At 49.0% G+C, this 141,134-nt stretch overlaps 7 protein-coding genes, 3 non-coding genes and 1 pseudogene across 12 annotated transcripts; all 11 read right to left on the bottom strand.

The window, feature by feature from the left end:
* Positions 1-4,501: 4,501 nt before the first annotated feature.
* Positions 4,502-15,784, bottom strand: LOC146349190 (ubiquilin-2-like). Of its 2 annotated transcripts, none has more exons than XM_084842230.1 (2): positions 15,762-15,784; positions 4,502-6,351 (listed from the first exon to the last, which is right to left on the bottom strand). In XM_084842230.1, exon 2 carries the CDS (start codon positions 6,322-6,324, stop codon positions 4,828-4,830), a length of 1,497 nt encoding a protein of 498 aa, XP_084698356.1. In that variant the 5' UTR covers positions 6,325-6,351; positions 15,762-15,784; the 3' UTR covers positions 4,502-4,827. The 2 variants fall into 2 exon arrangements, with proteins under 2 accessions (XP_084698356.1, XP_084698355.1); XM_084842229.1 differs by lacking the exon at positions 15,762-15,784 and adding an exon at positions 7,694-7,775.
* LOC146349191 (olfactory receptor 52B2-like) lies at positions 7,858-15,850 on the bottom strand. 2 transcript variants are annotated; one of them, XM_084842232.1, is made up of 3 exons: positions 15,762-15,850; positions 11,515-12,346; positions 7,858-7,943 (listed from the first exon to the last, which is right to left on the bottom strand). In XM_084842232.1, exons 2-3 carry the CDS (start codon positions 12,306-12,308, stop codon positions 7,928-7,930), a joined length of 810 nt encoding a protein of 269 aa, XP_084698358.1. In that variant the 5' UTR covers positions 12,309-12,346; positions 15,762-15,850; the 3' UTR covers positions 7,858-7,927. The 2 variants fall into 2 exon arrangements, with proteins under 2 accessions (XP_084698358.1, XP_084698357.1); XM_084842231.1 differs by lacking the exon at positions 7,858-7,943 and having other exon boundaries at positions 11,340-12,346.
* Positions 15,851-22,779: 6,929 nt separating this feature from the next.
* Positions 22,780-23,898, bottom strand: LOC146349192 (olfactory receptor 52B6-like; annotated as a pseudogene).
* A 23,421-nt stretch (positions 23,899-47,319) lies between these two features.
* On the bottom strand, positions 47,320-51,055 carry LOC146349193 (olfactory receptor 52N2-like). The gene is made up of 2 exons (XM_084842121.1): positions 50,529-51,055; positions 47,320-47,799 (listed from the first exon to the last, which is right to left on the bottom strand). The coding sequence occupies exons 1-2, from the start codon at positions 51,039-51,041 to the stop codon at positions 47,320-47,322; spliced, it is 993 nt and encodes a 330-aa protein (XP_084698247.1). The 5' UTR covers positions 51,042-51,055.
* A 12,829-nt stretch (positions 51,056-63,884) lies between these two features.
* RPS11 (ribosomal protein S11) lies at positions 63,885-68,806 on the bottom strand. The gene is made up of 5 exons (XM_084842164.1): positions 68,768-68,806; positions 68,029-68,160; positions 66,945-67,020; positions 65,104-65,233; positions 63,885-64,059 (listed from the first exon to the last, which is right to left on the bottom strand). Exons 1-5 carry the CDS (start codon positions 68,780-68,782, stop codon positions 63,936-63,938), a joined length of 477 nt encoding a protein of 158 aa, XP_084698290.1. The 5' UTR covers positions 68,783-68,806; the 3' UTR covers positions 63,885-63,935.
* LOC146349195 (small nucleolar RNA SNORD35) lies at positions 64,582-64,678 on the bottom strand. The gene has a single exon (XR_014789720.1). It is a non-coding gene; the product is annotated as a small nucleolar RNA SNORD35 (small nucleolar RNA).
* LOC146349196 (small nucleolar RNA SNORD35) lies at positions 65,521-65,613 on the bottom strand. Its single transcript, XR_014789719.1, has one exon. It is a non-coding gene; the product is annotated as a small nucleolar RNA SNORD35 (small nucleolar RNA).
* LOC146349197 (small nucleolar RNA SNORD35) lies at positions 67,534-67,627 on the bottom strand. Its single transcript, XR_014789721.1, has one exon. It is a non-coding gene; the product is annotated as a small nucleolar RNA SNORD35 (small nucleolar RNA).
* A 302-nt stretch (positions 68,807-69,108) lies between the features above and the next one.
* LOC146349198 (olfactory receptor 52K1-like) lies at positions 69,109-97,390 on the bottom strand. The gene is made up of 4 exons (XM_084842123.1): positions 96,487-97,390; positions 95,913-95,965; positions 70,358-70,610; positions 69,109-69,290 (listed from the first exon to the last, which is right to left on the bottom strand). The coding sequence occupies exons 1-4, from the start codon at positions 97,388-97,390 to the stop codon at positions 69,109-69,111; spliced, it is 1,392 nt and encodes a 463-aa protein (XP_084698249.1).
* Positions 97,391-105,406: 8,016 nt separating this feature from the next.
* On the bottom strand, positions 105,407-106,450 carry LOC146349199 (olfactory receptor 52R1-like). Its single transcript, XM_084842124.1, has one exon. The coding sequence runs from the start codon at positions 106,448-106,450 to the stop codon at positions 105,407-105,409; it is 1,044 nt and encodes a 347-aa protein (XP_084698250.1).
* A 13,354-nt stretch (positions 106,451-119,804) lies between these two features.
* LOC146349200 (olfactory receptor 51G2-like) lies at positions 119,805-121,596 on the bottom strand. Its single transcript, XM_084841564.1, has 2 exons — positions 121,487-121,596; positions 119,805-120,975 (listed from the first exon to the last, which is right to left on the bottom strand). Exon 2 carries the CDS (start codon positions 120,946-120,948, stop codon positions 119,977-119,979), a length of 972 nt encoding a protein of 323 aa, XP_084697690.1. The 5' UTR covers positions 120,949-120,975; positions 121,487-121,596; the 3' UTR covers positions 119,805-119,976.
* Between the last annotated feature and the right edge of the window lie 19,538 nt (positions 121,597-141,134).

Here is a 141,134-nt window from a genome sequence, read left to right on the forward strand (position 1 = left end):
AATAAGGAATGCAAATGGCGGCGCCCATGGGCGCTGCCATTTGCATACGCGCATGTTTTTTTCTTTTAAATCAACCGTGATAGGCTACGTAAACATTTATGTAGCCTATCATGGCTGACTGCAGGGACGCAAATGGCGGCAGCTACAGCCGCCGCCATTTGCGGACCCGGCCAGCCAGCATTCGGGGGGGGAGGGACAGAGTGCCCCCCCCGGCCAGAATTTGGGGGGGGAGGGATGGAGCGCCTCCCCCCCACCTCAAATCAAATTTCATTAAAAGATAAGTGACTTTCGTACATCCCTAGATTTTTCTTACGGCCTACATGAGATGGACAAGCCAAGGATGACCTCCGCAGGCTCCAAGAGAGCAGGCTGCAAGTCCACCTGGGGCGACACATGACCAGAAGACAGTCTTCACGGCAGTGCATAGAGCAGTGTGTTCAGCATTCCCCTGCTTTTTCCTGAAATGGGCTTTTGGTCCATCAGTGGCACATGGAGCAAGAAAAGCCAAGTATGCGCGGCCTGAAGCCCAGCTTTTCTTACTCCATGTTCTGCTCGTGGGCCAAAGCCAATTTCATCATAAAAAATGTCATCAACCTCGTAGGGGCTGCTCGGCGAACGAGATGGTTGTTCCCTGCCCCTGTCAACACTCCTCCGCTCAGGTAAGTTCACTGGAAGCACTGAATTAATCCTCCGTAGTTTACCCCATGCCTCTCCCCTCTCATCCAGCATTGGGCTGAATCCCCATCCTGTATCCTCAAGAAAAAGCAAACCTTGGATCATCCCCCCCAGTCCCAATCCTAAACATAATAGTTACCTGGGAGTAGGTCCCACTGCCCCCTGTGACATTTGCTTCCAAGTAAACATCTACTGGGAAAGACAGGATCCAACTGAACTTAACAAATCCCCTGGGTGATGCTGCACAGCAGCCAGACTTGCTTCCTATTGGGGAGTGAAACTTACTTCCAGTAAACATGCACAGAAGAGGGGGCGGCTTCACAGGCACTCTTGCTTCTTACTCAGAGGAGCAAAACTTACTTCCGAGTAAACAGATCAGGGTGCTTTTAGATGCAAGCTCCCTTTCCCACTTTTTTCTCCTCTTCACCAGACCTCCTTAGTCAGCCTTTTCCATCCATAACGACTAGCCTCTGATCAAGCCTCCCCCCGCCACCTCCCCGGTGCCTCCGTTCGCAACCGCGGTGTTTTGCCCCTTGCGGGGAGCGCCTCGACCTTCCGCATCCAGAAGCGCCGGCTGGTCTCCCCTGCTGTGCGTGACCCTCCTGCTTTCAGGGGGGGTGCGGGAGGAGGCTTCCCTGCAGAAGGAAGGGTCTGGGGCAGGGGTGGCGGCACAGCAGCGGCCGCCCCACCGAGTGCTGGCAGGGGGAGGCAGCAGCTGCAGCAGTACTAACAGCGATGATCATGACACACACTGCTGGGACAGCGCCCCTCCGCCCGGGCGAGGTCAGGCTCAGTTCACCCATCCCTGCTCCCAAGTAGACGTGGCTACGGGGGCTCGAGGAATGAATGGTTACAGGGGAGGCTGCAACAGAGCAGCCTCATCACGAGGTCTGGCAAAGGAATCCTCCCGACCCCTCTGCCCCTGAGGGCACAGTGCAACTGAGGGCAAGGGGTTGCTGCCGGGTGAACGTTTCGCCCTCCGCTCTCCACGCTCCGTCTCCCGCCGACTCCCCTTCTGCCAATCAGCGCTGCTGCCTCCCACCAGTCTGCAGAGGCGCCAGCCGAGGTCGCACAGACTGCCAAACCACAGTGAAGCTGATGGAGAAACCGTCACAAAACGAGTGCAGAAAAAAGTGGCTGTAGGGCAAGAGAGTCTGCACCAGCGACGTGCGTCTTTCGGCATGACTGACTTGGGGGCGGAGTAGAACCGGGGTAAAAGCCTCATGGAGAAACCCCTGTGTTCTTGCCTAGCCTTCATCCAAACCAGATTCTATGCGCTTTATGTTCATCTCTGAATGTGCAAAGGACTCACCAGCCTTGTCTTCTGCTGTGCTGAGAAAGGAGGGACCTCAAGGACCAGGCAAGCAGAGGAGCACCTGAATGTGGGATTCCTCCGGATCCCGGGAGGGAGGGAGGCTCCGTGGCAACAGCAGCCTGGCAGGACCACAGTCTTCAGCTTGGAAATAGCAACAGGGAGGAAGCCCCCCCCCCCAAAAAACAACATGCAAAACCTGCCGCCCATTTGTTCTTTCCCTGCATCATGTAAGTCGACTCACCTGGATTCTTCAGGGGCAGGCACTGATGGACACGGCTGCCACTTGCCCTGCATGCACAGCCAAAATGTGCAACCTGTGCATGGGGCCCTCTTGCCCTGGGCCCACGCAGCAGGGGGAACCCACCTCCAACTGCTGCATTCAGAGCGTGCGAGCGTGCATCCCTCATACTAGCCACGATGGTTTTCCTAACAGAAGAAACTGTGAGGTGGACCATCCTGCGTGCACCCCTCTTTGTAAGTATGATACACACAAGCCCCGTTGACATGAACTCCATCACTGCATGAGGGGAAGAGCGGGGGGCCCTGCAGAATCCCCCTCCCATCCATCACACGACCCTCCACGCGCTGGAGGCATCCTGAAGCCAGGGGCCCCGCTCCACACAGGCTGCAGGCTCACACTGGGCCCTAAAGGTTGTGGACAGCCTGCACACATGAAGCAGCCTCCCCACTCTGGTCCTTCTGACCCCCAACATGTGGACAGCAGGGGGGGCGACAGCCATGGTGGGTGGGGCCAGCAAACGTGCCCCACTCCTGGCCTCACCCCAGGAGGGGGAGCAGGACAGAGCGTCAGGCTGTTCGTGGATGTTTTCTCAAAGGCCGCAAAAGGTGCAGGGCGGCGGGGTGGGGGGAGGCTGTCATCCAGAAAATGGTGTCGGGCCCTCTTGGCTGCTCTTGGCTACGGTTTAAGCCAAGGAGATGGGACGTCTCCGTGTAGACCTCCTCCCGTCTGGCCCGAGTGAGCCTGGCTTCCCCTGGCCATGAAGTGCTCAGCCTCTCCAAAGCTGGGCTGTGCCCTCGTGCCAGGTGCTGGCGGCTGCTTGTCGGAGGGAGCATGATGTCCATGCAGAGGGACCTTCCATGGGCAGGCAAGGCAGGCAGGGTTGCTCCGGAGTAGAAGTTACTTTATTCATGCCCACCCATAGCCAGAGTCATGCCCCCAGGAAGGCCGGCCAATGGCCTCCTGCGCACACAGCAGCATGAGCAGGGCTGGCCTAAGGCCAAGCGAGGTGCAATGTCAAATGTATTTTTCTTCTTCAAAATGCTGCAGGATGGGAAACCAAGTTCAGGACATGTGGGGGGGGGGGCTGGTCCTTCACTACAATCCCAATACCGCCCCCCCCACACACACACACAGCTGCCAGAAGTCCCAGAGCCTCCCCTGATGCCAAAGGAAGATGCTGGCCTGGGAGGACACTGCCGGGGGGGGGGGGAGGGCTAACCCCTCTCCCCAACACCATGGTCCCAGTCCTGCATAGCTGTTATTTTGAAGAAAGAAGCTGGACACCTCGAAGGCAGCCCCACATTTAAAATCAAATCGAGAAGGCCCTCAGCTCTGTCTGCAATCCCCTTTGCCGAGTGGATCACGAGGGTTGACCGCAGGGGAGAGGGAGCTGATGTGGGGACAATCCTGCGGTGGTGTCTGGGAGTGGGCTGGTGCTCAGTGTGGAGCAAAGCTGGGATGGCAGCAACGCAAACCCTGCTGCGGCCACAGGATGGACGTTGGCAGCCCCGGGGGGGGGGAGCTGCTTCAGCAGGCGTCTCCCGGCTGGACAGAGGGCCCGGCCTCGCCCGGCCTCTGCCTGGCGGCTGGGTCGCACTTGCACGCACCGAGGCCCCTCCCGGGAGGCCCGGTGCACTTCCAATGCTGAGCGCGGGGAGGGGGGAGGAAGGGCGCAATTTCCCAGCAGGCCTTCACTTGTGCTCCAGCCCCCCTCGTTTCAGAGATCAGCAGGGTCTTGCCTGCTCTGCCCTCTTGCTGACAAGGAGACCAAGGAAGCCCCTGATCTTCTCCAGGGATGGATGAGAATTTTTCAATTTGTTCAGCATCAGAACTTGACCCATTCACAGCAGTGCATTTCTCAGCCAAAGCTCACACTTTCCCAGACTTGAAATCACATTTGAGCAATGCGTTCACTAGAGAAATGTGCACTTTCAAAATGTGCATTTAAAAAAAAATACACATTTCCACACTTTAGTCAATGGGGGAAGAGTATACAATTGGGTGCACACTTTAAAAAATGTGCACCCAAATACGGACTTTTCCCATTTGAAAAAAGAAAACAGCTTGTGTTTGGGAATGGGAATGAGGCGAATGGAGCTTCGTGGTGGAAAATGGAAAAACCCCATTTAGATATAGAATCATAGAATAGTAAGGTTGGAAGGGGCCTACAAGGCCATCGAGTCCAACCCCCTGCTCAGTGCAGGAATCCAAGTCAGAGCATCCCTGATGGATGGCTGTCCAGCCTCGGCTTGAGTGCCTGCAGCGTGGGAGAGCCCACTGCCTCCCTAGGTCATTGGTTCCATTGTCGGAACCGTTTAGTTATTAATTTGATCTGTACCCTGCCTTCCTACTGAAAATGGCACGAAGGGTGGCTTACAATCACAGCTCAAGCCTCACGGGTTCTCCCAGCCCAGTCTTCTCTGCCTCTGGAAGAGCCCAAGCTGAAGGCAACAGAGGAGACCATTTGAAAGATTTAAATCCTTTTAATCAGAAACCAAGAATTCCATCCTTTATGAAACTCCAGCCTCGGCGCAGCCACTGCAGCAGGAGCTCAGCACCCCTCCCACGGATGGCTCGGCTCGCGGCCTCCTCTGACTTAGCGCTTGTATGTCCGCTTCTGCTTGGAAGATGGCTGTGCTGAAGAGCCTCGGAGGCGACTCCCCTTTTTAGCACCAGCTAAGAAATCGGCGCCAAGCAGAGTCTGCAAGACCTGCCGGGCAGAGAAATCCTGGCACCCCACCCTTGAAGTGTCTGGGACGACGTCACAGAGAGAGGTGATGGAATGCGCTCTCCGCGCGGCAGGGCGTTCAGATCTGCCTCGCCTCTCTGCTGCTGGTTCATCTGTGGCCAGGGCCTGCAACCTCTGCTGAATTTCCAGCAGTCCCCGGATCTCTTTCGGGCTCCAGTTGGCCAGGAGGACATCTGTGTTTTGGATCTGCTGCAGGAGGGCCGGAACCTGCAGAGCCACCTGCTCTCGGGAGTTCCTGGATCTCACGGTGTTCCTCCGGATCATCTGGGCTGCTGCCTCTGGGGTATGGCTGAGCCCCGGCCCAGCAGCATGCTTGGAGGGGCTGCCTGTGATGTTCTGCACAAGGTGCTTTATGATCTGATGCAGCAGGTTTCTCACAGCTGCTGAGGCCAGCTGCCCAGCATCCCCTCCTCTGAAGGTGCCGCTTTCCCCGTTGCTGTGATCATTCTGGGCACTGGGCTTCAGAGGCCAAGTTCTGGGAGAATGCAGGTGCTCTCTCGCCCGCCCAGGCTTTTCGTCACGATCGAAGGATGGCTGGTAGCCACCCAGGGAACCTAACAGGGCTGTCCCATGCCGCTTTGGAATGGCTTTCTGCACCAGGCTCTGCACCTCAGTGAGAGTGTCCTGTGGGGCACTGTTGCTGTCTCCACTGGGGCAACTCAGGGCTTGGGGTGGGGACTTTATGATTTCACGCACAGCAGCTGGGTTCCTTGCCAGCTCCATCACCAACCTCATGCCTTCGGGAGAGCTGAAGACATGGCTGATCTCGGGGGCTTTCTTTATCACCTGCTGTACCTGGGGGTTGTTGGTGACCAGCTCCTTCATCAAGTCAGGGCTTGAGAGCTTACTCTGAATGAAAGGGTTTTCTAAGAGCTGGAGCATCATGTCAGGATTGGACATGAGCTGGCTCTGGAACTCGGCAAAGTTGGCCGTGTTGAGGCCCAGACTGGCTGTGAGCTCCCGGAGGCCATCGCTAGCAAACGTGCTACTCCGAGGAGGCTTCTGATGCAAGGTGGTGTTGGTAGGAATGGCACCAGCTTGCCGGGATGGACTCGCCCGTTGAGAGCGGATGACCACATGGATGGCTGCGTCATTGTCCAGATGGATCCCATGTTGGCTGAGGGTCTGGTGGTCTTTTAAAATCCTTCCGGCATACACCAGCACAACGTGGTCAGGAGAAGAGGAGAAATGCCTGGCAACATGTTCCTTGAACTCTCTGATGAGCATGTCCTTGTGGACCAGAAATTCTTCCTTCTGCCAGGGCGTCTTCACGATTGTCCGGACAACTTGAGGCTCAGTGGTGGCTCCTAGGTTGACTCCTGGGATTTTCTGGCTTTCAACCATAATGCTGCAAAGTTTTGATTCTTCCTTCTGGGAAAAAACAAAGGCTCTTGCTGGTGAGAAGCAAAGATAAGATGACTCCTTGCTGCTGCCCAGTCAAAGTCAAGCTTTGCTTCTCATCCCAGTCCAAAGCGGCCCTCGCTTCTTCACTCCGTCACCATGCAAGTTATGCATTCCCTCTTCTCGCCACCCCTCCTCCCCCTCCCCAGATGCTCCACACAACCTTCTGAAGTGGAACCCATGGTCTGTGATGTAACTGCTGAGGTCGCAGGCTGCAACTGCCCCAGGAACTGTCTTCCCTGCCCAGTGGGGAGTGCACCAGACAAGGAACACTGCCGGTGGGGTTCCCCTCTCCCCACCCCTAAAAGGCCAGGGTTCACCCCTGACTAGGGGTGGACGAAAGTCACTTACCTGTCGTCGAAGCTTGTTTGCGGTGGGGGGGAGGCGCTTCGCTGCTCCCCCCGCGAAGTTCAGGCTGGGGGGGGGAGGCTTCCCGCCTCGCCCGGCTGAAATTCAGGCCGGGGGGGAGGCTTCCCGCCTCGCCCGGCCGCGAACTCCAAAGTTTAAAAAAAAAAAAAAAACGCCCCCGTGATAGGCTACGTGATGATTAACATAGCCTATCACGGCTAGATCTGCAAAGTCAGCCGTGATAGGCTACGTCAATCGTCACGTAGCCTATCACAGGTGACTTAAAAAAAAAAAAGCGCGTACGATAATGGCGGCCCGCATAGGGAGCCGCCATTCGCGTTCCTTATTTGGTCGCCATAGTCTAGACTACGGCGACCAAATAAGGAATGGGAATGGTGGCTCCCTATGGGGGCCGCCATTATCCGTACGTGTTTTTTTTAAAAGTCACCCGTGATAGGCTACGTGACGATTTACGTAGCCTATCACGGCTGACTTTGCAGATCTAGCCATGATAGGCTACGTTAATCGTCACGTAGCCTATCACGGGGGCGTTTTTTTTTTCTTTTATTGGAATGGCGGCAGCGGCGGCCGGTCAAAAGACCGGCTGCCGCTCCCGCCCCGCACGAACACCCGCCGAACCGCCGGCTGGACCCGCCGTCGGGAGGGACATTCGGCAAAGGTAAGTCCCGTCCCGGGGGGGTGCGGGGGTGTGTGGAGAATTTCTCCCCGAAACTTGTTCGGGGGGCCGAACATGTTGGCGCTCGGCCCCCCAAAGTTTCGGGGAGAAATTCTCCGCCATCCCTACCCCTGACATGCCCGAAGATTAGGGCTGGGCGAACATCTGCTTCGCTTTCTCCCACATGCAAACCGGTAAAATCTCAAGTTCTTTCTTTCTCAAATATGAAGAACTACACAATGCTTGGTGCAGCCTTATCGAAAACAAACGAATGACATTCTCACCCACCTGCACCAGCCAGGTCCGTCGATGTGGCCATTCCCAGGACCATGACATGCCTGCCTTCCATGTGGATGAGGGGCCCATCAGGAAAAAGCAGGCGGTGACCCTCTTAAGCACCAACACAGCTGAGTACACAGGGATTCAAACCCAGGCTTTTACCAGCAAAGCACCCAAAAGCCCTCAGCCCGGATGGAGAAAGGAGTCAGTTCCAGTTTCTCGCACATTCAGGTTTTTTCAGTCTCAAATTCTTTCTGCCCTGAATATGGAGAACTTTGTGAATTTTGGAAAATTCTTATCAAAACCAAATGAAACAAAATTCTTACCCTTTCCTACCCAAGATTACCATGAAATTCAAAATTATGAATAAGCAAAAAAGGCCATTATGTCCAAAATAGCTTCCAGTGTTGTGTGCACTGTGGTGTTATCAGAGCCAGCAATGTTCATATGATATGATGTGACCCTTGCGACCCAAATTCATTCAGTGCATCTCAACACAATTTCAACATCATTGTCTTAACATCCATTTCACACCTTATGCAGCAACAAACCCACTCAGCCATGATCCTCTGCCAATCCTGTTGGCAAATGTACCCGCCGGAGCACACTTTGCATTTGGGGATGTGCACGTAAACAAGCATGCATTCTGTGAAGTGCCATGTGCTATAGATCCTTACTAACAATCCGTATATACCACGTCATATAATAAATCACCACCATCTACCCCTATCCTTGAGCTTCTTCAGGCAAATGTCCCCATCTATTCACACGTTAGCTTCTTGAGTGGAAACAAGACAGGTTCACATCACGGGGACCCACAGTTCCTCCATCAAATACCATAAACAATTAACCATTATTGGTTGATCCCCAAACAACAGGGAAATATTAAAAACCAGCTTTATAATGAACAGCAGGTGGGTAAAGCTATTGCTGAAGCCGATGGCCTCTGGGTCTTCTTCACTTGGGGGTGGGGGGCAGCTCCACTACGTCACAGCCACCACACACTCATCCTAAGGAGAGCGCATGCGTCACCCATCTCCATGTCTGGCTGATTCTGGTCTCTGTTCTTAGCAGCCTTTGCAATCCCACCCCCACATCCCCCCCCCCAGCAGAACTCAAAAGAAGGTGGGCACAGAAAGTGATGTGGAATCGTAGGAATATCAGAAAACACTAAGATACTGTTGCTGCTGCTGATTCATGTGAATAAATACTGTTGCTCGGGGGGGGGGGGGAGATGGCCAGACATCCAAACTGGGTCCCAAATTTTCCTGTGTGGGGCTCAAGCCAAAACGGAGTCTCAAAGAAGGGATCTATATAACCCCTAGACACTGACGTGGGCCCGGGGCGCTGGCCCAAGGCATGCACATGGGAGATCAAAGGCGCTAGGGGTCTCCCTCCGTCCTATGGAAGGGGGCTGCTGTTCCTGCCAAGCATGCCGTCCAGTCCCTCGCAACTCTGCCCCCCTTCCAAGGGAAGACAGCTGGGGGTACATCTGAATGCTTTTCGCGGTTAGCCTGGCAGGGATCAGGAAGACGAGTCCCGAGGAACCCAGCAGAGGCAGCAGAACGCAGAGGGGCTGCTTAGAGAAGCCGGGTGGCACCAGAGATGCTCTTGGGGCAGCCACACCCCCAGGGCCTCCGCATGTTGAGCAGGATGCTGAGGGCCCCGGCTCATGTGGGGGGCCAGCTATTCCGGGAACTCCGCACCCTGGACACAGGTGACATCTGCACAGTTCCCTGAGCCCGAGGCCTTTGCAGGGTCCCAAAGTGGCGCTGACACATCCCTGCGGCACACACTGGCACTTTGCTTGGGACTGGTCAATACACGAACACTGGCCACTTGTGCCGAGTGCCCCTGGCGCCCCCGGCAAGGGCCTTTCGCTGCCTTTCCGTTTGTTGCGCGAGACCAGGCAAGCCAGGCCTGAGCTGTACCACGCAGATCGCAGGGCAGGGGTGGCGGGACCATGCCGATGGTGGTGATGAGGATGGTGACTTGCCTTTCTATACCACCCAATAGCCAAAGCTCTCTGGGTGGTTTAAAAAAGATTAAAGCCTTAAAAATACAATATAGAGCTTAATAAAAAAAAAAACACCATATAAAACTATTTAAAACACTCAACAATTAATATCCTAGGACCGGCTAAAAACTCAACTGTATGCTGTCAAATAACGAGTAAAGTCTTAACCTGGCACTGAAAGGATAATAGTGTTGGCACCAGGTGGATCTCAGTGTGGAGCGCACCCCCCAATCACAGGGGCTACCATGAAGAAGGCCCTCTCCCTTGGAGCCAGCCTCCGAACATCCCTCTGAGGAGGCACCAGGAGAAACACCTCAGATGATGGTTGTAGTGAGGGACATACACGGAATGCTCCTGCATAAAAATATCTCCTCACCCCCAAATTCCCTTCAAGAACAAGAACGTGAGGCTAGAACACTCTACCCCAACAAAGAGGTTTTCTAGGTGCAGAGCAGGGATATTTTATTTTTTGTATGGAGCAGACTTCTGTCCCATGACCCCCTTTCTCTGAAGTGGTACAGTCCACTTCTGCTGTGTCCCCCCTGCCCCCTAGTGAGAAAATTAGGCCCAAGGGGAGGGAGATGCCATTGCTCTCTTTCTAGGTGGAAGAATGCTTGTGCTGGCTCTTGGGCCTGTCTGCCAGCGGGGCGTGAAAGTGGGTTTTGAAGAACATGCAAAGGAAGGATGCCCTCAATAGACTCCCCTGGGCAGTTCCTCTCAGGTGCCCTCGGGGTTTGCAGGAATTTGGCACATCAAGACCTTTGGGGGGGGGGTTGCTGATTTTAGCCCCCCAGCAACGGTACCTCCTCGTCCCACAACAAATGTGCCAGGTGCCCCCCTCAGAGTTCCTGCCAGTAGTCTGGGCCATGGCCAGGAAACCTCCTGTGCCGTGTCTGCAGTGCAGAGGGGCAGCCTTCCTGTGCAGGCTGCGAGGGAGGGCTGCTTACCTGTCTCAGTGCCTCAGCCCCACCACTCCCATCCACTCATGGGCATGGTCTTACAGACATTCAAAAATGCTTGCTAGTGTACACACGCTGGGGCAGGGAAGCATGGAGCAGGATGTCAGTGAATGCCACCAACTGTGCAATCCTTACAATTTTTTTTAAATCGCACAACGAAGACAATCACCTGCAGGAGGCAAAAAGCGCCAACCAGGCAGGTCCCTTGTCCTTGCATGATGGGGCTGAGTCTCAGGTGAGTCGCAGGAGGAAGAACGCGCCCTGCCAGCCACCCCGATGCACCCAGAGGAAGCATCCATGCACAGACAGCGGAAGCAGTGTCGTGCCTCTCACGCACAATCCACATTGGCTGCATGGCCTTCCCGGCACTGATGAACTATGGATGGATAGAGGGGGAGGGGGTGAAACCTGACTGAGCATGTTAACCAACCTGCAGTCACACTCGCATACGATTGAGGAAGTGTCAGAGAGACCCGAGCTCACATGAACATAGGCGGTAAACCAACACCCTTGGCCATTGAACAGTACAAGCATAAGCCAGGAAATTCAGGTAAAAATTGCACCAGTAATTCCTGCTCACCCTGAATTCTGGTTTCTTAGGAGTCCATCTCTCTTCTCTTAAGGAGAAGGATCCCACCTCATAGGCAACCTTCAGCCAAGGCTCTTGAATGGGGGTTAGGCCAAGCATGAACTTTTAGCAGCATGTTTGCCCTGACTGTGAGAACACATGGATGACCCGCTGCCGGATTTGTTTTGTTCTTACACCATAGACAATGGGGTTGAGCATGGGGGGGACGATCACATAGAGGTTGGCCAACAGGATGTGGATACAGCTAGGAATGTTGTGGCCAAACCTGTGGGTGAGGAAGGAGAAGAAGGCTGGCATGTAGAACATCAGTATGACAGAGATGTGAGAGCCACAGGTGCGGAGAGCCTTGAGTCGAGCTTCCTTGGATGGGAGCTGGAAGACAGCCCTGAGGATCATGATGTAGGACATGGCAATCAGCACCACGTCCACCCCTGAAGACAGGAGGGTGGTGGTGAATCCATACCAGATGTTGACTGTGATGTCTGCACATGCTAGCCGGGCAATGCCCATGTGCTCACAGTAGGTGTGATGCATGGTGCTGTGGCCGCAGTAGGGCAGCCGTTTGAGGAGGAAGATGGGTGGGAACATGATGCACAGCCCCCTCACTGTGGCCGCCACAGCCACCTTCCCAATCACCGATGGCGTGAGGATGGCCATGTAGCGCAGGGGGTAGCAAATGGCGACATAACGGTCAAAGGCCATGGCCAGCAGGATCGATGACTCTGCGATGAAGCTGAAGTGGGTGAAGAACATCTGGGCAATGCAGGCATTGAAGGAGATCTTCCTGGAACCGAACCAGAAGATGGCCAGCATCTCAGGCACCGTAGCTGTGGACAGCATGAGGTCAGCCACAGAGAGCATAGCCAGGAAGAGACACATCGGCTGGTGGAGGCTGCGGTCTGTGGCGATGAGGAGCAGGAGGAAAGAGTTCCCAAGGACTGCAACCACGTACATCAGGCAGACAGGAACAGAGAGCCAGATGTGCGATTCCTCCATGCCTGGGATGCCCGTCAGGACAAACGTTATGGGGTCAAAGCTGCTGTGATTAACAGCCGTCATGATGGGAGGGTACCCTTCTCAGTTGGAACTTATGCCTTCTGAAGAGAGGGAGGGAGGGAGGGAGAGAACACAAAGTCAAGAGCTCACAGGGTCATCTCAGGGAACTCATGTGAGAGGAAAGCCTTGATATTTGTTTGAGTGCTGTCTCCTAGCAAGCAGAATTGGTGCATTCATTGAAAGCTATCCTTCTGGAGCTGAGTGACAATGGACTCCCCAAACTGTTCACCCTGTTCGTGGGTTTGTCTCTGGTCTTCGGTTGTCTCAGCTATGACTACTCGCATCCATCCAGCACTTGCTGACAAAATTACCTTCCCTGGCTCTGTGACTATGTGAGTCCCCTCCATAAATCCCTTCACCAGCTTCCCATCTACTCCCGGATTCTGCACAGGCTCCTTGTCCTCACTTTCCAAACCCACCATGGCCTTGCTCCCTGATCTCTCTGCCATTATATCTGGACATATCCCTTCTTGTGACTTTCACTCATCTCCCTCCCTCAACCATCCAAAGGCCTCCTGTATTGGCCCTAGGAGCGTAGCCAAGACATTTGTAGTGTTAGCGGGGCCTAGAGATCCATAATGCTTGCTTAAGTTCATTATTGGTGCAATTCCCATGCTAGTAGGCCTCTGAGCATGTGCAGATGAGTCAAAAGGCCGATAACAGCCTAATCAGTGCATTCCTTACTAATGAGTAGAAAGCCTTATCAAGCACTCTGCCTGGGAAGCGAAGTTTGTTTACAGGCGGCTGTGCTGAAAACCAAACACTTCTAGCCTGTGCTGGGAATGAATGCGAGGGGCGCTTGCTAGCGTTGTGCTGCCTCATTGCTGACATGTAGAATATATGACCCATTGTGCCCAGTGGCTCGTGGTTCAGAGTAGCTGTCTGAAGCCACTGTGTGCGCCTGTGTGCTGTAAGTTGCCCAATAAAGTCTCCTTGTGCGTAAGCCTTGGAGTCTGATTTATCACTGCCTTGGCACCTCTAACCTAAGAGTTCAGCGCCCACGGCAGGGGCAACACACCTCCTGCTCCCTGAAAAAAGCTAAGGATGGGAGGGTTCCCTGCCTGCTGGCCTGCGGGGAATCTGCCTGCGTGAAAAGACAGGGCCGCACATGGAATCCATTTGCGTCCGTTTTACGCGATAGGCTATGCAAGTATTTGCATAGCCTATCACGTAAATGAAAAACAGGGACGCAAATGGCAGGCAGGACACCATTTGCGGCTGTAAAGGTCTTAGTTTAAGCTAAATGCAGCCATTTACGGCTGCATTTACCTTAAACTAAGACCGTTACAGCCGCAAATGGTGTCCTGGATGCCATTTGCGTCCGCGGTCAGTCCCCTTCAGGCAGCGATGCGGCATGGCAGCCGTATCGCTGACAATCCGGTGTCGGAGGATCCTGCCAAAGAGGATTCCGCAGGGAGGCGGAGGCAACTGTTCCGTTCCGCCACGGACTCGGGGGGGGGGGGGCAGATTCTAAAGAATCCGGCCTCATTGGAGTCCATGGCGGAATTCTCCGCCATCCCTAAAAAACACTCCATCTGCTTTTCTTCGCTGCCCCTTATGTCTGGAACTACCTCCCAGAACACCTCCATGGGATCACTTCTCGTATTTCCTTTATACCCCTCCTGAAAACTCACCTTTGTTGGAAAGCCTTTGGATCTTCTCCCTAGTCCCTGTACTTTATTATCATGAAGCCAAAGTGCATGCAAGTCAAATCATTGCACATTCTTCCTTTGCTCGCCCATTTAGGGGAAAGGCCACAGCTCAGCGGCAGAGCCCCCGCTTTGCATGCAGAGGTCCCAAGTCTCCGGGTAGGGCTAGGGCAGAATCCTGCCTGAAACCCAAGAGAGTCGTTGCTGCCAGTCAAGTGTCAACAGTCCTAGGCTAGATGGACCAAGGGGGGGTCTGGCTCAGGATAAGGCAGCTCCCTGCATTCCTGTGCCCCATTCCCTCCTTCCCTGTGTCTGCTTTAGACTGTAAGTCCCTTGGGGTGGGGATCTGGCATATCCGTAAAGGGTCATGAACACAGATGGCTCATCACCACCATCATCACCATCACGGTGGTGGTGGAGGAGGACCAGGAGAGGAGGGGCCAACCCCACAGCTCCCTTCAACAATACGAACGCAACATTAAACAAGATTAAAACTGGATCCACAGCTGTCCCTGAATGTCACCACCCTGTTCCATGGGCAGCGAATTGGCAGCGGGGGTGTGTGTGATTTTGCTAGATATTTTTGGGGCAGGCTGAAATACCCCAACAGTTTAGAAGGAACCTGAAAAATAAAATTCTCAGCAAAAATATAAATAAAAATATTTTGTGGGAGAAACTTTGGCCCAGCTGTAGAAAAAAAAACAATATTATTCTGGGCCAAAAGGACTGGCCAGGATGCAGCAAAAGGATGCAACTAAGTTTTGACTGGTTCACTCTGGGCAAATACCTCCCCACCTCTGGCCTCTCAATGGCTTGAATGGGTTCTAGGTGGCTGTTCCTTCTTCCTGTCTGCTCCTGACCCCAAGGGCATATTCCCCAGGTCCATGACACGTGTGCCTCGTCACCCCATATGGACGTGTTGCAGTGGGGAACAGAGGCATGTCTTTCTTACTGGAAGGAAGGAAGTCCAGAGGTCATTAGGACCACGGAGGCATTTAGCTATTTAACTCTCCGCACTGCTTTAAAAAATGATTAACGAAGTAATTATTTGGGTGCCCTGGGCTGTTCTTGACACGTCCGGGAAACATGTCCTGCACTCCCTCCCTGCTCCCCCTACCTCAGCGGCTGAGAGACACAAAGAATAAAAGGCATCAGGTGCATGAATGGTCAGTCCCAGGAGTCTTTAGAAAGCAGAACCCAACACAGGCTGGGGCCCCTTTCTGAGTGAGTTTTGCAGGAGGGTGGGGGGCTGTCAGGGGTGCCAAGGTTGCACTGCACTGAGCGGGGGCTAGACTAGATGATCCTCAAGGTCCCTTCCAACCCCATGGTGCCACAGTCTGAACCCAGTTCTTCACCCCACCCACCCACCTGGATTCAGGGGGCTTCAAGCTTCAGGGAGGTTGATTAAAATAGGATTTCCTACAGCTCAGAAAGCAATCCTGGTCCAACTTTTAATTCCCGAACTACTCTTACTGTGAGTTCTGTCACAAAACATCGAGAATGTCCGTCTGCCATAGAACACAGGAACATAGAAAGCTGACTTATGCTGAGTCAGGCCCAGGGTCCATCAAGCCCAGCATTGCTAACCCTGACTGGCAGCAGCAGCTCTCCAGGGTTTCAGGCAGGAGTTTTTCGAGCCCTACCTGGAGATGCTGCCAGGGATCAAACCTGGGACCTCCTGCATACAGAGTGTGTGCTCTGCCACTGAGCCATGGCCCTTCCCTCTGTCACGGATCAGCCAGCTGATGGGGACGCTCGGAGCATTCTGCATGAAGTTTTTATTGCGCACTTGCGATTGGTCACTCACAGAAGTTTGTGGGTCCTTTACACGATGTCGTCAACCTCCAGGGTGTCTCCCGTGCTTCCTGTCCTTTATCCCACTTTAAAAGATCAGAGATAACCCAATAAGGAACATTAATCCGATATATCAACTGTGCGGGTCATGATGGAGTTGTGCTGTACCCACAGTGCTGTAAAATGAAACATATTGGCTGTAAAATGAAACATATAGAACTTGTTGAGAAAGAAATTCCCCGATTCAAAGCACACGTCTGCTCATGTAAAGGAGGTGATCTGAATCCTGCAAAGAATCCAGAAGCACTGGTAAGAATGCAGGATTTTAGCCTCATGTGGTGAAGCTCTTTTTCAATAAGGAAGTGACTGCAGCAAGAGCCTTTTTGTGGGCCATCCCTGTCCCCATTACTGGCATGTACCTAGGAGCCTTTAGGTAGCTTCGTGCTGTCAGTCAACATTCGCTGGAATGACTTTTAGCCACCTCTGCATAACATTCCTATAACTGACTTTTTTCCAGCAAGAAGAGTGTGAGGTCTCCTGTCTGTGTGTAACAGATGTAAGCACAACTGATGAGTAAGAACATAAGCAAAGCCCTGAGGCTGGATCAGGCCAAGGGTCCATCTAGTCCAGCATTTTGTTCACACAGTGGCCGGACAGCTGCCAGTGGGAATCGACCAGCAGGCCATGAGCACAACAGCACCCTCCCACCCGTGTCCTCCAGCAGCTGGTGCACAGCAGCACATTGCCTCTGATATTGTACTTGGGGCCGAGACGCTTTGCATGTGGGTGGGGGCTGTACATAACCTTCTTGTTGCTCTGCACATTTCTTTTAAAAGCCCCATCGTGTGTAGCTTCCTGCACGTTTTTCTGCTAAGCAGCTAAGCAATAAAGATTTAAGAAATGGCACAATCTACTTTCCTCCATGCAAGGCGTGCAGCATGACTAGCCAAGAGGGCAGGGAGGGGGCACAGCAGCTACACAACTCTGAATCAGCTGACACGCAGGCCATGCAACGCGCATGATGCAGCACCCCAAAGCGGAAGAAATCACCACTGGGGCACGCCCAGTTTATACATTTATAGAGTCAAACATTTAAAATGTATAGGCATGTGTGTGTGTGTGTACACACATACATACATACATAAGAAACATTGCAGTATACAACACCAGCTTCAGTCACCAGATAAACAACTGAAAACCATTTTTAAAAATAGTGAAAGATTTTTAAAAGTGTGCCATATTTGGGGAAGGGCTTCTTTGTTGTGGAAGCAGGGAGGAACCAGGCTGAGAAGGAGTGGCAATGAGTGGCACGCAATGAGTGGCATGCAAGAACAGTCTATAAAAGGGTGTAGCAGAAGTGGAATTATTCAACCATGTATTGAAATTTGAGGAAATCCATTTCTGCTCTCTTTTTTGGACTCTTGCTGCGCAGTCATTTGAGAAGCTGCCAGTTCTAAAATGAAGCCACAACCCATCCCTGGAGGTGCCCGTGACACAAAATCCATGTGTGTCAAATACTGCCCGTATTCGCTGGGGGCTGATTACACACTGAAAGGTTCTGGAATACGTTTTGCAATGCGTGATGCTGTGGTGCTCCCTGGTCTTGCTGGAAGCCCCATCATCTCAGGAGCATGGCTCAGCACCCAGGTCGGTGTGCACCGAAGGAAAGGCGCTTCTCGCAAGCTCCAAAGTTATTTCTTATAATACTTCATGTGTGCCAAAGAATAACTCTTGCACTTACCCACCTGGCACTCCATGGGGGGGGGGCAGTTTGGCAGGAGGGGAGTTCCCGCTGCAAAATGTCAGGTGGGGAAAGGGTTAAACATCCTCCCCCCCCCCCCCGCGCTGCTTCTCCATCCCAAAATGCTCCCTGGCAAAGGGGCCTCGGCTTCTGCGAAAGCGGATGGCGCGATCTTGTCACCGCCGCCTTCAGCTTCCGTGCCGACGCCAGGGCGAGCCGCCCGGGACCTGCCCGCGCCGCGGCTTTGGAAAACGAGCCCCCGCCCCGCACTCAAGACGCGCCTCCCTCGGCAGCCCGGGCTCGCAAGGGGCGCGGCTGGGGCCCGGCGCTCGGCGGGCAGAGCCAGGGCCAGACCCGCGCGCGGCCCCGGGGCGTCGCCGGCCGCCCCTCTCCCGGGCGCCGCCCCGCCCGCCCCGCCCCGCCCCGCCGGCCGCCCTCCCGGAGCTACGGCGAGGGGCGAGCGGGGCGCGGCCCGCGGGGGAGAGCGGGCGCGCCGCCTCGGCCGCGCCGCGGGCGCAGGACCCGGGCGCGCAGACCGGCTGTCCCGCCCCGGCGGGCTCCGGGGGGCGGAGGCGCCGCCCTGCGGCTCCCTCGGCGGCCCCAGCCAGCGGCCCAGGGGCCTCGCAGCCGCCGGGCAGCGCCCAGCCCCTGGGGGCCGCCCCCGCCCGCTGCCCTGTGCGCCGGCCGCCGAGGGACGCGGCTCCCCCAGCCCGCCCGGGCCCGCCCCAGGCGTCGCGGCCCGCGAAGGCCGGCAGCGCGCGGGCGCGGGGCACCCGAGGGGCCCGCTGGGCAGCGGCAGCTGCCGGGCCGGGGGGCCGGGCCGGGCGCGGCTGTCCCGCGCGCAGGGCCCGCGCCGAGTCCGACTGGCGCGGGCGGCGCGCGGCCCGGGAGCGGCACCCCAGCGGGCGGCGCGGCTTCGCAGGGGCCGCTCGTGCCGGCGCAGAGAGGAGCGCCGCGCGCAGAAGAGCCGCGGCCGCGCCGTCGCCCGCCCGCCCGCGCTGAGCGGCGCCGGCCCCGGCAGCAGGCCCGGCCGCGAGCCGCCGGGTCCCGCAGGCTCGCCGCCACGGTGGGGCTGCGGCGTGCCCATCTGAGGCGCCACAGGCACTGCCCCGTGGGCGCAGGGCTCGCGCCCGCACGTTCTCTGCGGGCCCGCCGCCTCGTCTGCCCTCTTCGTGGGCGTTGCGCGAGCGGCAGCCCGGCAGCAGAGGAGGCCGGGGAGCCGTCGCTTGCGCCCCCTGCGAAGAGCCCTGTGTGACTTCCGCAGCCGAGCGTCTGCTGCCGCCGCGTGGATCAGAGGGTTCCGGGGCCATCCGCTCACCGCTCGGCTGTTCCAGTTTGGGCTGCTGTGCGTCTCTGTCTCCGCCTTCCTGCAGGAGGCCCGCTTCAGACTTGGAGAAACACGCCACAGGTCATACAAAATGAATGGCGCGATCACTTCATTGCAGCACCATTCGTAAACGAGCGTGCAGTCTTTCAGGTTACACAGGACCCGTCAGGCAGAAACTAATTCTCAGCTTTCTTCAAGCAGCCAAGTTAGGGTGGATCTTGGAACGTGGGAGGGAAGAATGGGTGGGGTAGCAGTAGCAGGGAGGGTGGTCGAGGAGGCAGGCAGGAGGGGCTGTCCGCATTTGGTGGGGAGGCTGCCTGGAGTATGCTGTAGCTTGCCACATCTATCAGGTCTAAATATTTCTGGAAAACTTTCTATGCACAAATGGAAAACTGAGATCCAGAATCCCTGCACCACTCCCCCCCCATGCACCTTTTCCACAGTTGCACCATGCAAGATCGTAGCTCACGGTCCTGCTTAGACGGTGCATCGGATTTGGAGTTGCAGCTCTCCACATTTTCTGTCACTTCCCTTTAGCACCACCTGCTAGTGATCGACGCCACAGGCATTCCGTTGATTTTGGGGCCCTTGGGTGCCAGTGTGCGTGGGTGTTGACAGCAGAGTGACAGCGCCTGCCCCTAATGCATGCAAAAGGTTGAATGCAGAGATGACACAAGGACGAGTACAGGCGGGGACTGTTTTGGCCACCTTGCAACTTTGTGAGAGCCTTCCTGGCTTGTGTCTTGTAGGTTGTCCTGTGACCTATAAGCGAAAGCAAGGCTGTGAGGGTTCCACAATGCAGTGATCACACCGGAGAAGCGAGGAACTTGGTGCTGGGTGCAGAATTCAGCATTCTGAGAAGTGTAGATTTTGGAGGGGGGTTAAATTAAAAGCCGGATTCCAGGATCTTACTGCTAGATTCTGGAGGGGGGTTAAATAAAAAGCTGGAGTCTAGGATCTTACAGCTAGCCAAGGAGGGAGAGATGCTTGGTGAGCCTGAGAGGCTGGTCAGGGCAGGTGCCAGGGGGGGGGGGGAGTTGAGGTCCAGCCCGAGCAGGATTTCCCAGTGTGTAGGGGAGCAGTGTGACATCCTCTGTGTCTTGCTTGCACTCCCCCCCACCCCCTGCGAAGGAGATGAGCCTGTATCAGGCCAAGGCAGCAGCCTGACGCCCCCCTGATGGCAGAAGCTGCTTCTCTTCGTCAGAACCCGGGCGGGTTTTCCTCCGGACGCGTTTCTTCCTTGCTCCCAGCACATCCCAGCCCTGGCGACTGGATGGGGCTGTTGCCAGCCTGAAGTGCCAGAGGCTGGGTTCACGTGCTCATTTTGAACAGTCTTCCAGGCATGTGGTAGCTCTGAGTAAATGCATGGCAAGGTGCCCCCCCGCCCCGGTCGCAATTTGCGTGGCAGGAGGGCTTGTGTCCTGCCCCCGCTCCCTGCCTCATAGCGGCAGTGGGCAGGTTGTGCCCCCAGAGTGACAGGATGCGCCTGTTGGTGTGGATGTCGCCCACTCAGTGGCAGGAGGCAGAGCTAAGGGCTCCCACATTCTGGCTCGGCTGGGGGCTTCTGGCGCCTCACTGCCAGGAGGGGGAGCAGGGGGCTGGGCCGGGTCCGCTTCCCAGGCCTCTGGCTGCTTCCTGTGACCCCCACGCTGAGCACAGAGGGGTCCTTCAGAAAGAGAGACCAAGACCCCTCCCCTTGTGGCCCAGGAGAAGGAGGCCTCCTCCCCAAGACGTGAGGAGGCCTCACCTTCCCTGCACCCCTGGAGGTGCCTTTGGGGCGAAATGGGGCCCGCTGCTCCCGTTCTCCGCGGGGTGGGCTCTGGTGGGGGAGGGGCTGTGCTGTGCTGTTCAGCATCAGGGATGGCAATGGTTTTGCCCCCCAAATGCAGCATTCCACCCCTCCCCCATAGGAATGGATAGTGCAGGGGGAGTACAGGCACGCTCCCGGGGGCATGTTTGAGGTGGGGGCTCAATCTGGGCCCAGTCCACATGGAAACAGTTCCAGAAACACTTTCTCTTTATATCTGGATTTTCATGAAATCGCTGTGGTCTGCCAGCAGCACACGAAGCGAGAGAAGCAGAGTGCACGCTACCTAAGAACCTGGTTTCTCGGGTCACACAGCACTTGAATCCACCGCCATACTTCGGAGTACATACATACATACATACATACTTCGCCGCCAGGGAGCAGAACCGCACATCATCCACTGCCTGGGGGCTGCTCAGCGAATGAGAGGGGCTCGCTCCCCGCCCCTTTCAGCGGTCTCTTGCGCAGGGAAGTTTAACGGAAGAGATTAATTTCGTCCTGTCGTTTACCCCACACCTCTCCCCTCGCATCCTCCAAGACTGTGAAGCAGCAATATTGAAGCCCTGCTCCCCGCATTAGTTACCCAGCACAGAGCTAAGCTGTGGAATTCGCTGCCGCAGGATGCATTGACGGCCACCAGTTTGGACGGCTTTAAAAGTGGGTTGGACAAATTCCTGGAGGACGATAAGCCTGTCAATGGCTACGAGTCTTGGTGGCGATGTGCTACCTCCAGTACCAGAAGCAGTGAGCCTATGTGCACCAGTTGCTGGGGAACATGGGCGGAAGGGTGCCGTTGTGCTCATGCCCTGCTTGTGGGTCGACTGGTGTTTGGCCACGGTGTGAACAGAATGCTGGACTAGATGGACCCTTGGGCTGATCCAGCTTGGCTCTCCTGACGTTCTTACGCCAATGCAGCATTGCACAATTGTGCGATTACAGGGCTGTGAAGCAGCAGCATCGAAGCCCTGCGCTCTGCCTCAGTACAATTGGCCCAGTACAGTTCCATTCTGACTATCGTGCCAATGCGGCACTGTGTGATTACAGGGCCCTGAAGCAGCTGTCGCAGGGCAAAGCGAAAATGAGCAGGAAAGGCCAGCAGCCAAATAATGCTACTGCATAATAGTGCTAAGTGGGGAAGGGGCCTATGTCCAAAATGGCTACTGCCAATGGGGGGGAGGGATGGCCCACCCCTTGACCAGGTCATAGCCAGGTCAGACACGGCCCTAGGCACACCCAGCATGCAGGATTCAATTTGGGGGAATGGGGCACACCGTAACGGAAGTGTGTGGGAGCTGCATTCGAGGGGGACAGTGGCAGGAACGAATCTGGGCATGGAGAGAGATCTGGCAGCTCAGACTCAGAATGGGAACCGTGAGAACGGGGAGGGTCCCTCCCGGCGAGTGCAGGTATGGCACGGCATTCTCCCCAGAACCTTGGCACGCAGATGGCTCGACCTGAAGCCCCCCCCCCGCAGAACCCAGGTTGAGGGGGAGGAGTCAAGTGAGGGGCCTGACGAGGGATGCCAGGGTCCGTTGCAGGGCGAAGCGGGAAAAATCAGAGGCGGCGCTCAGACGCTCCTCCAGGTTGGCTATGCATGACAGCCTACACAGGCAGGAGCCGCTGCAAGGGAGGCCCCCCCCCCCCAAGCACTCCCTCAAACTGCCGGCAACTTCTCTGACTTCCACTCTGGCTCCTCTGTTGATATTCGTAATTGTGTGGAGCAGCTGTTCCCTTTGTAGCCTGAGAGATTCCTAGAATTTGCATTTGGAAGGAACCTGGCCATTAGCTAATCAGTCTGTGTAGACGTGCAGATCTACACAGCTACCTGAATTTTTGGACTCTCCCTGGGGGCGTGGCTATAGGGACTCTCACAACAAGTGCCTGCACTTCCGAATTTACAGCTGTTCTGCTAGATCTGTCTAGCCTATGCAGCAAAGATTCTCTGGAAATATATGTATGTTGGATGTGCCAAATGCGATGGGTGTTTCACCATAAAGATGCAATTCTGCCAATTTACTCAGAGGTAGCCCTGCTGATTTCAGTGAGTTTTACCAGCTCCACCTGGGCTGAGACTGAGAATGCCTCCCAGGGATGTGCAAAGGTCCATGTGCACAGCAGCTAGAAGTGCGCTCCTTTACCCCTGGCTGCTGCTGTGCTTAAGGCCCTCTCCGCCGTTTCCCAGACTGCAGGAGCAGATGAGCCAGACACTCCCGGATCTCTTTGGTTTTCACCCCATAGACAACAGGGCTTAACGTGGGAGGGACTACGGCAAAGAGATTAGCCAACGGGATGTGGACCGGACGGGGGATGCTATTCACAGCAAACCTGTAGGCAAAGATTGAGAAAAAGGCCAGGACATAAAACATCGAGACGACACAGACAGGAGAGCTGCACGTGCCCAGAGCTTTGGCCCAGGCGTCTTTGGACAGGAGCTGGAAGACGGCTTGGAGGAGCAACGTGTGGGAGACAGAGGTTAAAACAGCATCGACTCCAGTGGTTAAAAGAGCCACAGTGAGCCCATACCAGATGTGGAGGGTGATGTCTGCACAGGCCAGTCTGGCGAAGCCCCTGTGCTCACAGAATGTGTGGGAAATAAGGTGGGGACCACAGAAGGGCAGCCTCAACAGGAGGAAGGGCAAGGAACCCATCAGGCAGGCAGCTCTCCCAACAGCAATCGCTGCTATCTGCACTATCCGAGTGTGTGTCAGCGCATGTGTACCGCAACGGGTTGCGGATGGCAAAGTACCGATCAAACACCATAGCCAGCAAGATGGCTGATTTGGCTACAAAAATGAAGTGGATAATGAACATCTGGGTGACGCAGGAATCGAAGGTGATCTCCCTGGCATTGAACCAGAAGATGCTGAGCACCTTGGGCATCGCAGTGGTGCACAGCAACACGTCAGCAGTCGCCAGCGTGGCAAGGAAGAGGAACATGGGCTCATGGAGGCCACGCTCTTTGATGATGACGAAGAGAAGGAGGCCATTCCCCAGAAGGGCTGTGACGAGCATGGAACAGTAGGGGATGGAGATCCAGATGTGAGAATCCTCCATGCCTTCAACTCCCATCAGGATGCATTTGGCAACTGTGACGCTGGAGTGATTGACAGCTGCCATGGTGGGGAAAGGTCCTTTCTTGGGGGTCCCTCAGGCGCCCCTGTGAAAGCCAGAGGAAACGCAGGGGCCAGCCCGGTCAGCAGCCACCGGCTCACTCCCGGAGTCTGTGGTGGACACTCCGCACTGGCCTGCTCCCTCCCAGCTCCTCTCCAGGATCCAGCTATGCCACAGCCCAGGAGATTCAGCGGAGGAATGTTGGGGGTGTGGAGCAGAGGCAGAGATGGCGGTGGGTGCCTGCTAAACCTTCCCTAATTGGAGAGTTCCATGCAAGGTTACTGTCCAGGTAGCATTTTCCTAGTGGGCACCTAAGCAAGAGCTTGTCCCCTCTCGTGCCCTCTGCTGGGAACTGTGCCCAGGACACCTGTTCAGCGTGCCGGGTCTCTCCTGTGCCCCAGGCATCCCAGGGAAGGGAGGCAGTACGCCCACTTTCCGTATTTCTCTATTCTCAGTGGTTTGTTGCTCACTCCACACGGTACCAGCCGGAGTAGATTCTCGGGGCTGTGATTTGCTGATGAAGCAGCCTGAGCTGAAAGGGGTGCCCCAGTTCCCGGTGCAGCGCTGCCAGAGCCCCCTATCTCAGATCACTTGAGGAAGCCACGTCGTGGGTTGGGCTGGCCAGCCGTGATCCCTACGGCTCAAGACAGAAACAGAAAGATAACCTCCACCCCCAAATAAAAATACAGCATGTGCATGTACTGTACAGCAGGTATAGGTTCCAAAGACAAGCAATATAATCGGTGCTTTACCAGTTCCTTGGTCCTGCACACGGCCTGTGGAGCTGATGCAGAAAAGGGCCCGTCCTTCCTTGCTTCTCTCTGAGCGGAGAGGAGTGCCTGACTGCGACAAGTGGGTGTGTTCTGTGGGATTAATCCCAAGCGCTGGCATCGTCCTGACAGTTACGCACTTTGTAGCTTCTTCGTTTCCTAACCGCTGCTCATCAGTCTGTCCTGACCTAAATGCCACACATGGCCCACATCTTCTTCTTTTGTAGTCAGACTGGACAGGAAGCTCCGATGCTGCTTTCCTGGTGCGTTCTTTTTATGCGGGCTTTGGCCAGGTGGGTGGTATACAAATCTCAGCAATGGAGGAAATGGAGGAGGGCATGAATGGCTGGTGCGATTGCTGTTGCAGCTGCATGTCCCGGTCAGAGTGCCCCTGGGGCCTACCATGGCCCCAGTGTTTCTTGGCAGCATTTCTCATGGACATTTCTCTCGTCATCTACTCCTGGGAGTACGTATGTGCCCGCTTGCCCTTGCCTGTGTGCAAATGTTCCATGAATCCCCTCCTGGCATTCCACTGAGAAGGCATGAGTTTCTTTTCAGCTTTTAGCAAGCGTTAGATAATATAATGCTCAAGGGGAGGCCGGGCTCTTCTGTTAACCAGACCAGAAATATGGATTATTAGGCCCAAGAGGGACCCCCACCCACGTGGCTTTTCCAGACCACATTGTAACGAGCCACCCAGCACTGCCAAGGCAATGCCATCAAAGTATTTGTCCTCCCTTCCTCAGAATCCCGGGAGCGGGGCTGGCAGCTGGCAGCGGTCCAGGGGGACACACTTGATGGCAGCAAAGGAAAAAGACAACAACAACAATGATTTATCCCACGAGCGTCAAGGCTGAGCAGGGATTTCAACCTGGGTCTCCTGTGTCCGGAGCACATACATTTTTTTAATTACATTTTTATACTATCCAATATCCAAGGCTCTCTGGGCAGTTCACAATTAAAACCATAAAACGCAACTTGAAAAAATAATATAAAACTGTTAAAAGTTTTTAAATACCAGGTAAAACCCAGCAGCAGTTACAGCCCAGGGAAAGCCTGGGTGAAAAGGTGTGTTTTCAGGAGGCGTTTAAAAGATTCCACACTTTCTGCCTCCCGAACTGCATGGGGGAGGGTTTCCCACAGGGTGGGCGCCGCTATTTATTTATTTAAAATATTTCTTGGCCGCCTTTCAGAGTAGAAGCCCTCCCAAGGTGGCTTACAACAATAAAATACATAAAAACAAAGTATTAAAAGTGCTAAAAATGTAAAAACAATAAAAGTCAACAACAAACAATTAAAACCAACAATGATGTTAACAGCAGCAACAGTAGCAGTCATATCAGTAGAAGGCCAAGGTAAAATAAAATGTTTTCAAGGCCTTCTTAAAAGACTGCAATGAGGGAGCATGGTGGACTTCCAATGGCAGCTTGTTCCAAAGGTGTGGGGCCACTGCAGAGAAGGCCCTCTCGCATGTGTTCACCCACCTGACTGCTCTCACGAGTGGGCAAATGTGTGAAAGAGATCATCTTTCTGATCTTAAAGTGCGGGCAGGCTGATATGGGTGTAGATGGTCCTTCAAGTAACTTGGTCCCAAACCGTTTAAGGCTTTAAAGGACAAAACCAGCACTTTGAATTGGGCTCAGAAATGCACCGGTAACCAGCACAGCTGGCGCAGAATAGGCGTTATATGATCGAATCACCTCACCCCCACCAATACTCGGGCGGCCGCATTCTGCACAAGCTGGAGTTTCTGAACCGTCTTCAAAGGCAGCCCCACGTATAGCGCATTACAGCAGTCCAGCCTGGATGTGACTAGTGCATGGATAACTGAGGCAAGGTCCATCCTCTCCAGATAGGGCTGCAGTTGGCGAACCAGCTTAAGCTGGTAAAAAGCACGCCTGGACACTGCAGCCGCCTGGGCTTCCCCAGTAAGCTCGGGGTCCAGGAGGACTCCCAGACTGCGCACTCGGTCTTTCAGGGGCAGTGCAACCCCATCTGAGGCCAGTTGTAAACCTCCATCCGAAGGAGTTGGTTTCCCAGTCCACAGTGCCTCCGTCTTGCCTGGATTAAGTTTCAGCTTGTTCACCCTCATCCATCCCCAAACAGCCCCGAGACGCTGGTCCAAGAGTTCCACAGCCTCCCTGGGATGTGCAGATGGAAACGAGAGGCAGAGCTGAGTATCATCCATATACTGATGGCATTTGACTTCCCCCAGTGGTTTCATGTGGATGTTGAAAAGCATGGGGGATAAGATAGAACCTTGCGGCACCCCACAGGCTAATGGCCATGGGGTGGAACAGAAGCCCCCCAGCACCACCTTCTGAGACGGCTCCTCCAGAAAGGACCAGAACCACTTTGAAACTGTGCCTCCCAAGTCCAATCCAGATAAATGATGCATAAGGACCGCTGAGAGGTCCAGAAGAACCAACAGGTTTGCACTCCCCCATCCATTCCCCGGCGTGAGTCATCAACTAGGGCGACCAAGGCTGTTTCTTCCCATAACCAGGCCTGAAACCTGATTGGAATGGATCTAAACAATCAGTTTCATCCAGAACAGCTTGGAGTTGTGAGGCCACCACATGCTCCAGCACCTTGCCCAAGAACGGCAAATTTGTAGGGATGGTGGAGAACTCCGCCACAGATTTCAGTGAGGCCAAATGCACTGGCATTCGGCCCCCCGAAACCCATGGCGGAACGGCCTCCCACCCCCCGCCACCCCGCGGAATCCCCCCGGGATGAAGCTTACCTGGGGCGGAGGCGGCGGCTCTGGCAGAGGCAGCAGCGGCTGGTCTCTCAGCCGGCTGCTGCGGCCGCAAATGGCGGCCGTTGTAGCGGCCACCATTTGCGTCTTTCCAGGCTGCTGTGATAGGCTATGTAAGTATTTATGTAGCCTATCACGGCAAAGAGCAGGGGCGCAAACGCATAGCGGCTGCCATTTGCATCCCTGCTCTTTGCTGTGATAGGCTACGTAAATGCTTACGTAGCCTATCATGGCAGCCTGGAAGGATGCAAATGGCGGCCGCTATGACAGCCGCCATTTTGTGGCCGCAGCAGCCCAGCCGCGGCTGGAACTCCAGCTGTGGCTGGCCCTGGCCGGCGGCTCCGCAGACCTGCTACGGAGCGGAGCCGGCTGGGGAGGATTCTGGAGGGAGGGACGGAGCGCCTTCCCCCCACCGCAGATGCCCCAGCATGGAACCAGGTAAGTGTTTCGTACATCCCTACAAATTTGACACAGTGGTAATTATCTGGAGCCATAGGATCTAAATTTGGTTTCTTCAGCAAGGGCCTCACCAAAGCTTCTTTCAAAGCTGCAGGGACCTTGTCGTCCCTCAAGGAGACATTTACCACCTCTGAGGTCCAGATATCCAGCCCAGCTCTGGCAGATTTCACAATCCAGGATGGCCATGTATCTAAAGGGCAAGTAGTAGGCCTCAGTCCTCCAAGCAGCTTGTCCACATCCTCAGGTTGCACAAGCCGAAAGGTATCCATAACATGACTAGATCCATAACATGAATACCCGTCCATATCAGCCTCTGTCAAAACAATGTCATTCAAGTCAGCGCAAATACAACTGATTTTCATAGAATCATAGAATAGTAGGGTTGGAAGGGGCCTACAAGACCATCGAGTCCAGCCCCCTGCTCAATGCAGGAATCCAAGTCAGAGCATCCCTGACAGATGGCTGTCCAGCCTCGTCTTGAACGCCTCCAGTGTGGGAGAGCCCCCCACCTCCCTAGGTCATTGATCAGGGGACTGGAAACAAAGCCCTCTGAAGACAGACTGAAAGAACTGGGCATGTTTAGCCTTGAGAAGAGAAGACTGAGGTGAGATATGATAGCACTCTGCAAGTACTTGAAAGGTTGCCACAGAGAAGAAGGCCAGGATCTCTTCTTGATCATCCCAGAGTGCAGGACACGGAATCATGGGCTCAAGTGACAGGAAGCCAGATTCCGGCTGAACATCAGGAAAAACTTCCTGACTGTAAGAGCAGTACAACAATGGAACCAATTACCTGGGGAGGTGGTGGGCTCTCCCACACTGGAGGCCTTCAAGACGAGGCTGGACAGCCATTTGGCAGGGATGCTTTGACTGGGATTCCTGCATTGAGCAGGGGGTTGGACTCGATGGCCTTGTAGGCCCCTTCCAACCCTACTGTTCTATGATTCTATGATTCTATACCTGTAGGAGACAGCAGAGGGTGGACTCACCTTGACTGATAGGCTGGGAAGCCAGCAAGATGTCACAAACAACCAAACTCCCTGCCTCCCTCCTCCCAGGTGGCTGCTCTGAGAAGGCCCGCCATCGAGGTTCGTCATGGCAACATTCCATTCTTTTTGGAATCACCAGCAGGACTCCCTCTGAAGATCTTAAATGTTGTCTGGGGATACAAAAGGGAAGGTGGTGTAGCAGCCATATCGGGGGTCAGACTAAGTAGCCTCATGCAGTCTCATGCTTCATGTTCTTGCTGAGCTCTTTCTCCCTTAAATATATTGTTGTAAGCTGACGAGACACAGGAATTCCTTATCTTGTCAAAGGTCATACAATTGTATATCTTGTTCTCTGCTGTTCTCTTCTGTTCTCTCCTTATCATGGCTACCCTATAACCCAGTTCTTGTATTATAAACAATAGTGCTAAGAGAAGAAATGTTGAGGATTGCAACCCCATGCGGGAGGGGGAGGAGGAGCCGTTTCATATGTGTCACAATGTCTATAAAACCAATGTGCTAATGTAAATCGGGGCTTCTGGCTCTTTGGAAACGATTCCAGCCTTAAGCCCGTGCGTTAAATAAAGAATCTCTTTTTCCTTCACTCCATGGTCTCTCTGACTCTGGGTTCTGCAACATAAATGGTGCCGTGACTCGGATGTGGCAGGCTCTGAGCCAGACAGGTGGCAGTTGCCTGCTCTTGATCGCCGCACCGGGAAGACGAGCTCGGCGCATGCCTCCCTTTCTTGGCGCCACCGACCTTTTTGTCGAGGGAATGGGGGAAAGCCTGCACCGGGATCGCCCAAACGGCAGCGAGCGGCAAGAGAACCTTGAGAAGCGGAGGAAGGAACTTGAGCCCTGCCTGTATCGCAGCTGCAATTGAGTTGAAACCCACATTGGAAGCCTTCAGGAGAAAGGCAAGTATATGGGAAAAAGAGGGCCCCGCCTTTAGGGAGAAAGGCCACTGGGCAGAAAAAAAGAGGGCCCCGCCTCATGAAGAAGGTCAGTGTTGGTGGTATACGTATACAAAAGAACCTACTCCTTGCGGGTAGAAGGGGGGCCTGATCACACCCCCGAGTGGGCGCCAGTACCCAGCACGCCAGTACTCGGGAGGAAGCTGGGGAAGCCGCTTTCCGCTCTGGTGAAAAGTGGGAAAAGTGGGTGGCAGGGACATATGGATGCAGTGGAGAGATTGATGATTGTGTGAGTGGCTACTGCGGTTTCTGACGCATACCGTTGACCGTCCGGGTGCCCAGGCCAGTAGCAAAGTGCGTGGTGTGTAAAATCCTCTTGTGTCGGCCAGTGAGACCCCTTACTCACTGACCAATTCCCATTCCCTAATTGTGTCTGTCTTCAATTTAGGAGGGAGGCTATGGATGGTGGGGGAAGCAAACCTTGCACCCCCTTGAGATGTATGTCAAACAAAGAAGGAAAAAGGTTTTTTTAAAAAGATTCAGAATAGAGAGAGAAAACAGCAAAAAGCTCAAGGTCGAGCTGAGAGGAAAAAAAGAACAAGATCTGAGGCTGTTTATTAGAGAAATGCTGCGGGACAGTCTGGCTTTTAACAAAGCGTGGGAGCGTGAGAGTGTGAGGCCGAAGAAGTAGCTGTTAGCCTAGCGCGCCGAGGGGGGGGGGGCAAGAAAATTGCCCGCAACGTTCTGAGTTGTGCAACATCATCACCTCGCCTAATTGAGATGAAATCCCTAAGAAATGGAAACTGAAAATGAAGACCCAGAAGATGAAGGCAAAATAGAAAATAAAGGTGAAGAATCAGCCCCCAGAGCACAGGCTAGACCCCCCTTCGAGTGGAAAGTGTGCCATAAGACTGTCCCAAAGCAGAATGAAGCGGAAAGACCACGTTGAAGATCTCTGTCAAGGTAGCCGTGTTTAGCTTTGAACTGTGTTAGAATTGCATAGAGCCTGTAGCTACTGACCATCGGCTATATGATTTCTGAAGAGCGTAACCATTAAGCTTTTGCCGTGGGATTCCCTGCAATGAAGAAATCTCACTGATTTGAGTGTCCAGTGTTCCACTGCCTGAGTGTGTGTGCTGAAGAGACCGAGAAACCAGACAGCATGTTCCTGGCCAAGCCAAAATCACGCTACTACCGTGCTCCTGAAAGCTGCAATAAACTGTGTAAGCTGGGAGACCCAACCTGATTGAGAAAAAGAGAAGATATTGGAGCAACTGTCTTAAAAAACAATGAGATCTTTGTAGCTGGCTGGCTGACGCTGTCAGTGATGTTACAACTTTAAATTAAGACTGTTTTCCTGTTTGAGACCCCAGCGAAGAAAGCTGACCCGAGTTATTTGTTGCCCGTGCCAAAGCAAGAATTTGGCTGCCCTGTACCTCATCGTGTCCTGTTTTGAGCTTGGGATTTACAAATACAAACAAACTGAGAAGCTTGCCTCTGAAGTCCTGCAAATCACCCCACCGCCTCCCCGAAGATTAATGGCTGCCTGAAAAATGCAAGTATAAGGCGATGCCCATCACCCCCCAGCGTCCTGAGTTTCGGCACTCAGTGTTTCAGTGCTTTCGTGTACCAGGTTAGAAGGGAAAAAAAAAAGAGTAAGTTTTTAAAATGTCTGTGAGAACCTGACAGAGGTAGAATAAAATTTACAGAGGAGTTGCCCAGGTTGAAGCGTCACGGCTAGAGAGCTGAGCTGTGCCGCTCTGTTTAGACAGAGGCCTTGCTAAAAAGTTAAAGGCCCTTGTCTGTCAGAAGGGGTGTAGGGCCACACTTCCCCTTTTTAAACTGATGCAAAAGTGGAGAGCCTTTGCTGGAAACATCGCATCTTCTTTGCCCAGAGCCGTCTCTGTTTGCTTCCATCATTGGGCTTTATAGAGACACTCTGCACATGAACTAAAATTTTAAATTGTCAAAGACTTGCCATGGACAGTGCTGTGAAGCTTTGGATAAACTTGAACTCTCATCGTTGTGGACCGTGTGTCTGTGTTTGTAGTCAGCTCAGTGTACAGCAGGCTGAGTTTGATCTATGACTTTTAGATTTCCTTCTGCCAGAACTCATGCAGCATAGAGTTGCCGATGCAAAAATGGTGACCTAGAACTCTTTGCGTGTGTGGGTATGCCCGTCCCTTGATTTTAATGGGCCCTGAGCTTCCAGCCAGAAGAGCAGTATAATTGCTGGATCTGCTCCATCATGCCTTACCATGCAAAAAGTGCTTTCCATTCATTGTGTTAAACTGCAGAAAAAGTTTGTTGTGTATATTTTATGATTTCTTAAATATCATAAAATATATGTGATATTTGCAGATTAGTGTTAGTTGCAACTCCAAATAATACTAAGTGTGGTTCCCAATGGATGACAAGGAGGAAAGACAAAGGCAAGGAGAAAAAAAGGAATAGAGAAAGTAGAAGACAGATAGAGAGAAAAAAAGAAGAAGAAAGAAAAGGCAAGAGGCAAAAAAAAAAAAAAACATTTATAAAAAAGAAGCGTGGCCATAGTTGCCCCCAGGGTAAATTAAAAGCAGCTGATTGTGCCTGGAGCTTATTACCTGGGGTAAAGTAGCCACAATAATGTAATAGTTCTTTAAGATAAAGAAAATGTAACTAGAAAGAGAAGAAGAGCCTATCCCAAATGTGTGTCATTGGGACTAGTGTAAGGCAGAAAGGTTTAAGTAAGTGAGTTTAACTTGAAAAAGACAAATAAAGAGACAAGGCTGGTGCATGGATCAGAAAGTTTTATATAAAAAGTTTGAAACATGATCTGCAATACAGGCAGATCAGCAAAGAAAAAGAAAGCAAAAGAAAGAGAAAAAAATTTGTCTTCCCATACTAATGAATAAAAGTGTTATCAAGCACTTTGGGAAGCGAAGTTGTTTACAGGAAGCTGTGCCTGAGAACCAAACACTTCTAGCCTATGCTGGAAATGCTTGCTAGTGTTGTGCTGCCTCATGGGTAACATGTATGGTATAAAAACCCATTTAGCCCAATAGCTCGTGGTTCAGAGAAGCTGTCTGATCCATCCATTAAGTACTCCTGTGTGCTGTAAGTTACCCAATAAAGTCTCCTTGTAAGTACCCCCCCCCCCGCTGAAATCCCAAAACACAAGTGGGGCTAGAGTGCCTCACCCAGTATCAAACCCTGCTGTTAAAAGCCATGAAAGCAGGTATGAAGAAGTCAGTTAATATGACCAAGGCATCTAAAGTGCTGCAAGGTGCCACCGAGGCCCCAGAGCGTACTTGGAGCGTCTTTCAGATGCCTATCGCCAGTACACCCCCCTCGACCCAGAGGCCCAAGAAGACGTGGACGAAAGAAGAAAAGAAGAAGACCCGGCAGAGGCAGAAGATTCTTAAAAAAGAACCAGTGTGGACAAGATGGACATTAGTGGCATGAATGCCCAAATAAAATAAATCGAATACACAAAGGAGAAAACCAAAGGGGCCAGAATGGGCGAAGAGGGAGACAGCTTGAGAGGGGCCGTGACTTTGACTTCATAATTGACACTGGAGCAGCATCAAGAGCAAGCAAACGTTAGCCTTAAACAAGAAGTCCAAACACTGAGCAAAGTTCTTCAAGCCCAGCGTCGCTTTGTCTTAGAAAATAAGCCATTCCCATCACAGAAGTTCATCCTTTCCAACCAAGAGTTAAAGTATGAGTTAAAGAGGGAAAAATAACCCTTTGACTCCCAGATGGAGAGGACTGAAAACTGCCATACTTTCCACCCCCGCAGCTATGAAAGCAGCTGGAGTTAAACCCTGGATACATTGGACACGAGTCAAGAGAGCGAGAGGGGGAGAGTAGACTGTAAACAGAAATCCTGAAAATCCTTTAAAAATCATTCTGAAAAAGCAGTAAGAAGACTCAGGCTAGACCTTACTGTGGACACACCGGGAGACTGTCCCCCTGCGTACGGTCAGACCTGCAACTGGAGAATTGAAGAAGGGGACTAGACCCTACTGCAGCTTTCCAGGTGAATAGCTGCCCAGCGTACGGTCAGATCCCAAAGAAGATCAAACATGCGTGTTGTAGTGTTAGTAGTGTTGCATTGTGTCTCCTTAATAAGGTGCAAAAAGGGGGGTCTGCCCCTGGAAGGAGAAGTTTGTCCCAGTGATTTGCTGATAATTACTGGCTTCACCTGGCTAACACCACGAGAGTAAAACATTTTTGTTTGCCAAGAGGTATACCTGCAAACAGGCTTATTAGCTCTTGCTTAATACCTGTCTGTAGACATCCTGGGAAAATTCAAAAAGATACCATGTTAAGAGTTTATAGTGTAAGTTTAACTTATTCCCAAAATGCTAATTGGGGCGTGGTTGCAAAGATCCTACCCCCTACAGAGTTCACTCTACGCACCCCCGTCGTTGCTGAAACAAATGCTACGTGTGCACGAATGCTTAATTGTCAAAAAATTTTCCAGAAAATATAAAGCTATCCCTGGCCCCCTTCCACTGTAATAAAATTCAAAACATGTCTTTTAATGATGCCCACATACTTTTGCCTCATAGTTTTAAACATGTGGTTCCCGCACTTGGTCATTCATTCCTGCCAACTTGTCTAATAACCACCCATGTTGCCTCAGCCGCCAATTGAACTGGTGCCAATTCTTCCCCTGTAGCCCGAGAAAATCCGTCAACGGCAGCCTCGAGCACTCCAACTAACTAAAAATTGTAATAGTCACGTGCAGTTATATTCTGACTCAGAAAAATTGGCCTTAGCAATGTCACTGGTTGGGGTTCCAGGTTTAGCCTTGGCTGATGGTCTGGAGATCAACCGGTTAGCTTGCAGCTTAGCCAAAAGCATAAATGCCACGTCACGAGCATTGTCATTGTTAAATAAAGAGTTGCGTGATCTAAGAGGTGCAGTTCTAGAAAATCGAGCTGGTATAGATTACCTCTTCCTTCTTCATCATTTAAGTTGTGAGACACACCAAAAGCTCTGTTGTTTTAACTTAACTGATAATGGCAATGCTGTAGATGAACAGATCAACAAGCTGCACAATATAGTAGCTAACAAAACAATAAGACAAAACAGTTAGCTCAATTAGTTAACCCCTTGGCTTCCAGATCTTAGCTGGCTTGAAAGCATTGTTCATCCTAATTCTACCAGTGTTGTTCATAGAGATACTGTTATGTCTCTGCGTTCTTTGTCTTATGCGCTGTTTAACCAATCTGTTTTATGTCTCAGCTAGTAAAACTGCTGCCCTCTACGCTCTAATAGCCCAACAAGAGGCTAAGTAATATGTATGTCACAAAAAGCTTTGTATGGTTATCAAAAATGCTATAATTGTAATGAAATTATGCATTTAAGGGGGGAATGTAGCAGCCATATCGGGGGTCAGACTAAGTAGCCTCATGCAGTCTCATGCTTCATGTTCTTGCTGAGCTCTTTAAATAAAGAATCTAAATAAAGATTCTAAATAAAGAATCTCTTTTTCCTTCACTCCGTGGTCTCTCTGACACTGGGTTCTGCAACAGTGGTCTGCTAGTATCCCTTGAACACACTGACTCCCTCTTCCCATTTCCCCAGGAGAAGACAAATCCGGGGACTACAGTGCTACAGGGCTAAGTTTCTTTTGGACAAGAGAGTAGGGATATTGGAGAATTCCACCACAGACTCCAGTGAGGCTGGATTCTTTAGAATCCCCCCCCCCCGGAGTCTTGGCGGAACAGACTGCCCCTCCTGCTTCCCCCCAAAATCCCCCCCGGAATGGACCTACCTGGCAGTGGCGGCTACAGCGGCAGCGGTGGCTCTGGGTCGTCTTCCGGCCACTGCCGGGCTGCGGCCACAAATGGCGGCCACTACGCCAGCTGCCATTTGTGTCTCTGCCAAGCTGTGATACGCTACGTAAGTATCTACGTAGCCTATCACGCCAAAAGGCAGGGACGCAAATGGCGGCCGCTACGCCATTTGCGCCCCTGCTCTTTGTCGTGATAGGCTACGTAGATACTTACATAGCCTATCACGGCTTGGCAGGGATGCAAATGGCGGCCAGCATAGCGGCTGCCATTTGTGGCCACAGCCCGGCAGGGGCTGGAAGTCTGGCTGCGGTTGGCCCTGGCCAGTGGCTCTGCGGCCTTGCCGCGGAGTGGAGCCAGCCAGGGAGGATTCTGGGGGGGAGGGACGGATCGCCTCCCCCCCCACCGCGGACTGCCAGCTGGAACGGGGTCAGTGTTTCGCACACCCCTACAAGAGAGCACTGGAGATTTGTAATATTTCTTTATTTACAAATCCCCATAGAATCATAGAATACTAGAGTTGGAAGGGGCCTATAAGGCCATCGAGTACAACCCCCTCCTCAATGCAGGAATCCAAGTCAGAGCATCCCTGACAGATGGTGGTCCAGCCTCATCTTGAATGCCTCCTGTGTGGGAGAGCCCACCACCTCCATAGGGAATGGGTTCCATTGTCGTATTGCTCTTACAGTCAGGACTTTTTTCCTGATGTTCAGCCGGAATCTGGCTTCCTGTCACTGGAGCCCGTTATTCTGTGTCCTGCACTCTGGGAGGATCGATAAGAGATCCTCTCTGGGACAGCTTTTCAAGTACTTGAAGAGTGCTATCCTATCTCCCCTCAATCTTCTCTTCTCAAGGCTAAACATGCGCAGTTCTTTCAGTCCTCATAGGGCTTTGTTTCTAGTCCCTTGATCATCTTTGTTGCCCTTCTCTGAACCCTCTCCAGTTTTTCTGCATCCTTCTTAAAGTGTGGTGCCCAGAACTGGACACCGTACTCCAGATGAGGCCTAGTGCTGAGTAGAGGGGAACTAGTACTTCCCGGGATTTGGAAGCTATGCTTCTATTAATGCAGCCCTAAAGATCATTTGCCTTTTTTGCAGCCAAATCACATTGTTGCCGCATATGCAGCTTGTGATCTACAACAATTCCAAGATCCTTCTCGCTTGCAGTATTGTTGAGCCAAGTATCCCCCATCTGTGCATATGGTTTCCTTTTCCTAGGTGCTGAACTTGGAATTTATCCCTCTTTAACGTTATTCTGTTGTTTTCTGCCCAGTGCTCCAACCTATCAAGATCACTTTGAATTCTCTTTCTGTCTTCTAAGGTATTAGCTATCCTGCCCAATTTTGTGTCATCTGCAAATTGGATCAGCATTCCCTGCACCTCCTCCTCCAAGTCATTCATAAAAATATGGAAGAGCACTGGGCCCAGGACTGAGCCCTGCGGTACCCCACTCGTTACCTCTCCCCAGTTTGAGAAGGTCCCATTGATAAGCACTCTTTGAGTCCAATTCTGTAGCCAATTGTGGATCCACCAGATCGTTGTTTCATCTAGCTCACTTTGAGCTAGTTTGCTCATCAGGATATCATTGGGAGAGGGACAGGGGGAGTGCGACCCTGTTGATTCTCCTGGACCTCTCAGCGGGTTTCAATACCATCGACCTTGGCATCCTTCTGGATAGGTTGTCTGGGTTGGGAGTTGGAGGCACTGCACTGCAGTGGTTCCGCTCCTGCTTGGATGGCCGATTCCAGAAGGTGGTGCTGGGGGATTATTGCCCTGTGCCATGGAAATTGTGCCATGGGGTTCCACAGGGCTCCATTTTATCCCCCATGCTATTTAACATCTACATGAAACCGCTGGGGGAGGTTATCCGGAGGTGTGGGCTGAGGTGCCATCAATATGCGGATGACACCCAGCTCTACCTCTCTTTCTCATCAAACCCAAGTGAGGCAGTGGCTGTTCTGAATCAGGGCCTGGGCACGGTAATGGACTGGATGAGGGCCATAAACTGAAACTCAACCAGACAAGATGGAGGTGCTGTTAGTGGGTGGTCCGTCTGCCTGGCTAGGTGATATTCAACCTGTTCTGGAGGTTGGGGGTGCTCTTGGACCCAGAACTGTCACTTGAGGCACAGGTGAACTCGGTGGCACAGAGCACTTTTTATCAGCTTAGGCTGGTATACCAACTACGCCCTTATCTGGACAGAGAGAGCCTAGCTACAGTTATCCATGCTCTGATAACTTCTCATCTGGATTACTGCAATGCGTTATATGTGGGGCTGCCTTTGAAAACGGTCTGGAAACTTCAGCTGGTCCAAAATAGGGCAGCAAGATTGTTAACAGGGACTGACCTGCGAGCTCATATTATGCCAGTACTTTTCCAGCTGCACTGGCTGCCAGTCCATTTCCGGGCCTGATTCAAAGTATTAACATGCAAAGCCCTTAACGGCTTGGGGCCAGGCTATCTGAAGGATCGCCTCCTCCCATATGTGCCTGCCCGGACCTTAAGATCATCCTCAGTGGCCCTCCTCTGTGAGCCCCTACCAAAGGAAGTGAGGCGGGTGTCTACTAGGAGGAGGGCCTTTTCTGCTGTGGCACCTCACCTGTGGCATGAGCTCCCTAGTTAGGTTCGCCTGGCACCTATGTTGTATTCCTTTCGGTGCTGGGTGAAGACCTTTTTATTTTCCTAAGCATTTTAGCATTTTAGCTTTCTGGACTTTTAGCTTTGCTGTTTTAAATCTGTATTTTAAATTTTTATTTATTTATTTATTTATTTATTTATTTATTTCATTTCTATACCACCGAATAGCCGAAGCTCTCTGGGCGGTTCACAAAAATTAAAACCAAACAGCACACAATAAAACAATTTAAAATATATAGAACATTAAAACCACAATATAACAATACAACCACAATAAAACCTAGCAGCAGTGCAGGAGTTTAAAATACAGATTTAAAACAGCAAAGCTAAAAGTTTAGAAAGCTAAAATACTAAAATGCCTGGGAAAATAAAAAGGTTTTCACCTTGCGCTGAAAGGAATACAATGTAGGTGCCAGGCGAACCTCGCTAGGAAGCTCATTCCAGAGCTGGGGTGCCACAGCAGAAAAAGCCCTCCTCCTACTAGCCACCTGCCTCACTTCCTTTGGCAGGGGCTCACGGAGAAGGGCCGCTTCTCTGCATTGAATCTCTGCTTTGCTGCTAGGTTTTATTCTGGTTGTATTGTTATATTGTGGTTTTAATGTTTTATATTGTTTTACTGTGTGCTTTTTGGTTTTAATTTTTGTGAACCACCCAGAGAACTTCAGCTATTGGGCAGTATAGAAATTAAATTAAATAAATAAATAAGAAGAGCCATGCTGGATCAGACCAACGGTCCATCTAGTCCAGCATTCTGTTTGTACACTGGCCGACCAGCTCCCTATGGGAAACCCACACTAGCACAAGCGAGAAGGATCTTGGAATTGTTGTCGATCACAAGCTGAAGATGAGCCAACAATGTGATGTGGCTGCAAAAGAGGCAACTGCTCTTTTGGGCTGCATTAATAGAAGCATCGCTTCCAAATCCTGGGAAGTACTAGTTCCCCTTTACTCAGCACTGGTTAGGCCTTATCTGGAGTACTGTGTCCAGTTCTGGGCACCACACTTTAAGAAGGATGCAGACAAGCTTGAGAGGGTTCAGAGGAGGGCAACAAAGATGATCAGGGGACTGGAAACAAAGCCCTATGAGGAAAGACTGAAAGAAGTGGGCATGTTGAGCCCTGAGAAGAGAAGACTGAGGGGAGATAGGATAGCGCTCTTCAAGTCCTTGAAAGGTTGTCCCAGAGAGGAGGGCCAGGATCTCTTCTGGATCCTCCCGGAGTGCAGGACACGGAATAACGGGCTCCAGTGACAGGAAGCCAGATTCCAGCTGAACATCAGGAAAAAAGTCCTGACTGTAAGAGCAATACGACAATGGAACCAATCACTTAGGGAGGTGGTGGGCTCTCCCACACTGGAGGCATTCAAGATGAGGCTGGACAGCCATCTCGGGGATGCTTTGACTTGGATTCCTGCATTGAGCAGGGGGTTGGACTTGATGGTCTTGTAGGCCCCTTCCAACCCTACTATTCTAGGATTCTAGGACATGAGTGCAACAGCTCCCTCCTGCCCATGTTCCCCAGCAACTGGTGTACATAGGCATACTGCCTCTGTTACTGGAGGCAGCTTATAGCCATCATGACTAGTAGCCATTGATAGCCTTCTCCTCCTCCAGAAATTTATCTAACCCCATTTTAAAGCCATCCAAATTGGTGCCCATCACTACTTCTTGTGGTAGCAAATTCCATAGTTGGACTATGCACTGTGTGAAGAAGGACTTCCTTTGATCTGTTCTGAATCTCCCACCCATCAGCTTCATGCAATGACCCTGTTGGGTTCTACTATGAGAGAGGGAGAAAAATGTCTCCCTATCCACTTTATCCACACCATGCATAAAGTTGTAGACCACCTCCATCATGTCTCCCCTTACCCTCCTTTTTTCCAAGCTAAACAATCCCAGCTATAAACAATCCCAACCTTCTCTCATAGGGGAGATGCTCCAGCAGTTTTATTTTCAGTTCTTTTCCTAATTATGCCCAACATGGAGTTTGCCTTTTTTTACCGTGGCCGCATGCTGGGTTGACATTTTCATCGAGCTGTACACCACAACCTCAAGATCTCTTTCTTGGTCAGTCACTGCTAGCTCAGATTCCATCAACGTATACATGAAGTTGGGATTTTTACCAATAGTCATCACTTCTCCCTCCCCACCATCAGCCACTTCTGCTTAATTCCCCTTGTCCACTATGACAAATCTCAAAGGGTCAACCTCCATTCTGCAAATGTGCTGCCTTGTGCTATAGGGCATCAAAACAATGAAGCAGGCTCTTTTTCCCCTCAGGACTTAAATGCTTCAATGACATCTTATACACATTGAAAGGGGTTATCAGCAAATACAACTGCAAACGACTGCAAGTTATGAAAAGTAAGTGGTTTACCACTGTAAATGGCGTAAAATATGCCATTTACAGCTGCAATTTTCCCGCAATAGGCTAATGGCAGCCGCCATTGTCCTATCGCCTCTTTTTGAAAGCTCGGAGCCGCTCCATGAAGTCCAGCAGTCGGGGCAAGGCTCTGGAGAAATATGCAGGGCCCCAAGAGGCCTGGATTTTGTTCACCCATTCCTAGTCCATTTAGAATTTCACTGTCCTCTCTCCACCAGCCAGGGGCACCCAAAATGGATCCAACACCCCACTTTGTGGGAATGTTGCAGTAAGAGTAAGATTTCCAAAAAGTCCTAGTTTCTGACGATCTCTAATTCTCTACTCCACTGCACCACCCTGGTTCCTTACCTGAGTTTCTGGCCAGGTGAAATGGAGCCTGCTTTCATCTGTGACCAACGTGCCCTTTGCAGAGAAGCCATTAGTAGCAGCAAGTGGGACCTTCTCGGCCATAACAACTCCGACTCTGCCAGACTCAGCAGAAAAGCCAGGAAGTATCTACGTGGAGTGATCTTCAGGGACCCCTAATAGATCTTCAGGGGCCCTCGGATGACTGCAATGCCTCTCCAGAGGGGACAGATGGGTGGAGAAGGAACCTCCTGTGGTGTTCTTGGTCCTGTTGATGAAGTGGCTGAACCCAAGAGACTTTGAAATGCCCTGGAGTCTCCGAGTCTCCACAAACTGTTCACGTGGGCAGGAGAGCCACGCCAGCAGAGAGACACCCAGAATGCTTCTACAGCCTGCCCTTGTGGCAGATGTTTGACTAAAAAATGTGTGAACTCCAGAATGGAGTAGCTTTGCCTGGTTGCTGTGTAGGTGCAATTAATAGAAGTGGCCACTGGATCCCTTCACATCTGAAGCAGTTCCCTGGGGGCTGGTGGGGGCCCTGCATCGCACAGGGGAACGTGATCTCCAATCAGCCCAGCCAGGACCACTGCAGAAACTCAATGGGAGTCTTGGAAAAGGTTCAGAGCAGGATGATTCGGGTGGCTGCTCTCAGCACTACCCTGGCAACAGTATTGTGCACTAGCTGAAATTTCCAAACACTTTTCAAAGACAGCCCCACATTTAGTCCATTGCAGTCATCCAGCCTTCCCCAACTTGGTGCCCTCCACATTTTTCAGAGGATAATCCCATCACCCCTGGCCATTAGTCATGCTGGCTGGGGCTGATGGGAATTCTGGAGTTCAAAACCACAACAATGGAAGCTCAGCTACAACGTATAGCGCAGGTTTGGAAAGGCAGCACCACGCCCAAGGGGTCACTAGCGTGGTTGATGAGCAGCATCAGGGACGCGAATAGGAAAAAGAGGGCTTCCTTCAAAAAGTGGAAGTCTTGCCTGCCTGAATGAGAACAAAAAGCGTAGACTTGCACAAAGGGCTTGCAAGCAGACAGTTATTTGTTGTTGTTGTTCAGTCGTTCAGTCGTGTCCGACTCTTCGTGACCCCATGGACCATAGCACGCCAGGCCTTCCTGTCCTGCGCTCTCTCCCGGAGCGTGCTCAAGTTCATATTCATTGCATCCGTGATGCTATCTAGCCATCTCATCCTCTGCCATCCCCTTCTCCTTTTGCCTTCAGTCTTTCCCAGCATCAGGGTCTTTTCCAGGGAGTTTTCTCTTCGCATTAGGTGGCCAAAATATTGGAGCTTCACCTTCATTATCTGTCCTTCCAATGAGCACTCAGGGTTGATTTCCTTTAGGATGGACTGATTTGACCTCCTTGCAGTCCAGGGGACTCGTAGGAGTCTTCTCCAGCACCACAGTTCGAAAGCATCAATTCTTCGGCGCTCAGCCTTCCTTATAGTCCAGCTCTCACAGCCATACATTACTACTGGGAAAACCATAGCTTTGATTAGACGGACCTTTGTCGGCAAGGTGATGTCTCTGCTTCTTACTATGCTGTCTAGGTTGGCCATAGCTTTCCTCCCAAGGAACAAGCGACTTTTAATTTCATGGCTACAGTCACCGTCTGCGGTGATCTTGGAGCCCAAGAAAATAAAATCTGCCACTGCTTCCATTTCTTCCCCTTCCATATGCCAGGAAGTGATGGGGCCAGATGCCATGATCTTCGTTTTTTTAATGTTGAGTTTCAAACCAGCTTTTGCACTCTCCTCTTTCACCCTCAACAAGAGGCTCTTGAGATCCTCTTCGCTTTCTGCCATTAGGGTGGTATCGTCTGCGTATCTGAGGTTGTTGATAATTCTCCCGGCAATCTTAATTCCGACCTGTGATTCATCCAACCCGGCGTTTCTCATGATGTACTCTGCATATAAGTTAAATAAGCAGGGTGACAATATGCAGCCTTGTCGTACTCCTTTCCCAGTTTTGAACCACTCGGTTGTTCCATGTCTGGTTCTTACTGTTGCTTCTTGACCCTCGTACAGGTTTCTCAGGAGACAGATAAGGTGGTCTGGTACTCCCATCACTTTAAGAATTTGCCACAGTTTGTTGTGATCCACTCTTCCACATTTTTATTAATGACTTGGAGGAGGAGGTGCAGGAAACGCTGGTCAGATTTGTAGATGACACAAAATTGGGCGGGATAGCGAATACTTTGGAAGACAGAAACAAAATTCAAAGTGATCTGGATAGACTGGAGCGCTGGGCAGAAAACAACAGAATAACATTTAATAGGGACAAATGCCAAGTTCTGCACCTAGGAAAAAGAAACCAAATGCACAGTTACAATCTTGGAATTGTTGTCGATCACAAGCTGAATATGAGCCAACAATGTGATGTGGCTGCAAAAAAGGCAAATGCTATTTTGGGCTGCATTCATAGAAGCATCGCTTCCAAATCCCGGGAAGTACTAGTCCCCCTCTACTCAGCACTGGTTAGGCCTCATCTGGAGTACTGTGTCCAGTTCTGGGCACCACACTTTAAGAAGGATGCAGACAAGCTGGAGAGGGTTCAGAGGAGGGCAACAAAGATGATCAGGGGACTGGTAACAAAGCCCTATGCCGAGAGACTGAAAGAACTGGGCATGTTTCACCTTGAGAAGACTGAGGGGAGATAGGATAGCACTCTTCAAGGACTTGAAAGGTTGTCCCAGAGAGGAAGGCCAGGATCTCTTCTCGATCCTCCCAGAGTGCAGGACACGGAATAATGGGCTCAAGTGACAGGAAGCCAGATTCCGGCTGAACATCAGGAAAAACTTCCTGACAGTAAGAGCAATACAACAATGGAACTAATGACCTGGGGAGGTGGTGGGCTCTCCCACACTGGAGGCATTCAAGACGAGGCTGGACAGCCACCTGTCAGGGATGCTCTGACCTGGATTCCTGCATTGAGCAGGGGTTGGACTCGATGGCCTTGTAGGCCCCTTCCAACCCTACTATTCTATGATTCTATGAAAGAGCTCCAAAAGGCTGCAGTCAGCAGACGCTGACTGCAGCCAGGAAATCAGAAGACGTTTACTTCTTGGGAGGAGAGCAATGACAAATCTTGATAAAATAGTGAAGAGCAGAGACATCACACTGACAACAAAGGTCCGCATAGTTCAAGCAATGGTATTCCCCGTAGTAACCTATGGCTGCGAGACCTGGACCATAAGGAAGGCTGAGCGAAGGAAGATGGATGCATTTGAAGTGTGATGCTGGAGGAAAATTCTGAGTGTGCCTTGGACTGCCAGAAGATCAAACCAGTCCATCCTCCAGGAAATAAAGCCAGACTGCTCACTTGAGGGAAGGATATTAAAGGCAAAACTGAAGTACTTTGGCCACATCATGAGAAGACAGGATACCCTGAAGAAGATGCTGATGCTAGGGAAAGTGGAAGGTGAAAGGAAGAGGGGCCAACCAAGGGCAAGGTGGATGGATGATATTCTGGAGGTGACGGACTTGACCTTGGGGGAGCTGGGGGTGGCCACAGCCGCCAGGAAGCTCTGGCATGGGCTGGTCCATGAGGTCACGAAGAGTCGGAGGCGACTGACCGAATAAACAACAAACAGGCTGGTACAGAGGCTGATTTTAGGGTCCCACCACTTCCCTAGCCAGTTCCTGCTTCTGATGTATTTAAAGAATTTTTTAAATTGTTGGTTATTATGCTGTTAATGATAGGTTCCTCAAAACCATTTTTTGCATCACCTATTGTTTGCTTGCTTTTATTTTGTGCAAGTTTGTGTTCTTTTCTGTTCTCCTTGTTCAAGCAAGACTTCCACGTTCTGAAAGAACCCGTCTTTTCTCTAATGGCTTCCCTGACACGGCTCATTAACATGCTGGCTAATTCTTGGATTGGTGCTACCTTTCCTGACTTGCAGTATGCATTCTAGCTGAGCTTCTATTAATGTGGTTTTAAGGAACCCCCAAGCATGTTGGAGAGATTTATTTATGTATTTATTACATCATTTCTATACCACCCAATAGCCAAAGCTCTCTGGGCGGTTCACAAAAATTAAAACCACAGAGTGAAACATAAAACAATATAAAATGTAAACGCTTAAAACCACAATATAACAAAAGCAACCAGAATAAAACCTAGCAGCAATGCAGAGATTTAAAATACAGATTTAAAACACCGGAGCTAAAAGATTAAGAAGGTAAAATGCTCGAATACTGGGAGAATCAAAAGTTCTTCAACTGACGTTGGAAGGAGAACAATGTAAGCACTAGGGATGTCAGAGAAATCCGCTGCGGATTCAAATGAGGCCAGATTCTTTGGAATCCGGCCGCAGGAATCCGCAGCGGATCGGGATCACTTACCTCTGCTCCAGGAGGACTGGAGGCGGAACGGCAATCAGCTGCTTCTTCCAGCCAGAGCCATTCGCCTCCTCCCTGTCTCTGCCGATGGCCATGGCTTTTCTTTAAAAAAAAAGGCAATCAGCAGGATGTGCCCATAGACTTAGACTCAAATAGAATCATGAATCTTGCGTCTAAGTCTATGTGTCCATAGGCTTATGCTCAGGATTCATGGCTCTATTCTGCATATAAGTCTATGGGCACATCCTGCCAATCGCCTTTTTTTTTTTAAAGACATGGCAATTAGCAGGGACAGGGAGGAGGCGAACGGCTCTGGCTGGCAGGAGGGAAGGTAAGTGGCCCTCAAGCCAGTTTTCCCACACCCGGAATCCTCGCAGAGCGGAGCCGCTCTAGAGGATTCCGGGGGGGGAGGAGGAACGGATTGCCTCCCCCCCGACGGATTCCCCACCAGAACAGACGGTGGTGAATCTGTATACCCCTAGTAAGCGCTAGGCAAGCCTCTCTAGGGAGCTCATTCCACAGCTGGGGGGCCACAACAGAAAAGGCCCTCCTCCTGGTAGCCACCCGCCTCAATTCCTTTGGCAGGTGCACCCTCTTGACTTCCCCTTTCAGTTTCCATTTACCAGTCCCCTAATTTTTGAGAAGTTTCCTCTTTTGGAATATACAAGGCAGCAAGATAGCTCAAGCAAAAGAAAAAAAGTATGTCCCTGGAACATGGATTAGGTGCCAGAGGAGGAGCACAGAGAACTGGCAGCAAGCTAGGTGAGCACCAGGCAGATCTTGGAACCACATGAAAGTGTTCTGAATTTGGCCTTTTGCTGAGTGTTTCAGGCAGTATTTTGGAAGCCTTTTTTGATCAGGTAATCTCCCTGATTGACTGTGAGAATGCTGTGGACATCATATACCTCGACTTCAGCAAAGCTTTCGACAAAGTGCCCCATGATAACCTGATAAGCAAACTAGCTCAAAGTGGGGTAGATGAAACAACGATCCGGTGGATCCACAGATGGCTACAGAATCGGACTCAGAGTGTGCTTATCAATGGGACCTTCTCAAACTGGGGAGAGGTAACGAGTGGGGTACCGCAGGGCTCAGTCCTGGGCCCAGGGCTCTTCCACATTTTTATGAATGACTTGGAGGAGGAGGTGCAGGGAATGCTGATCCAATTTGCAGATGACACAAAATTGGGAGGGATAGCTAATACTTTGGAAGACAGAAACAACATTCAAAGTGATCTGGATAGACTGGAGCGCTGGGCAGAAAACAACAGAATGACATTTAATAGGGATAAATGCCAAGTTCTGCACCTAGGAAAAATAAACCAAATGCACAGTTACAAGATGGGGGATACTTGGCTCAACAACACTACAAGCAAGAAGGATCTTGGAATTGTTGTCGATCACAAGCTGAATATGAGCCAACAATGTGATGTGGCTGCAAAAAAGGCAAATGCTCTTTTGGGCTGCATTCATGGAAGCATAGCTTCCAAATCTTGGGAAGTACTAGTTCCCCTCTACTCAGCACTGGTTAGGCCTCATCTGGAGTACTGTGTCCAGTTCTGGGCACCACACTTTAAGAAGGATGCAGACAAACTGGAGAGGGTTCAGAGGAGGGCAAAAAAGATGATCAGGGGGCTGGAAACAAAGCCTGATGAGGAGAGACTGACAGAACTGGGCCTTTTTAGCCTTGAGAAGAGAAGACTGAGGGGAGATAGGATAGTGCTCTTCAAGTCCTTGAAAGGGTGTCACAGAGAGGAAGGCGAGCATCAATTCTCGATCATCCCAGAATGCCAGACACGGAATAATGGGCTCAAGTGACAGGAAGCCGGATTCCGGCTGAACATCAGGAGAAACTTCCTGACTGTCAGAGCAATGTGACAATGGAACCATGACCTAGGGAGGTGGTGGGCTCTCCCACACTGGAGGCGTTCAAGATGAGGCTGGACAGCCATTTGTCAGGGATGCTCTGCCTTGGATTCCTGCATTGAGCAGGGGGTTGGACTCGATGGCCTTGTAGGCCCCTTCCAACCCTACTATTCTATGATTCTATGACCCAATATAAATGTAATAAATCAGTAATAAAATAATAATTGATTGTATCCATTAGACTCTCTATCCATGGCTGAGAATAATCTGCATTCCACTCTTCTTTCTTCTCGCTCTCTCCAGATATATGGGAAACACAGGGAAACATTTTCTTTTATGGTTCATCCTTTGGAACTCTCTTCCCTGCATGGAATAGTTTCAAGACACTTTCCGGAAACTGTTTGGTCTTCACCCCATAAACAATAGGGTTGAGCATGGGAGGTGTAAGCAAGTAGAAGTTAGCCATAAGGATGTGGATGTGGTTTGGGATGGTGTGACCCCCAAAGCGATGTGTGAAGAAGGTGAAGAATGCTGGTGTGTAGGTGATGATTATGGCAATGACATGGGCAGTGCAGGTGCCAAAGGCCTTGCTCCGTGCATCCTTGGAGGACAAGCCCACAACAGCTCTGAGGATCAGGATGTAAGACGTGGCAATGGAAAGGATGTCAAATCCTCCAATGACTGAGGCCACCATCAAGCCGTAGATTGCATCAGTCTGTGAACTGCCACAGGCTATCTTGACTACAGACATGTGGTCACAGTAGGTATGACTGATAACATTAGTGTGGCAGTATGGCAATCTGCCATCAGCGAACTCAAATGGACAGGCATGGGCGAATTTAATTCAGGTGACCATCATATCTACTATTGTGGGCAAGAATCCCTTAGAAGAAATGGAGTAGCACTCATAGTCAACAAAAGGGTGGGAAAAGCAGTACTGGGGTACAATCTTAAAAATGATAGAATGATCTCAGTACGAATCCAAGGCAAACCATTCAACATCACAGTAATTCAAGTCTATGCCCCAACCACTGAGGCCGAAGAAGCTGAGGTTGATCGGTTCTATGAAGACCTACAACACCTTCTAGAACTAACACCAAAAAAAGATGTCCTCTTCATCATAGGGGATTGGAATGCTAAAGTAGGAAGTCAAGAAATCACCGGGATAACAGGCAGGCATGGCCTTGGTGTACCAAATGAAGCAGGACAAAAGCTAATAGAGTTTTGCCAAGAGAACATGCTGATCATAGCAAACACTCTTTTCCAACAGCATAAGAGGCGACTCTACACATGGACGTCACCAGATGGTCAATATCGAAATCAGATTGATTATGTCCTTTGCAGCCAAAGATGGAGAAGCTCCATACAGTCAGTAAAAACAAGACCTGGAGCTGACTGTGGCTCAGATCATGAGCTGCTTCTTGCAAAATTTCGGCTTAAATTGAAGAACGTCAGGAAAACCACTAAACCGTTCAGGTATGACCTCAGTCATATCCCTTCTGAATATACAGTGGAGGTGAGGAATAGATTTCAGGGATTAGACCTGATAGACAGAGTGCCTGAGGAACTATGGACGGAGGTCCGTAACATTGTTCAGGAGGCAGCAACAAAATCCGTCCCAAAGAAAAAGAAATGCAAGAAAGCCAAGTGGCTGTCTGATGAGGCTTTACAAGTAGCTCACGAAAGAAGGGAAGCAAAAAGCAAGGGAGAAAGGGGAAGATATACCCAACTGAATGCAGAGTTCCAGAGAATAGCAAGGAGAGACAAGAAGGCCTTCTTAAATGAACAATGCAAAGAAATCGAGGAAAACAACAGAATGGGAAAGACTAGAGATCTCTTCAAGAAAATTGGAGATCTCAAGGGAACGTTTTGTGCAAAGATGGGCATGATAAAGGACAAAGAAGGCAGGGACCTAACAGAAGCAGATGAGATTAAGAAGAGGTGGCAAGAATACACAGAAGAACTATACAGGAAAGATCTGAATGTCCCTGATAGCCATGATAGTGCGGTCACTGAACTTGAGCCGGACATCCTCGAGTGTGAAGTCAAGTGGGCCTTAGGAAGCATTAGTAACAACAAAGCTAGCGGAGATGACAGTATTCCAGCCGAGCTATTTAAAATCCTAAAAGATGATGCTGTTAAAGTGCTGCATTCAATATGCCAACAAATCTGGAACACTCAACAGTGGCCACAAGACTGGAAAAGGTCAGTTTACATTCCAATTCCAAAGAAGGGCAACGCCAAAGAGTGTTCAAACTACCGCACAATTGCGCTCATTTCACATGCCAGCAAGGTGATGCTCAAAATCCTACAAGCTAGGCTTCAGCAGTATGCGAACCGAGAACTACCGGAAGTACAAGCTGGGTTTCGAAGAGGCAGAGGAACTAGAGATCAAATCGCCAACATTCGCTGCATCATGGAGAAAGCAAGAGAATTCCAGAAAAACGTCTATTTCTGCTTCATTGACTACGCTAAAGCCTTTGATTGTGTGGATCACAACAAACTGTGGCAAATTCTGAAAGTGATGGGAGTACCAGACCACCTTACCCGTCTCCTGAGAAACCTGTACGAGGGTCAAGAAGCAACAGTAAGAACCAGACATGGAACAACCGATTGGTTCCAAATTGGGAAAGGAGTACGACAAGGCTGCATATTGTCACCCTGCTTATTTAACTTATATGCAGAGTACATCATGAGAAATGCCGGGTTGGATGAATCACAGGTCGGAATTAAGATTGCCGGGAGAATTATCAACAACCTCCGATATGCAGACGATACCACCCTAATGGCAGAAAGCGAAGAGGATCTCAAGATCCTCTTGTTGAGGGTGAAAGAGGAGAGTGCAAAAGCTGGTTTGAAACTCAACATTAAAAAAACTAAGATCATGTCATCTGGCCCTATCACTTCCTGGCATATAGAAGGGGAAGAAATGGAAGCAGTGACAGATTTTACTTTCTTGGGCTCCAAGATCACCGCAGACGGTGACTGTAGCCATGAAATTAAAAGACGCTTGCTCCTTGGGAGGAAAGCTATGGCAAAGCTAGACAGCATAGTAAGAAGCAGAGACATCACCTTGCCAACAAAGGTCCGTCTAATCAAAGCTATGGTTTTCCCAGTAGTAATGTATGGCTGTGAGAGCTGGACTATAAGGAAGGCTGAGCGCCGAAGAATTGATGCTTTCGAACTGTGGTGCTGGAGAAGACTCTTACGAGTCCCCTGGACTGCAAGGAGGTCAAATCAGTCCATCCTAAAGGAAATCAACCCTGAGTGCTCATTGGAAGGACAGATAATGAAGCTGAAGCTCCAATATTTTGGCCACCTAATGCGAAGAGAAAACTCCCTGGAAAAGACCCTGATGCTGGGAAAGACTGAAGGCAAAAGGAGAAGGGGACGGCAGAGGATGAGATGGCTAGATAGCATCACGGATGCAATGAATATGAACTTGAGCACGCTCTGGGAGAGAGCGCAGGACAGGAAGGCCTGGCGTGCTATGGTCCATGGGGTCACGAAGAGTCAGACACGACTGAACGACTGAACAACAACAAATGGCAATCTGCGGATCAAGAAGGGAAAGGGAAGCATCAGCGCTGCCCCTCGGAAGAAAGTCGCCAGGCCAATCTTGGCAATTACAGAGTTGGTCAAGATGGTGGCGTATCTCAGTGGGTAACAGATAGCAACGAATCTGTCCAGGGCCATGAGCATGAGGACACCAGACTCCATCCCAGTGAGTGTGTGGATGAAGAACATCTGGACCAGGCAAGAGTTGAGGTTTATCTCTTTCACCTTGAACCAGAAGATGGTGACTGTTTTGGGTACCACTGTGTTTATCCCAAGAATGTCCGTGATGGAGAGCATGCTCAGAAAGTAATACATGGGTTTGTGAAGAGCCTCCTGTGTCCGGATGAGGTAGAGGAGCCCACAGTTGCTCACCATGGCAATGAGATACATGGAGAAGAAAGGGATGGAGATCCAGATCTGGGCAGCTTCCAGGCCTGGAATTCCATTCAAGATGAAGAAAGTGAAGGTGGTGCCCTCACTGTGGTTATATGTTGCCATGCTGGGCAGGTCAAGGTCATGTTGCCTTCTGCAGTGGTCCCTGGTCCCTGTATGAGAAGAAACACAAAGCAGCTGTTACATGACTGACTCTAGAATAGCCTTTCTAGTTGGGTTGGACTGCAGCTCTCATTGTCTCCAGGCAACACAGCCATGGACCATAGTGGCTGGGGATGATGGGCTGGGAATGACATAAGGTTGGGGGAGGCGGGTGCAGTAAACTGAGCAGAACCTGGTCCAAAGGCTGTTGTAGAACCTCCACAATCATGTAGAGCGAGGTTCAATAATGCTGTAGCATTCGTTTGAGTCAGATTGGGCTTGGAGATTTTTTAATATAGTACTACTACTAATCTCCAGCAAAGGAGATCGTTACCTTGTCATGGTGCTGGAGCTTGAGCACCTCAATGATGTCATGAGGTAAACCGTGAAGGGACACCCAAGACGGGAAGGTCATGGCAGAGAGGTCAGACTAAATACAATCCCTGGGGAAGGAAACGGCAACCCACCCCAGTATTCTTGCCATGAAAACTAAATGGATCAGTACAACCAGAGATATGTCGATATACCATCTGAAGATGGGACTCCCAGGTCGGAAGATGGTCAAAATGCTACTGGGGAGGAAGAGAGGATAAGTTCAACTAGCCCCAGATGTGATAACGCAGCTAGCTCAAAGCCGAAAGGACGGCTAGCAGCCGATGGTGCTGGTGGTGAACGACGAATCCGATGTTCTAAAGATCAACACACCATAGGAACCTGGAATGTAAGATCTATGAGCCAGGGCAAATTGGATGTGGTTATTGGGGAGATGTCAAGATTAAATATAGACATTTTGGGTGTCAGTGAACTGAAATGGACTGGAATGGGCCACTTCACATCAAATGACCACCAGATCTACTACTGTGGACAAGAGGACCACAGAAGAAATGGAGTAGCCATCATAATTAATAATAAAGTGGCTAAAGCAGTGCTTGGATACAATCCAAAAAATGACAGAATGATCTCAATTCGAATTCAGGGCAAGCCATTTAACATCACAGTGATCCAAATATACGCCCCAACCACAGATGCTGAAGAAGCAGAACTAGATCAGTTCTATGAGGATCTGCAGCACCTACTGGATAGTACGCCAAAAAAGATGTTATTTTCATTACAGGAGACTGGAATACTAAGGTGGGTAGTCAAACGACACCTGGAATTACAGGCAAGCATGGTCTGGGAGAACAAAATGAAGCAGGACGTAGGCTGATAGAATTTTGCCAAGACAACTCACTGTGCATAACACTCTCTTCCAACAACCTAAGAGACGACTTTATACATGGACTTCACCAGATGGTCGACACCGAAATCAGATTGACTACATCCTTTGTAGCCAAAGGTGGTGGACATCCATGCAGTCGGTAAAAACAAGACCTGGAGCTGATTGTAGTTCAGATCACGAACTTCTTATTGCACAATTTAGAATCAGACTAAAGAGAATAGGGAAGACCCACAGAACAGTCAGATATGAGCTCACTAATATTCCTAATGAATATGCAGTGGAGGTGAAGAATAGATTTAAGGGACTAGACTTAGTAGATGGGGTCCCGGAAGAACTATGGACAGAAGTTCGCAACGTTGTTCAGGAGGCAGCAACAAAAAACGTCCCCAAGGAAAAGAAAACTAAGAAGGCAAGATGGCTGTCTGCTGAGACACTGGAAGCAGCCCAAGAAAGAAGGAAAGCAAAAGGCAACAGTGATAGGGGGAGATATGCCCAATTAAATGCAGAAACCCAGAGGTTAGCCAGAAGAGATAAGGAATTATTTTTACACAAGCAATGCGCGGAAGCGGAAGAAGATAATAGAACAGGAAGGACAAGAGACCTCTTCCAGAAAATTAGAAACATCGGAGGTAAATTCCAGGCAAAAATGGGTATGATCAAAAACGAAGATGGCAAGGACCTAACAGAAGCAGAAGAGCGCAAGAAAAGGTGGCAAGAATATACAGAAGATCTGTATAGGAAGGATAATAATACCGGGGATAGATTTGATGGTGTGGTCAGTGAGCTAGAGCCAGACATCCTGAAGAGTGAGGTTGAATGGGCCTTAAGAAGCATTGCTAATAACAAGGCAGCAGGAGATGACTGTATCCCAGCTGAACTGTTTAAAATCTTGCAAGATGAATGATGCTGTCAAGGTGATGCATGCCATATGCCAGCAAATTTGGAAAACACAAGAATGGCCAACAGATTGGAAAAAATCAACTTCTATCCCCATACCAAAAAAGGGAAGCACCAAAGAATGTTCAAACTATCGAACAGTGGCACTGATTTCACATGCCAGTAAGGTAATGCTCAAGATCTTGCAAGGTAGACTCCAGCAATTCATGGAATGAGAATTGCCAGATGGACAAGCTGGGTTTAGAAAAGGCAGAGGAACTAGAGACCAAATTGCCAATATCCGCTGGAAAATGGAGAAAGCCAGGGAGTTTCAGAAAAACATCTATTTCTGTTTTATTGACTATTCTAAAGCCTTTGACTGTGTGGATCATAACAAATTGTGGCAAGTTCTTGGTGGTATGGGGATACCAAGTCATCTTGTCTGCCTCCTGAGGAATCTGTATAACGACCAAGTAGCAACGGTAAGAACAGACCACGGAACAACGGACTGGTTTAAGATTGGGAAGGAGTACAGCAGGGTTGTATACTCTCACCCTACCTATTCAACCTGTACGCAGAACACATCATGCGACGTGCTGGGCTTGATGAAGCCAAGGCTGAAGTGAAAATCGCTGGAAGAAACATTAACCATCTCCGATATGCAGATGATACCACTTTGATGGCTGAAAGCGAGGATGAGCTGAGGAACCTTATGACGAAGGTGAAAGAAGAAAGTGCAAAAGCTGGGTTGCAGTTAAACCTGAAAAAAACCAAGATTATGGCAACCAGCTTGATTGAGAACTGGCAAATAGAGGGAGAAAACGTGGAGGCAGTGACAGACTTTGTCTTTCTAGGCGCAAAGATTACTGCAGATGCTGACTGCAGCCAGGAAATCAGAAGACGTTTACTTCTTGGGAGGAGAGCAATGACAAATCTTGATAAAATAGTGAAGAGCAGAGACATCACACTGACAACAAAGGTCCGCATAGTGAAAGCAATGGTATTCCCCGTAGTAACCTATGGCTGCGAGAGCTGGACCATAAGGAAGGCTGAGCGAAGGAAGATAGATGCTTTTGAACTGTGGTGCTGGAGGAAAATTCCAAGAGTGCCTTGGACGCAAGAAGATCAAACCAGTCCATCCTCCAGGAAATAAAGCCAGACTGCTCACCTGAGGGAAGGATATTAAAGGCAAAACTGAAGTACTTTGGCCACATCATGAGAAGACAGGACACCCTGGAGAAGATGCTGATGCTAGGGAAAGTGGACGGCGAAAGGAAGAGGGGCCGACCAAGGGCAAGATGGATGGATGATATTCTGGAGGTGACGGACTCGACCTTGGGGGAGCTGGGGGTGGTGACGGCCGACAGGAAGCTCTGGCGTGGGCTGGTCCATGAAGTCTTGAAGAGTCAGAAGCGACTGACCGAATAAGCAACAACAACTACTACTAATAAAATTTAAACCTCAGTTTTAAGGTTCAGACCTTGGGAGTGTGATGGGTTCAGAACAATTCCCTGCAGCCTCCATGATCTCTTGGGCCCTGCCTTGCTACCCGCTTCCCTTTCCCCCAAATGTGCCCGGCTGTGGTGGCAGAACCAGGAAGGCCTCTCAGCAAGGCCTCTGAGCCTCTCTCCCTAATTGCTGCCGGCTGTCATTGCCATGGCTTGCAGGTGCAGAAAGCTCTGGGAAATGCTGTTTTCAGGCTGCCTGGCATAATACATTCATGATGTCTGGGATGCTGCTGTTGTGCTGTTCAAGATGGCAGGGAAGGAGGGACTCTGAGCAGGGAGTGATGGCTCGGGGACAAGCTCTTCTACAACCTGAGTAGACTTGGTATCTGCTGATAAAAAAAACCCTCTGGGGCAGGAATTATTCAGTTCACCATTATGACACCCCCACACACACATATCCTGACCTTGGGCACTATCACTATTAAAATGATCAAATACGGTTTTATATTAACTATGTACAGCACATAGGTAAGCCATGGAATTCACTACCACAAGATGTCGTGACCATCTTGGACAGCTTTAAGTGGGGACTGGACAAATTCCTGGAGAAGGCTATCAATGGCTACTAGTCCTGATGGCTACATATTACCCGCAGCATTGGAAGCAGTATGCCTAGTGTGCCACTTTCTGGGGAACATGAGTAGGAGGGGGCTGTTGCACTCATGTCCTACTTCTGGGCTTCCCATTGGGGCATTTGGTTGACTGCTGTGGGAACAGAATACTGGACTAGATAGGTCTTTGCTATGATATAGCATAGCTCTTATATTCTGATTTTTAAAGTTTTTATTGTGAACAGCGTGGAGAACCATTGGGCAACGTATACATGAGCAGTCTTATATATGTATATATTATTATAGATAGATACAGGCTTCCTATAGTGTCTTTCTTGAGTCTTCACACACAAATTGCTCCTCCCGTCTGTGTTCCACCAGGGCCTTCTTGGGAAGGGGAGGAAACCACAATGGGGCAACAGAGTGGGCTGCCCCTGATTGGGACGCCCCTGATCGGGCCAGTTAGATGGTGGCCATACCACTCATCACAGCGGTGCCGATCAAGCAGAATCTTCCACCCTTTGGCCTGTGTTGAGTACAAATTGGCCAATTATTCTGTTTTAAGACAATGCTATCACCTTTGGACCAGATTTCTGCTCAGTTTTGCACCAGCTGCCTGGAGCTAGGGAGGGGCTGGAGCTCAGTGGCAGAGCACATGCTTGGCATGGAGAAGGTCCCAGGTTCGATCCCCAGCATCTCCAGGCAGGGCAGGAAAGAATCCTGCCTGGAGCCCTGGAGAGCCCTTGCTGCCAGCCAGCGTCAGCAGTCCTGGGCTGGATGGACCAAGGCAGCGGCAGGTCAGCTCAGACTGAGGCAGCCTTCTATGTTCCTATGAACTGAGGCATAACGGGAAGTCCACCTTAGGTCTGACAGTGCCAGCAACCCCCGCCCTACTAGGAGAGGGAGAAGAGGAGGCCCCTGCCCAGCTGGAGCGTGCGCACGCGGTTCCACCCTGGAGCCAAGATGGCAGGGCGCTGGTTCGTACAGGAAGCTGAATGGCAGCAGATTCGGGACAGACCAAAGCAAGTCCTCCTAAACACACGCGCACGGAACAAAAATAAAAACCAGTATTTCCATTTCTTTTCCAGGAAGATACAACTCACCAAGCACTGCGGCACGCCAAGGTCACTGCTCATTTTAGTGGTTGCAGCTTGAAAGTAGCAAGAGGTTTGTCCGCAGCTGCACACGTTCCTCCTAAAACTGAGGGCCATTTATAACATCTTTCCACACATCATCCCCCTCCCAGTGGTTCAGCCCTTTGCTCAGCACAAAGTCCCCCCTGAATACCTTCAGCCTCGGTGGCATATATGGGAATTTGCCCTGGGAGCAGGTCAGAGAGGGGCCTTGGATGGAAATTTACAAGTACCTATCTGTGAATAAACAGGTGGAGTCGCTGGGATTGGTGTGAGATGGTTGCCAGATGACCAGAAAACAATGACCTGGCCTCGTCTTGTGCCTTTAAGAGCACCTTTCAGGGCAATCCTACACATATTTGCTCAGAAGCAAGTCCCATTCAGTTCAATGGAGCTTGCTCCCAGGTAAGTGGGTATAGGACTGCACCCTTGAGAAATCAAATACATAAATAAATAAATAAATTAGCGGGCGCTAAAATAAATAAATAATAAAATTAGCTTTCTGTGGTAGATTGGCCTGATCAACTAACTACTCATGTTAACAGAGCAAGCTGTTTCTAAAGGCACAGCTTCAGGGCCTCTTGAAAAGCTGGCAACCCTGGATGGTGGTGGAACTCCAGAAACATCGAAGGGCCTTGTCCCATGACTGGTTCAGCCAGCTGGGAGCTGCAGTTCTTCAGGCAACCAGTGTAACTTTTGCTGGTTTGTAAATGATGCAAAAAAGAGTCTAGAATGCGCAAGAAAAGCACCTCACTTGAGCCATGGAGTTCTTACAAGATTCAGATAAAGCAGCTGTGCTGACTTCTAGTAAATACCAAGGCTGAACTGGCCTTTTGGCTCACCAAAATGTGGCTTAGCACTGACAGGTGAAAAGTTGACCCAGGCGGAACTCACCGTATTGGTTCACCAAGGTAACAGGATCAAAAACCAATGAGTCAAAAAACAAATCTGCGGATGACGCAAAACTGAGAGGGAAAGCTAATAGTTCAGAAGTCAGGAATGAAACTAAAAATGACACTGATAGAATGGAAAGATGGGGTAAACCTAATAAAATTAACTTCAGCACAGACAATTGTAAAGTCCTGCATTTAGACCCCAAACCAGTAACCCAAATGCCCACACGCAGGATGAGGGGGCTGGCTTGGCAGCAGTGCAAAGGGTCTGGGGATTGTTGTCGACGATGAGCTGAGCATGAGTCAGCAGTGCAACAAGGCAAAGGCTGTTTTTCATTAGTAGTAACACTACTTCTACTTTATTCCGCACTAATCCAACGTCATGTGGATACTTTAAGAAAGATCTAGACAAAATTGGAAAAGGTCCAGCAGAGGACAATGGAGATAGTCAGCGGTATGGAAAATACGCCCCTAACTGTTGTTAGTACAAACTCAAAGATTGAACCCACCTAGAACAATTTCTGGTGTACCGTTTCTTTGAAGTGTATTAATAAGCTATAGATAGTTAACTTACAGCCGAATCATAGAATAGTAGGGCTGGAAGGGGCCTACAAGGCCATCGAGTCCAACCCCCTGCTCAATGCAGGAATCCAAGTCAGAGCATCCCTGACAGGTGGCTGTCCAGCCACGTCTTGAACGCCTCCAGCGTGGGAGAGCCCACCACCTCCCTAGGGAATTGGTTCCATTGTCGTCTTGCTCTAACAGTCAGGAAGTTTTTCCTGATGTTCCTGTAACTTGAGCCCATTATTCCGTGTCCTGCACTCTGGGAGGATGGAGAAGAGATCCTGGCCTTCCTCTCTGGGACAACCTTTCAAGACCTTGAAGAGTGCTATCCTATCTCCCCTCAGTCTTCTCTTCTCAAGGCTAAAAAGGCCCAGTTCTGTCAGTCTCTCCTCATAGGGCTTTGTTTCCAGTCCCCTGATCATCTTTGTTGCCCTCCCCTGAACCCTCTCCAGCTTGTCTGCATCCTTCTTAAAGTGTGGTGCCCAGAACAGGACACAGTACTCCAGATGAGGCCTAAGCACTGCTGAGTAGAGGGGAACTAGTACTTTCCGGGATTTGGAAGGAAAAAGAGATTCTTTATTTAACGCGCGGGCTTAAGGCTGGAATCGTTTCCAAAGAGCCAGAAGCCCCGAAATACATCAGCACATTGTTTTTATAGACATTGTGACACATATGAAACGGCTCCTCCTCCCCCTCCCACGTGGGGTTGCAGTCCTCAACATTTCTCCTCCTAGCACCATTGTTTATAATACAAGAACTGGGTTATAGGGTAGCCATGATAAGGAGAAAACAGAAGAGAACAGCAGAGAACAAGATATACAATTGTATGACCTTTGACAAGATAAGGAATTCCTGTGTCTCGTCAGCTTACAACAATATATTCAAGGGAGAAAGAGCTCAGCAAGAACATGAAGCATGAGACTGCAAGAGGCTACTTAGTCTGACCCCCGATATGGCTGCTACACTCTAATGCTGTAGACATCATATACCTCGACTTCAGCAAAGCTTTCGACAAAGTGCCCCATGATATCCTGATGAGCAAACTAGCTCAAAGTGGGCTAGATTAAACAATGATCCGGTGGATCCACAGTTGGCTACAGAACTGGACAAAGAGTGCTTATGAATGGGACCTTCTCCAACTGGGGAGAGGTAACGAGTGGGGTACCGCAGGGCTCAGTCCTGGGCCCGGTGCTCTTCAACATTTTTATTAATGACTTGGAGGAGGAGTTGCAGGGAATGCTGATCAAATTTGCAGATGACACAAAATTGGGCGGGATAGCTAATACTTTGGAAGACAGAAACAGAATTCAAAGTGATCTGGATAGACTGGAGCGCTGGGCAGACAACAACAGAATGACATTTAATAGGGATAAATGCCAAGTTCTGCACCTAGGAAAAAGAAACCAAATGCACAGTTACAAGATGGGGGATACGTGGCTCAACAACACTACAAGCGAGAAGGATCTTGGAATTGTTGTCGATCACAAGCTGAAGATGAGCCAAGAATGTGATGTGGCTGCAAAAAAGGCAAATGCTCTTTTGGGCTGCATTAATAGAAGCATCACTTCCAAATCCCAGGAGGTAGTGGTTCCCCTCTACTCAGCCCTGGTTAGGCCTCATCTGGAGTACTGTGTCCTGTTCTGGGCACCACACTTTAAGAAGGATGCAGACAAGCTGGAGAGGGTTCAGAGGAGGGCAACAAAGATGATCAGAGGACTGGAAACAAAGCCCTATGAAGAGAGACTGAAAGAACTGGGCATGTTTAGCCTTGAGAAGAGAAGACTGAGGGGAGATAGGATAGCACTCTTCAAGTACTTGAAAGGTTGTCACAGAGAAGAAGGCCAGGATCTCTTCTTGATCATCCCAGAGTGCAGGACACGGAATAATGGGCTCAAGTTACAGGAACATCAGGAAAAACTTCCTGACTGTTAGAGCAAGACGACAATGGAACCCATTCCCTAGGGAGGTGGTGGGCTCTCCCACGCTGGAGGCGTTCAAGACGTGGCTGGACAGCCATCTGTCAGGGATGCTCTGACTTGGATTCCTGCATTGAGCAGGGGGTTGGACTCGATGGCCTTGTAGGCCCCTTCCAACCCTACTATTCTATGATTCCTCTGAACGCTCTCCAGTTCATCTGCATCCTTCTTAAAGTGTGGTGCAGTAATAGGCTACATAAATCTTTACGTAGCCTATCATGGCAAAGAGTAGGGATGTAAACGGCATCCGCCATGCTGGATGCCATTTTCTTTCGCAGGACGGCGGCGGATGGATCGGACCCGGCAGTGGCAGGTAGGATCCGTTCTGGGGCAACTTCGCGGGGTGAAGATTTATTTAGCCGATCACGGCAAAGAGCAGGGACGCAAATGGCATCCGCTACGCCGGACGCCATTTGCGTCCCAGCGGCCGGAAGTCCACCAGCGGCTGGAACCGGCCGGCAGCTCCACGGACTCACCACGGAGCGGAGCCAGCCAGTGAGGATTCTGGGGGGAAGGGATGGATCGCCTCCCTGCCCGTACTCCAGGTAAGGGCGTTTCACACATCCCTATCACTACATCCTGTGATAGCAAATTCCATAGTTTAACTCTGCACTGTGTGAAGAAGTCCTTTTATCTGTCCTGAATTTCCCAGTAATCAGCTTCATGGGATGACCCCACTGGAGTCTAGTATTATAATGGAGAAAAAATGTCTTCTTGTCCACCTTCTCCACACCATGCATAATTCTGTCCATCTCTTTATCATGTCTCCCCTTACTTGCCTTTTTTCCTAAACTAGAGGCCCCAAACGTCGTAACCTTTCCTATGGCAGTTGCTCCAGCCTCTTGATCATGTTCCCCCTTCCCCTGCAACAAATAAGGTGTGAAAAACACAGAAAAACAGCTCAGGAAAAACCGTAGGGCAATTACTTGACAGTGACGAACTACACGAAACACTTGAAATCATGCAAATCTTTTCCAGCTTTAAATAGCAGGCACTGGAGAGCCCAATCAGAATTGAGAATATGACAAGGAGGTTGTCAAGGTTGAGGGAGGTTGACCCTTTCCTTCCAGATGCTATCCCAAGGAAAATTGCCCCCTCCCAAGCTGCTATTTGGTATCGGATGGAAGCACCAATTGGAGCTCATCTCTCATGCCAAATGTCACCTTCAAGGAGAGGGGGCCATTTTCATCAGGATCACAACACTAGAAGAAAGTGTTACCCCACCTCCTTGAATGGCTCATAAAAAGTGAACGAAGGATGGTAATTGCAAACAATACAACTTGCATAGTGGAAACAACCAAAGTTTCTTTCTACAACTTGTCCCAGGCAATCACCATTGCTGGAGTCTTGGCGGGGGCGGGGCGGGGGGTATCTAAAACCACAGTTACCCATCACAGCAGATTCCAACCATCAACATACTTGGTTAGCAAGAGGCTAAAGTTTTAAATTCCTCCCCTCTTACTCTGAACTTTGAATCTTCTTTTTTTTCTTTCTTTCTAGATTTGGTGGTTTTAAATTTAAGGGAGTTGTCTGAGCAAGTAAGAATTAAATGAATAAATCCATCAGCCAAGGCTGCTAATGCAGGCTTGAAAGTGGATAGGTAACAAGCAGCATCCCGTCTCACTGCACCACCCTTACAGTGCCTTGGGTTTATCTGGGCTTGCAACATGGAACATGGGCTCCTCCCCACGAGGCCTTGCTTGGATTCTTTCAGCTCCCTTTGTTCATTTCTGGATACCCAATACGTATACCCAGACATGGTAGTATGGGCACGTATGTAGGCCAATAACACATGAGCGCCCAATGCTTTCCACCAATTCTTCTATGCGCTTCCACTACAGGCCCAACTCATTTGTTGCCATCATGTCCCAAGGCCCACCAATCCCAGCAGCAGTGGCTCCTTCCCACCTCCCTGGGATCTCACTGACCCAGTGCTTGCTCCTCACTCCTGCTGCTGTGCACAAGACATGCCAAAGGCACCAAGGAACCCTGGGACTTGCAATTCTTGAGTGACCATGGCAGTCACAACAGTGCCGTTCGTTCCTGGGGCAAGCGTTCCTTTCACATGCGACTGCTGTGATCACAGGTCAATGAGTACAGCGCAGCATCCGCTGTATTTATAACCCCATCCAGTTCCACTTCTGCAGCTGCAAGGCCCTGATCCAGAATATGTTTTGTATCGGGGTCCTGTACCAGTTTCCCACCCAAAATCTCCCCCCCAATACGCTTTCCCTCAAAAATAAGAATGGCAAGCATAAGCATGCTTTTCTTCTGCTAAACGTGGTTTTTCAGCATCTTCAGGTACCTGTGTGGCAACCCAATGGATCGCTTCCTTCTAAAAGCCCAGCCACATACCTTGTGCAATGTCCTACTTGGGGCACACTAAATAGTACTTGCTTTACAGCCCAATCCTGTACTAACACGAATTTGTAAGGGACTTTTAAGCATTAGTAAGGGACGGAGCCCAAGACACAGAAGCAAGTCTTGCATTACTCAGTGGGCCTTACTCCCAAGTATGTAGACACAGATTCTAGTGCGAGTGGCAGTGATGAGCTGCTGCTCCCTGCCTTGAGTCATCACAAGCCACATACGGCTGCTGACAAGCTTTTCCTGCCCCTACTCCATGGTTCTATTTTCTTACAAGGTGCACCTGGTCACCAAATGAGCTTTCCTGTGTAAAAGGTATAGGCAAAGTTGGTGCATGGGGTTTCTAGTCAGCAAAGTTGTGCAGGTGGAAAGGCAGAGGTTTTGGTTTCATTTCTAACTCCAGGAACAGGGTATTTGCTGCAGTTTTCCCCCAAATCCCATTTGACCATATTAACCAAGTTTTTGCTTTTTATTCATAACACAAGTTGACACAGATCTGCAGCCAAATGAAGTTTATTTCTTTGCTAAGTGAAGCTGTCTGCCACGGGCTGAGGGTTCTGGCAAAGCCAGACTTACTGCATGTAGCATTTTGGTCCAAGTATTAATATGCATAATAAAGCATTGTTTAGTAAACCTTGGAACTCAACCCCCTTTCTAATCATTTCAACTCCTTAAGTCAAGGCATTTATCTAAATAAAGATACTGAGCCCTGGTGCTTTGATCTGAGAGGGGGGCACAGCAGGGTGCAGCCTCTCCCAATTCGTAGCGGTTTCTAAGTCAGATCAAGTCCCAGTGGTGGTTCTGGAGTAAGGGAAGCCCATTCAAATCCATTTTACTCAGACAAGGGAAAAAGTTTTCTCCAGAGGTTCCCACCATAAGCATTTTCAGAAAAATACTGTTGTACTACATTGGACCCTGAAGACCTCAGAGTCCTGGATTGAAGCAGGAGCCACTGTAAAGCGCAATATGCTTCTTGCATTCCTCCTACTGGTCACCGTTTCAGATACTTTTTCTGTCCAGATTTCCCTTCCCAGGAATCATGAGAAAGATTTCCACAGAACAGACAGGGAGCTTTCAGCACAAATTGGTTCAAGTCCTTGAAACCGAACTCTGGCACTGGTATCTGGTCTGTGCGAGTCACTTAGCAACACTCCTTGCTCTACAGACATTGAACAGCCAATACCGTTATTCTTCCTGTAAGGCAGATGAACAGGCATGTACTGAGGCCAAGGCAACAGATAAGGAACTCTGAAACCCATGGCTGCATCACACAAATTCTTTGAAAGGCAGCAAAGCTGAAGATTAATTTCAGAGTCAAAAGCAGCAAAACAAAGGGGGTTTACCTAGAAATTGGAGGACTTGCCAATACTCCGCTCTTGACACAAATGTGCAACTCAGTTGGCACCTGATTTAGCACTGCAAAGCCTTTATTTATTCTTCCCGCCCCCCTTCACAAAGGACCACTTAGTTCCCCCTTTATAGAAAATATTGTGCCAACAGAATAGGTAAGCAGGTGAGATGTACAGCAAGCAGTATGTTCTGCCCACCCCCTCCCCAGGGGCCACAGACATCAAGATCGGGATGATGGACCTTTCAGTCAGGGCTGAGTGGTAGCACCTCTTTTATTTTTATCAGAAGCGTTTATATATCAGGCCTTTCACTGCTCAGATCCCTTCATGTCTCCCTCCCGCATAGAATTCAGGTCACATGAGCCTGCTGGGTCTTTACAAAAGGTTTATTTGTACATCTCAAGGAAAGCCCCAAATAGCCTTTAGAACTTCTGGAACTGCTTCTTGGTACCAGCAGCCTTGGTCACCTTAAGGACATTGAACCGGACCGTCTTGCTGAGTGGACGGCACTCGCCCACCGTCACTATATCCCCAATTTGCACATCCCTGGGAAGATGAGAAAAGAGCAACAGCATTAGGCAAGGCTATACAAAGGATCGAGGAGTGCTTAAAAGCGGCTTTCGTAAAAAGACTCAGGGGCAGCCCAACTTGTAACCTGCTAAGCATGAAGACAGGGGCTTGTCAGCCACATGTACGTAATGACCATGGGGGAGGGGAGGCCATGCTGAGGTTTGTAAAAGTACAAAAGGACATCTTTCAAAACACAAGAATTAAGGGGGGGGACCCCAAACCTGCCCAACAAGGGCTGAGCATGCTCAGCAGCCAGAGAATGTTATAAGCTGTTAAAAAAAAAACAGAGGGAAGGGGGAACAGAATGCCTTTAATACATGCTAGCACATGGTTGAGAGGCAACAGCCTCTCTCTGCTTGCTGCAAATCTGGTCTCCCCCCCCCCCCCCCCACCACACACACACACATTGTACAACTCAAGAGGACTCAAGTGAACTGATCCTGAGGTGTTCTGCAGGATACCTGCTGGCCTCCCAGCCAAGCAGTGCCTGTGAGCAAGCGCCATGGTTCAGCATCTGCCAGACTGGTGTTTTCAGCAGCCCCTCGTTCACCAGAGAGGGCTCTGCAGACCATCGTGATTTCATACATCATCACCAACATGCTTGCTCTAGGCCAGCCATGGACCCAGTTACATAAGGCTCTCCCAATACATATATCGAAGGGCAGACAGTACAGGACAGGCTTATAGCTGCTGCCCCCCCACATACAAATGGGGTTGAGAGGACTAAGGTACCACTTCCACATACCCACAGAAAGGTAAGAACCTGTGCCGCTCTTGGAGTGCTACCAAGTACTCATGTTGCCAGAGAGCTCGGTGCCAGCTGAAACTGCATGCAGCAACAACTAACCTGCAACCCATTTGCAATTATCAGTTCTCAGTGAAAAAAAAAATTACTGGGGCTCCCAGGAGGCAGATCCACAACAACCAGGTAAAAAAATCAAATGCTTCTGCACAAGGTCTCAGGATGCAGAGTACGTCAAGATCTCGCCTGCCTTCACGCAGGAGACTGCCTTTGCTCACCTGAAGCAAGGAGATAGGTGCACAGACATGTTTTTGTGACGTTTTTCAAAGCGGTTGTACTTGCGGATGTAGTGCAAGTAGTCCCGACGGATGACAATGGTCCGCTGCATCTTCATCTTAGTGACCACACCTGAGGAATAGACAGAAAGGATGAATGTCACAGGTGCCATTTCAGAGAGTACTTCTGTTCCCACCTCACCTCTCATGTTTTACAATGGGAATGGTATGTGGGTGGGTGGGCAGCAGAGCCAGAAAACAGCACACACCCAAGCAGGTAAACGCTTCAAGTTCTTGGTATCAATGTTGGGGAACTTGAAGTTCCCATTCAAAATACATTCCCTGTGGTCTGTGCCTTGCAACTAAAAGCTCCAAAATCAGTCCCGGTCTATTAGAACACAAGTGCATCCCCAGGTACATTCAAAGGCATCAGTTTAAGCCACATGGCAGTTTCGTCAGAGCCCCATTCACTGTGGGGCTCAGCAGACCATCGTGAGAAAAACATCACGTGCAGCTTGAGAACCTTGGGGAAGTGAAGGCAACAGCAGCACCTAATGGGCAGCATGGCTGCGTATAGCTCTGTGAAGCAGATAAACCAACCCACCATCTCTCATATGGTGTCAGACTCACCGTAGCTCACAGACCACAAAAATGCGCTTTATGTTGTTTCATTCTCTACACAGGCAGACTCCACAAGAACATAGGCATGGCCATAACTGCCATGCCACGACCCCTCTGGCCCAGCACTGTTCTCCACCAACAGTGGCAAGACAGACTCCCAGAGCTGTCTAGAGGTCTGTGCATGTACAGCTAAAATCTCTGGCTCCTGGAAGCTGGGGTCTGTTCCCGAACATGGAGGCTCCATCTGTATCAGGCCTGGGGGCCGTATCAGGCCTGGGGGCCAAATTTGGCCCTCCAGGACTCCCCAGATGGCCACGCCCCTTCCCCCGGCCCCACCCCTTTCCTTCAACCACCAATCAATGTCCCGACTATTGCGCAGTCCCGTCCCGTTCCAAAAAGCTGAAATGCCTTAGTCCTAATACTTAGTTACTGGCAATAAAAATTTTGAACTACAATATGCCAGTATTTCTGGCCCCACCTCTTTTGCATTTAGCCCTGCCCACCACTGGAATGTGGCCCCCAAGCGTTTCTCCACATCTGAATTGGGCCATGGGGCTAAAAGGGGTTCCCCACCCCTGCTCTATCCAATCCTGTCTTGAAGGTGCTTACATCAATGGCCACCACAAAAAGTCTCCATGACATATTCCATTTAGCGCTTGTGAGCTGTACAAATTTTACTGTTTTGTTATGCGTCTAGGCAGTTTTACATTTTAAAGCTGTATTCACATCAATTTAACTGCAGTGTTACATTGTACACTTCTTGGGAGTGCTTTCTTGCAGAAACCGGTTTATAAATCCTGGAAATTAAGGGAAAGGGTGCTGATGGGAGACAATGAGCAACATCAAAGGCCCAAGCATTTCCATCTGCGCTGTAGCACTACTCTGCCCTGGCATCTGATAAGTTGCTGCCTTGAAGACAGTAGCATGAATTCGATGGAATGGCCGGCAAGGGAGTCCTCTACCTAGTGCACAGGACTGACTGCCGTGCAAGTACAATTCAGCACCAGCATCTGGAGTGGTCCATTGTTACTCTTTCTGATGCTTTGCAACGTCTGTTTAGATGAACAATCAAAACCATCCATTTCATGTAGGCCAGGCAGGATAGTACCATATATACATATACGCAGAAAAGAACGTGCCTGCAGGAAATGATTCCTGACACTGCATTCGTGAAAAATGACACCATAAGGGAGTGTATACACGAAAAGTCAGCATCCTCCTACCTGACAGGATACGGCCCCGAATTGACACGTTACCAGTGAAAGGGCATTTCTTGTCAATGTAAGTGCCCTCTATGGCCTGGAAGCAAGGACACAGTTATCAGCAAGTACCGTCAAGAATGAACGAGGCACAAGAAAAAAAGGACTGTTGTCCGTTTCCTAAAGTACAGCATTACAGATTACCATTAGAACCTCCATCTCTTCTGGAAGGAGCGGGAGCCAAAAAGAAAGGAGCGCTCCTTCTAAGCCCGTTCTCAAGGTGGACTCACTTCCAGTTAATGAGAAAGGCAATAAAGTGGGTCCCAGTTTTCATGGTAAAGCCAGTGTTTGAGCTGTACTACTTCAGACTGTGTGTGTAGCTCACACAATGGAAACTTCCTCCATACACCCGCACATAAAAATTTCCTTGCACATAGGCAAGAATTCTTCTCCACAACGTGCTAATTTCAGGCAAAGAAAATGAATACCTTGTATGGAGACATGTTCCACCATGTGCACCCCCACTTGCAGTAGTTCAACCCAGACACACACGAACTGAGAACTAAACCCCAGACACAAGAGGTTGCAATATAAAGAATGAGCTTCCACACACGAGCTGACTTCAGTAAGGCCTCTTGGCCGCTTTCGTCAAAGCCCTTTCACCAGTGGGGCTTGGAAGACCATCGTGAGAATGTGCATCATATGTCAGCAAAGGGGAACAACTGTCCTGCACTTTTTATTTCCAGCCAGAGGGCTCTACTACACAAACTATTTAATCGGGTGCAAACTCAAGTTGTTACTGAGGCTTTTGTGAGGGCGCTCTCCCAGGATAAGCAGGTATATGGAGATGCAAAAGGGGTGGCCTGAATCACAGACCCCTAAAAACTGGTTTATGGTGGCAGGCGATGTTGTGAACACCAGCTGACTTTTAACACACAACACGAGCATTCCATTTCTTGTCCTACACGCTACAATCAGCACTTACCTTATAGCTTTTATACTAAACCTTTTACAGTTGGCGTGTAATTTTACAAGCATTCTCCCGCTGCCTTGTCTCCATATCCTGCCCCCGCCCCCAGCCCTGAACTGCCTTTGAAGCACGGATTACCTCTTTGGGGGTCTTGAAGCCCAGGCCAATGTTCTTGTAGTAACGAGGGAGCTTCTCTTTGCCAGTGTCTCCCAGGAGCACGCGCTTTTTGTTCTGGAAGATTGTCGGCTGCTTCTGATAAGCCCTCTCAGTCTGCAGGTGATCATGAGAGAGAGAAAACATCAGTTCTGGAGGGAAGAGCCTGGACTACACTGAGGGAGAGGAGGCGGCCAGGCGCCCGCGCGGAGGCAGGAAGGGCAGACGGCGACCCCGCGGAGGGGCTGGCAAGGGCTGCTGGCGCTTCTGGGCCTGGCGCTTCTCCCAGCGCTCGAGCGTCCCTAGGCGACCTGCGGCTGAACGACGCTGCCTCGCAAGGCACCACAGCCGGGGCCCCAGCCGGCCCCGAGGCCCGCGACGCCGGGCTGCGAGGGGCTGGCCGGCGCGCTCCTCCCCGCGGCCCAGGAGCCTCGCGGCAGCCTCCGCACGCCAGCGGCGCCGCCTCCCCGGAGGCTCCGCGGGCCAAGAGGCCCCGAGCCGCGCGGCGGAGCGCCACTGCGGCGGGGCAGGAGGCGCCTCGCGAGGGCCCCAGGCGCCGCCCGGGCGAGGGAGGCCGGCCGGCAGCCAGGCCGCGCGAGGCCCGCCCCGCCCCGCCGTTCCGGGACGGGCGGGCGGGCGGGCGGCGGCCCGAGGGGGGCCGGCGCCGGCGAGAGCCCCAGCAGCGCGGCGTCCGGGGCCGCGGCGCCCCGCCCCGAGCTCGCACCTGCGTGTCCGCCATCTCGGGCCGCGCGAGGCGAAAGAGGCCGCGCGAGGGACGCCGGGAAGCTTGTCGCCGGGGGGAGAGGCGGAAGTGGCGTCCCGAGGCGGCTCCTCCCCTTCCTCCCCGCCAGGGCTGCGCGCGCGCGTGCGCGGGCGGAAGGGGAGGCGGGGCGCGCTGCCGCCCCCCCCAGGGAGCGGGCGGGGACGCGGCGGGGAGCTCGCCCGGCCCGGCCCTGCCGCGCCCGCTCAGCCGCCCGGCTGCGGCGCCCCGCCCCGCCCCGCGCGCCCGCCCCGCGCGCGGCTGCCGAGGGCCGCCGGCTGGCCCGGCGGGAGCAGCAGGCCGGCCTAGCAGGGCTGGCGCAGCGGCCCGGCCTGCCCCTCCGAGCGGAGCGCGAGGAACGGGCTTGCGCGGGCCCCCGGCGCGCCGTGGCCTCTCGACAGGCCTGTTCGTTCCGCCGCGGGGCGTCTCTGCGCGGCCGCAGCCTCCCGCCGGTTCGCGCGATTCGTGATGAGCCTTTTGTTGCAGCCTGTTGTTACATGTAGTTACGCCTTTTCCCCAATACTGGGACTCGAGGCGGCCTTGCAACGTTAAGACTGCTACAATTAAAACCTATAAATAGAAATATTAATGCAACTGTATAAAAGTTAAAAAGACAATTAAATCATCAATGTTAAAATTGTAAAGATATTAAAACATTAAAAGACAGCCAGAACAACAAAAATGGTATCCATACGTCGCATTTTCCCAGGTCCAGACTTGTTATCCCCAAAGGCCTGCTGGAACAAAAAAGTTTTTGCATGCCCGCGAAAACATATCAAGGAGGGTGCCACTCTCGCCTCCCTGGGAAGGGAGTTCCAGAGCCTTGGGGCAGCCACCGAGAAGGCCCCCTCCTGCGTTCCCACCAGGCGTGCCTGTGATGATGGCGAGAAGGGCTCCCCCTGAAGATCTCAGGGCACGAGCAGGCTCATAAGGGAGAATACGGTCTTTCAGATAACCTGGACCAGAGCCGTAATGGGCTTTATAGGACATAACCAGCACTTTGAATTGTGCCCAGAAACAGACTGGGAGCCAGTGAAGCTGTTTTAACAGGGGAGTTGTATGCTCCCTGTAACCAGCCCCAGTCAGCAGTCGGGCCGCAGGTCTTTGAACCAGCTGAAGTTTCCGAACACTCTTCTGAGGCAGCCCCACATAGAGCGCGTTACAGTAATCCAAACAGGATGTAACTAATGCCTGTGTCACTGTGGCCAGGTCAGACATCTCAAGGAACGGGCGCAGCTGGCGCACTCGCTTTAAAGGTGCAAATGCACTCCTGGCCACCGCTGAAACCTGCGCATCCAGGCTCAGGGCTGAATCCAGAAGTACACCCAAGCTGCGAACCTGTGTCTTCAAGGGGAGTGTAACCCCATCCAGCACAAGCTGTATCCCTATTCCCTGATCTACCTTTCGACTGACCAGGAGCACCTCTGTCTTGTCTTCAATTTGTTTGCCCTCATCCAGTCCATTACTGCCGACAGACACTGTAGGTTCAGCACCCCAACAGCTTCCTTGGAATTAGATGGAAAGGAAAAGTAGAATTGGGTGTCATCAGCGTACTGGGACCCTGAGCGCTCCGTCTGGCTGTGGAGCATCCGGCTGCCCGTTCACTGCCTCTCCGCTCTCCGGCTGCCCTGTGTTTGCGGCTAGACCGCCGGGTTTGGCGCTCCAGCTGGGGCACATCGCAGCTGGAGGGGGCGGCCAGACAGTGCATAGGAGGCGTCCAACTGCCCTTCCGTGGCCTCCGCCCTGGAACGCCCCATTTCGCCTGCCCCGCTCTTCCAAGCACAGAGTTGGGGATGCCCCGCACTGCCTACGGTTCCCAGAAACGGAAAAATCCCATGGCCATCGAGACGCTGCTTAGTGGCCATAGGATTTCTCCCTCAAAACTTCTAAACAGAGTGTACGCTTAGGATTGTTTTGTGGGTTGCAGTCCAGGGTTTGTACTAACAACAATTAGTATGGGAAAAATCGTTCTTGATCCATCTGTGTTATCAGAAATATGCCTGTAACATCACATAGGAATATAATTTGCATATAATGACATAAAAACATTTCTGCTGTTGAACAGAGCTTTGCTAAAAATTCTTAGATTTTAATAGCTACAAAAGAAATAGAACTTCTTAACGATTTCTTCTTCTTAGACTTCCAGTCTTAACGCCTTGAAAAGGAGAGGTCTCATTCTAAGTACAACATTCCATATGCAGTACCGAATAGGCTATTCAGCTAACAGGCACACAGGTTGGTGCGCTTCTAAGGAGAAGCTCCAGCGTTCTAAGATCACCACATATTTATACCCTGTTTGTATAGAAATTACTTCATAACTAATATTATCTACTGTCCCATAAATTAGGTTTTGCAGTCTTAATTATTTTATTATTAAACATTTTTTAAAACTTGGAACATACATAAAAGACTTACACGTACACCTTTCAGGCTAGATAATATCAGTTTTGAATTACACCTTTGAGAAGAAAACTCTTTACCCAGAATTTGCCAATTCAACTTGAGTACATAAATTTTTCTAGACATTTATGTATCAAGCTTTTTAATGTGTATACCTGACAATACTTTTTGCTCATTACTTGATAAACAAAAACTTTAAGTACACTTTCAACCTGGAATAATACAGGCTCACAACTGTTCATTACTCAGACTTTTGGCCCAGGTGATAGGGCTTTAAATCAGCATTTTCTCTTGGGATACTATCTAGGTCATCTTGACCATTATTTTTATGACAGTTATCTAGAATTCATTATGAACCTGGTTGTGAACCTGTATTTTTTATAATATAAGTTAATACAATACTTCTTACATTTTCAAAGTCTTGACTGTCATTGAATGTTTAGCATTTTCATTTCATAATAAGACATCTTACATTGTTTTAAGATGGGTTAGCATTTTGGTGGGTTAGCATTTTTCAATAGTCTTCCCAGCATGTCCGATAAAGCAAAGTCAGCTATTTCCTAAAATCCATGACATTTTGTCAACAATTTTGTTTGTCTGTATATTTCAACATGTATAAGCTACTTTGGGGCCAACCCCCCCACCTTTCAAAGCAGCATCCTCTAAAGGGGCATGTTGGCTCCCCAATCATAAAGAATAAATACAATTTTAAGCAATAAATAGTTAAACTGTATTTTAAAAAAAGAAAGAACACTTGCCCTATTAAATAGGCACGGTTGACAGTATACTTATACTGGAATCAAAGAAGAGTAGGGTTGGAAGGGGCCTACAAGACCATTGAAGCCAACCCCCCGCTCAATGCAAGAATCGTAAGTCAAAGTATCCCTGACAGATGGCTGTCGAGCCTCATCTTGAATGCCTCTGGTGTGGGGGAGCCCACCACCTCCCTTTTCTTTTTTAAAAAAGAAACAAACACAACAACAACAAACACAACAACAATACACATACACTAAAATATCTCTTAAGACTGTAAGATATCTACCGTTGGCGAGTGCAAAAGCTGGTTTGAAACTCAACATTAAAAAAACTAAGATCATGGCATCTTGTCCCATCACTTCCTGGCATATAGAAGGGGAAGAAATGGAAGCAGTGACAGATTTTATTTTCTTGGGCTCCAAGATCACTGCAGACGGTGACTGTAGCCATGAAATTAAAAGACGCTCCTTGGGAGGAAAGCTATGGCAAACCTAGACAGCATAGTCAGAAGCTGAGGCATCACCTTGCCGACAAAGGTCTGTATAATCAAAGCTATAGTTTTCCCACTAGCAACATATGGCTGTGAGAGCTGGACTATAAGGAAGGCCGAGCACCGAAGAATTGATGCCTTCAAACTGTGGTGCTGGAGAAGACTCTTACGAGTCCCTTGGACTGCAGGGAGGTCAAATCAGTCAATCCTAAAGGAAATCAATCCTGACTGCTCATTGGAAGGACAGAGACTGAAGCTGAAGCTCAAATATTTTGGCCACCTAATGCGAAGAGAAAAGTCACTGGAAAAGACCCTTATGCTGGAAAAGACTGAAGGGAAAAAGGAGAAGGGGACGGCAGAGGATGAGATGGCTAGATAGCATCACCGATGCAATGAATATGAACTTGAGCACACTCCAGGAGAGAGCGGAGGACAGGAAGGCCTGGCGTGCTGTGGTCCATGGGGTCACGAAGAGTCGGGCACAACTTAACGACTGAACAACAACAACACAACAAATGCTTTTATTATTATTCTCTAGTTCTTGTCTCAGTTGTATATCAAACATTGAGTTCACATACATTATCTCCTTTCTCCTCATTTTAACAACAACAGAAAAAAGCAACCATCTCAAAGTTCAGAATCCACATACATAGATATAATTTTTCTCTGTTTCTTGTACAAATTCTATAAAAGGTTTCCAATCTGACATAAATTTAGTTGTTGACCCTTCATTAATTATAGTAGTTTTGCCATCTCTGCCAGTTCCATCATTTTCATGATCCACTCACAGTTGGTATTGTTTCATTCTTCCACTTTTGTGCATACAATAATCTTGCAGCCGTTATCATGTAGAGAAAGAGGGTTCCCCCCTTCTCTTTTAGGTGTTTATCTGTTAGTCCCAGTAAAAAAGTTTCTGGCTTTGGTTCTATAGTAGTCTTTAATATTCTTTGAGCTAAAGACTGTATTTTTTCCCAAAATGTTTTAGCTTTTTTACAACTCCACCATAAATGATAAAACGTTCCCTCTTGGTCTTCACATTTCCAACATTTTCCAGAAACATCTTTATACATTTTAGACAATTTAAACAGTGACTTGCAGTCAGGACCAGAAATATTGGAGCAAGGATAATTTTTGGCAGTTGGCCTCTGTACACCACCACATTGAAGTTGAAAGGAAACACACCCAGATGGGAGCGAAGTCAGGACTTTCAGCTGTAATTCAAGGGGTTCGACAAAAATGAGGCACTAACCATTCAGGAAGTACAGCCAGTGGCATACACACACGCCCATCATTGGGGGCTCATAAGTAATGGAACAAACCAGCATCATTTCAAACTTAAGGATCGCCTTTAATACCTGGATGAAAATCCTTTGCAGTCAATGACTGCCTGAAGCCTGGAACCCATGGACATGACCAAATGCGGAGTTTCCTCCCTCGAGATGCTTTGCCAGGCCTTTACTGCAGCTGCCTTTAGCTGCTGCTTGTTTGTGGGTTTTTTTGCCTTCAGTCTTGTCTTCGGTAAGTGAAAAGCGTGCTCTATTGGGCTGAGATCAGGTGACTGACTTAGCCATTGAAGAACATCCCACTCCTTTGCCTGGAGAAACTCTTGGGGAGCTTTTGCTGTATGTTTTGGGTCATTATCCATCTGCAATATGAAGCAGCATCCTATCAGTTTGGCAGCATTCGGCTGAATCTGAGCAGAAAATATAGCCCTATACACTTCAAAATTCATCCTGCTGCTTCTATCAGCAGTCAGGTCATGAATAAACACCAGTGACCCAGTTCCATTGGCAGCCAGACATACCCATGCCATAACACTGCCTCCATCATGTTTGACAGATGATGTGGTATGCTTTGGATCATGAGCTGTTCCTTTCCTTCTCCATACTTTTCCCATCATTCTCGTACAAGTTAATCTTGGTTTCATCAGTCCAAAGAATCTTGTTCCAGAACTGGGCAGGCTTTTTTAGGTGTTTGCTGGTAAAGGCTAATCTGGCCTGTCTGTTCTTGAGCATTACCAGTGGTTTGCACCTTGTTGTGAAGCCTCTGTATTTACATTCATAAAGCTGTCTCTTGACTGTAGATGTTGACAATGACACGCCTACCTCCTCAATAGCATTCTTGACCTGGCTAGATGTTGTGAAAAGGTTCCTCTTTACTATGAGCGGAATTCTGCGGTCATCCGCTTTAGTTGTCTTCCGTGGTCTTCCAGGCCTTTTGCTGTTGCTGAGCTTGCCAGTTAATTCCTTCTTTTTCAGGATGTTCCAAACTGTTGTCTTGGCCACTCCCACTGTTTTTGCTATCTCTCTGATGGGTTTATTTTGTTTCCTCAGCCTAATGATGGCCTCCTTCACTCGCATGGACACCTCTTTGGACCTCATGTTGGGAGTTCCAGTGAACAGCTACCAAATGCAAATGTGACACTCAGAACCACCTCCAGGCCTTTTATCCTCTTGATTGGTCATGGGGTACCCAGGAAACAGGCCACACCTGGCCATGCAGCTGCTTGTCAGCCATTTGTTCCATTACTTATGAGCCACCAACGATTGGGGGGGGGGGGTGTTCCAATATTTCTGGCCCTGAGAGATGGCCCTGTATACCATCTATATATCATCTTATAAAAATTATCTTTAAGACTTGTACATAAAGTAAATTTTAAATCTTTTCCCCACATATTTTCCCACTCTTCCATTGATGTATTATGACCAATATTTTGTGCCCATTTTATCATACAATCTTTTACTTGTTCATCCTCTGTCTCATACCTTAACAGTAATTTATACAATTTAGCAATAACATGTTCATCATTTGTACATAGTGCTGTTTCAAACTCAGATTCATAGAATCATAGAATAGTAGGGTTGGAAGGGGCCTACAAGGCCATCGAGTCCAACCCTCTGCTCAATGCAGGAATCCAAGTCAGAGCATCCCTGACAGATGGCTGTCCAGCCTCGTCTTGAATGCCTCCAGTGTGGGAGAGCCCACCACCTCCTAGACTCCGACTCCCAGGTTCCTTTTATTCTTTGCTCCATTTATTTTGATCCAGATGCTCTCGATGGGGCTACCAAGCTCATCCTCCTGTATTTCTGTGTAGAGATATGTATTTTTCACATATAGTGCAACCCCACCTCCCTTTCTGTTCCTCCTGTTCTTTTTGAACAAGTTATATCTTTCAATTGCTGTATTCCAGTCATGAGAGTCATCCCACCAAGCCTCAGTTATACCTATCAAGTCATAATTTCCCTCTTGTATTAAGAGTTCAAGTTCATTCTGTTTGTTTCCCCTACTCTGGGCATTAGTATATAGACATCGAAGACCATGTGCTTCATAGTCTGGCTTTCTTCCTACATGTGTCTGAAGACTATTATTGGGCGCTATCAGAGCTGTTCTCTCCATTGCAATGCATGCGCCTACGTCCATTGTTACCCCCAGCATTACATCTCCCTTCCCCGTAGGATTCAGTTTAAAGCCCTCCTGATGAAGTTCTTCATGCTGTGGCCAAACACATTCTTCCCGTCCTTTGTGAGGTGCAACCCATCCCTTGCCAACAGCCCATCTTCCAGGAAGTGTAGCCCGTGGTCCCAGAATCCAAATCTCTCTCGTCGGCAGCACCTTCGTAGCCAGTCATTTACCCGGAGTATTTTTCGTTCCCTTTCTGTCCCTCTTCTAACTACTGGAAAGATGGATGAGAAAACTATCTGGGCCCCAAAGTTCTTGAGTTTCCTTCCCAAAGCTTCAAAGTCTGACGTGATTTCTTCGTAGCTCCGCTTGGCGGTATCATTTGTTTCCACATGGATGAGAAGAAAGGGATACCTCATCACATATCACATATCATATGCAAAGAGCTTCTCAAATTAAGCTGAGGGCCGCATGCTGCCTGCCCCTGCTTTAGGCATGAACATGGGAGCAAAGTACACATTCCATACAATCACTTGCAAAGATCTTCCATCATGCTTCTTTGTTAAGAAATGCTACTTCAGCAAGCTGCAGTTCTAAGTAGAGATGTGTGGGTAGGGTTTCTTACTTGACCCTTCCTGTGCCCACCATTTAAAGCTGTCTTTCCTATCAGGCAGGCCCACCAAATGCAAGGGTAAATGCAGTTTGGAGAATCTCTCCAAACTGGGAAAATGGGCATCTAAATGGAAAATATGGTTCAATGTAAGCAAGTGTAAAGTGATGCACGCTGGGGCAAAAAAATCCCAACTTCAAGTATAACCTGATGCAATATGAACTAGTGGTGACTGACCAAGAAAGAGATCTTGGAGTTGTGGTGGACAGCTTGATGAAGATGTCAACCCAGTGTGCGGCTGCTGTAAAAAAGGCAAACTCCATGTTAGACATAATTAGAAATGGAATTGAGACTCAAACTGCCAATATCATACTGCCCCTATACAAAACTATGGTGTGACCACACTTGGAATACTATGTCCAGTTCTGCTCACCGCACCTAAAAAAAAAAAAAGACATTGTAGAGCTGGAAAAAGTGCAGAAAGGGGCAACTAAAATGATCAAGGGGCTGGAGCATCTCCCCTATGAGAGAAGGTTACAACAGCTGGGATTGTTTAGCTTGGAAAAAAGGAGGGCAAGGGGAGACATGATGGAGGTGTACACAACTATGCATGGTGTGGAGAATGTGGATAGGGAGACTTTTTTCTCCCTCTCTCAAAATACTAGAACCCAATGGGGTTATCCTATGAAGCTGATTGGTGGGAGATTCAGGACAGATAAAAGGAAGTGCTTCTTCACACAGCGCATAGTTAAACGATGGAATTTGCTACCACAGGATGTAGTGAAGGCCACCAATTTGGATGGCTTTAAAAGAGGGTTAGACAAATTCCTGGAGGAAAAGGCTAGGCTACTAGTCCCGATGGCTCTGTGCTACCTCCAGTACCAGTTGCTACCTCCAGTACCAGAGCCTATGTACACCAGTTGCTTGGGAACATGGGTGGGAGGGTTCCTGCCCTGCTTGTGGGTTCCTAGTCAGCAGCTAGTTGGCCACTGTGTGAACAGAATGCTGGACTAGATGGACCCTTGGTCTGATCCAGCATAGCTCTTATGTTTTTCAATGTGCATCTGCAATCCCAAAAGGGGAAATCATTGAAGGAGGATGGGCTGGTACTAGGTTCCAGGGGGTCTTGGGCAAAGTGTCCTCATGGGCCTGTCTACCAATGGCAGTGGTCCCCATGCTTTTCCCTGGTGGTGGTCCCCATCTCCCCTGACCATAGTGGGCATGCTAGGTGGGAGCAGGTGGGAGCTAGGCAGCAGTGTTGACCCCAAAGTGTTGGGCTTGTGACATGTGCTCACTCATGCGCTCACTCATGCCATGCTAATTTTCCCAGAATGCAATGTGAACGATGCATTAAGGCATTGCATTGTGTGGACGTCAGCTTGGTACCAGCACTGGGAAACCCAGCTGTCTGGGGTTAGTACTCCTGTACCAAGAGAAGTCTGTCAGAAAAAAGAGGTGGCAACCCTAATTCAGCAGCACAAGCATGGTTTAATACACAGGGCTTCAAACCCAGACTTTTAAGAACTCAAAGGCCTGGGCCTGCTTGGACAAATCTGCCAGTTTTACTTTCTCCCCCATTCAAATGTTCTTAATCTCACGTTCTTTCCATCCCATTTATGAAGAAATTTGTGAATTTGGTAAGTTTTTTTCAAAAAAGTGAACAACAAAACTCTCACCCACCCCTTCTTGGCTCCATGTTTGGGCAGGAACCTGAGAAGAGCTCTGCTGAAGGTGTCTTCAGTGGACCCCTCCCTGAAAGTGTCTTTGACTGCCGACAGAGTGGCTTTCCATCTCTGCTCCCTTTGGCACGACTGACTCCCACACAGCTGGGGTTGGTGGCCCTGGTTAAAAAGCCTGACTGCTGCGCAGGTTGAGGCCCCAACAGTTCTTTTTCCAGGAAATAAGCCATCTGCTGAAAACACCAACTCATGTTGACTTGACGATGGGCTTCTCTACATGAGTGATTTATTGCATGCTCATGATTGGCCACTTATTGAAGTTGTGGGTCCTTTACACGACATCGTCAACCTCCAGGACCTCTCCCATGTGTTTCCCCATTTATCTGGCATTAAAAAATATTGGAGATAATCTGGAATTAAAAAAACCAACGCAGGATTTTGCCAGTGTGTAATGCCACCATAGCGCTATAATTCAGCCACAAGATGACGCTATTTCATTGAACATACAGAGCATTGCCGAGAAAGGAAGTTTACAATTCGATCCCATGTGCTTGCTGCCTAAAGGAGCCCATCATAATCCTACAAAGAAAATGGAAACAGAAAGCCCTGGTAAAGTTGCAGGATTTTAGCCTGGTGTAGAAATGCTCTGTGTGAAGTGTTTGTGGGAATCAACTAGGGCTGAACCAAAAATACTTCATGAAACTATTTGGAGAAATTCAGGAGAGTGTTTGTCGGGGGGGGAAGGGAGAGAAAGATTTCCCCAAACTGCTCCCCTATAAGAAGCTTAAAAAACATTCTAACAGCACTTATTTAAGGTAGAAGGCCATATGAACCTGCCATAAGTTTTTGCTTACATATAAGAGCAGCATAAGATTTAGCCTTGAGAAGAGAAGACTGAGGGGAGATATGATAGCACTCTTCAAGGACTTGAAAGGTTGTCACCGATAGGGATGGGGAAGAATTTCTCCCCGAAACTTCGGGGGGCCGAGTGCCAACACATTCGGTCCCCCGAAATCGGTGGTGAAATTCTCTGCCACCCCCCCCGCTACCCCCCCCGGGATGGGACTTACCTTTCACGAATGTCCCTCCCAGCGGCGGGTCCTGGCGGCGGTTCGTCGGGTCTTCGTCAGGGGCGGGGGCGGCAGCCGGTCTTTCGACCGGCTGCCACCGCCGCCATTACAAGGAAAGTTAAAAAAAAACAAACCACCCCCGTGATAGGCTACGTAACGATTAACGTGGCCTATCACGGCTGGATTTGCAAAGTCAGCCGTGATAGGCTACGTTAATCGTCACGTAGCCTACCACGGGTGACTTTGAAAAAAAAAAAGTGCGTACACAAATGGCGGCCCCCATAGGGAGCCGCCATTTGCGTTCCTTATTTGGTCCCTGTAGTCTACGTAAAGATTTACGTAGACTACAGCGAAAATAAGGGCAACGCAAATAGCGTTCTTTACGTAGACTACAGGGACCAAATAAGGAATGCAAATGGCGGCTCCCTATGGGGGCCGCCATTTGCGTATGCGCTTTTTTTTTTCAAAGTCACCCATGATAGGCTACATGACGATTAATGTAGCCTATCACGGCTGACTTTGCAAATCTAGCTGTGATAGGCTACGTTAATTGTTACGTAGCCTATCACGGGGGTGGGGGTTTTTTTGTGTTTTTTTTCACGGCCGGGTAGACGGGGTGCTTCTACCCAGCCTGACTTTCGCTGGCGAGGGATGGGGCGCCTCCCGCCCGGCCTGAATTTCGGCCGGGCGAGGCGGGAAGCCTCCCCCCCCTCGCATGAACTTCTGGGGGAGAAGCGAAGCGCCTCCCCCCCCCCACCGCGAAAAAAGCTGCAGGACAAGGTAAGTCCCTTTCGTACATCTCTAGTCACCGAGAGGAAGGCAGGATCTCTTCTCCATCATCCCAGAGTGCAGGACATGGAAGAATGGGCCAGGAAGCCAGATTCCGGCTGAACATCAGGAGAAACTTCCCGACTGTTAGAGCAATGTGACAATGGAACCAATTACCTGGGGAGGTGGTGGGATCTCCCACACTGGAGGCCTTCAAGACGAGGCTGGACAGCCAACTGTCAGGGATGCTCTGACTTGGATTCCTGCACTGAGCAGGGGGTTGGACTCAATGGCCTTGTAGGACCCTTCCAACCCTACTATACTACTATTCTATGATTCTAAGATAGCATAGAGAGGTATAGGAAGGATAACTAAGAGAGCCAAAGCGGCATTCGGATCCAAAGCGAGAGTTGGATATCCAAAGTATTTGGATTTTATGTTTTGCCATTGACTTGCATTGAAAAACAGAAATGGCCATAACGTTTTCACTTTTCATGATACATAGATGACATTTGGGGACCTGACACACACACACACACACACACACACCCTGGAGGTGATTCCACCTGCCAAATTTCAGACAGTTTGGCCCAGTAGTTTTTGTGCTAGGTGCAGGTAAAATTTGTTTTCAACAAAAACTCTCAAAGCAAAGAGCTATAACTTTTCACTGTTCCCACAGAAGTCCATGAAATCTGGACTCCTGGAAGCCCCAGTGCAGGTTACTGAACCTGCCAAATTTCAGATAGTTTGGCCCACTAGTTGTTGTTCTCAGCACAGGTAAAATGTGCTGCTTTCAGAAGCTCAAACCAAAGGTAATAAACTAAAGGGATAATCAGAGAAGTTAGGTGTTTAAGTGGTGATTAGGAGGAGGTCACTATCCCAGATCTCTGGTGTAGGTTTTTCTGAGTTGCAAAAGAACCCTCCCGCCAGTTCTACTTTCCTATTCAGCTTCACGCTGGATGACCTCAGGCTCTCTTTGGCTGAATGGAATACACATTACCTGGGGAAAAGGTCTGCCCTAGACCAGGATGCACTATGTGGACTGGGGGTGAGCCAGCCTGGCGGCTGGTGCTGCTGGCCCCACTAGCACCTTGCCCACCTCTGCCCCTGCCAAGACCCCTTAGATGCCTCATACTTAGGGATGGTGGAGAATTCCACCATGGATCTCAGGCCAAATGCCAGTGCATTTGGCCCCCCGAAATCTGTGGCAGAACAAAGCCCCCCCCCGCCCCACCACCCCGCGAAAGGCATGTGAAACGGAGCACCTATCTGGTGCTGTTCGCGCTGCTTTGCGAATGGTGGCCGCGTCTGTGGCCGCCATTCGCTTCCCTATTTAGGCCGTGATAGGCTACGTAAATACTTACGTAGCCCATCACGGCTAACGCAGGGATGCCATTTGCATCCCTGCGGAGGCCGCGATAGGCTATGTAAATATTTACGTAGCCTATCACGACAAAAAAAAGGGACGCAAATGCCGGCGGCTATGGCGGCTGCCATTTGCGTGCCTGCGCAGCCCAGCAGTGGCTGGATGTCGCTGTGGGCGGCCCTGGCCAGCGGCCCTGTGGAGTTGCTGCGGAGTGGAGCTGGCCGGTGAGGATTTCAGGGGGAGGGACGGAGCGCCTCCCCCCCCACTGCGGATGTCACGAAACGAAACAGGTAAGTCATTTCGTACATCCCTACTCATACTGGGGTTGCTTTGCAACACAGTAAAAAACAAATTGTGTGTATAGTGCTTTGCGCACTATATATTATATATTGTATAAAATATATAGTAAATGTGTGGTGCTTTGCCCACTATATTGTATGGACTCTTGTGTAGTGTTTTACACACACACACACACACACACACACACACGAGAGCAAAAGAGAAGGAGATACAGAAAGAAAAACTACCTACAAGCTGGGTGGGTGGGTGAGAAGGGGCTATAAAGCCTAACAGAAGAGAAAAGGAGGGGGAGGTAAGAGTTGAAAATGGGAAGGGAAGGAATACAGGAATTGGGGGGGGGGCAGCCAAAGAACAAGGCAAGGAAACTAAAGTGCTTTTAATATTATTTTTTTGGCATTTTTTTAAATAAAGCATCTAGTAAAAAAAAGGGGGGGGGAGAAGACTAATAGGAATAGTTGAACTGAGAAGGGCTGGGTGGGAAGCAAGAAGGACAAGTGACGCTGCAAGAGAACAGACACACCACACAGATCCAGCGAGCCAACAATCCCTAACCACCTCTCTCACACAGTGCAATGAAAGCAGACAGTTCTCCTGTTATATGCAGCCTCCCCCCACCCCACCCTGCCCCGCCCCTCCACCACGGTCACTGATTGGAGACTGCTGGATTAGGTTCAGCCCTAAGCTGGCAGCTAGATTGCTCACCATTCCCCCCTCCCTCCTCCTCCTCCCCCCTCCCTGATCTTTTGCAAATTGATATATTTTAGAGACAGGCTGTCTGGACTTAGGAATGGCGTCAGAATAGCTCCGAATCTCTGAGATGCACCGAGGTGCTTCAGGGGTGACTCGCTTCACTTTGGACTGCTTCGGTGCTATTCTGACCTGCTTCAAAGCTCAACAAAGCCTCCCCCCCGCACCCCAATTTGCTTTGGGATTCGGGATTTGGACCGAAGTGGTGCACAGCCCTATTGTGAGATAATAATAAGGAAGGGAGCGCCTCTGCAATGTCGCTGAGCTGGCGTAGATTGCTTTTCCCACTAACTAAGCCCATAGGATGGGATTAGGACTTCCAAGTTGAACAGAGTTTGCTGGAGCAAACTCATAAGTGACACAGAGCTGGGGGCATGCTGGAAGAAACTAAGGTTTCAACTATAAAAATTACAATTAATAAGAGAACATTGGTAACAACTTGGAACTGAATAAACAAAGGTGTTTATGGGGAAAGTATGTAGGCGTATGCGATAAGTTTCTATCGACAAGGCAGGGTAAAGGATTAGGCACAGGTGGAGACAGCTCATTTGGACTGCACCGTTTGATGTTCAGGGGCCCATCTACACAGAAATGCTCTCCAACGCCATTCAGTTAAAAAATGCATTTTCATAAAATCAGATTTGCTGTGGCACGCACAGCCAATTAAAGCAGCGTATACAAAGAAATGCCTTCATGGATCACTGCCTTGTTGTGGCGAAGGGGCTTGCGTAACTCAGTGAAGCCATAAGCTCTGCCGTGCAGGGCCACCCAAGATGGACAGGTCATGGCAGAGGGTTCTGACAAAATGTGGTCACTGGAGAAGGAAATGGCAACCCACTCCAGTATTCTTGCCAAGAAAACCCCATGGAACGTATCACAAGGCTAAAAGAGATGACGCCGGAAGATGAGCCCCTCAGGTCGGAAGGTGTCCAATATACTACTGGGAATTTCCCAGCAGAGGGAATTTCCAAGTCGCGCCAGAAAGAGTGAAGCGGCTGGGCCAAACCCGAAAGGACACTCAGCTGTGGATGTGTCTGGTGGTGAAAAGAAAAGCCGATGCTGTAAAGAACAATATTGTTTAGGAACCTGGAATGTCAGATCAATGAATCAAGGTAAGCTGGAGGTGGTCAAACATGAGATGGCAAGATTGAACATCGACATCTTGGGAATCAGTGAACTAAAATGGACAAGCATGTGCGAATTTAATTCAGGTGACCATCATATCTACTACTGTGGGCAAGAATCCCTTAGAAGAAATGGAATAGCACTCATAGTCAATAAAAGGGTGGGAAAAGCAGTACTGGGGTACAATCTTAAAAATGATAGAATGATCTCAGTACGATTCCAAGGCAAACCATTCAACATCACAGTAATTCAAGTCTACGCCCCAACCACTGAGGCCGAAGAAGCTGAGGTTGATCGGTTCTATGAAGACCTACAACACCTTCTAGAACTAACACCAAAAAGAGCAGAGCAAGCTGCTCCAGCTGGTCCAGGGACTACAGAAGCAAGCAAGCTCCCAGAGAGTGAGCGACTAGAGCGAGAGGATGGGGAGCAAACAGGAGTTGGCCAGGGGAGTTCGGCAGGGGAGGTCAACGGGGAGGCCACTAACATTGTTTTTTCATTTTTCATTTTATTTTTAACTAGCTTTTTCCATTTATTTGTCTTGTAACACACACTTTCACACAAGCGGGACTCTGCTTTTAACCTCTACTGAGTAGAGGAACAGGCACAGGCTAGTCTAGAACAAGCACAAAGCTAGACACAAAAAGGGAAAAGAGGCTATGGAAGGACAAGACTCTCCAGTGGTGGTGACCTGCAAGGTGGGTGCAATGTTTGTTTTCTTGCCTGAGAACAGCATGGCCTACACCTGCAACAAGTGCAAGTTGATCACGCTGCTGGAGGAAAAAGTAAGTGGACTGGAGCAGTGACTGTCGACCCTCCGGGGAATAAGAGAACACGAAGCGGTCTTGGACAGAATGGGGGAACTACAGCAGCAAAAGGAAGACCAGAAGCTTGAAGAGCAACAGCAAGATGAGGCAGTGGGAAATGCTGAGGTGAAGAAAAATGGAGTAGAGGATACTCCTTGGAAAAGGGTGACAGTTAGGAGAAGAAGAACTAGACGCCACACATAGAATCATAGAATAGTAGGGTTGGAAGGGGCCTACAAGGCCATCGAGTCCAACCCCCTGCTCAATGCAGGAATCCAAGTCAGAGCATCCCTGACAGATGGCCATCAGCCTCCAGTGTGGGAGAGCCCACCACCTCCCTAGGGAATTGGTTCCATTGTCGTCTTGCTCTAACAGTCAGGATGTCTTTCCTGAAGTTCAGCCAGAATCTGGCTTCCTGTCACTTGAGCCCATTATTCCACGTCCTGCACTCTGGGAGGATCGAGAAGAGATCCTGGCCTTCCTCTCTGTGACAACCTTTCAAGCACTTGAAGAGCGCTATCCTATCTCCCCTCAGTGTTCTCAAGGCTAAAAAGGCCCAGGTCTTTCAGTCTCTCTTCATTGGGCTTTGTTTCCAGTCCTCTGATCATCTTTGTTGCCCTCCTCTGAACCTTCTCCAGTTTGTCTGCATCCTTCTTAAAGTGTGGTGTCCAGAACTGGACACAGTACTCCAGATGAGGCCTAACCAGTGCTGAGTAGAGGGGAACCACTACTTCCTGGGATTTGGAAGCTATGCTTCTATGAATGCAGCCCAAAAGAGCATTTGCCTTTTTTGCAGCCACATCACATTCTTGGCTCATCTTCAGCTTGTGATCGACAACAATTCCAAGATCCTTCTCGCTTGTAGTGTGGTTGAGCCACGTATCCCCCATCTTGTAACTGTGCCTTTGGTTTCTTTTTCCTAGGTGCAGAACTTGGCATTTATCCCTATTCAATGTCATTCTGTTGTTTTCTGCCCAGCGCTCCAGTCTATCCAGGTCACTTTGAATTTTGTTTCTGTCTTCCAAAGTATTAGCTATCCCGCCCAATTTTGTGTCATCTGCAAATTTGATCTGCATTCCCTGCACCTCCTCCTCCAAGTCATTAATACAAATGTGGAAGAGCACTGGGCCCAGGACTGAGCCCTGCGGTACCCCACTCGTTACCTCTCCCGAGCTTGAGAAGGTCCCATTGATAAGCACTCTTTGAGTCCGATTCTGTAGCCAACTGTGGATCCACCGGATCGTTGTTTCATCTAGCCCACTTTGAGCTAGTTTGCTCATCAGGATATCATGGGGCACTTTGTCGAAAGCTTTGCTGAAGTCGCGGTATATGTTGTCTACAGCATTCCCATGGTCTACAAGGGAGGTTACTTGATCAAAAAATGAGATCAGATTCGTCTGGCAGGATTTGTTCTTGACAAATCCATATTGGCTTCGAGTAATCACGGCATTGTTGTCAAGGTGCTTCCAGATGGATTGCTTTATCATCTGCTCCAGAATTTTCTCAGGGAATGATGTCAGACTGACTGGTCTGTAGTTCCCAGGTTCCTCCTTTTTACCCTTTTTGAAGACAGGGACAACATTAGCCCTCCTCCAGTCATCTGGCACTTCCCCCGTCCTCCATGATTTCTCAAAGAGAATAGACAGCGGTTCTGAGAGTTCTTCTGCCAGTTCCTTTATGAATCTAGGATGCAGTTCATCTGGCCCTGGAGATTTGAACTCATTCAAAGTAATTCAGAGTTGCTTGACCATATGCCTATCGATCTCAAGCTGCAATCCTGCCCCTTCAGCCTGTACTTCGCCTTTGCCAGGGGGTCATAGACCCTCTTTTGGGAGAAGACAGAGCCAAAGTAGGAATTGAGCACCTCTGCCTTTTCCTTGTCATCTGTTATCGTTTTGCCATCCTTAGTTAATAGCTGAACCACCATTTCTTTTCTCTCCCTTTTTCTATGCACGTAGCTGAAGAAAGCCTTCTTGTTGCTTTTAGCATCCCTTGCTAACCTCAGCTCGTTCTCAGCTTTAGCCTTCCTGACGCCATCCCTGCAATTCTGTGCTACCTGCCTGTACTCTTCCTTTGTTGCTTGGCCTTCTTTCCACTTCCTATATGTGTCCTTTTTTGTTTTCAGGTCAACCCTAAGCTTGTTGTGAAGCCACATTGGCTTCTTCTGTTGTCTTCCACCTTTTCTTGTTGGAATTGTTTGTAATTGTGCCTTGACAATTTCCTTTTTGAAAAGCTCCCACCCATTTTGGACTCCTTTTCTCATTAGCGTCGCTTGCCATGGGACCTTACTGATCATTGTTCTGAGTTTATGAAAATCAGCTTTCCTAAAATCCAGGGTACGCGTTTGACTACACTCGGCTTTTGCTTCCCTTAGAACCAAGAACTCAAGTACAACATGGTCGCTTTCCCCCAGAGTTCCTGTAACTGCTACTTTATCCACTAAGTCATCTCTGTTGGTTAGGATCAAGTCAAGGATAGCCGATCTGCACTGGAGGAGAGATCCAGGGTGGGGGGCTGAGCCCCATGGATGTCATGATAGTCCCAAGCAATGGGGGCATGTTCTCACTCTGCATGGGAAATATAACTCTTTAAACAGGTTTTTAGAACAAAATTTTATAGGACAAATGCCATCAATCTTGAAACAGCTTCACTGGCTTCTTGTTTGTTCCCGAGCTCACTTCAAGGTGCTCCTTCTTACCTCTAAAGCCCTAAGTGGCTTGGGGCCAGGGTATATGGAAGACCACCACCTCTCATATGAACATGCCATTCTTTACCTGAGGCCCGGCTGTGCATCCCACCTGAAGGGCAGGTGAGGTCAGTGGGGACCCATGGCAGGGCCTGGCAGCACCCCGGCTGTGGAACTCCCTTCCGAGGGAGAGTTGCCTGGCCCCCTGTTATTGCACTCACGTCCTGTTTAGGGGCTTCCTGTGGGCATCTGGTTGTGCGCTATGTGCACAGAATGCTGTGGTGGATAGACCTTTTGTGTGATCCAACATGGCTCTTCTTACATGCTTATCGGGGGGATCTCTGTGGCGACAGGTTCAGTTCGCTCTCCACTTTGCTGCACCTTTTACTGGAGTCAAATGTGCTTCACCTGGGGGGACACAGGGCTTGAAAACCCAGATTATCCCAAAGCCAGCCTGGGGCTCTCAGCAGGTCACACAGCAGTTTGCTGCGCATTGTTTGGGTGGCTACTGGGCGGAGTCTCATCACCGTCATCATTTGGAGAGTCTGTTCTCTCCCTCCCACTCTCACCTTGTTCCGCCCCTACTGCTTTCTCTGGCCAGTGTGTGTGTTAGCACCCCCCACTCCCCATCCTATGTCCAGCCCTCCCCCACCCAATTTTTAAAATTTATTTTCCCTCTAAAAGTGCAGTAGTACAACAGCAACAGGACTAAATGCATAGACCCATTGATTTCATTTTAGTTGGGGTGCTGGAACCATCAGGTGGAGTAGTTCTTTCCTGGGGGACTTTGCCCGTTCCCCCTTGTGTCCCCAGTGGAAGTAATTTTTCCCCTTCCCATTGAGAAAATCCACAGGAGTGCAGCAGCAACCCCTCACATTACTGCAGTAGTAGGGTCACTCTACCCTACTACTCAGTGCTCAAGATCTTGCAAGATAGACTCCAGCAATTCATGGAACGAGAATTGCCAGAGGTACAAGCTGGGTTTAGAAAAGGCAGAGGAACTAGAGACCAAATTGCCAATATCCGCTGGATAATGGAGAAAGCCAGGGAGTTTCAGAAAAACATCTATTTCTGTTTTATTGACTAATTGAAAGCCTTTGACTGTGTGGATCATAACAAATTGTGGCAAGTTCTTGGTGGTATGGGGATACCAAGTCATCTTGTCTGCCTCCTGAGGAATCTGCATAACGACCAAGTAGCAATGGTAAGAACAGACCACGGAACAACGGACTGGTTTAAGATTGGTTAAGGAGTACGGCAGGGCTGTATACTCTCACCCTACCTATTCAACCTGTGTGCAGAACACATCATGCGACGTGCTGGGCTTGATGAAGCCAAGGCTGGAGTTAAAATCTCTGGGAGAAACATTAACAATCTCCGATATGCAGATGATACCACTTTGATGGCTGAAAGCGAGGAGGAGCTGAGGAACCTCATGACGAAGGTGAAAGAAGAAAGTGCAAAAGCTGGGTTGCAGTTAAACCTCCAAAAAACCAAGATGATGGCAACCAGCTTGATTGAGAACTGGCAAATAGAGGGAGAAAACGTGGAGGCAGTGACAGACTTTGTCTTTCTAGGCGCAAAGATTACTGCAAACGCTGACTGCAGCCAGGAAATCAGAAGACGTTTACTTCTTGGGAGGACAGCAATGACAAATCTTGATAAATTAGTGAAGAGCAGAGACATCACACTGACAAGAAAGGTCCGCATAGCTAAGGCAATGGTATTCCCCGTAGTAACCTATGGCTGTGAGAGCTGGACCATACGGAAGGCTGAGCGAAGGAAGATAGATGCGTTTGAACTGTGGCGCTGGAGGAAAACTCTGAGAGTGCCTTGGACTGCCAGAAGATCAAACCAGTCCATCCTCCAGGAAATAAAGCCAGACTGCTCACCTGAGGGAAGGATATTAAAGGCAAAACTGAAGTACTTTGGCCACATCATGAGAAGACAGGATACCCTGGAGAAGATGCTGATGCTAGGGAGAGTGGAAGGTGAAAGGAAGAGGGGCCAACCAAGGGCAAGATGGATGGATGATATTCTGGAGGTGACGGACTCGACCTTGGGGGAGCTGGGGGTGGCGATGGCCGACAGGAAGCTCTGGTGTGGGCTGGTCCAGGAAGTCACGAAGAGTCGGAAGTGACTGACTGAATAAACAACAACAAGGGCCACTCAGTCATTTTAGACAGCCTACTTTCAATCTTTAACATATCCCCCCTTCAGTGCATGTTTACTCAGAAGTAAGAAATAAATCTCACTCTACTGCAGTGAAAAGGATATAAATGCAATAAATAAATAAATAAATAAATAACTGTAGTAATTCACCCTAAAGCATTCTTTCACTTCTCTGATGCTCTCTTAGATCGCTGTTGCGGGGTCGTGCTTGTTTGATGTTCTGTAGTTCTCTGTTATGTAAAATCCCTTCTCTGCTTTATCACAGTAACTTCTCATTGTGAGCAAGGGGAAGGAGAATGGGGAGGGGAGGGGAGGAAACAAGCCTCACAATTTAGTCTACCCACCTTTTTTTCTCTATGTCCACCCACCCCATATCCCACTTGGAAATAACCCCACTCCCTCCAGGTGGCTGTGGTTGGTGAAACTGGAGTGCTTACTTCGGGTTCACAATATAGCAGCAATGCCCTATTTCAACATTGTGCTATTACGCAGTATGCATTTATGAGGATTTTTTTAAATGTGAGATGCTGCCGAGAAGAGCACACCTATACTTTTGGAGGGATGGCCGCCAGAGGTTAGTGGTAGGCAAGGTGAAGTAAATGGAGGTAAAGAGGGAAAGAGTAATGTAAATAATGGTGAAAAAAGGGGAGACAAGCTCTGGTGCTCACAAAAACAATATTTATCACACTTGACGCATTTCGGAAGGTTTCTTTCCTTTCTCAGGAGCTATAAATTATACCAAGCATTTACATTAGAAATGCTGTGTTACAAATAATACCCTGTTCCTATATTTTCAAATTTCATGCAACCTTTTCAATACTAAAATGTTAAAATTCCACCATCTAAAACCACTCAACAAAACACCAATTATCATTTAAACATAATACAGAAAGCTCTCACATAATATCTTTTAACTCAAGAGATTATGTTAACATTAACCCTCCCATGGCAGCATGACTTTTTAACAAACACAAGAAAAGTTACATCAGCATTTAGTCTCTTGAACAAACACCGACCTATTGGAAGCCGTTTGTTTTCTTACTCTGGAGTGAACGAGGCTCCTTGCTTCTGACTGAGTGCTTGTACATGCTGATGCTGTATTTATTTATTTATTTATTTATTCATTCATTCATTCATTCATTTCATTTCTATACTGCCCAATAGCCGAAGCTCTCTGGGCGGTTCACAAAAATTAAAACCAAACAACACACAATAAAACAATTTAAAATATATAGAACATTAAAACCACAATATAACAATACAACCACAATAAAACCTAGCAGCAGTGCAGGAGTTTAAAATACAGATTTAAAACAGCAAAGCTAAAAATTTAGAAAGCTAAAATGCTAAAATGCCTGGGAAAATAAAAAGGTCTTCACCTGGCACCGAAAGGAATACAATGTAGGTGCCAGGCAAACCTCACTAGGGAGCTCATTCCAGAGCCGGGGTGCCACAGCAGAAAAAGCCCTCCTCCTAGTAGCCACCCGCCTCACTTCCTTTGGCAGGGGCTCACGGAGAAGGGCCGCTGAGGAAGATATTAAGGTCCGGGCAGGCACATATGGGAGGAGGCGATCCTTCTGGTAACCTGGCCCAAGCCGTTAAGGGCTTTGAATGTTAACACCAGCACTTTGAATTGGGCCCGGAAATGGACTGGCAGCCAGTGCAGCTGGAAAAGTACTGGTGTAATATGAGCTCGCAGGCCAGTCCCTCTTAACAATCTTGCTGCCCTATTTTGGACCAGCTGAAGTTTCCGGACCGTTTTCAAAGGCAGCCCCACGTATAACGCATTGCAGTAATCCAGACGAGAAGTTATCAGAGCATGGATAACTGTAGCTAGGCTCTCTCTGTCCAGATAAGGGCGTAGTTGGTATACCAGCCTAAGCTGATAAAAAGTGCTCCGTGCCACCGAGTTCACCTGTGCCTCAAGTGACAGTTCTGGATCCAAGAGCACCCCCAAACTATGAACCTGATCCTTTAGGGGGAGTGCAACCCCCTCCAGAACAGGTTGAATATCACCTAGCCGGGCAGACGAACCACCCACTAACAGTACCTCCATGTTGTCTGGATTGAGTTTCAGTTTATTGGCCCTCATCCAGTCCATTACTGTGCCCAGGCCCTGATTCAGAACAGCCACTGCCTCACCTGGGTTTGATGAGAAAGAGAGGTAGAGCTGGGTGTCATCTGCATATTGATGGCACCTCAGCCCACACCTCTGGATAACCTCCCCCAGCAGTTTAATGTGATGTTAAACAGCATGGGGGATAGAATAGAGCCCTGTGGAACCCCATGGCACAATTGCCATGGCACAGAGCAATAATCCCCCAGCACCACCTTCTGGAATCGGCCATCCAAGTAGGAGCGGAACCTGTAGTGCAGTGCCTTCAACTCCCAACCCAGACAACCTATCCAGAAGGATACCATGGTCGATGGTATCGAAAGCCGCTGAGAGGTCCAGGAGAATCAACAGGGTCGCACTCCCCCTGTCCCTCTCCCGGCAGAGGTCATCCCACAGGGCGACCAAGGCAGTTTCCGTTCCAAAACCAGGCCTGAAGCCCGATTGAAATGGATCTAGATAATCCGTTTCATTCAACAGTGCCTGGAGCTGTCCTACAACCACCCGCTCAAGCACCTTGCCCAGAAAGGGGATGTTGGCCACTGGCCTATAACTGTTAACATCCTCTGGGTCCTGGTTAGGTTTTTTCAGGAGTGGTCTAATTACCGCCTCTTTTAAAACGGCAGGCACCACTCCCTCTCTCAAGGAGGAATTTACAACCTCCTGGACCCAGCTGGACATCCCCTCATTTATTTATTTATTTCATTTCTATACCGCCCAATAGCCGAAGCTCTCTGGGCGGTTCACAAAAATTAATGTGAAATCGTTTGATTTAATAAGCCATGAAGGGCAAGGGTCAAGCACACAAGTGGTCTATCAGACTTGGCCAAGCACCTTGTCCACATCCTCAGGCCTCAGTAACTGAAACTCATCCAATAAAACTGGACCAGACGGTGCTCTGAACGCCTCTACCAATGGAACTGCATTAATGGTGGTGTCCAATTCATGATGAATCTGAGCTACTTTATCCTCAAAGTGCCGTGCAAACTCGTCACAGCGTGCTACCGAGGGTTCCACCGTCTCTCTCCCTGGCCCAGAATGTAACAGGCCGCGAACCACTCGGAAAAGCTCCGCTGGACGACACTGAGAAGATGCAATGCTGGTGGAAAAGAACTGTCTCTTTGCCACCCTGACCGCCACAGAGTAGGCTCGATAGTGGGCTCTTACCTGTGTTCGGTCAGACTCAGCACAAGTTTTCCTCCACCTGCGTTCTAGCCGTCTCCCCTCTTGCTTCATTGCCCTCAGCTCAGGTGTATACCAAGGAGCTGGCCGGGCTCTGCTCAGAGGGAGAGGGCGCTTGGGCGCGATCGTGTCAACCGCCCGAGTCATCTCTGCATTCCACAGAGCGACCTGGGCTTCGACAGGAGCACCACCAGCCATACCAGCAGGAAAATCCCCCAGAGCCCTCTGGAATCCATCAGAATCCATTAATCTCCGGGGGCGGACCATTTTAATAGGTCCCCCACCCTTGCAGAGGGGGAAGGCTGCCAGGAGTCTAAACCTCAGCAGGAAGTGATCTGTCCATGACAAAGGGACAGATGTTAATTCCTCCACTTTCAGATCACCATCCTCCTGCCCAGTCAAGAAAACCAGATCAAGCATGTGTCCTTTTATATGCGTTGGGCCGATGACATGTTGGGACAGCCCCATGGTTGTCATGGCGGCCGTGAAGTCCTGAGCCGCCCCGGATACAGCGGCCTCGGCATGGAAGTTGAGATCCCCCAGGACCATCGTCCTAGGGGTCCTCAACACCAAGTCCGAGACCACCTCTGTCAGCTCAGGCAGGGAGTCTGATGGGTAGCAGGGTGGGTGGTACACCAACAGAATCCCCAATCTGTCCCGGGTACCCAACACAAGGTACAGACACTCAAGATCTGCACTCGAATGAGCAGGAAGCCTGGAGAGGGAGATTGAATTCCTATAGACCACGGCAACCCCCTGTCCCCGACCCTCAAGTCGGTGTTGGTGCTACACCGAGTACCCAGGAGGGCACAGCTGGGAGAGAGTGACCCCTCCCAGTTCCCCCACCCAGGTCTCAGTAATACATACCAGGTCAGCCCCCTCATCCATAATCAAATCATGGATGAGGGAGATTTTATTTTGGGCATTCAGCAATGAATGCTGAATCCTGGCATTCAGCAGCAGCACCACCAGACCCGACGGCAGACTGGTAAGGCTGCCAGGAACCATCAGGTTGGGGGAAGAACCAGAAGAGGGGACAGCTGTAAGGTGTCTAGCCCATCTTCTCCTCAGCTGGCCTGTTAATCCCCCAACGCCATACCTCCCCCTGCCCGTGACCACAGTTATAGTGGCACCTCCCCGACCCCCTGAGTTGCCCAATAGTCCTCCCAGGCACATATTAAAATGTTAGAGTATAAAATGATTCAACAGTATAAAACAATATAAAAGATAAAAGAGATAAAAGAGAACAGCAGCTAAGAAAGGAGCAGATAAAGTCCACATTTGCCCCTTTCCCCCTTGTCTTTAAAGCTGCTGCTATTTGCTGCTGGTATCTGTGGCTGCTGGTGTCTCTGGAGAGGCAGGTGGGTAAGTCTTCAGATCCTACGTGACTCCAAGTGCGATGCTAAGTGCGCACTTAGCGTCGCACTTGGCGCGACGCGGCGAGGCGCTGCCTCTGGCAGCCCCGCCTTAAGTACCTGTTGGCAGGGGCAGAAGCAGGCTCAGGATCCACCCGGTGCAGCTGCTGGCTGGTCTTCCTTCCCCCAGGCTCCTTCCCATCTGCTGTGCTCACGCCTGAAGCGTGCCTTAGATTCCCAAAACGATTTAAAGGTGAACACTGATTGTGCTGCTATCATGTACCACTCTTATTACAACTTATACTGTAAGAAACATTTCACATATGGTATTTTTGATGATTGGAGTCACACATCCTTGCAATCTTCTATGTTCCATTTTTTATTATTACATTATATTGTGCATTATTCGGCTGACTCTAATTTTATTCCTGCCTTTATTTTAATCCTGAGAAATCCAAATCCTCATTAAGCCCTGTGGGCCACATACTTTTTAGGGAGATGATCCAGAACAGTTCTCTTTTGCTTAATAATCTTTCATCCCCGTTTGCCTTTTCGATATCCCCCAAAATGATGTCATTTGGTTCATGTTGCTTCTCATTGAAATGCTTGACCATTGGTGCTCCTGCCCTTTGATGTCTTAAGTTGCACAGATGTTCTCCTACTCAGAGTTCTAAAAAGTTTCGAGGTCTTACCAATATAGATCTTGTGGCAGGGGCATGAAATCGCATATAATTACTTCACATTTGGAAACCTTCCAAAACATGTCGAGCGTAATAAATATTGTTTTTCTGAGCACCGGAGCTCGTCTCCCCTTTGTTCACCAAGGTGAAGTAAATACCATGAGGTAGCTCAGAACACCCAAAGGGCCAGCTGCAAGATGGTTGAAACACCAGGGGAACACCCCTTGACTGGGGTCAGTGAGGTCATGGCCAGGTGAAAGACACACTCCTGGGCAGGGCTATCATGCCAAAGTAAATGCTGAGGGTTGGTACACACTGCAACAGAAGTGCAGACAAGCCGAATTATGGAAAAGAATCAGACTAAAAGTAGTCTCAGAAAAACTGGGTTTTCCGTTAAAATCTCCAGGATGGCTGCGAGCTGGCACAACGTCGTGTGCCCCAAACAACCTCCAAACACAGACAGCTGACAGCAGATTCTCCATGGAGACACCACCACCCCTTGTGTTGGGTTGCCACTCAGCTAATTCCATTTTCCCTTTTACTCAGCTTCAATGCCACACAATGGACAAGTTACATTTTAACCTATTGATATATTTCAAACCTTTATAGGCTGCCTTTTAGGGTCAAATCCTCACAAGGCAGCTCCCAACATATACATTCACAATAATGTATCAATACAAGTTTAAAACCATAAGCCATAAACATCATAAACATACAATTGATGTAAAAACAAGAACCAACAGTAATTCTGTCGGGGATGCTCTGACTTGGATTCCTGCACTGAGCAGGGGGTTGGACTCAGTGGTCTTGTAGGCCCCTTCCATCCCCAGTATTCTATGATTCTACTAATCACAAACAGCATTCAGCCCAGTAGGAACGGTAAAATCAAATAAAAACTGATAAACTACAGCAGCACAATATACAGCAATCCAATTTAAGCAAAGACAGTTGTAAACAAATAGGTCTTTAGAGCCGGCTTGAATGCCTGCAATGATAGGGCATTATATATTTCATCTGGAACAAAGTTCCGCAGGCATGGGGCCACTGCCACAAAAGGCCCCTTTCTTCATGCTTGCCAGCCTGATTGCTCTCTCAGGCGGACACACAAGCACGGCTTCTGAGCCTGATCTCAAAGTGCAGGCAAGCTGATACTGGTGGAGGCAGCCCTTCAGGTGAACTGGTCCCAAACTGGCAGATCTTTCAAGGTTAAAACCAGCACATTAAATTGGGCCCAGAACTGCACCAACAGCCAGTGCAATGTATAATATACATGTCCCATCTTCTGACTGCTGAGCCCCTACCAGTTGTTAGGCGGCTGCATTTACACCAGCAGGAGTTCCTGCACCAACTTGATTGATTGATTGATTTACCATCTTTAAAGGCAGAGCCACATTAAGTGCATTACAGTGGTCCGACATGAATGTGACGAGTGCATGGGTAACTGCAGCAAGGTCTGTCCTCTCCAGACATGGTAACAGTGGCTGTACTAACATCAGCCTCAGCAGGTAAAAAACATTCCTAGCTTCCAAGGCCTCCCGAGCTTCCCCAGTAAGTACAGAGCTCAGGAAAACTGCCTGACTGAACCTTGGTCCTTCAGAAGGCAGGCAATCCTTTCTAAGGCTGGTTCCAAACCTCTGTCCAGAGTAGCTGGTTTCCCTGTTCTCCATTCTGTCCAGATTAAACCTCAGCCTGTTTGCTCGCATCAACCTCAAAACCACCATCAGAAAAATGTTGGTCAGAAACATGCTGAGGTGGACAGACCAAGTAAGTTCATGAAACTACTACTAGCCAATCAATCACAAGGCTAATATGGTGCACTGCTATGACTGCAGGAGTGTGTACATCATTCCTACTATTTAATATCTCTTTACTATCAGCAGCATCTGCCTATTCACAGGAATTCAGCATATTCTTGTAGACCTATGCAGTCCTTCATGCAAGGCGCTTTCTCCTGAGAACTATGTGGGTCACTCGGTCACGGATCTCCTTGGTCTTCACCCCATATACAATGGGGTTCAGCATGGGAGGAAAGAGGAGGTAGAAGTTGGCCAGAAGAATATGAACATGAGGTAACACATGATGGCCAAATCGGTGTGTTAATATAGTGAAAAGCGCGGGGGTGTAGGACACCAGGATAACCACAATATGAGCTGCGCAGGTGCTAAAGGCTTTGTAGCGGGCATCCCTTGATGGCAGAGCCATGACAGCCCTGGCAATCATGCCGTAGGACAAGGTGATGAAGAGCAAATCCACTCCCACCACAAGGAGGGCCACGAACAGCCCATACACGACGTTGGCAATGATGCTTGAGCAGGCCAGCTTCACCACAGCCATGTGCTCACAGTAGGTGTGACCAATGACATTGGTCTTGCAGTACGGAAGACGTGCCGCCAAGATGATAATTGGGGTGATGAAAGCCGTGCCCCTCAGCACCACCACTGAGCCAATCTTGGCCAGCAATGGGTTGGTTAGTATGGAATCATATCTCAAAGGGTTGCAAATTGCCACATAGCGGTCGAAGGCCATGGCCACCAGAACAGCTGACTCCATGACGGAGAAGGAGTGGATGAAGAACATCTGGACCATGCAGGCATTGAAATTTATTTCCCCAGCTCGGAACCAGACAATGCAGAGTATCTTGGGCAGGGTAGAGCTGGACAGCGCCAGGTCTATGAGAGCCAGCATGCAGAGGAAGATGTACATGGGCTTGTGGAGACTCTGCTCCATTTTGATGGTGTACAATACGGTGCAGTTTCCCAGCAGCGTCATAAGATACATTGATGAAAGAGGGATGGAGAGCCAGTGGTAAGATGCTTCCAGGCCAGGGATGCCCAGCAGGATAAAGGAGGAGGGCCTGTCATGGCTCCCATTAAACACAGACATTGCTCATTGGAGGCACGGTGCAGGGACAGTGACGCACAGATAGGCTTCCTGGCTGTAGTGGAGGGAAGAGCCACAAAATGGGGTGGTGAGGACTTGGTACATGAGAGACTCAGAAGCAGCACCTTGTACAAAGGCACGGCCATGCTGCGTCAGTATCGAGGTGCACGTTTGATTAGTATCCATTCGGAATTCCTTTAAGCATAGACTTAAGGACAAACTACACATTTCATACAAATGCTTGTGATGATGCCCTGACAGACGTAGGTTTTCGTTTTGAGCAGAGAAGCATGGGTGGGACTTCTCACTTAAGATTTGTTTTTAAATGAAAAGCAGGGTAATGTTTTTCTAAAATAAATAAACCCTTTCCGTGCCCACCATTTTAAGTTGTCTTTCCCATTATGGGGTTCCAGATGCATGTTTGCAAGGGGGGATATGCATTTGTCATCCCAAAGGGGAAAATCAGTTGACGGGGCAGGGCTGGTACCAGGTTTCAGTGGGCCTTGGGCAAAATGCCCTCATAGGCCCCTCCCTCATCTCCTGGCAGTCCACAGGCTGTCCACCCCCTGGTGCCCCCCCGCAAGCAGCAGTTACCAGGCAATGGCAAGTGGGGTCTGGGCAGCAGTGCCAACCCTGGGGTGTTGGGCCTGTGACGCATACTCAGTGATACCCTGTTAGTTTTCACATGGTGCAATGGCCATGATTTATGTGTTGTGAAGAAATTATTGTGGGAAAACCAACAAGGCACCAGCAACAGAAAATCCAGGTGCCCGGGATTGGTACTCCTGTAACTGCAGGGCCAAAATAAAAATAAACTAACTAAAGGGGAGCCCAGGGGGCTGGCATCAGTGCTGGTGGGCTTTGCTGGGGTCCCAGCATGTGGCTGAGTAAACTGTGTGCTGACACCACACCTGGAGAGGCAATCTGGGGTGAAAGAATGGGAGAGGGTGAAATGAGTTCCCTTGCACCTTCTCCCCAAAAAGTCTGCACAGGACTGCAGCCTTAGACCAAATTAGACATAATGGGTTGGAACCTGATTTAGTTAGTTGCACTTAGTGAATGAATGGGACATGAATTATGACAACTGATTTCACTTGGACCTGATAGCAACAAAGGCCAGACCTACATGTTGTGTCCTATCATTACGATCCCATCATGGTAATGCCACATCCCTCTTGCGCGTGTGTACCTTGTAGGACACACCATGACATCTGTTGCAGCATGTTGGATAATGTGGAATAAAAACCAGGAAATGACACTATGACAGCAGTACATATAATGTGGGGATTTCTACACCAGCCTAAAATCCTACATTTAAAACAGGGCTTTCCACTTCCGTTTTAAATGTAGGATCACAACTGATTCCCTTTACACGTGCTTCCTTCTCTGTAGATGGCTGTTCCCATAGTGTTATGTTTCCGTGAAAAGGCATTGCACACACTCCAGGTTCAGCGATGCTTGCTCCTGGGTTCCTGCCCTTTTCCCTCCCCTTGCACATTACTGGTGGATGGGGACTGACACACGGACAGCCCCCCCACAATCTCGCCGGGCCTCGCCTCCCTCTTCCATGCCTTCGGCCAGTCCCTGCCACTCAGCCCCTCTGCTGCTCCTCTGCTCTGCTGCCCCCCTCGCTGCTGCTCCGCCATTCTGCTGTTCTGCCGCTCTGTTTTGAGCAGGCAGGCTGAAAATGGCAAGGAGCAAAATGGCGCAGGCATGGGAAGGCTGAACGCCCATCAGACCTTTGTCGCCACCTTGGACATCATGACCACGCCCCCAACAACCACACCCAGTGGTTCATTCACGCCAGGCGAGAAATACGCGGGGAGGGCCTGGCGCTCCATTTGCGCATATCTGGAAAAATACCCAATTTTTTCCATTTGAGGAAAACACGGGATAGGTGGGAGGAAATAGTGGAATAATGACTGGACAACAACAGCATCATATAATGGACCCGCACAATTCAGTGAGTGAGCAACCGGGAATGCGCAATAAACGTGAGGTGTAGAGATCCTCTGTGTGATGCACCCCAGCAGTTATCAGTGCACTTCAATACCACTATAAAGCAGCAGTGCAGATCTAGCCTAAATTTGGATCCAGCCCAATAGGGGCAGCCATGCCTGTTGGGCAGGCATCTGTGGGGTGGAAGACTAATTTTAGCATCCAAAGGGCTGTGTGGGGAGGGAGGGAAACAGAACCCTTCCCCTCTCCTGCCTCGCCTCCCAGCGCTCGGGCACCTCAGGCGCCTTTCCCTTAGTCTGCAGTCAGAACGAGGCGGAGAAGAAGCTCCTCCGTGATGAGCCAGGGGTCCTGTCTGGAGGCAGTGGCGATGCAGCAGGAACCTGCGCTGGTCCACGTTGCCCAGAGGCTGAACGGGAGACTGCCCGGGAACCCCCATGTCCGCCATGTTGAGTTCCACGGAGGACGGGCAGGATCACCGTAGTCTTCACCATCTGCCCAGCTTCTTCCGCATCATTGGCATTCCCCCCCCGACCCCTGATGCTTGGCGTGTGAAATGTTTTATCAGTGCCATCTGATTACCCGCATGGATGGTATGTTCCCAATTCCTGACATATCCTAATAGAATTGCGTTACTGTCTCAAATCCTAATTTGGGAGTCCTAATGTTTTTTGCCATTGTTTTCTCACCAGCCTGCAACTGCACTAAATATGTTTAAACGCTACATTATATTTGTTCCAACATCAGTCGCTCCTAGAATTTTCTGGGCATAGGAATTTTCTTACCTCTGAAGACCCAGAATGCTGCTGAAATAATACTTTATAAAAACTGTCCTTTGCGGTGATGTACCCCATCCACCCCACACACACACACAGAAGGGGAGAGTGGGGGGTGGGGGAAGAGGGAGATTGCTTTAAAGCTTACAATTTCATTCACGTATTTAAATGTATAGCATTTAGAAGCCACATTTCTTCCTAGCAAAAAAAGTGCCTGAATGCATCTTCTTTTTTTACCTTCTGGAAAGCACCCACCCCAGACGATCAAGATCCCAGCTGGCTTCTATTTAGGCCTGAACTAATGAGCAACTTAACAGAAGCTGGTCCAGAGCTGAATCCTTGTACCTCTGCATAGTGCTCTGGTGACCGCAAAAGCAAGCTGTGGAGCTTTTTTGTGTGAGCCGTTGCAATCCGTGCCAGACGCAGCGCGTCTCACTCACCCGAGGTCCTGCGCGGCCGGCTGGTGCTTGCAGCAAACCCAGCAGCAGCAGGAAGACCCCTCAGCCTACACCTGTCCGCCTCTGGCTGCGCCGCGTGGGAAACGGGATGCTGCGCTAGGCGACCTTTGCCCTCTTCTGTCCTTATGCGAGGAGGCATGGAGGAGAACATTTATGCAGCCTCCCTTCTTCCCCACTGGGCTGTGCACAGGCAGCCCTTGTGGTTCTGAACGGCCTCCTTGGAAGATGTCTCTCCGGATCAGTGATTTGGGCTTTTTTCTCTCTGTAAGGCCTCTTCCTCATGGGAATGGACACATCTGCCAGTCTTGCTTTCTCCAACATTTGATTTTTTGTTTCATGTCAAGTTCTTTCCATCATGTTTGTAAAGACATTTCTTGCATTTTAGTAAATTCTTATCAGAACAAGCACACCGTACAAAACTCAGGAATCCTTAGCTGGCTTCGGGGGGTGGGGGGTGGGGGGCGCTTTGGGCAAAGTGTCTTCATTGGGCTTCTTCACTGCACACCCCCTCCCCTTGCTGTGGAGGTCCCCCTACCTGTTCTCTTGCCCTCTGCTGCTGGGCCCGATCCACACACGTGCTCACAGAGCACTTCATTGCTCCTTCCATGGCTTGCCTGCTCATCGATGGCAGGGGAACAGGCAATGGAGGAGGAGGAGGAGCAGAAGCAGGGTGGCAGTCGCGTGGGCTCCCTGCAGGAGGGTGGGTCCCAGCAGGTGCCCCATAGTGCCTACTCTGGGCACTGGCCCTGCTTGTGGGTCTCCACCACCATCTAGGCACAGATTCCCAGCACAGCTGTCAGGGAAGGGGCCTGTCCGGGCCATATTCCAAGGTCCGTCAGTGGCTACACTTGGCCAGGGGTCAGTCCTGGAAGCTGGAAGTACTCATCAAGACGCAAGTGTCTTTGACCATGGGCAGAGTGGCTTTCCTTTTAGCATGGCTGACTCCCACACAGCTGGGGCTGGGCGCCCCACTTAAAGGGCCTGGCTGCTAGGCAGGTTAAGACCCCAACACTTCCCTTTTCAGGAAATAAGAAGCCATCTGCTAAAAACAGCGATGTTGGCTTGACTATTTGTGTGAATCAACTGGGGCTGAACCAAAAGTACTTCCTGGAACTATTTGGAGAAATTCACGAAGGTGGCTGCTGGGCCAGGGGGAGATTTCCCCAAATTGCCCTCTGCTCTCCGTTTTTGTTTTTGTGATCCTGGTGCTACCCATGATGGTGCTCCCCTGAATCTTAGAGGAAGGGGCCCGCCATTTTTTCCCTTCCCAGCACCCCGTAGAATCTTAGAATAGTAGAGCTGGAAGGGGCCTACAAGGCCATCGAGTCCAACCCCCGGCTCAGTGCAGGAATCCAAGTCAGAGCATCCCCGACAGGTGGCTGTCCAGCCTTGTCTTGAATGCCTCCAGCGTGGGAGAGCCCACCGCCTCCCTGGGTAATTGGTTCCATTGTCGCATTGCTCTAATAGTCAGGAAGTTTTTATGTTCAGCCGGAATCTGGCTTCCTCTAACTTGAGCCCATTGTTCCGTGTCCTGCACCCTGGGATGATCGAGAAGAGATCCTGGCCTTCCTCTCTGGGACAACCTTTCAAGGACTTGAAGAGCGCTATCATGTCTCCCCTCAGTCTTCTCTTCTCAAGGCTAAACAACTAGGGTGTTTAGCCTTGAACTAGGGTGGGAAGCTGCACCCTCCCTCCGATTAGTTTTGTGGTGACGCTTTGGGCAGTTTGCCATTTTGAGGCCCCTGCTCTACTGCCATCCATACCTTTTCACCCTGGGTCCACAAGGAAAGGACGCAACGTTGGAGGACGGATTTTGCCTCAGCCCTAGACTCAGTCGCAAGGCCCAGCCCTGAGGATTGTGAGGCAATAATAAGGAAGAGTGCCTCTGAGATGTCTCTGAGCTGGTGCAGACTACCTTTCCCTCAGATTGAGCCCACAGGACGGGATTAAGAGGCGGGGCTTTTAGGCTGAATGGTCTGGATCCTGGACACTACTGAGCCCCAACGCCCATTGTTAAGAACTGGGCATCTGCACCCTTCTGATTTCCTGACATATACGGCATCCAAACTTCATCGCGAAGCATCCTGTGCAATGACCCGAGGATGGGTGTGTAAAGCACAGGCGAAAGCATTTCTTAGTGACTTCAAATGCTGGGGCAAACTCATTAGTGAGGTGGCTAAAAGCAGGTCAGCCTACAGCAAGAAACAGAAGGATTTATCACAGCTTTTCAAGAACTGCATTTATGGACCACTTCCCAAAATTAATTTACAAAGCATTTTACAGTATAAACATGCAATAATAAACAATTAGAAGCAATGAAATGACACAGCAGAATAAAGAACTAAGCTGGGATCAGTCAAGCAGTTCCCTCCAAGACTTTGGGATTGACAAAACAGATGGGTTCAGCACTGAGCTATGCAAGCTTACTTAAAAGAAAAATCCATTGAGTTCAGTGGGGCTTTCTCACAAGTAACCTTAGCTTTACAATCTTAATTTTGCAACACCTTGATAGAGGGTGGAATTGATATGCAGGAGCCTCAGATCAGGAGAACAGTAGCTTTAAATTTTACAGGAAAGATGCTTTGTGGGTCTGATGTCTTTCAACAGAACTTTTAAATTTTATCTCCCTAGGTCAGAAGTGAAACCAGTGGATAAAATCTAAGATTGAATTAGACTCTTCTCATTTCTTATCTTGCGCATATATGCGCGTTGTGCAGTGGTCGCCACATGTTAAGCTTTGCAGTTATATTTCGGTGGGCATGCTGCCGTGACAATTGAGTTCCTCTTTGAAGAAAGGCAAGAGTTGAGAAGCGGCGACAGGCAGCCGCAACAGGGCTCTGTGGGCTGGCTGGCACCTAAGGCGAAGCCACCCCGGAAGATAAGCCACCGTGGGTTGCTCGCTTGCCAACCCACATTACTCCCGACAGACGACAGGGTTTCTGGGGGAGGGAGAGAGGGCCTCCCCCCCCCCCGGAACCTGATACAGACCATTCTTTCCTCACTGGTAGCAGCAGCGGGGAAAGAGTGGTTTTAAGGTCTTTGGGAGAGGCCCCTCTTTTGGCACTGCCGCTTTCAGAAGTAGCTTTGGTGGTGCCACGAGAGAGGGCCTTCTCAGTGGCTGCTCCCAGGTTGTGCAACTCCCTGCCGTGGGAGGCCAGCCAGGCTGGCTTCCTCTCTGCTGCTCTCCTGCTGTTTCTGTTCAAACAGGCCTTCGGCACGTAAGCTGGTCTGTTGGGCTGGGTGCTGTTTTTATTCTGCTGTTGTTGTGTTTTCCATTGTGCTTCTGATGTATTTTAATCAATTTTTATTGTGAATTTTAACAAAACAAAACAAGCAAGCAAACAAAAAACTTAACAAAACCAGAAAAAAATTAAAATATAACAATATATTCTAAAATTATTATTATTATTATTATTATTATTATATTTATTTATATCCCGCCTTTTCCCCAATGCTGGGACTCAAGGCGGCCATAAAATTCTCAGTTTCAAATATTACAATAGTCTAGGAAGAAGAAAAAAGAGGGGAAAAATAGGTTACACATAAACTTCAGTAAAAGCAGACCAGATATCCAAATATAAGTCCACTTGCAGGTTATGCCTATATACCACTCTTTCAAATGTTGCTAGTGTTGTTAAGTCTTCAGTCCATTGGATTAGAGGCGGTGAGCTTTTATCCTTCCAGTATCATAGTATCAGTCTTTTAGCAACCAAAAGGGTGTAAAAGATTCATGTACGCTGATCATGTGTTACATTCCAAGAGGTAGGTAAGTAATTTAAAAGAACATTTACATCAGTAAATATTAAAGAGCTTTCCAATACAAAATGTATCCATATCATAACTTTTAATGTATTTTATTATTGTTTTAATCAAGTGTTTATTTATCTATATTTGTACATCGCTTTGAGTGTCATTTTCTTGGTAGAAAGGTGGGGTATAAACCAAATCAAGTAAATAAATCTATATGAGGATTTCTGGGGATGGGAGCGTGGAGTAAAGGCAGTGGGGGATTTGGCAGTGGTGCTAGGACAGCCAGGAGCAAGGCCGGATCCAGGAGTATTCCTCCCAGCTGCAAACCTGCTCCTTCAGAGGGCGCACAACCCCATCCTGAACAGGTAACATTACATTACCCAGGTCAGATTGTCTACTGACATCTATCTTGACTGGATTAAGTCTCTGTTTCCCCTTCTGTTGTTTCATGAAATATCTCCTTGCAGTACAGTACCTCCACAACAAGGGGATGGCAGAGGATGAGATGGCTAGACAGCATCACCGATGCAATGAATATGAACCTGAGCACACTGCGGGAGAGAGCAGAGGACAGGAAGGCCTGGCGTGCTATGGTCCACAGGGTCACAAAGAGTCGGACACGACTGAACAACAGCCTCCACAACAGCAGCTCTTCCACGAGCACAAGATGTGCAGACTGTGCATAACAAATGGGAAACAAATGCATATTTATTGCACAAAAATGGATGAAAGGGGAAGGTGGAAAGTCATGGTTGTCACTACTGGAGAACTGCTACTTATAGAGGCAATGACTGTTTACTAGTCCACAGTCACTTCTGTTTACGCAGGCCTTGTGCCAGCAAAAGATCTAAGACAAGATGCACAGACTATCTGAGCATCCGGATTCCTGCACTGAGCAGGGGGTTGGACACGATGGCCTTGTAGGCCCCTTCCAACCCTACTAGTCTATGATTCTCAAAGCGATGTATAAATATTCTGTGATCCTTAGTCCATCTAGCCTTGTAATATCTACTGTGGCTGGTAGTGACTCTCCAGAGTCTCAGGCAGAGATTATTCCCACCCCTTTACAAGAGATTATTTTAACTGGGGATGTCTGGGATGGAACCTGGGGCCTTTTCCACGCAAAGCATGTGCTCTGCTGTTGGGCTATGGGCCCCCACAAATGCTGTCCTCAGGCCTCTTGGAATAAGGAATATAGTGACAATTCTCTCCCTGATCATTTTGGTTTTCACCCCATACACAACAGGGTTCAAAGTGGGTGGCACCAGAAGGTAGAGTATGGCCACCATTATATGGACGTGGTGGGGAACACCATGGCCAAACCGGTGGGTGAGGAAAGTGAAGAGAGCAGGAATGTAGAATGACAGAATAACACAGATGTGGGATGCACACGTCCCAAAGGCTTTGAGGCGTGCCTCATGGGATGGGATCTTCAACACGGTCCTGAGGATCATGGCATAGGAGGTGGCAATGATGAAGACATCTGATCCAACAACAACAAAAGCCACAAAGAGACCATAAACAACATTGGCTCTGGTGCTCCCGCAAGTCAATTTCACTACAGCCATGTGCTCACAGTAGGAGTGTGCAATGAACTGGTGGTGGCAATAGGGAAGTCTGCTGGCCAGGAAGGAGAAAGGGCAGATGAGGATGACTCCACGGAGAAGGATGAAGCTGCCCAGTGTCACGATTGCAGTCAAGGAGAGAATAGCAGAGTGCCGGAGCGGGAAGCAAATTGCCACGTAGCGATCCAGAGCCATAGCCATGAGCACACCTGATTCGATGGATGAGAAGGTGTGAATGAAGAACATCTGAGCCAGGCAGGCATGAAAATCGATTGCCCTGGAACCTAGCCAGAAAACAGCCAGCATTTTAGGCACAGTGGAGGTGGAAAGAACCAGGTCGGTGACAGCCAGCATGGCCAGGAAAAGGTACATGGGCTGATGCAGTCTGGACTCTGTCTTTATGATATAGAGAATGGTGCTGTTTCCCAGAGCAGCAAAGACATACATGGCACACAACGGGATGGCGATCCACCCCTGCACCCCCTCCAGCTCTGGTATGCCCACCAGGAGAAAGAAGGCAGGATGGGATGGGACAGCGCTGGCATTCCAAGGCAACATGACGTTCAGGTAGCCCTTTCCGCTTGCATTTCCTGCCCCTGGCATCCGGTGGCCTGCAAACACAGTGGAACACAAGCAAAGCTGCCTTCCAAGAAATATGCTTAAGCCCCATTTTCCAAAACAGGCCCAGCGTTACCTTGAGGCAGAGGGAGGCAGCCAATCTGGGGTGCCATGAATCCATGGCAAATTGTCCATTACAGTTTGCATTATTTTCTGTTTGCCACAGGCCGAGGTTCCATTTCGATGCTCAGCCTCAGGCATCCAAATGCCCTATTCCAAAACAGAGCTGCTGTCAAGGGCTCCTTGGAGGGCTCTCTCAGTCTAATCCAGTAGCCAAGTCCAGACGCAGACAAAGGGATTCTTTTCAAAGCTTTATTCTTCTTTTACAACTTACAACTCTACAGGTAGCAACTAGATCTGAGCAGCAGCATCCCTATGCCCTAAGTTGGAACAGTTGGTCCCCGTTTGCAAGGCAATTACTGGCAGACCCCTGAATATAAGGACTAGGGAGAATCCCTCCCCTTTTCCCTTGGATCCTCTGGGCGCAACCGTTCTTTGAGCGCCAACCGGGCGCTACGCCTCCTTTCTGCGCTCTCCATTTGGCGCCGCTCTCTGCGTCTGCGCCGCGCATCCAACCAGTCTGCTATCGGTGCTGGGTCACTCCCTGGACTGCTTTCTAATCTAGGAATGTTGGTGGGAGGAATCTCTGTCAGCTGCGGGCCCTGAGAAAAAGGGGCGCGCTCCTCTCCCAGGAGTGACTGCTCTTCCTCCGAATCAGAACTACTCTGGGATTCTATGGACTCAGTGTCCACCCTGACAGCTGCCTCCTACTGAGACAGAGATTTGGCCCAGGTAGCCCAGTAGAGCGTTCTCTCCCTGCCAGTGGCTGTCTACGTTTTCAGAGTCTTGCAGTCTTTCCCAGCACCCAGAATCTTTTTAAAAGGAGATGCAGCTGGGGATTCAAGCTGGGTCCTCCTGCATGCAAATCGTATGCTCTGACAGTGCACTTTGGCCCCTCAACACAGGTATTTGGCTTTAGAGAAAGCGTGGGTGAAGAGTGTCTGAGCCAGGCAGGCATGACACCCAATCTCCCTGGCATTGAACCAGGAGAAGGCCAGCATTTGGGGATGGGTGGAAGTGGAGAGGACCCAGTCAGTCACAGCCAACATAGCCAGGAAAAGGGAGATGGGCCGATCCAGGCTGAGCTCCATCTTTGTGATGCACAGAATGACGGTACTTCCAGTGGCAGGGACAGTGTGCATTGCAAGGACAGGAACACCGATCCATGCCTGGGCCCCCTCCATCCCCGGGAGGAAAGATGTGGGGTGGGAGGGGGCCCTGATGTTCATGGCGGACATGGCCCAGGAGTCTTCCCGCCCTCAGGCCCGGGGTGTCCACGCCGCGTGCAGCAGCCCTGCAACAAAGAGACTTTCACAAAGCAAAGAAAGGCCCATCAGCCTCTTCTAGCAGCAAGGACTGAGATGGCTTCTAAATGGGGGACTGCCGAAAGCCCCCATGTCCAACAGTGGTTGAGAATAAATTAAGCCGTCTTTTATACTGGGTGGGGAGCCGTTTTCAGGTCAAAGCCTGTATTGCTTCATGGCTAACCTTCTGGGGGCCATGTGCCAGTGGTGGTGGGGCCAGAGTGAAATTGGGTGGTGCCACTCTACTGTCTCTCTGTCTCATACACACACACAGAGAGACTCATGCACATCCACACACATAACTCATATGCACTCATGTACCTCCAATTATAACACCCAGACATACACCCATTCTCACCCACAACACGCGTGCATACAAGCACAGACATACAGGAAGACTCCCCACCCTCCCCACCCCACCCCACGGCAATAAGACTGGAAAAACGTTCCCCATTGGCTGCAATGAGAGGCATTTTTCAAGGCTTTTTGCTGCTTTGGGAGGGGATCGTTGCGGAGATCACAGGGCGTGGGGAGAGGAGGATTAACGCTTCCCTCCCCAGCTGCCATCTTTATAAAGATGCCCCCCCGAGGGGGGCAATGAAGTTTGGTGTCAGGGCCTTGGAGGCTATAGCCAGGATTTGATTGGAAGTTGCCGGGAAGGGCTGGGGCCTATTCAGTTTCCCCTGCGCTCTCCCTTCGATGGTGCTTGACCTTTTCGCTGGACAGCCCTTCCGATGGAGGATGCCCTCGAAGAGAGGAGTGTCCTCTGTAAAGTAGTACACAGTGCCACCCTGTTTTATGGTTGATCCAGTTGTCCAGGATTTTTGGCTGGTACTTGTCAGGGCCTTGGAGGCTATAGCCAGGATTTGATTGGAAGTCGCTGGGAAGGGCTGGGGCCTATTCAGTTTCCGGAGCATCAAAGTCTGTGTGAGCTTCCCTCCGTCAGTGTTGTCCGAGCAGAGCCAGGGGGGTTGCCCGACTCCCCTCCACCTGCTGGTCCAGCCTTGGCAGGAGAGAGGCTGGGACCTGTCCGTGAGGACCTGGCAGAGGTGGGGGTGTGTGCAGAAGGGCCGCCCAGGCTGAAGCGTCGCTGCTGGAGGGCTGAGCGGTGCCGCCCTGTGCAGACGGGGGCCTGGCCGGAAGGCTACGGGTCCTCGTCTGCCAAGGGATCCGGAGCGGGGTCCTGCAGTCACGCCTTCCCTGTTAAGCCGATGCAAAGGCGAGGAGCCTTTGCAGGAATGTCTCGCCTTCATTGCCCGAAGCCTTCTCTGTTGGATCCATCATCGCCTGGGCCCTCTGCACCTGGACTGGAACTCTGGATTGTTAAGGACTTGCCATGAAAAGTGCTGTGAGGTGTTTCATGGACTTGAGCTCCAGTTGCTGTGGATTGTGTGTCTGTGTTTGCAGTCAGCTCAGTACTGGCAGGCTGGGTTTGATCTACGACTTTTGGACTTCCCTCCGCCAGAACTCATGGAGCGTGGAGTTGCCAGTGCGAAAGTGGTGGCCTGGAACTCCTTGCGTGCGTGGGTATGCCCTTTCCTCGATCTTGATGGGCCTTGACCATGTAGCCTGGAGTTATCAACAAAAGAGTCAAAGTTGGACTCTCTATGGGTGTGGGTTGTTTAGGCCTTTCAAGAAGTTATCCTTTGATTGCCTGATGGGTTCATTCCAGGAATCATTCCCTTTCCATGTCCGGGGTTGGAACACTGTGAAAGGATTGTGTGAGTTAGGTACTCAGGAATCCAGAGTCCCTTCCCTTGCGTTCAGAACCATGGAGATGGCAACGGAGAAACCACGTTGATGAGGATCTCAGTCATGGTAGCAGCGTTTAGACTGTTCTGGAATTGCATAGAGCCGATAGCTACAGACCATCAGCTATGTGATTTCAGAAGAGTGGAACTATTAAGCTTTTGCCGTGGGATTTCCTGCAATAAAGAAGTCTCACTGATCATAGAATCATAGAATAGTAGGGCTGGAAGGGGCCTACAAGGACATCGAGTCCAACCCCCTGCTCATTGCAGGAATCCAAGTCAGAGCATCCCCGACAAATGGCTGTCCAGCCTCGTTTTGAAGGCCTCCAGTGCGGGAGAGCCCACCACCTCCGTAGGTCATTGGTTCCATTGTCGTATTGCTCTAACAGTCAGGAAGTTTTTCCTGATGTTCAGCCGGAATCTGGCTTCCTGTCACTTGAGCCCATTATTCCGTGTCCTGCACTCTGGGATGATCGAGAAGAGATCCTGGCCTTCCTCTCTGGGACAACCTTTCAAGGACTTGAAGAGCGCTATCATATCTCCCCTCAGTCTTCTCTTCTCAAGGCGAAACATGCCCAGTTCTTTCAGTCTCTCTTCATAGGGCTTTGTTTCCAGTCCCCTGATCATCTTTGTTGCCCTCCTCTGAACCCTCTCCAGTTTGTCTGCATCCTTCTTCAAGTGTGGTGCCCAGAACTGCACACAGTACTCCAGATGAGGCCTAACCAGTGCTGAGTAGAGGGGAACTAGTACTTCCCAGGATTTGGAAGCTGTGTTTCTATTAATGCAGCCCAAAAGAGCATTTGCCTTTTTTGCAGCCACATCACATTGTTGGCTCCTATTCAGCTTGTGATCGACAACAATTCCAAGATCCTTCTCGCTTGTCGTGTTGTTGAGCCATATATCCCCCATCTTGTAACTGTGCGTTTGGTTTCTTTTCCCTAGGTGCAGAACATGGCATTTATCCCTATTCAATGTCATTCTGTTATTTTCTGCCCAGCGCTCCAGTCTATCCAGATCACTTTGAATTTTGTTTCTGTCTTCCAGAGTATTAGCTACCCTGCCCAATTTTGTGTCATCTGCAAATTGGATCAGCATTCCCTGCACCTCCTCCTCCAAGTCATTCATAAAAATGTGGAACAGCACTGGGCCCAGGACTGAGCCCTGCAGTACCCCACTCGTTACCTCTCCCCAGTTTGAGGAGGTCCCATTGATAAGCACTCTTTGAGTCCAATTCTGTAGCCAACTGTGGATCCACCGGATCGTTGTTTCATCTAGCCCACTTCGAGCTAGTTTGCTCATCAGGATATCATGGGGCACTTTGTCGAAAGCTTTGCTGAAGTCGAGGTAGAGGATGTCTACAGCATTCCCACGGTCTACAAGGGAGGTGGCTTGATCCAAAAATGAGATCAGATTTGTCTGGCAGGACTTGTTTGTGACAAATCCTGCCAGACAAATCTGATCTCATTTTTGGATCAAGTCACCTCCCTTGTAGACCGTGGGAATGCTGTAGACATCATATACCTCACCTTCAGCAAAGCTTTCGACAGAGTGCCCCATGATGTCCTGATGAGCAAACTAGCTCAAAGTGGGCTAGATGAAACAACGATCCGGTGGATCCACAGTTGGCTACGGAATCGGACTCAAAGAGTGCTTATCAATGTGGGTGTCCGGTGTCAGATTGCCTGAGCATGTGCGCTGGGGGGACCGGGAAGCCTGACACTGGGGGGGGGGGGAGGCGCCCACCCGCTACAACTGGCATTTGAAAACAAGCAAGCATAACAGCCAGGAGGGGGTGGGGAGGCTACGGAGGCCTGGCGACTCCTTACCCATGCTTTAGAACAGGGTGGGGGCCTTCTCACCCCCAGGGGCTGCACCCCCTCAAGGAAAAGTGGCCAGGGGCAGCACACCAGTGGTGGGTGAGCCAAAGCACGCACACATGCGCACACGCACACACACACACACACACACATGCACATAAATGCATACATACTCACCCCCTTCACACACATACACACCCCCTTCACACACATACACAAACACACACCACATTTACAAAGTGTTTAACTGGACATTGGATGAATCTGTTAGTAAGCTCGTAATATTTCTATTCAGAACTTCAATACTTCAATTGTAATACCACATCAGTGATTCTACTTTTGTCACTTCTATTCTTACCTGTATTTTCCTATCTGCTTTTAAAATAGATAGATGATATAGATATATTAATGAAACCTATGTTTGAAGGAAAGAAAAAGCTATCAGCCCTTTTTTAGATCAATGGCCATAAATCTACCATTGTTCAGTCGTTCAGTCGTGTCTGACTCTTCGTGACCCCATGGACCATAGCACGCCAGGCCTTCCTGTCCTGCGCTCTCTCCCGGAGCGTGCTCAAGTTCATATTCATTGCATCCGTGATGCTATCTAGCCATCTCATCCTCTGCCGTCCCCTTCTCCTTTTGCCTTCAGTCTTTCCCAGCATCAGGGTCTTTTCCAGGGAGTTTTCTCTTCGCATTAGGTGGCCAAAATATTGGAGCTTCAGCTTCATTATCTGTCCTTCCAATGAGCACTCAGGGTTGATTTCCTTTAGGATGGACTGATTTGACCTCCTTGCAGTCCAGGGGACTCGTAAGAGTCTTCTCCAGCACCACAGTTCGAAAGCATCAATTCTTCGGCGCTCAGCCTTCCTTATAGTCCAGCTCTCACAGCCATACATTACTACTGGGAAAACCATAGCTTTGATTAGACGGACCTTTGTCGGCAAGGTGATGTCTCTGCTTCTTACTATGCTGTCTAGGTTTGCCATAGCTTTCCTCCCAAGGAGCAAGCGTCTTTTAATTTCATGGCTACAGTCACCGTCTGCGGTGATCTTGGAGCCCAAGAAAGTAAAATCTGTCACTGCTTCCATTTCTTCCCCTTCTATATGCCAGGAAGTGATGGGGCCAGATGCCATGATCTTAGTTTTTTTAATGTTGAGTTTCAAACCAGCTTTTGCAATCTCCTCTTTCACCCTCAACAAGAGGATCTTGAGATCCTCTTCGCTTTCTGCCATTAGGGTGGTATCGTCTGCATATCGGAGGTTGTTGATCATTCTCCCGGCAATCTTAATTCCGACCTCTGATTCATCCAACCCGGCATTTCTCATGATGTACTCTGCATATAAGTTAAATAAGCAGGGTGACAATATGCAGCCTTGTCGTACTCCTTTCCCAATTTTGAACCAATTGGTTGTTCCATGTCTGGTTCTTACTGTTGCTTCTTGACCCTCGTACAGGTTTCTCAGGAGACAGGTAAGGTGGTCTGGTACTCCCATCACTTTCAGAATTTGCCACAGTTTGTTGTGATCCACACAATCAAAGGCTTTAGCGTAGTCAATGAAGCAGAAATAGACGTTTTTCTGGAATTCTCTTGCTTTCTCCATGATGCAGCGAATGTTGGCGATTTGATCTCTAGTTCCTCTGCCTCTTCGAAACCCAGCTTGTACTTCCGGTAGTTCTCGGTTCGCATACTGCTGAAGCCTAGCTTGTAGGATTTTGAGCATCACCTTGCTGGCATGTGAAATGAGCGCAATTGTGCGGTAGTTTGAACACTCTTTGGCGTTGCCCTTCTTTGGAATTGGAATGTAAACTGACCTTTTCCAGTCTTGTGGCCACTGTTGAGTGTTCCAGATTTGTTGGCATATTGAATGCAGCACTTTAACAGCATCATCTTTTAGGATTTTAAATAGCTCGGCTGGAATACTGTCATCTCCGCTAGCTTTGTTGTTACTAATGCTTCCTAAGGCCCACTTGACTTCACTCTCGAGGATGTCCGGCTCAAGTTCAGTGACCGCACTATCATGGCTATCAGGGACATTCAGATCTTTCCTGTATAGTTCTTCTGTGTATTCTTGCCACCTCTTCTTAATCTCATCTGCTTCTGTTAGGTCCCTGCCTTCTTTGTCCTTGATCATGCCCGTCTTTGCACAAAACGTTCCCTTGAGATCACCAATTTTCTTGAAGAGATCTCTAGTCTTTCCCATTCTGTTGTTTTCCTCGATTTCTTTGCATTGTTCATTTAAGAAGGCCTTCTTGTCTCTCCTTGCTATTCTCTGGAACTCTGCATTCAGTTGGGTATATCTTCCCCTTTCTCCCTTGCTTTTCGCTTCCCTTCTTTCATGAGCTACTTGTAAAGCCTCATCAGACAGCCACATGGCTTTCTTGCATTTCTTTTTCTTTGGGACGGATTTTGTTGCTGCCTCCTGAACAATGTTACGGACCTCCGTCCATAGTTCCTCAGGCACTCTGTCTATCAGGTCTAATCCCTGAAATCTATTCCTCACCTCCACTGTATATTCAGAAGGGATATGACTGAGGTCATACCTGAACGGTTTAGTGGTTTTCCCGACGTTCTTCAATTTAAGCCGAAATTTTGCAAGAAGCAGCTCATGATCTGAGCCACAGTCAGCTCCAGGTCTTGTTTTTACTGACTGTATGGAGCTTCTCCATCTTTGGCTGCAAAGGACATAATCAATCTGATTTCGATATTGACCATCTGGTGACGTCCATGTGTAGAGTCGCCTCTTATGCTGTTGGAAAAGAGTGTTTGCTATGATCAGCATGTTCTCTTGGCAAAACTCTATTAGCTTTTGTCCTGCTTCATTTGGTACACCAAGGCCATGCCTGCCTGTTATCCCGGTGATTTCTTGACTTCCTACTTTAGCATTCCAATCCCCTATGATGAAAAGGACATCTTTTTTTGGTGTTAGTTCTAGAAGGTGTTGTAGGTCTTCATAGAACCGATCAACCTCAGCTTCTTCGGCCTCAGTGGTTGGGGCATAGACTTGAATTACTGTGATGTTGAATGGTTTGCCTTGGATTCGTACTGAGATCATTCTACCATTTTTAAGATTGTACCCCAGTACTGCTTTTCCCACCCTTTTGTTGACGATGAGTGCTACTCCATTTCTTCTAAGGGATTCTTGCCCACAATAGTAGATATGATGGTCACCTGAATTAAATTCGCCCATGCCTGTCCATTTTAGTTCGCTGATTCCCAAGATGTCGATGTTCAATCTTGCCATCTCATGTTTGACCACCTCCAGCTTACCTTGATTCATTGATCTGACATTCCAGGTTCCTAAACAATATTGTTCTTTACAGCATCGGCTTTTCTTTTCACCGCCAGACACATCCACAGCTGAGTGTCCTTTCGGGTTTGGCCCAGCCGCTTCACTCTTTCTGGCGCTACTTGGAAATACCCTCTGCTCTTCCCCAGTAGTATATTGGACACCTTCCGACCTGAGGGGCTCATCTTCCGGCGTCATATCTTTTAGCCTTGTGATACGTTCCATGGGGTTTTCTTGGCAAGAATACTGGAGTGGGTTGCCATTTCCTTCTCCAGTGGACCACATTTTGTCAGAACCCTCTGCCATGACCTGTCCGTCTTGGGTGGCCCTGCACGGCATAGCTTATGGCTTCACTGAGTTACGCAAGCCCCTTCGCCACAACAAGGCAGTGATCCATGAAGGGGAAATCTTCCATGCTTTGCAGCTAATATCAGTGAGGTCTTGACAGTCTCCAGGACAGTCCTGTGCCAAAACATTAGGTGCCGATCATGAAGCCAATAACTGTTTGCACCCATGACCAAGAATGAGCAACTTTGCATATTGCTTTTCATCAGTTTTTTTCTTAAGGAGAGTTGTTTCCTGATGTGATCCAGGAGTTAATGAACAGATTGGCGCTTCTGTGGTTTTTAAAGGCACCTTCTAGAGTACAAATGTTACTGCAGCCAAGATCCACACGCTCTTCTGGATTGCAGCTCCCACGTGCAACTGCTCACATGAGCAGATGAATGAAGAGAATGCCAAAAAGATACATGAACTATCTGAAAGATGCGTGTTGCTAGGGAAATGTATGGCAGCTCTTAATGGGTTCACAGTGGCATCTTCCTCACAATCTCTACATGGGTCCTCCTGGTTAGCTTATATGCGGAGTAAACGTGGCCTTGTGAAACAGCTCAGAAAAGTAGACTAGTAAACATCTATAGGAGCGTCAGTAACTGAAAGTGGATAAATGTGACCCAGAGGGGTTTTAAGTTGTTTGGTGGAGGGGCAACTGGGGAAAATCAGGATTTCCACTTGGTTTCAACAGAGTGACTCTTCAGAAGGGCAAAAGAGAGAGAGAGAGAGAGAGACCAGAGACCTCACAAGTGAAGTTCTTAATGCCATTTTCTGAATGCACAATTCTTCTGCAGAGGACAGCCTTGAGACAAGTGCTCAGTAGGATGTATGTGTGTGAAATAGTTTTACATTAATAGCTAGAAGAGAGTGAAGCGCATGAAGAGTAACTGTGGAAGGTAACTGCATCTGGTGTACGGCGTGGAGGGGTGGGGGCTGCACAGCCTGCACCCTGGCGCTCTGACACAGCCCGCGCAGCCTGCTCTGAGGGGCTGCAGGCCTCCACTGTGCTCTGACTCTGAGTTTGAAAGAGAGCCGGTGTCAAAGGCACACTAAGCCTCCAGGGGCCTGTCTACATGGGAGGTTTTCTCTGATGCTGCTGTGGCTTAAAGTCGTAAGGGACACATTACATCTGGCCACTCTGCAGCTTCCCCAGAGTTTACCTGTGAGGAAGCCGCATTTTTCCAGAGTACCTTTGCTCCATTGTTTTTCTTTAATTCAGCTCCCCTGGAGTTCAGCAGCTGTGTTCCCATCCCTCTGCTTTAAATTCAGTAAGATCGGGGCATTCCTAGGGGTGTGTCTTTCACCTGGCCATGCCCTCGGTAACGTAGGTAACTAGAGTAACTCACCTGCCTTCCCAACACATCAAAGCCCTAGAGTGCACTTTTCAGCCTGCAGAATTGCCCTGCACTTCCTTTTCGCCACTGGGAGTAATTAGCCTCCGTGATTATGCACTTGTCTGATGTTTGTGTTACTTCTCTTCCCCAACGTTGTGTTAAAACATTTCCCTAATGTTGTGTAAAGTCTCTTCTCTGATGCATAAGAGCTTTATCAGAGTGGCAATCTAGTGAAGTCTGAGGATCACAGGAGCCTGTCATTGCGAGCAGGGAGAAAGTGTCTAGAGAAGGAGAAGAGGGGGTGGAAGCTGTAACTCCGTGACAGTGTGCTGGAATGGAGTGGAATTGGGAGGGGGATGTTCTCAGGGGAGCCTTCAGATCCTACACTCGAGAATCAGGGATTTTGGTTTTTTCAGGCAAAAGTGCGCACATTGGGGGAAAGGGGGGAATTGCTGGTGGGGTGCTCTCATGGGGAGTGGGTATCTAGCCTGCCTTTTTAGCACTGTTTCTAGCTTTCAGAATTGTGAATTAGTTACTCTCCATTCAAATTAATGTAGTAGCAGGGGGGAGCCTGGACATGGGTCAGGAAACAAGCCTCTGTCTTTGGTTGAGCAGCCCCTGCCTGGTTGATGACGTTCAGTTCTACTACCCCCACCCAACCTGAAAGTATGGTCCTTTGAAGTGCTGTGTGACCATGAATACTGGATTGTAAAGGTAAGGTACACTGGCTTTTCTTGCTTCATGCATCCTTGACAGACCAAAGCTGATTCCATGAAAATCCAGATAATACACCAACGTGCATCTCATTCCATTTTCGTGAAGATACCCCCCAGGGCTCTCTCACACCAGAAGGAAACTGAACCAGGCGTTCTGCCCAAGGATCTGGCATGACTCTTCTTATTTCCTTAAGCGAAATCTGCTGCACAGGCAAAACCCCAGAACCTGTCAAGATGAAACCATCATGGCGTCATATAAAGGGAATGCCACTCACCGAAATCACCTCCAGTTAGAGGACTCCAGCCAGGTTGATTCAAGTGGTCTTGTGGTGCCTTCTTCCAGCATTCTCGGTTTCAGATTATACAATAAGGAGGAAAGCATCTTTTCTAAACATGGACATGCGTCTGCTGAGATGCCAACAACACGAGAGCCTTTATGTGTCCCTGTTCATCCCTTCTGGGAAGTGCTTGCATCAATGGAAGCTTCCCTTGGGAGTTGCTGAGCTGCAAATTTCATTGTCCACAAACCCTGAATTCCTGGGAGCCTGGCTAATTTTGGCTAGACTTTGGTATGTGAACAAATCTCTCTCGATGAGCTGGGTTGATACTGCTAATGGTTGTACCAATACATTTGATTATATTTGTAAGATGCAGCCAATATATTTTACTTATTTTAAATTTCCCTAGGTAATTGAACCAATTCCCTAGGGAGGTGGTGGGCTCTCCCACACTGGAGGCATTCAAGACAAGGCTGGACAGCCATCTGTCGGGGATGCTCTGACTTGGATTCCTGCACTGAGCAGGGGGTTGGACGTGATGGCCTTGTAGGCCCCTTCCAACCCTACTATCTATGATTCTATGATTTCTGTCTGAAATACTGTTTTGCTTGCAATAAGAACAGAAGAACTAAGAAGTGCTTTGATGGATCGGAAGAAGAGCCTATCTCATCAAGCATTCTGTTCACACGATGGCCACCCAATTTCTATGGGAAGCTGTCCTGTGTTTTGGCACCTGACTTAGTAGGTCAGTGAGTGCTCCAGGGGTGTGATCAGGATTCATCCCAATTTCTGCTTACTAGAAACTGGGCCCAGCACATGATCATACACTGTTGGCTAAGTGAGGACAAGGAGTTATTCAGTACCCAGATCAAGGTCAGTGTCTCCAATCTGGCCTGTATCTGTATTACCATGTTCTGTACAGTACAATCACTTTGAGGCCAATCCTGTGATATAATATTTTCCTGTTTGCAGCAGCAGATATTACACTATGCAACTCCCAATCCACTCAGAAGAGCTCAGCTGGAAGGATACTCAAAGGTGCAATGGAGGCAGCAAAGTAAGTCTTTTTTGCCACCTTCACTACCATGCAAAAGGCACGAGAATACACTCGCGCACATGATCACTCGCCCTCTGGCCCATCTTGCACCACTTGTACTCCAGCTATCTTCCAGCCTGTTTAATTATTCACCCCCCGCCCCAGTAAATCACGGAGCCAGTTAAACCCTGCAGTGCTGAAGGGGATTGTGTCTCACCTCATCATTCCACAGCACCGCAAGGGTCTTAACAGAATCACTGGCTCTGGCTAGTGGAAAATCTCTGAGATGAGCAGAAAAATTTAGGCTCCCTCCTCAAAGTTTAACAAAGGGCCACATGAAAGACTCTTTTGTCACAGTTTAGCAGTGTTTTGCTTCTGGTGCTACAGACAATGATACGGGTGTGATTTTGTAGACTGGAAGCAGGCCCATTGTCCAAACAGGACACCATTACTGCAAGGCCTGGTTAAGCCCTGCTTGTCCACCAGACGCAACAAACAGACTGCAGGAACCACATTCCAGAACAGTAAAGGGAGACTCCAGAGTGAACCGCTGAACTGGAATTAAATAGGAAATCTGACAATGTGGAATTTCATTTCCGCTAACTGTGAACATCCACCCTATTATCTATCTAGTCTAGTTAGCCAGTGTGGTGCAGTGGTTAGAGTGTTGAACTGGGACTTGGGAGACCTGGGTTCTAGTCCCAACTTGGCCACGAAACCGGGTGACTTTGGGCCAGTCACGGACTCTCCACTTAACCTAACTCACAGGGTCGTTGTGAGGATAAAATGGAGAGGAGGATCATGGACTCCACCTTGGAATCCTTGGAGGAAAGGCAGGATATAAATGTAACAAACAAATAAATAAATGATCATGAGTCAGAAGTGAGTCACACCCATGCTGATTGACTCTTGTATTCATCTGATTCTTTTTAGTATTTAGGGGTGCTGTGCATAAGATGGTTATTACTATACCACCAACAGGGATTTAAAAAAAAACAGCTATAATGCCAAAGACCAAAACCAAAGAAAGGCAGCTGCACCAATAGTAGGTTCCTGGCATGTTTCGAGAAAACTCCTTATCGAGGGAATCTCAGACCGCGGAATGCTGTGCGAGATGGTTCTCTTGCCTTCTCCTCACCCAAGGGAGACTTAACGAGGGAAAGGCAAGAGAACCCTCCCGCACAGCATTCCAGGGTCTGAGATTCCCTCGATAAGGAGTTTCCTTGAAACATGCCAGGAATCTACTATTGGTGCAGCTGCCTTTCTTGGTTGTGATTTTTGCCATCTCTGGCATACCTGGCATTTTTTACACCGATTTTGTAAGACCACCAGCACCACCAGCACCCTCCCCTTCTCTCTGCACTTACAGTTTATTAATGTATTAAGTGATATATTATTCAAAGTCATATATAGCTTTCCACAAAAGTTTGATAGTGGCGAACATAAAATGCAATCGCATAAAAACAGAAATAAATATAACAATAAAAACAACACTATACAATTAATCAACAATAAAACCACACATAACTCTCTTGGCCTGGGTGCTGATTCTAAGAGGTTCCAGTTGCCTCTTGACACTTCTGGAACCTTCTCACTATCCGTGTTCGAATTTGATTGGTTTTCACACTGTACACAATGGGGTTCATCAGTGGCGGCACCAGAAGGTAGACATTGGCCATGAGGATGTGAACAACCGGCGGGGCATTTTTCCCATATCGGTGGATCATAGAGAGGCCAATCATTGGGATATAGAAAGTGAGGACAGCGCAGATGTGGGAGATGCACGTGTTCAGGGCCCGGAGGCGCTCCACCTTAGACGCGATGCTCAACACGGTTTTGAGGATCATCATATAGGATAAAACAAGCAATACAGAGTCAAGCGCCATGGAGGAGATCACCACCATCAAGCCGTAGATGCTGCTGATCTTCCGGTCCGAATGCACCACCTTCAGAATATCCTGGTGCAAGCAAAACGAATATGAGAGCACATTCACTCTTCCATACTGCAGCCTCTTCAGGAGGAAGGAAGCTGGAAAGACAAGGAGGGCACCCCGGATGGCAACCCCCACCCCAATCCTGATTATGGTATCATTAGTCAAGATGGTCGTGTATCTCAGGGGGTTCCGGATGGCCACCAAGCGATCGAAGGCCATGGAGATTAAAATGCCTGACTCAATAATGGAGAAAGTGTGGATGAAGTACATCTGGATCAGGCAGGCATTAAAATCGATCACACGCTGGTTGAACCAAAGGACACTCAGCATGGTGGGCAAAGTGACAGAGGACAAGTCCAAGTCCGAGAGCGCCAGCATGGAGAGGAAGTAGTACATGGGCTCATGGAGGGCTTGGTCTGTCCAGATGATGAAGAGGATGGTACAGTTCCCCGCAATGGCTGTGAAGTACATGGAACAGATGGGGATGGAAATCCAGATGTGTAAACTTTCTAGCCCAGGAAACCCTGTGAGGAGGAAAGCTGGAGGACTGACAGTCCCATTGGAGGAGGACATGATGTTCTTCAGCATCAGTTGTCCTGTATTCTTTGCTGCTCCCTATCAAAAGAAAAAGAAACCATCTGGCTATTCAGGCAACACAATCCATTCCACTGGTTGAAAGCCCTATGAAGAGAGACTGAAAGAACTGGGCATGTTTCGCCTTGAGAAGAGAAGACTGAGGGGAGATAGGATAGCGCTCTTCAAAAGTTGTCCCAGAGAGGCAGGCCGGGATCCCTTCTCGGTCATCCCAGAGTGCAGGACACAGAAGAATGGGCTGAAGTGACAGGAAACCATATTCCGGCTGAACATCAGGAGAAACTTCCTGACTGTTAGAGCAATACGACAATGGAACCCATTCCCTAGGGAGGTGGGGGGCTCTCCCACACTGGAGGCGTTCAAGATGAGGCTGGACAGCCATCTGTCGGTGATGCTCTGACTTGGATTCCTGCATTGAGCAGGGGGTTGGACTCCATGGCCTTGTAGGCCCCTTCCAGCTCTACTATTCTGTGATTCTATGGGAGCTGTTCTACACAAGACATTTATTGTTTGCTCATTATTCCTTACTCACAATTGTTTACAGATTCTTTAAATGACAGCATGATCCTCTAGTTTCGCTTCTGCTTTTAAAGAGCACTTTCATGGTTCTTTTAAGTGTGGGGAAAATGGGGTACTATTTCTGAAAGCAAAGGAAAAGCAAATTATTATTGTTTAATGGCGATATTCTGTTGTAGTACACCACATAGAGGTTACGTAGCAGAAAAACAGGAACAGAAAAGCTCTTTGTGTAGAGCTCTGAGCTCAATTCTGTGACTAAACCGAAAGTAGATACAATGATGAACAAGCTCATTTAGAAAAGCTCTAAATCACTTTTCTCAGTGTGGACATCACAGCCTGGATGTGAAACACAGAAATTTACTTCTACAAAGATTCCAGGGTGGCCAAATTCCAGTGAATTCGGCCCCCTGGAATCTATGGCAGAACGAAGCAACCCCTCCTGCCACCCTGTGAAATGGGCTCAGAACAGAGCCTACCTGGTGTCGGCTGTCCGGTGCTCCGCAAATCGCCTTCCTTTGTATGGCCGTGATAGGCTACGTAAATACTTATGTAGCCTATCACGGCAAAAGGCAGGAATGCAAATGGCAGCCGCTACACCATTTGTGTCCCTGTCTTTTCTTTTGCCGTGATAGGCTACATATATATTTACGTAGCCTATCATGGCAAAAGACAGGGACGCAAATGGCGTAGCAGCCGCCGTTTGTGTCCCTGCTTTTGCTGTGATAGGCTATGTAAATATTTACGTAGCCTATCACGGCTCAGCGAAGGGATGCAAATGGCAGCCACTACGCCCGCCGCCATTTGCGGCCGCAGACCTGCCGCAGCCGGAAGCTTGGCTGCGGATGCACCCGGCCAGCAGCTCTGCAGAGTCGCCGCGGAGCGGAGCTGGCCAGGGAGGATTTTGGGGGGAGGGATGGAGTGCCTCCCCCACCCCTGCGGATGCCACTTACGAAACAGGTAAGTGGTTTCGTACATCCCTAACAAAGATCCATTATGATACCCCCTTGAAACCCCTTATGTTCCCCAGTAACTGGTGTACATAGGCATACTGCGTCTGATACTGGAGGTAGTGTTGCAGAACCCAGAGTGACCACGGAGTGAAGGAAAAAGAGATTCTTTATTTAACGCGCGGGCTTAAGGCTGGAATCATTTCCAAAGAGCCAGAAGCCCCGAAATACATCAGCACATTGGTTTTATAGACATTGTGACACATATGAAACGGCTCCTCCTCCCCCTCCCGCGTGGGGTTGCAGTCCTCAACATTTCTTCTCTTAGCACTATTGTTTATAATACAAGAACTGGGTTATAGGGTAGCCATGATAAGGACAGAACAGAAGAGAACAGCAGAGAACAAGATATACAATTGTATGACCTTTGACAAGATAAGGAATTCCTGTGTCTCGTCAGCTTACAACAATATATTCAAGGGAGAAAGAGCTCAGCAAGAACATGAAGCATGAGACTGCATGAGGCTACTTAGTCTGACCCCCAATATGGCTGCTACAGTAGTATATAGCCATCAAGACTAGTTGCCATTGATAGCCTTCTCCTGCATGAATTTGTCCAATCCCCTTTTAAAGCCATCCCAGTTGGTGGCCATCGCTACATCTTCTGGCAGCGAATCCCATAGTTTAGCTATTTGCTGTGTGAAGAAGTCCTTCCTTTTATCTGCCCGGAATCTCTCACCAATCAGCTTCATTGGATGACCCCAGGTTTTAATATTATGAAAAAGGGAGAAAAATGTCTCCCTATCCACATTCTCCACACATGCATAATTTTGCACACCTCTATTATGTCTCCCCTTATTCACCTCTTTTCTAATCCAAACAGTCCCTTTCTCCTCATAGGGGAGATTCTCCAGCCCCTTGATCACATTGGTTGACCTTTTGTGCCCTTTTCCAACTCTACAATATCATTTTTGGGGTGTGGTGAGTAGAACTGTACACAGTAGTCCAAGTGTGGTTTCACCTTATATTTGTATAAGGACAGCATGATACTGACAATTTTATTTTCAATTCCTTTCCAAATTATGTTTAACAAGGAATTTGCCTTGTCACAGCAGCCGCACACAGGGTTGACATTTTCATCGAGCTGTCCACCACGCCCCCAAGATCTCTTTCTTGGTCATTCAGCACTAGTTCAGTTCAGATCCCATCAGGTTATACTTGGTTGGGATTTTTTGCCCCAACATGCATCACTTTGTACTTGCTTACATTGAACTGCATTTGCTGTTTAGATGCCCACCCTCCCAGTTTGGAGTGATCCTTTTGGAGCTCCTCACAATCCTTTTTTGTTTTAACCACTCTAACTAATTTGGTGTCATCCACAAACTTGGCCACTTCAGTGCTCGCTCCTAATTCCAGATCATTTATGAACAAGCTGAAAAGCATTGCTCCTAATACAGATCCCCGTGGGACACCACTGTTTACTTCCCTCCATTGAGAGAATTTACCATTTATTCCTACTCTCTGCTTTCTGTTCTTCAACCAGTCACTGATCCATAAGAGGACCTCTCTTCTTATTCCATGGCTTCCCAACTACCTCCCTCTGTCCTTCTTCCCTCCACCCTTCAGCCAAGTGGTTGATAAAAATGTTGAAGAGTACTGGGCCCAGGACACAGCCCTATGGCACACCACTCAAAATCTCTCTCTAGTTTGATGACAGACTATTGATGAGCACTCTTTGAGTGCAGTTTTTCAAAGATCTGTGAATCTACTGGATGGTATTACCATCTAGCTGCACTTAAGCAGTTTGTTAACCCAAATAACATGGAATGCTTTGCTGAATTCAAGATAAATTTTGTCCCCACCATTCCCACAAACCAATTAAAAAAGAGAGATAAGCTTAGTTTGGTAGAATGTATTCTTGCCAAATCTATGCTGGCTTCTACTAATCACCATGTTGTTGTCAAGATGCTTACAATTTGACTCCTTCATAATTTGTTCTAGTGTCTTCCTTGGTATCAAAGTCAGAAGGACTAGTCTGCAGTTTCTTAGATCTTCTCCCACCTCCCACTTTTTTCTTTTTATACTGGGACGATATGGGCCCATCTCCAGTCCTGGGGGAACTGTCCTGTTTTCCAGGATTTCTTGATGATGATAGGCAGGGTTTCTGAGAATCCATGAGCAGGTTCCTTTAGCATCTTGGGATGCAGTCAAACTGGCATTAAAGATCTGAACTCATTTCAGGTAGCTACATTTTTCCCGACTCGTGAACTGCAATCCTGACCCCTCACCAGTTATAGTCCTTCAGCTAGGTTGCACTCTGAGGAAAAATACAAGTGGTCAGAGATTGCTGAGAGAGAGGAAGGGGGAATCTGAGATCTCACAAATGAACATTATCATTAGGGCTGTGCACAGACACCTCCCCCCCCCCCCGCTTCACTTGGACTGCATTGGACCACATCTGCTTCAAGTCGGATCCAAATCCGAAGCGAGATTCGGATATCTGAATCATTCTGATATGACGTTTCCCCATTGACTTGCACTGGAAAATAGAAAAGGCCATAACTTTTTCACTAAGCAGGGGGTTGGACTCAGTGGTCCTGTAGGCCCCTTCCAACCCCACTACTCTATGATTCTATGAGCGCACATCAAGTTGAACTACAAAACCTCCACCTGGCGGCCCCTGCTTCCCCCACCCCGTCTACTCCGCAGCGGCTTGCCTAACGCTCCTGGGGCTGAGAGGCGGAGAGCTTGCAGGAGCTCCGGCGCCACCAGCCTTCCGCGTGCCCCTGCTGCCTGCCTGCTGGGGCGTGGGGCCTCTTCCCCGAGCGGGACCGATTGGTGCTGCCTCCTTACGTGCAGGAGCGGGCCGCTGGTGCTGCAGTGCCTGGCTGTTTCCCCTGCTCAGAGGCGCCTTGCAGTGGCAGCAGATGGCCGTGCTGGGATCCGCTCCCACCTCAGAGTGGTCCCACACGATGCTGCCCTGCCGTTTCTGTGGAGACAGAGACTGCCTGCCTGAGTCTCGGGGGTCATCACAGGAGCAGGGCGGACACTGGAAGAGCGGTCGGGTGCTGAAGACTGCGCCTCTGCCTGCTGCTCGTCCTCCCCCACAGCCTGGAGGATCTCCTCCAGTTGACCCTCCACCACGCCGAGGACATCAGGCACCTCTGTCATGGCATCCCTCAGCGGCTGCCCTGCTCCTTCGGCGAGGGCGCTGCTGCTGCTGCCTGCCAGCCTCCCCGAGCAAGACCTGCGACTTGCCTCCACACTCTGCTGCCCTGTGACACCAGGGCGCGCGATCCAGACAGGGGGGAGCCGGCCTGCCGGCCAGGGCTGCTACTCCCAGCAGCGCCTCGCCCACCCTGCCCCGAAGCTGCCTCATACTGGGCCTGCTTTGCCACTCAGTGCAGCACTATATTATTTCAATAATCACTGCAGTTAATTTAATGTGTGTGTGTATAGTGCTTTGCCCACTGTTTTTGGAAATGTGGACTGTTTGCTACACGGTGTTTGCTCATCCACACGCAGACGTGCACGCACGCACGCACGCACGCACATGTGCACACACACACACACACACGAGCTATAGAAAAGCAAGCACTGAACTACTTACAAGCAAAGGCAGGGGGACTAACTATAATCCTTCCTAACAGAAGAGAAAAGGGGGTGATTATATATATATATATATGAAAAGATCCAAGGTGGGAAGGGAAGGAATACAGGAATTCAGAAGGGGGGAGTGGTGGGGAGCCAAGAACAAGGACAAAAAAGGTATATATATTCTATATCATTCTAGACAAATTCAAAGTAAGGGCAAACTAATAGTTGAAAGAGAATTGAGAAGGTGAGAATTGAGAGAATCTACAAAAGAAAGAAAGAGAATAGTTCAATTGGGAAGGAAGAACAGCGCTGCAACAACAAATGCACGCGCATGCCTCTATCCAGACAGAGCCCTCCAGTAATGCCACCAGAATGACCTCTCTCACGTTGGGCAAATGCAGCCATTTGAATTGAAAAGGGGGGAGGGGGGAGGTAAAGAATGAGGCAAAGTGAATTTTTCTGTTTTTTTAAATGAACAAACAAGAAGACTTAAAGGTAAAACCCATTACAGAAGGGCGGGGTGGGCAGAGACTAAGACCCGGGGAGGAAACTCCAAGTAAGTACTAAATGTTTGCTTTTTTAAATGAAAGAAAAAGAACTGGGGAAGAGGAAGAGCACTAGTACAACACACACACACACAGGCCTCTAGACAAGTTCAGACAGAGCCCCCTCCAGTATTTATTTTATTTATTTATTTCATTTCTATACCGCCCAATAGTCGAAGCTCTCTGGGCGGTTCACAAAAATTAAAACCAAACAACACACAATAAAACAATTTAAAATATATAGAACATTTAAAATATATAGTAACACCACCTCTCTCACAATGAGCAAATGCAGCCATTCCTCCGGGTTTATTCAGTATCCCCCCACCCCTCCTCCACCACTGTCACTGAATGGGTTCTGTTCAGCCCTAATTTGGCAACTAGAATTGCCATTCTCCAAAGCTCCCTCCCTCCCTCCCTCCTCCTCTCCCCTCCCCCCTCCCCCCTCATCTTCTGCCCCTCCCTGATCTCTCTCAAATCGATACATTTGGAGCCAGGCTGTCTGGGCTGCTCAGAAGGCATCAGAAGAGCTATGAATGTCCGAGATGGATGAGGTGCCTTGTCGATGAGCTACTTCGATTCAGGGTAGGGATGGCGGAGAATTCCACCATGGATTCCAGTGAGGCCGGATTCTAAGGAATCTATGGCAGAATGGCCTCCTGCCCCCCCACCGCCCCCGCGGAATCCCCCCGGGATGGCACTTACCTGGGGCGGATTTGGCAGCGGCTCCGGCAGCAGCGGCGGCGGCTGGTCTCCTGGCCGGCCGCAGCAGGACCACCACCACCACCATTGCCATCCTTGGACCGTGATAGGCTATGTAAGAATTTACGTAGCCTATCACGGCTAACTTGAAAAACAAAACAAAACCATGCAGCATATGCAAATGGCAGCAGTTATGGCGGCCGCCATTTGCGTTCCCTATTTTTCACCGATTTATCTTACGTAAATATTTATGTAAGATAAAATGACGAAAAAAAAGGGAAACACAAATAGCGTAGTCGATGCTATTTGCGTTCCTTTATTTTTTGCTGTTGTAGCCTACGTAAATATTTACGTAAGATAAATCGGTGAAAAATAGGGAATGCAAATGGCGGCCGCTGTTGCCATTTGCGTACGCTGCGTGGTTTTGTTTTTTGTTTTTTTCAGATTAGCCGTGATAGGCTACGTAAATTTTTACGTAGCTTATCACAGTTGTCTGGCTGGATGCAAATGGCGGCCGCTACAGAACGGAGCCAGCCGTCGAGGATTCCGCGGGGAGGGACGGAGCAAAGGTAAGTGAGTTTCGTACATCCCTAATTCAGGGTGGCTTGATCCTGTTCTGATCCACCTTGTATCATGCTGAGGCACCTCCGAATCAGCCCACTTTGCCTCATTATTTGGGCTTTGGACCGAACCAGTGCACAGCCCTAATTATCATTCATAGTGACTATGGATGGTTTTCTGAATGCACAATTCATCTGCAGAAGACAACTTTGAGACAAGTGCTGAGTAGGGTGCATGAAAGATTTTCAAGTTAATAGCTAGAAGACAGTGATGCGCATAAAGAGTGTCTAGCTGAAGGTAACTGCATCTGGCGTATGGCGTGGAGGGTGAGGGCTGCACAAGTTGCACCCTGGCGTTCTGGCACAGCCCACGCAGCCTGCTCTGAGGGGCTGCAGGCCTCCACTGTGCTCCGTCTCTGTGTAATGAAGCCAGTATCAAAGGCTGGTGTGCTCCCTCACCCCCCAGGGCTCCCTCACACCAGAAGGGAACTGAACCAGGCGCTCTGCCCAAGGATCCGGCATGACTCTTCTTATTTCCTTAAGTGAAATCTGCTGCACAGGCAAAACCCCAGAACCTGTCAAGATGAAACCATCATGGCGTCATATAAAGGGAATGCCACTCACCGAAATCACCTCCAGTTAGAGGACTCCAGCCAGGTTGATTCAAGTGGTCTTGTGGTGCCTTCTTCCAGCATTCTCGGTTTCAGATTATACAATAAGGAGGAAAGCATCTTTTCTAAACATGGACATGCGTCTGCTGAGATGCCAACAACACGAGAGCCTTTATGTGTCCCTGTTCATCCCTTCTGGGAAGTGCTTGCATCAATGGAAGCTTCCCTTGGGAGTTGCTGAGCCGTAAATTTCATTGTCCACAAACCCTGAATTCCTGGGATCCTGGCTAATTTTGGCTAGACTTTGGTATGTGAACAAATCTCTCTCGATGAGCTGGGTTGATACTGCTAATGGCTGTATCAATACATTTGATTATATTTGTAAGATGCAGCCAATATATTTTACTTATTTTAAACGTCCATCTGAAATAGTGTGTCACTTGTAATAAGAACATCAAAAGAGCCCTGAGGCAGGATCAGACCAAGGGTCCATCTAGTCCAGCATTCTGTTCACATAGTGGCCAACAAGATACCCAATGAGAAGCCCAGAAGCAGGACATGAGTGCAACACCCTCCCACCTATGTTACCCAGCAAATGGTGTACATAGGCATGCTGCCTCTGACACTGGAGGCAGCATCGCCTTATCTTAGGTCATAGAATAGTAGGGCTGGAAGGAGCCTACAAGGCCATCAAGTCCAACCCCCTGCTCAATGCAGGAATCCAGGTCACAGCATCCCTGACAGATGGCTGTCCAGCCTCGTCTTGAACGCCTCCAGTGTGGGAGAGCCCACCAGCTCCCTAGGAAATATTGCTCTAACAGTCAGGAAGTTTCTCCTGATGTTCAGCCGGAATCTGGCTTCCTCTCACTTCAGCCCATTATTCCGTGTCCTGCACTCTGGGATGATCAAGAAGAGATCCTGGCCTTCCTCTCTGTGACAGCCTTTCAAGTACTTGAAAAGTGCTATCATGTCTCCCCTCAGTCCTCTCTTCTCAAGGCTAAACATGCCCATTTATCCTCCATTAATTTGTCCAATCTCCTTCTGAAGCCACTCAAATTGGTGGCCATCCCTACATCCTGTGGTAGCGAATTCCACAGTTTAACGCTGCGCTGTGTGAAGAAGTCCTTCCTTTTATCTGTTCTGTATCTCCCACCAATCAGCTTTATGGGATGACCCTGGGTTCTAGTCTTAGAGAGGGAGAAAAATGTCTCCCTATCCACATTCTCCACACATGCATAATTTTGCACACCTCTGTCATGTCTCCCCTTAGCCTCCTTTTTTCCAAGCTAAACCATCCCAGCTGTTGTAACCTTCTCTCACAGGGGAGATGCTTCAGCACCTTGATCATTTTAGTTGCCCTTTTCTACACTTTTTCCAGCTCTACAATATCCTGTTGTACGCATGGTGACCAGAACTGTACACATAATTCGAAGTCTGGTCGCACCATAGATTTGTTTAAGGGCAGTATGATAGTGGCAGTTTTATTCTCAGTTCCTTTCCTAATTATGCCTAACATAGAATTTGCCTTTTTTTCAGCAGCTGCACCCTGGGTTGACATTTTCATCGAGCTGTCCACCACAACCCCAAGATCTCTTTCTTGGTCCATCACCGCTAGTTCAGATCCCATCAGGTTATATTTGAAGCTGGGCTTTTTTGCCCCAGCGTGCATCACTGTACACTTGCTTACGCTGAGCCGCATGTGCCATTTGATGCCTATCCTCCCAGCTTGGAGAGATCCGTTTGGAGCTCCTTGCAATCCCATTTTGTGTTATCCATGCTAAATAATTTGGTGTCTATCCCACCTGGCTTTGTGTCATCTGTAAATTGGAGATGCATCCCCTCTACAGCCTCATTTATAGAAATGTTTTTTCCCCCAATTTTTTATTGTGAATTGCAAACAAAACGGGGGGGGGGGACATAACAAAACCAAAAAGAAAAATATATATAACAACATTCTAAAAAACCCTCAGTTTCAGATTATTATAGTATTCTAGAAAGAGTAAAAAAAGGGGGGGGGAATATAGGTTACATATAAACTTCAGTACAAGCAGACCAAATATCCACATATAAGTCTATTTGCATGTTACGCCCATATACCACTCTTTCAAATGTTGCCAGCGTTATGAAGTCTTCAACCCATTGCATTACGGGCAGTGAGCTTTTATCCTTCCGGTCTTGTAGTATCAGCCTTTTAGCAACCAAAAAGGCACAAAAAATCCATTTACGCTGACCATGTGTTACATTTCAAGAAGCAAGTAAGTAATTTAAAAGAACATTTACATTAGAAATATTAAAGAGCTTTCCAATACAAAATTTATCCATATAACTTCTTCCCAAAAGGAGACAACAATTGGGCATTTCCAAAACATTTCAATAAGAGAAGGACTGACTGCTTACAACAACAATTAGCCAAATTTGACAAACCTTTATTAAAAAGATGTTGTGGTGTCCAATCGACCTGAAACAAAAGTTTTTTGCTGAATAAGGTGTAACCAAACATCTGTTGAGATATCCGATACAGATGCCAAAATGGCAGTCCATTAATTAAACAAAATAGGATGTTCCAGTTCCTCGATCCATTCCTGCTGTAAACACCTTGTATCATATTTGTTCGTTGATCATAAATATTTATAAACATGAATCGTAGGTCGATATATCTGATCAGCTTCAATAAGTATTTCCAGTATTGAAGGAGACTCCAAAGCAGTAACAGCAGCAGGACTGAATCTAGATACCAACAAATGTTTCAATTGCAAGTACTGCCATTCCGCTGAAGCAGGCAAATCAAATTGATCTCGCCAAGTTGAGAGTTACAAGAACTCATAATCACCCCCCACTAATTGATCCAGGGTAAAGATGATTTATCTGTCCAGGTCTGCTATGAACACATTTTCTTTCCAATTCTTAAATCTGGATATCCCCATAAAGTCAATTTAGCATGGGAAAATGGATTAAACTGTAATTGACATGACATTATACACCAAACTTCCCTAACTGCCAAAATTGTGGGAGGAGCTCTGTCTGCCTCTGTGTGTCAAGAACCTAATGCCATCCATTTAAAGAGAGGCTCCAGACAAGACGATTCCAACAATGACCAAGGAGGAAAATCTAAGTGGAAAAGACCAAAATTTAGTACAAGTCAGCAAATAGGCCCAATGGTACATAGCTAGATCCGTAAAACTGAACCTGCCTTCACTAATTGGAAGTTGCATCCTTTTCAAAGATATTCTTGGTGGAAAGGACCCCCCCCCCCAAAAAAAAAAATGTTTTACAAAACAAAGCATTAAGTTTTTGGAAATATCGTATCAGGTAAGTCATGGCGATCACTTGTGACCGAGTAAGATTGTCTTCTAGAGATAGAGTCTTAGCAGTGGGTCTGCAGGTGGCTGTAAAGGCTGATTCTGGATCCACACAGCCTCCCACAGTGAGGACATCGGTTCCCAGGGGGAAGGCAGTCACGGCGAGGGTTTGCTTGACGTGCCTTCCACTGAGCTCATTTCTCCCTTTCGCCCCGTACTCATGCTTCTTCAAAGTCCATAGCGCCTTTAATACAGGCTGACCTCGATTAGCTCTGAGAACATCTTTAAATCTCATTTGCTGTCCACCAGTATTCATTTTCCATACCTTCCCGACCATCTGCTCCCATCGGTAGTACATGCCCTGGTCTCCTCTCGTTTAGACTACTGTAATGCGCTCTACGTGGGGTTACCCTTGAAGACGGTTCGGAAACTGCAGCTGGTACAGAACGCGGCGGCTCGCCTGATTAAAGGCAGCCGCCGGCGAGATCACATCACTCCAGTGCTGAAGGAGTTGCACTGGTTACCAGTTGTTTTCCGGGCCAAATTCAAGGTGTTGGTTTTGACCTTTAAAACCCTATATGGTTCCGGCCCAGCCTATCTTAAGGAGAGCCTCCAGCAACACCAGACAGGCCGCTTAACAAGATCAGCCTCGGATGGCCTTCTCTCTGTCCCATCAGCCAGGACAGCTAGACTGGTGGGGACGAGGGAGAGGGCCTTCTCTGTGGTGGCCCCCACTCTGTGGAACTCCCTCCCTAGGGAACTCCGTCATGCCCCCTCTTTAATGAGCTTCCGTCGTGCATTAAAAACATGGTTGTTCAGGCAGGCATTTGGGGTGGGTTAGGGTATTTTTTTTAAAAAAAATTTATGGTAAAATTTTATTGTTTTAAATTGTTTATGGTGGGTTGTACATCGCCCAGAGTGGCTGGGTGACCAGTCAGATGGGCGATTAATAAATGTAATAAATAAATAAATAAATCATAAGTTGGGAATAGAATCGCTGCTTTGGAAGACGATAATCAGGCATTCGAACAACATGGCCGATCCAGTGAAGTTGATGTTGGAGAATCATTGTTTCAATGCCAGTGGTCTTTGCTTCTTCCAGTACGCTGACATTTGTCCGTCTGTTTCCCAAGTAATTTGCAGAATTTTTCAGAGGCAGCGTTGGTGGAATCTTTCGAGACGTTGGGAGTGGCATTATCAGATGGTCCATGTATGTGAAAAATACATATCTCTGCACATTGCACTGTATGTGAAAAATACATATCTCTGCACAGAAAGACAGGAGGAGGAGCTTGGTAGCCCCATCGAGAGCATCTGGGTTGAAATAAATGGAGCAAAGAATAAAAGGAACCTGGTGGTCGGAGTCTACTACCGGCCACCCAATCAAGGAGAAGACGAGGATGAAACTTTTGAAAAGCAAATAGCCAATGTTTCAAGGAAGCATGATGTAGTAGTAATGGGGGACTTCAATTTCCCCGATATTTGTTGGGAGACAAATTCTGCAAAACATGGCCCCTCCAGGAAATTCCTGACTTGTGTGGCGGATAACTTCCTCCTACAGAAAGTAGAGGAAGGAACTAGAGGATCGGCTATCCTTGACTTGATCCTAAGCAACAGAGATGACTTAGTGGATCAAGTAGCAGTTACAGGAACTCTGGGGGAAAGCGACCATGTTGTACTTGAGTTCTTGGTTCTAAGGGAAGCAAACGCTGAGTGTAGTCAAACGCGTACCCTGGATTTTAGGAAAGCTGATTTTAATAAACTCAGAACAATGATCAGCAAGGTCCCATGGCAAGTGACGCTAACGGGAAAAGGAGTCCAAGATGGGTGGGAGCTTTTAAAAAAGGGAATTCTCAAGGCACAATCACAAACAATTCCAACAAGAAGAAAAGGTGGAAGACAACAGAAGAAGCCCATGTGGCTTCACAAAAAGCTTAGGGATGACCTGAAAACAAAAAAGGACACATATTGGAAGTGGAAGGAAGGCCAAGTAACAAAGGAAGAGTACAGGCAGGTGGCACAGAATTGCAGGGATGGCGTCAGGAAGGCTAAAGCTGAGAATGAGCTGAGGTTAGCGAGGGATGCTAAAAACAACAAAAAGGCTTTCTTCAGCTACGTGCATAGTAAAAGGCAGAGGAAAGAAATGGTGGTTCAGCTATTAAATAAGGATGGCAAAACAATAACAGATGACAAAGAAAAGGCAGAGGTGCTCAATTCCTACTTTGGCTCAGTCTTCTCCCAAAAGAGGGTCTATGACCCCCCTGGCAAAGGCGAAGTACAGGCTGAAGGGGCAGGATTGCAGCTTGAGATCGATAGGCATATGGTCAAGGAACACCAAATTACTTGGAATGAGTTCAAATCTCCAGGGCCAGATGAACTGCATCCTAGAGTAATAAAGGAACTGGCAGAAGATCTCTCAGAACCGCTGTCTATTCTGTTTGAGTAATCATGGAGGACGGGGGAAGTGCCAGATGACTGGAGGAGGGCTAACGTTGTCCCTATCTTCAAAAAGGGTAAAAAGGAGGAACCTGGGAACTACAGACCAGTCAGTCTGACATCAATCCCTGGGAAAATTCTGGAGGAGATGATAAAGCAATCCATCTGGAAGCACCTTGAAAACAATGCCGTGATTAATCATAGAATCATAGAATCATAGAATAGTAGGGTTGGAAGGGGCCTACAAGGCCATCGAGTCCAACCCCCTGCTCAATGCAGGAATCCAAGTCAGAGCATCCCTGACAAATGGCTGTCCAGCCTCGTCTTAAAGGCCTCCAGTGTGGGAGAGCCCACCACCTCCCCAGGTAATTGGTTCCATTGCCGTATTGCTCTGACACTCAGGAAGTTTTTCCTGATGTTCAGCCGGAATCTGGCTTCCTGTAACTTGAGCCCATTATTCCGTGTCCTGCACTCTGGGATGATCAAGAAGAGATCCTGGCCTTCTTCTCTGTGACAACCTTTCAAGTACTTGAAGAGTGCTATCATATCTCCCCTCAGTCTTCTCTTCTCAAGGCTAAACATGCCCAGTTCTTTCAGTCTCTCTTCATAGGGCTTTGTTTCCAGTCCCCTGATCATCTTTGTTGCCCTCCTTTGAACCCTCTCCAGCTTGTCTGCATCCTTCTTAAAGTGTGGTGCCCAGAACTGGACACAGTACTCCAGATGAGGCCTAACCAGTGCTGAGTAGAGGGGAACTAGTACTTCCCGGGATTTGGAAGCGATGCTTCTATTAATGCAGCCCAAAATAGCATTTGCCTTTTTTGCAGCCACATCACATTGTTGGCTCATATTCAGCTTGTGATCGACGACAATTCCAAGATCCTTCTCGCTCGTAGTGTGGTTGAGCCACGTATCCCCCATCTTGTAACTGTGCATTTGGTTTCTTTTTCCTAGGTGCAGAACTTGGCATTTGTCCCTATTAAATGCCATTCTGTTGTTTTCTGCCCAGCACTCCAGTCTATCCAGATCACTTTGAATTTTGTTTCTGTCTTCCAAAGTATTAGCTATCCCTCCCAATTTTGTGTCATCTGCAAATTTGATCAGCATTCCCTGCACCTCCTCCTCCAAGTCATTAATAAAAATGTTGAAGAGCACTGGGCCCAGGACTGAGCCCTGCGGTACCCCGCTCGTTACCTCTCCCCAGCTTGAGAAGGTCCCATTGATAAGCACTCTTTGAGTCCGATTCTGTAGCCAACTGTGGATCCACATGATCGTTGTTTCATCTAGCCCACTTCGAGCAAGTTTGCTCATCAGGATATCATGGGGCACTTTGTCGAAAGCTTTGCTGAAGTCGAGGTATATGATGTCTACAGCATTCCCACGGTCTACAAGGGAGGTGACTTGATCAAAAAATGAGATCAGATTTGTCTGGCAGGACTTGTTTTTGACAAATCCATGTTGGCTTCGAGTAATCACGGCATTGTTGTCAAGGTGCTTCCAGATGGATTGCTTTATGATCTGCTCCAGAATTTTCCCAGGGATTGATGTCAGACTGACTGGTCTGTAGTTCCCAGGTTCCTCCTTTTTACCCTTTTTGAAGATAGGGACAACGTTAGCCCTCCTCCAGTCATCTGGCACTTCCCCGGTCCTCCATGATTTCTCAAAGAGAATAGACAGCGGTTCTGAGAGTTCTTCTGCCAGTTCCTTTATTACTCTAGGATGCAGTTCATCTGGCCCTGGAGATTTGAACTCATTCAAAGTAATGAGGTGTTCCTTGACCATATGCCTGTCGATCTCAAGCTGCAATCCTGCCCCTTCAGCCTGTACTTCGCCTTTGCCAGGGGGGTCATAGACCCTCTTTTGGGAGAAGACTGAGCCAAAGTAGGAATTGAGCACCTCTGCCTTTTCTTTGTCATCTGTTATCATTTTGCCATCCTTATTTAATAGCTGAACAACCATTTCTTTCCTCTGCCTTTTACTATGCACGTAGCTGAAGAAAGCCTTTTTGTTGTTTTTAGCATCCCTCGCTAACCTCACCTCGTTCTCCGCTTTAGCCTTCCTGACGCCATCCCTGCAATTCTGTGCCACCTGCCTGTACTCTTCCTTTGTTACTTGGCCTTCTTTCCACTTCTTATATGTGTCCTTTTTTGTTTTCAGGTCATCCCTAAGCTTTTTGTGAAGCCACATTGGCTTCTTCTGTTGTCTTCCACCTTTTCTTCTTGTTGGAATTGTTTGTGATTGTGCCTTGAGAATTTCCTTTTTTAAAAGTTCCCACCCATCTTGGACTCCTTTTCTCGCTAGCATTGTTTGCCATGGGACCTTACTGATCATTGTTCTGAGTTTATTAAAATCAGCTTTCCTAAAATCCAGGGTACGCGTTTGAGTACACTCGGCTTTTGCTTCCCTTAGAACCAAGAACTCAAGTACAACATGGTCGCTTTCCCCCAGAGTTCCTGTAACTGCTACTTTATCCACTAAGTCATCTCTGTTGGTTAGGATCAAGTCAAGGATAGCCGATCCTCTAGTTCCTTCCTCTACTTTCTGTAGGAGGAAGTTATCCGCCACACAAGTCAGGAATTTCCTGGAGGGGCCATGTTTTGCAGAATTTGTCTCCCAACAAATATCGGGGAAATTGAAGTCCCCCATTACTACTACATCATGCTTCCTTAAAACATTGGCTATTTGCTTTTCAAAAGTTTCATCCTTGGCTTCTCCTTGATTGGGTGGCCGGTAGTAGACTCCGACCACCAGGTTCCTTTTATTCTTTGCTCCATTTATTTCAACCCAGATGCTCTCGATGGGGCTACCAAGCTCCTCCTCCTGTATTTCTGTGCAGAGATATGTATTTTTCACATACAGTGCAACCCCGCCTCCCTTTCTGTTCCTCCTGTTCTTTTTGAACAAGTTATATCCTTCAACTGCTGTATTCCAGTCATGAGAGTCATCCCACCAAGTCTCAGTTATACCTATCAAGTCATAATTTCCCTCCTGTATTAAGAGTTCAAGTTCATTCTGTTTGTTTCCCATACTCTGGGCATTAGTATATAGACATCGAAGACCATGTGCTTCATAGTCTGGCTTTCTTCCTACATGTGTCTGAAGACTATTATTGGGCGCTATCAGCGCTGTTCTCTCCATTGCAGTGCATGCGCCTACGTCCATTGTTACCCCCAACATTACATCTCCCTTCCCCGTAGGATTCAGTTTAAAGCCCTCCTGATGAAGTTCTTCATGCTGTGTCCAAACACATTCTTCCCAGCCTTTGTGAGGTGCAACCCATCCCTAGCCAACAGCCCATCTTCCAGGAAGTATAGCCCGTGGTCCCAGAATCCAAATCTCTCTCGTCGGCACCACCTTCGTAGCCAGTCATTCACCCGGAGTATTTTTCGTTCCCTTTCTATCCCTCTTCTAACTACTGGAAGGATGGATGAGAAAACTATCTGGGCCCCAAAGTTCTTGAGTTTCCTTCCCAAAGCTTCAAAGTCTGACGTGATCTCTTCGTAGCTCCGCTTGGCGGTATCATTACTCGAAGCCAACATGGATTTGTCAAAAACAAGTCCTGCCAGACAAATCGGATCTCATTTTTTGATCAAGTCACCTCCCTTGTAGACCGTGGGAATGCTGTAGACATCATATACCTCGACTTCAGCAAAGCTTTCGACAAAGTGCCCCATGATATCCTGATGAGCAAACTAGCTCAAAGGGGGCTAGATGAAACAACGATCCGGTGGATCCACAGTTGGCTACAGAATCGGACTCAAAGAGTGCTTATCAATGGGACCTTCTCCAACTGGGGAGAGGTAACGAGTGGGGTACCGCAGGGCTCAGTCCTGGGCCCAGTGCTCTTCCACATTTTTATTAACGACTTGGAGGAGGAGGTGCAGGGAATGCTGATCAAATTTGAGGATGACACAAAATTGGGCGGGATAGCTAATACTTTGGAAGACAGAAACAAAATTCAAAGTGATCTGGATAGACTGGAGCGCTGGGCAGAAAACAACAGAATGACATTTAATAGGGATAAATGCCAAGTTCTGCACCTAGGAAAAAGAAACCAAATGCACAGTTACAAGATGGGGGATACGTGGCTCAACCACACTACAAGCGAGAAGGATCTTGGAATTGTTGTCGATCACAAGCTGAATATGAGACAACAATGTGATGTGGCTGCAAAAAAGGCAAATGCTGTTTTGGGCTGCATTCATAGAAGCATCGCTTCCAAATCCTGGGAAGTACTAGTTCCCCTCTACTCAGCACTGGTTAGGCCTCATGTGGAGTACTGTGTCCAGTTCTGGGCACCACACTTTAAGAAGGATGCAGACCAACTGGAGAAGGTTCAGAGGAGGGCAACGAGGATGATCAGGGGACTGGAAACAAAGCCCTATGAAGAGAGACTGAAAGAACTGGGCATGTTTAGCCTTGAGAAGAGAAGACTGAGGGGAGATATGATAGCACTCTTCAAGTACTTGAATGGTTGTCACAGAGAAGAAGGCCAGGATCTCTTCTTGATCATCCCAGAGTGCAGGACACGGAATCATGGGCTCAAGTGACAGGAAGCCAGATTCCGGCTGAACATCAGGAAAAACTTCCTGACTGTAAGAGCAATACGATAATGGAACCAATTACCTGGGGAGGTGGTGGGCTCTCCCACACTGGAGGCCTTCAAGACGAGGCTGGACAGCCATCTGTCAGGGTTGCTCTGACTTGGATTCCTGCATTGAGCAGGGGGTTGGACTCGATGTCCTTGTAGGCCCCTTCCAACCCTACTATTCTATGATTCTGTGATTCTATGATTCTATGATTCTATGATTCTATGATTCTATGATTCTATGATTCTACGTTTCACAGGTGTACTGCAAGGTTGGTAGTACAATGGCTTTGTAAACAAGCATTTTGGTCTCCCTGCAAATGTCCCGATCCTCAAACACTCTATGCTTCATTCGGGAGAATGCTACAGTCGCAGAGCTCAGGCAGTGCTGAATTACAGCATAGACGTCAGCTTTTGTGGAGAGATGGCTGCCAAGATAAGAAAAGTGGTCAGCATTTTCCAGCATCACACCATTAAGCTGGATTGATAGAATCATAGAATCATAGAATAGTAGGGTTGGAAGGGGCCTACAAGGCCATCGAGTCCAACCCCCTGCTCAATGCAGGAATCCAAGTCAGAGCATCCCTGACAAATGGCTGTCCAGCCTCGTCTTAAAGGCCTCCAGTGTGGGAGAGCCCACCACCTCCCCAGGTAATTGGTTCCATTGCCGTATTGCTCTGACACTCAGGAAGTTTTTCCTGATGTTCAGCCGGAATCTGGCTTCCTGTAACTTGAGCCCATTATTCCGTGTCCTGCACTCTGGGATGATCAAGAAGAGATCCTGGCCTTCTTCTCTGTGACAACCTTTCAAGTACTTGAAGAGTGCTATCATATCTCCCCTCAGTCTTCTCTTCTCAAGGCTAAACATGCCCAGTTCTTTCAGTCTCTCTTCATAGGGCTTTGTTTCCAGTCCCCTGATCATCTTTGTTGCCCTCCTTTGAACCCTCTCCAGCTTGTCTGCATCCTTCTTAAAGTGTGGTAAGAAGGATGCAGACAAGCTGGAGGGGGTTCAAAGGAGGGCAACAAAGATGATGGCGCTACAGAGGGATTGGTTTGTGCTTGCTGGTAAAGCACTTTGGTTTTTTTGATGTTAAGCGAGAAGCCGAGCTTTTCATATGCTTCTGCGAAGATGTTTAGGATAGTTTAGAGATCTTCCTCTGAGTGTGTGCAGATTACGTTATCATCAGCATACTGAAGTTCTATGACAGAGGTTGTAATTACCTTACTTTTTGCTTTCAGCCTATTGAGATTAAAAAGTTTTCCATCTGTTCGATATATGAAAGTTCAATATATGAAGTTCGAAAGACTTCAACAGGGATCCCACCAGTGGGAAGTTTCCCTTCAACAAGGTGTAGAATCATAGCAATGAAGATAGCGAATAAGGTTGGAGCAATGATGCGTCCCTGTTTAACGCCTGATCCCACTTTGAATGGATCACTTTGAGAGCCATTGTTATCCAAGATTGTTGCTGTCATGGAGGAGCTGCAAGATGTTCAAAAATTTATTAGGGCATCCGGTTTTCAGAAGGATGGTCCAGAGAGCAGTACGGTTTACCGTATCGAAGGCCTTAATCAGATCAATAAACGCCACGTACAGGGGTTGGTTTTACTCCCTGCATTTTTCTTGGAGCTGTCGTGTGGTGAAGATCATATCCACTGTCCCCCTGGAGGGACGGAAGCCATTTTGGGATTCAGGGAGGATGTTTTCTGAGATAGGTAGAAGGCGGTTTTCAAGGATCCTTGCCAGGATTTTGCCTGCCGTAGCTAGAAGGGAGATGCCTTGGTAGTTTCCACAATCTGATCTATCAGATTGGCCAGTGTGGTGTAGTGGCAAGACTGTTGGACTGGGAGCTGGGAGATCCGGGTTCTAGTCTCCACTCGGCCATGGAAGCTCACTGGGTGACTTTGGGCCAGTCACAGACTCTCAGGCCAACCCACCTCACAGGGTTGTTGTTGTGAGGATAAAATGGAGAGGAGGAGGATAATGTAAGCCGCCTTGGGTTCCTTGCAAGAGGGAAAAAGGCGGGGTATAAATGCAATCAATCAATCAATCACCCTTTTTAAAGAGAGTGATAATTATGGCATCCCTGAAGTCTGCTGGGATCTCCTCCCTCATCCAGATATTTTTGATGAGCTTGTGAAGCTGTTGTGTAGCTTCGGGCCCACCTTCTTTAAAGACTTCAACAGGGATCCCATCAGGTCCACTAGCTTTATTATTTTTCATTTGGTTAATGGCGTTACTGACTTCCTTCAAACTAGGGGATACTGCAAGCTCATCTCTGGTTTGTTTTTGTGGGATTTGCGAGAAAACCTCATCAGCCACAATAGAGTTATGGTTAAGGAGGTTGTGGTAATGCTCTTTCCAATGCAGTGCAATAGA

This window comes from Heloderma suspectum, chromosome 3 (genome assembly GCF_057233095.1).
Source record: "Heloderma suspectum isolate Gila_16-S chromosome 3, 16-S_ref, whole genome shotgun sequence".
Taxonomy (NCBI): Eukaryota; Metazoa; Chordata; class Lepidosauria; order Squamata; family Helodermatidae; genus Heloderma; species Heloderma suspectum.

Bases quoted from the DNA above. Each gene is read 5' to 3' on its own strand.
- RPS11 (XM_084842164.1), bottom strand. The intron at 67,021-68,028 runs GTAATCCGTGCT...CCTTGCTTCCAG, and splicing joins GCTTCAAGACCCCCAAAGAG to GCCATAGAGGGCACTTACAT. The intron at 65,234-66,944 runs GTAGGAGGATGC...TCTATTCCTCAG, and splicing joins TCGGGGCCGTATCCTGTCAG to GTGTGGTCACTAAGATGAAG.
- LOC146349193 (XM_084842121.1), bottom strand. From the start codon at position 51,041: ATGGCAACATATAACCACAGTGAGGGCACCACCTTCACTTTCTTCATC. The intron at 47,800-50,528 runs GTTGTTGTTCAG...TGTCCATTTGAG, and splicing joins TGATCCGCAGATTGCCATTT to TTCGCTGATGGCAGATTGCC.
- LOC146349190 (XM_084842229.1), bottom strand. From the start codon at position 7,771: ATGGGCCCCTCATCCACATGGAAGGCAGGCATGTCATGGTCCTGGGAA. The intron at 6,352-7,693 runs GTGGGTGAGAAT...GTTTTTTCCCAG, and splicing joins GACGGACCTGGCTGGTGCAG to AAGGAAGAATCAAAACTTTG.
- LOC146349198 (XM_084842123.1), bottom strand. From the start codon at position 97,390: ATGTCTGTGTTTAATGGGAGCCATGACAGGCCCTCCTCCTTTATCCTG. The intron at 95,966-96,486 runs GTGACCGAGTGA...ATGTCTGGAGAG, and splicing joins GGTGAAGACCAAGGAGATCC to GACAGACCTTGCTGCAGTTA. The intron at 69,291-70,357 runs GTACGCTGATGA...ATGTAACAACAG, and splicing joins ACGGAGCGCTCAGGGTCCCA to GCTGCAACAAAAGGCTCATC.
- LOC146349191 (XM_084842231.1), bottom strand. From the start codon at position 12,308: ATGACGGCTGTTAATCACAGCAGCTTTGACCCCATAACGTTTGTCCTG.
- LOC146349200 (XM_084841564.1), bottom strand. From the start codon at position 120,948: ATGCTGAAGAACATCATGTCCTCCTCCAATGGGACTGTCAGTCCTCCA.
- LOC146349199 (XM_084842124.1), bottom strand. From the start codon at position 106,450: ATGTTGCCTTGGAATGCCAGCGCTGTCCCATCCCATCCTGCCTTCTTT.